Raw genomic sequence first — 121,896 nt, 5'->3', positions numbered from 1 at the left:
ATTAGGCAGCCAGGTATCCTGCTTCAGCCATTTCCACCCTACCAAGTAGTCAGTGGAGGTTCTCCTGCCGCCATGAAACTGATGCAATGTCTCCCTCCATTAAGTGAGCCTGGTTGCCATGGTTCCTGCTGTGACAGGCCGCATTAAATTCAGCCCCTGACTTGTGCATCGTAAATGATGGACAGGCTTTGGGGGGTGTCAGGAGGTGAGTTGCTCACCGCAAAATGTGGATCTGTTTCCAGCCCAAGATTCCTGTCCTCATGTTATTGTGCGTGAAATTATAAAGTGCTGAAAATTCACTCACGTATGATCATTCGGGCATCTCAACCCAACTCTCCTGAATTTAAAACGTTGTCAAGCTTATGTAGTGAGTAAAAACAACTTGCAAGTAAAAAGCATCACAATGATTAAAACCATTCTAGAATTTCGAATGCTGTGCAGCGATCCATAGTTGTCTGCTCATGCAACAAATATCTGATGATCTGGGACAGCACCCACTGTTCACAAGCTAATTCCTATGAAAGGTTGTTTATTGAATGTACATTGAAACGGCTTACGTTCAGCAACACTGCAATGTTAATAGTATATACTATACAGTATTAGTAATGAGAATAACACATACATCGTACCCATTTAATTGACATGTACTACATGGGACCAGCCCAATCTAAAAAATAACACATATTTTAATTGAAAATGCGCTTAGCATTAAAATGAGTTACACTTGACTGACAGAATACCCAAATTGGTGCCAAAGAGTCTGGTCATGAAAAGCCCTGTGATTATGATGGAGTAGACTTATACAGATATGAATCCTTCAACTCATATATTGATCGTTAAGGCACATGGCTGCAGTTCTAAAGAAATTTATCTAAGTTTCCCTTTTGGCCGCCAATGTCATATAAAAAAAATTGTGACGAATTTGCAGCATTTCCATTATTATGATTACACCAAAAACAACATCTAATTGGGATGTTTTTATACAGCAAATTACACCAAAGGACCAAAAGGTGTGATTATTCAGTAATCAAGGTTAAGTTCTGCATGATCAATGATCACAGGGCTATTAACCTGAAGCAATTAAAGATAACAATGGCAGCAGAGATTCAATTATTATGAAACAAAGCAGTCCAATAATTGTGTAAATTGTCAGTTCATATCAGTAATCTGCATTTCATAAATCAGTAAATCTTTCTAATTTACACATCATAAAGGTCGTGGAATACAGGGGCATTGAAGCTAACATTATTTTGCCACACCAGGGAGTGAGAACTGCGTGACCAGTTCTCAACCTGAGCCAGCTCTCACAGGAAGGTACTGAGCAGAAGCTGGGCGATTCTCCACAAAGACGAGAGGAGTGAAAATAAATGTAGAGTCACCCTGCGCTATCCTTGTATTCTTCCTAATGGCCGACAACAGAAGGCTTTCACAGAAGTCTAGGAGCATGGCACTCACCTGCCTCTTGTGCAGGATGGTACATTGCACATTGGATTGAAATAAAAGAGAGCAGGGGCCAAAAACATAAACGTCATACATAATATGACAAAGCTTTCAATTTGTATTGTGCGTTCATTTGAACACTGCACCGGAATAAAACCAATTTGACATTCCATGCATGGTGGCACCAAGAAGGCAGCTCACCTTCTCAAGGAAAATGAGGATGGGTAATAAATGCTGGCCTTGCCAGCGATGCTCACATCCAGGGGATGAATAAAAAGAAAAATCAATTTAGTGATGCATTGTGACATAAAGTTTTACCGTTGCAAACAGGTTACCAACCATTCATATAAATTGATTTCTGATAGACTTTTGTGCAAAGATCCTGGAGCTAAATCTGTGTAACATGAAGCAAGTAACTTGACACAGCATTGGAATTTCAAGATTGTCATTGCTTCTCTGCTCATGCACTGGAACCAGACTCTTAAAAGGTGGAAAATGCTAGTGTCAACTTACAATTATTCTGCATGTTTCCATTTGAAAATATTTTAAAGAAATAATGATAGGTAGGCACCATTTATATACTAGCACCAAATGATGCTTTAGGCGTTGAAGACTGCACCTTAAAGATTGGGAACACACCAAGAGCTACGTTAAAACAATACCCAACCCCTCCATAGCAATGTGGAATGAATTTACAAAAAAAAAAATGGAACCCGTATGAAATTCCCATTCATAACGGCTGCAAGTGAAAGGTAGGACTAGGAGAATGTTTTCTCAATGCCATGGACTAAAGAAAAAAAACGAGGGAGAATCCATCTACAGAACCCCAATCACTGCTGACTTTATTTGACTTTTTAAATATAAAGCCTTCAGAACATTGTTTCATCATGATAACGTGATAGTTTCTCAAACACTGTCAACCAGAAAAGGAAAACCTGTAGTTACTCAAATATAAGATTTTGCTGTTATCAACAAAGAGAATGGGCTGCTGGAAGTGGATGGTGTGGTCTCAGTCTATGCCAATTATGAAAAGTCCTTTCTAATAGAGGCTGGAAGAAATACTCCTACCCACCCAGATTAACAACTCTTCAGTATGATTGGTTAAGGAGATACACAGTTATTTGCCCTGTTCACACAGCTCCCAGGTTCTCTGCAGAAAGTGCCGTACTGTGTCAATCTTCCACTTGTAGCAACTTGCCCTGCAAAGGTATTGCTCCTGTACCTTCCAGTGGGAGTCACTGGCAAGTGAGCAGAGTAAGAATCTTGCCTGATCCTCCTGATTCCAAAGCTGATGATGTCAACTGCCCCCCCCCCCCACCCCCCAATCGCTGAGACCAGTTAACAGTGCAGGCCAAGGATCGATCAGGGGGTCTTCTTGCTCTTCATAGCTCACTGGCACACAAGGCAATTCATTCTTCCATCGAGTTCATACGATTACCAAAGGAGTAATTTTCACCTTTGTATGACCATGTGCATTAACACTTTTAACTATGGAGCACGAAAGAAACAGTGAAGAGTTTTAACCGGCGTTTAGTTTATGCTGTTTCATAGCCATCTCGTAAGTTCTTGATCAGCTCAGAATAAATATACAGACCATTTAGTAATGTGTAACTGGGACTATCATTAGTTAAAATGCTCACCCACGGGCTGTGCACATAAATTAGGATTACACCGAAGAAGTTCAATTTGCTTCTGACTGCCTGTAACTTAGAGTGGCCACAAAAAGTGGATCCGACTTCAGTCACTTTGCTCAGAAAAGGAAGAGGAAAGGGCAGAAAAAAAGTCAGAAGGAAGGAGAACAACAAAACGGATAGCTGGCATTTCAATATTTTCATTCATAGTGCAGGTATTCTCTCCGAAAACTCTTACAGTAACTTCATGAAAGCAGGACAACAGTGTGCTAGAATGAAAGAGTCAGCAGCCCAATCACTGACAAATAACCTTGAGACTGCTAAATAATTCAAACAATAACACAACAAAATGTTTTTTTTTCTCTCTTTTTTTCCCTGTTTGGCTGCTTGGTATGAGGATGTTGATTCAACGTTGCTCAGGCTTGGTCTCCCAACACAGCTGGCTGCTCAGCAGCAGCGCTTGCTCGATTGTACCTGGTGTCTTCCAACTTTGAAGGCTCCATTGATATTAACCTGAGAGGGATCCAAAGGTGGAATTTGTTGACCTGAAAAAGCACAGTAGGAACATTAATGATTACCTTCAGGACAACCAGTTTTTAAAATTCCCATATTCTGGGTTTACTGAATTGGCACATCAATGATTCACGTGTCCCATGCGTGGTACACGGTTAAAATGTCATAACCTGTTTTTTTTGCCCTTCACAAATCTTTCGGATCCAACTAAACTGTGCCTTAGTTTAACATCTGAAAGACACCAATGCACTGAAATGTGGTCTTGAGCTCATGGCTTTCTGACTCATGGCAAGAGTTCTACCATTGAGCCAAACTGACACTCGAGTTAGCTAAACTCACCTGGCTCAGTATTGAGGGCACTGGAGCTGCTTCACTCAGTATATCTGAGCCATGTTACCCTCTCCCCATTCCTTCCCCCCCACCCCCATCCAATAACTCTGCTAAAGAAAAAGGCTCGCATATTGATTTTGACTCAAGGTAAAATTGGGCTTGGTTCTGATCTGCCTGATCAGTTTACTGAAAATTACCTGATTCCTCATGTGTTGTTTACTGAAATACAGACTGGAAATGAGCTTAGCCAAGAGAATCTCCTATAATGCAATGCAGCACTGTGATCTTTCAGAGTTTAATTGTCTCTTGAGAGAATCGAGTATCAGGGCAGCTCTTTCTTCTTTAAACTCTCCATTATGTGTAAGCTTGTACTCTGTGGAGTGAAAATACGCATCTGGCCTGCAATGCAGTGAAGTCTGCAGTGTGTTATGCTGCCAGGTGATTTCCCTGGACTGCATCTTTCCTCTTCACAATTCAGCAAACAGTTGTGAGAGAATTCCATGGATGAGAGCGCGATTTAAACCCGAGAGCTGAAAACCAGACTGACAAACACTTTGCTGCAATGGTTTGGTGCCTTCGCCTGCAGTAAAACAAATCTTTTATGTTCAAATACATTTCACAAGAAAGACAAGGGGGCTGAATGCCATTGTTTCCCCAATTACTGAAATCATGAGATTCAAAAAAGCTGAAAGCCATTTAAATGAAATTCCAGGTGGTGATTTTGATTGTCTGTACACTATATGGTACAGATTCATTCTGTTTGGCTTCTACATCTGTTTTTATTTTTGATGCACGAGCAAAAGCTTTGATTAATCTCCTGCGTCATGAACAGACATGAATAATCATTGACCATTCTTAAGACATACTCTCAAACAAACGTTCATGATTTCTCAGTTAAACCAGAATAAACAATCAGATATAATTACTGGGAATAAGCCAGCCAGCCAGCCAAATCTTGCCTCTGATTAAAAGCACCATTTTATTGTGAATGAAGAATGGTTTATCCTGCCCTGAGCATACAGAATAGGCAGCATCTGACACACAGATCATACTAAACTGAAATAAGGGGTGGAATTTTACAGTCCCGCCGAAGTCAATGGAGTTTTGAACGGCTCACTAACTTTTACGGCCCCGCCCCACCACAACAGGGCCTTAAAATTCTGCCAAAGGTGTATTTATCCCACTGACCTCAAGTCATAGGATTCTTGAACGACTGAGTCTGTTTCTGTTCCTAAGGGATATAAGTACTTCATATTGACAGTACTTTCATTTTACATTCTATATATCTTTAGAAATATTCTTTCATGGCATGCAGGTGTCGCTGGCTAGGCCAGCATTTATTGCCCATCCCTATCTGCCCTTTAGAAGATGGCGACGAGCCACCTTCTTGCACCCCTGCAATCGATGGGGTTGGCGGTGGTGTAGTGGTATTGTCACTGGACTAGTTATTCAGAGACCAAGGGTAATGCTCCGGGGAGCTAGATTCGACTCCCATCGCGGCAGATGGCAAAATTTGAATCCAATAAAAATCTGGAATTAAAAGTCTGATGATGACCATGAAACCATTGCCAACTGTTGTAAAAACCCATCTGGTTCACTAATGTCCTTTAAGGAAGGAAATCTGCTGTCCTTACCTGGTCTGGCCTACATGTGATTCTAGACCCACAGCAATGTGGTTGACTCTTAAATGCCCTCTGAACAAGGGCAATTATGGATGAGCAATAAATGCTGGCCTACTGGCCTAGCCAGTGACGCCCACATCCCATGAACAAATAAGAAAAAATGTGGTGCAGTTACATCCATGCTGCTGTTAGGAAGGGAGTTCCAAGAGTTGAATTTTACAAGGGTGGCAGTGGGGAGAGGGTGTATTGCTTGTCCCCCTGAAAGTTAACGATATCACACTGTGGGTGGCCTTAACAAGCTGAGGTTTGGACTTCCGCACCTCTGTGGAAGGAAGTCCCGACCTTGGCCAATCTGACTGCCCAGCAGCTCTTGAAGTCCCAGCAGCGCCAGAAGAGAGTGATGGGCGCTGCTGGGATTGCAAGCAATCCCCAGGAAGAATTCTAACAAGGATCCAAGAGGCAGAAAAAACGTCGAGCCTTTTTGGCTAGGGAGTGATTGGGCAACCGAGGGAGGGGACGAGGGTGGTGGGATGGTGGGTTTTTGGATGCCAGGTGGAGAGGTACAATGAGGTGTTAAATCTTGTGTGTGGGGTGGGGTGGGGTGAGTTGGCCCTGATGTGCACAGTACAGCCCGCTGAAGGAGGTGTACCCCTTCCTTCGAACTTTTCAACAACACTTTGTGAAAAAAAAGGCCTTCCGACTCTCGTCTGCCTTCCACTGCTTAGCACATTATGGTAATGAAGTGGACTGAGGTCCTTAACTGTTGCTTAATTAGGCAGATAAGGGCCTCATTAGGCCTAGGGATGGTTGGCCTAGTGAGTGCCTTACCCAACATCTTCATTAGTGGCAACGAGGTGGGATGGGCAGGAATTTTGGGCTAACCACCTGTCATATTTTATGCTCCCCCCAACCCACCAAAAACATACCTGAGGAGGGGGGTGATTAGGCTGGGGGCCATAAAATCCAGGAAGAGTAAAGGAACAACAATATAGTTCCAAGTCAGGATGGTGTGTGACCTGCAGGAAAACTTGCAGGTGGTGGCGTTCCCATTCATGCTTTTGCTGCCCTTGTCCTTGGTAGAGGTCAACGGTTTGGAAGGTGCTGTCTAAGGAGCCTTGGTGAGTTGCTGCATCTTGTAAACACTGCTGCCACTGCGCATTGGTGGTGCAAGGAATACATGTTTAAGGTAATGGATGGGGTGCCAATCAAGTGGGCTGCTTTGCCCTGGATGGTGTCGAGCTTCTCGAGTGTCATTGGAGCTGCACTCATCCAGGCAATTGGAGAGTATTCCACCACACTCCTGATTTGTGCCTTGTAGATGGTTGACAGGCTTTGGGGAGTCAGGAGGTTAATTACTCGCCGCAGAATTCACAACCTTTCACCTGCTATTGTAGCCACAGTATTTATAGGGTTGGCCCAGAAAAGTTTCTGGACAATCGTAAGCCTCAGAATGTTGATAGTAGGGTATTCAGCAAAGGCAACACCATTAAATGTCAAGAGTTGATGATTAGATTCTCCCTAGTTGGAGATGGTCATTGTCTGGCACTTAAGTGACAAGTAACATTTGCACCACACATCAGCCCAAGCCTGGATGTTGTCCAGTTCCTTCTGTATCTGAACACAGACTGCCTCAGTACCTGAGCAGTCGTGAATGGTGCTGAACATTGTGCAATCATCAGGGAACATCCCTACCTCTGACATAATGATGGAGGGAAGGTCATTGATGAAGCAGCTGAAGATGTTTGGGCCGAGGACACAACCCTGAGGAACTCCTGCAGCTATGTCCTTGGACTGAGATGAGTGGCCTCCAACAACCACAACCAACATCCTTTGTGTCATACATGCCTCCAAACAATGGAGAGTTTTTCCCAATTCCCAATTTTGCTAGGGGCTCCTTGGTGCCACATCTGGACAAATAGTGCCTTGATGTCAAGGGCAGTCACTCTCATCTCACCCCTTGAGTTCATGTTTGGATTAAGGCTGTAATGAGGTCAAGAGCTAAGTGGCCCTGGCGGAACCCAAACTGAGAGTCAGTGAGCAAGTTATTGCTGAGTAAATGCCACTGGATAGCACTGTTGACAACCCCTTCCATCGCTTTGCTGGTAATCAGGAGCATACCGATGGGGTTGCATTGGCTGGGTTGGATTTGTTCTGTTGGTCATGAACAGGGCATACCTAGGCAATTTTCTACATTGCCGGGTAGATGCCACTGTTGTAGCTGTGCTGACAGCTTGGCTAGGGGCATGGCTAGATCTGGAGCACAAGTATTTTTAAAATTCATTTATGGGGTGTGAACTTCGTTGGCTGGGCCAACATTTGTTGCCCATCCCTAGTTGCCCTTGAGAAGGTGGTGATGAGCTGCCTTCTTGAACCACTGCAGTCCATGTGGTGTAGGTACACCCACAGTGCTGTTAGGGAGGGAGTTCCAGGATTTTGACCCAGCGACAATGAAGGAACGGCGATATATTTCCAAATCAGGATGGTGAGTGACTTGGAGGGGAACTTCCAGGTGGTGGTGTTCCCATCTATCTGCTGCCCTTGTCCTTCTAGATGATAATGGTTGTGGGTTTGGAAGGTGCTGTCGAAGGAGCCTTGGTGAATTCCTGCAGTGCATCTTGTAGATGGTACACACTGCTGCTACTGCGCATAAGTGGTGGAGACGGTGAATGTTTGTGGATGTGGTGCCAATCAAGTGGGCTGCTTTGTCCTGAACGGTGTCAAGCTTCTTGAGTGTTGTGGAAGCTGCACTCATCCAGGCAAGTGGGGAGTATTCCATCACACTCCTGATTTGTGCCTTGTAGACGGCGGACAAACTTTGGGGAGTCAGGAGGTGGGTTACTTTTCACACAATCCCTAGCCTCTGACCTGCTCTTGTAGCCACAGTATTTATATGGCTAGTCCAGTTCAGTTTCTGGTCAATGGTAACCCCCCAAGATGTTGATAGTGGGGAATTCAGTGATGGTAATGCCATTGAATATCAAGGGGCGATGGTTGGATTCTCTCTTGTTGGAGATGGTCATTGCCTGACACTTGTGTGGCACAAATGTTACTTGCCACTTGTCAGCCCAAGCCTGGATATTGTCCAGGTCTTGCTTGGATCTGAGCAGTCGTGAATGGTGCTGAACATTGTGCAATCATCAGCGAATACCTCCACTTCTGATCTTCTGATGGAAGGAAGCTCATTGATGAAGCAGCTGAAGATGGTTGGGCCGAGGACACTACACTGAGGAACCCCTGCAGTGATGTCCTGGAGCTGAGATGATTGACCTCAAAAAACCACAACCATCTTCCTTTGTGCTAAATATGAGTCCAATCAGTGGAGAGTTTTCCCTGATTCCCATTGACTCGTTTTGCAAGGGCTCCTTGATGCCACACTCTGTCAAATGCGGCCTTGATGTCAAGGGCAGTCACTCTCACCTCACCTTGGGAGTTCAGCTCTTTTGTCCACGTTTGACCCAAGGCTGTAACGAGGTCAGGAGCTGAGTGGCCCTGGCAGAACCCAAACGCAGCATCAGTGAGCAGGTTATTGCTAAGCAAATAACGCTTGATAGCACTATTAATGACCCTTTCCATTACTTTGCTGATGATCGGGAGTAGACTCATGGGGCGGTAATTGGCTGGGTTGGATTTGTCCTGCTTATTGTGTACAGGATACACCTGTGCAATTTTCCACATAGCTGGGTAGATGACAGTATTGTAGCTGTACTGAAACAGCTTGGCTAGGGGTGTGGCAGGTTCTGCAGCACAAGTCTTCAGTACTATTGCCGGAATATTGTCAGGGCCCATAGCCTTTGCAGTATCCAGTGCCTTCAGCCGTTCTTTGATGTCACATGGAGTGAATCAAATTGGCTGAAGACTGGCATCTATGATGCTGGGGACCTCTGGATGAGGCCGAGATGGATCATCCACTCGGCACATCTGGCTGAAGATTGTAGTAAATGTTTCAGCCTCATCTTACGAACTAATTCATTAGCTGAGGGAGGGTGGTATGTGGTAATCAGCAGGAGGTTTCCTTGCCCATGTTTGACCTGATGCCATGAGACTTCATGGGGTCCGGTGTCGATGTTGAGGACTCCTTGGGCAACTCCCTCCCGACTATATCCCATTGTACCGCCATCTCTGTTGGGTCTGTTCTGCTGGTGGGACAGGACATATCCGGGATGGTGATGGTGCTGTCAGGGACATTATCTGTAAGATATGATTCCGTGAGGATGACTATGTCCAGCTGTTGCTTGACTGGTCTGTGAGACAGCTCTCCCAATTTTGGCACAAGCCCCCAGATGTTACTAAGGGGGACTTTGCACGGTCGACAGGGCTGAGTTTGCTGTTGTCGTTTCCGGTGCCTGGGTTGATGCTGGGTGGCCCGTCCGGTTTCATTCCTTTTCTGAGACTTTGTAGCTTCTCCCCCGGCATTCCCCCCAACACCATCTCCTGGACCTCCACAATGGTACCAAAAGAATTCTGCCCACTCATCTTGACAACCATACAATCAACAAACAAAATGCAATTAGTTTTTTTTTTACATGACACAGTAACCACAATAATTTATTACTCCCACGCACCCCATTGAACTAATAGCAACAAAGATCCAAATGAACAGTGCAATGTCACAAAACCTCATCCCATTCAAAACTAAACCTTCCATTTTTCACATGTAGAACAGGACGCTGGTTATCAAAAACAAAGATTAGCCGGCACCTGGGTGTCAGTTGCCTTTTACAATCCCGAGCAACAGCCCATTTAGGATGATCAGTTGAGTTCGGAACATGGCTTATTTACACTTGCTAGATGCAACACACATTCATACTCAGGGACCCATTCTTGATAAACAAAAGGAATATGTTCAAGTTTTGCACCTTCTTTGAATTACCCGGGAGCTTGAGTCTATGGCTCCCCATTGTTTTCTCCATAGCAATGCCTCAGCCAGTCAGAGATGGCTTGCCAACCAATCAGCACCCTCTTCTCCTGCAGTCTAACTTGATGTGATTGTTTGAAATTTGGCATTCTTGCATTTGTCCTGATGAGTGCAAGATGAAAAATTTCAGCTTCACCTCTGCCTTTTCAGCAAAATCCTGAACAGCTTGTGTTTATGTTTAAACACCTGCTCTCTCAAGAAAATAACTTTGTTCTGTTCGAGGTTCTATCGCAATGACACTGAAGTATGCATTCCTGGTTAGTTGAGTGCATTTTCAAACTCTCTGCCCTGCCTCCTTCAATACCTAGGATTAGAAATCCTAACAGTCATTCAACATTGCTGCCGAAATTCAAACCTTCACACCTTGTTACCATTAATTATATATGTCACACACTAAAGACAAGCTTGCAGTACATTCATATTTTTTACTAAAGACTAGCATTTGGAAGATGATAAAGCTGAGAACAATTCTTGTCTTGATTCTCATCAGATTTTGAGGAGATTTATGTCAATCACATTTTCTGATCCAATGTAATGTCCTGAAATTTTCCAGTGAACAGTTGCCATGACCACAACACAGTGTAAAATAAAATTTTGGCTCATTGCTTATTGATGATTACATTCCTAGCCAAGGTAAATTAGGGATTTTTTTTTTACAGATTGAGCTGTTGTGATCTGGTGTGTGCTGCCTGAAAGGGTGGTGGAAGCAGATTCAACAGTAACTTTCTCAAGAGGAATTGGATAAATAGTTGAAGGGGAAAGATTTGCAGGGCTATGGAGAAAGAGCAAGGGGAGAGTGAAACTAATTAGGTAGCCCCTTCAAAGTGCTGGCACAGGCACGATGGATCAAATGGCCACTTTCTGTGCTGTAAGATTCTATGATTCTAGGTCATAATTATACAGAAATTATGGCAAAATACACATCAGTTTCTGTGCCAATTTTACCAAGTAGAACTTACTCCCAAATTTCCCACTGAGTTCACTGGCCAGTCTAGAATGTAAAAACCAGCATTAAACAAGTGGAAATTCAGTGGTATTACCTTATATTCTAACTTTGATCTCATAATTTTTTAAAATTCATTCCTGGGATGTCAGCACTGCTGGCTAAGCCAATATTTGTTGCCCTCCACAGATGCCCTGAGAAGGTGGTGGGGAGCTGCCTTCCTGAACCGCTATGGTCCATTTAGTGTAGGTACCACACCCATAGTGCTGTTAGGAAGGGAATTCCAGGATTTTGACCAGTGACAGTGAAGGAACGGCAATATATTTCCAAGTTAGGATGGTGAGTGACTTGGAGGGGAGCTTCCAAGTGGTGATGTTCCCATGTGTCTGCTGCCCTTGTAGTTCTAGATGGTAGAGGTCACGGTTTGGAAGGTGCTGTCGAAGGTGCCTTGGTGAGTTCTTGCAGTGCATCTTGTAGATGGTACACACTGCTGCCCCTGTGCGTTGGTCATGGAGGAAGGGAATGTTTATTGTGATGGATGGGGTGCCAGTCAAGAGGCATGCTATGTCCTGGGTGCCATCAATCTTCTTGAGTGTTGTTGAAGCTGCACTCATCCAGGCAAGTGGAGAGTATTCCATCACTCTTGACTTGTGCTTGTAGATAGCGGACAGGCTTTGGGGGGGGTCAGGAGGTGAGTCACTCATCACAGGATTTCTAACCTTTGGCCTGCTCTTGTAGCCACAATGTTTATAGGGTTGGCCCAGTTAAAGTTTCTGGACAACAGTAAACCCCACAATATTGATGGCTGGTCAGAGCTTTAAATTACTAATTGTTTTAGTCATTTTCTAACACAGAATATCTGGTTGTTAATGTTGTTGATGTTTATGGAGCTTGCTGTGTGAAAATTTACTTCAACACTTGCTTACCTTGCTAGAACTATTATACCTCAAAAAGGTAGCTCATTGGCTGTGGAGCTCTTTGGGATATCCTGAAAATACTATATAAATGCAAGGTTTTAAATTACTTTCTTTCTCCCTAATCCCCAATCACCAAATCCAACTGTAAAGTGCTGCTGCCGCCTCATGTAATTCAGCATGGACCATGGATTGAACACAAGACTCACTCCTGGTCAATTCTAATGATAATGCACTTAGTAAATAAAGCATCAAGAGAGCAGCTCACCAACATCTTGAAGTTGATAAATAAATGATAAACAGTACCTGTTATTCACTCATCAAATACATTTTGGTACAGTAAAAGTCACATGCTCAGATGTAGGCTAATACCTGACTGGTTTCCAATCCTGATCAGTCAATGCCATATACAAATTGCTACTTATTGTCAGTGCCTCCAGCCTCAATCTGTCTAAATATTTCCACAAAAGAAATGATAAGTAACAACACTAATCGCCAGGGATGGGAATGTGGGTTCGGGCAGGGTCAGATTAATGTATGGGCCTATCAGTTCATGCATGGACCAGGGACCTCCAGTAAAACAGACAAACACTAGCTCAAAATATCCTGGCATTTGAATTTTTTTTTTGTTTTATTCATTCATGGGATGCGAACATCATTAGCAAAGCCAGGATTTTTATTGTCCATCCCTAATTGTCCTTGAGGAGGTGGGCTGCCCTCTTGAAACACTGTCATCCACATGGCATAGGTACTGCAGCAGCTGTGGTTCAGTTGGTAGCACCCTTGCCTTTGAGTCAGAAGGTCATGGGTTCAAGTCCCATTTCTGAACTTGAGTGTAACAATCTAGACAGCACAGTATGAAGTCAATGTTGCACAGTTCAAGGTGCCATTTTTCAGATGACAAGTTCAACCAAAGCCCTATCTGTCTGCTTATCTGGGTGTAAACAATCTCATGGCACAACCTTAATTCATAGCTGTGAAAAATAATTTTTTTACATGTACTCAGTGTATAAGTCAACCTCGTTTTACAGCCATGACATACTATACTCACATTTGTTGTCAGCCTCAATTTTTTACCCTACAAATGCATGTTTTATTTATCAGTACCTTATAACTGGACATAATTGAGATTAAACAGGCGATACAGGCTGTGTTGCTAAGATGCACCGGAGTTTAAGACACACCCAATGTCTGCGTTGAGCGCTGATGACATTTCAAAATGGCGACTACCCACACCACCCCCGTGGCTCACTTTTATACTCGACGTATAGGTCGACCCTTGTTTTTGGAGGGATTTTGAGGCTTCAAAGGTCAATTTATACAGCGACATCTACAGTTTTTCAAAGAACAGCAGGAGAGTTATCCCTCAAGCAACATCACAAAAAGAAGTTATCCGATCATTGTCACTTTGCTGCTGTGGGAGCTTGCTGTGTGCATTTCTTATAACTCAAGTGACTGTGTTTCAAAAGTCATCTTCGGCATTTCTTCACATTGAGGATGATTCTTTCTCACAGTTGATTGGGTGGAAGTGAGATACCAATGAAATGTGGGCTTGCAGATGGTTTATGAGCCTGATTTTAGCCTTACAGGCTCCCCCACAATGAGGACATCGGCTGTCAAACGGTAGAGGTGGTGGTGGATTGTTGGCTTGAGGAAGAAAGCTTCCCTTTCTAACTCTCTCACTGTTCACTCTCTCCGTGACTGTTCTTTTTGATTAGAAGGTCTGGACTTTATTTTTGATGATTCATCCACCATTCTGGTTATGATTGGGCATCTGCTTCCCATGTGTTGATATTAATGGAGCGGACCTTCACGGAGGCTTTGAGATTGTCTTTGTCTTGGAAACATTTCTGCTAGCCCCCATGCTGACAGGCTTGTTGACAGAGTCCTGAGCAGAGCAGCTGGTTGGGCAATCTTGAGTCGGGCATTCTGACATCATGTCCCGTTCATCTCAGCTGATGTGAGGTGATTATGGTCTCTACACTTGGCATGTCTGTGTCTTGGAGGTACTTTAGAAGTACTTCATTGGCTGTAAAACACTTTGGGGCATCGCGAGTTCATGAAAGGCGATCTGTAAGTGCAAATCTTTCTTTCTTGCACAGTGTTATTAGGTAGGGAGTTTGAGAATTTTGACCCAGCACTGATGCTTTACATTTCCAAGTCAGGATGATGCGTGACTTGGAGGTGGAGGTGAACTTGCAGGTGGTGGTGTTCCCATGCTCAGTAAAGATATTGTTAGAAGCTCCAGCTTTAACATCAGGTTTATCATTCCTGTCATTTGATGTTAACTTCCTTCAAACCTTTTCTAGCTTTTTGAAAAGAAAACTTAGAAAACACTGTGTCTGGCAGAGGATCTTCGTTTGTATTTACACTTGGCTGATTGTAATGCACTGTAGACGCTCGTCATTCAGCACTTTTTTGGCCCATCTGACTAACAAAACAATGAAAGACTGGATGCCTTAGAGCACCCTCAATTTAAATTCCACAGGTTCCAGACAGCAAACCAAATTGGCTGCCAGCTTGGCTATCTTCCCAGGATCAGCTTGCAGATGTGACTGGACAGAACATTGCTCCATTGCTAAACTCCATCCCAAGCTTTTATTCGCAAACCCATCCATCTTTCCAGTAGGTCACCATCCCCATTCTTTGAATGGAATTTAAAGGCATTTTGATCTGTTGAAACTAATGCAGTCTTTCTCTCATTGTACTGTAGCTCTAGCTACAACCACCTGCTGCGTACATACTCTGAGTAAAAAATGGATGGTTGGTCAATTTTGTAAAAGGTCAAGCTGATGAATACCATGTGCACTATATCTGCATCTGGACATTTATCAAGTTTGTTTCATGTTACCAAGTGGACAGTGCCCACAATCTGTTATAGGGACTGTCAGGAAACTCAAACCGCACGTTAGCCTGACTTCATCCAAATTGTACAGTAATTTGCTGGAATTGATACACCTAAAACTTAAAAGGAAACTTAACATTAGAATGAATTTACTGTTAAGTTGACTCTGACTGAAACAGAACAGTGTCTAGTCATTGATACTCTGGCCATCCTGAGGTGGTTCAGACTTGATGGAACAGTCGGTCTTTTCCTGCCTATCAACCAGTTAGCTTAACATTTGTCATAGGGAAAATGTTAGAAACTATTATTAAAGATGTTTTGCACGGCACTTAGATAAATTCAAGGGAATCAGGCAGAGTCAACATGATGTGAAGTAACGTGCTATAGATAAGGGGGAACTGGTGGATGTACTGTACATAGATTTCCAGAAGGCATTTGATAAGGTGCCACATCAAAGGTTATTGTGGAAAATAATCTCATGGTGTAGGGGGTAACATATTGGCATGGATAGAAGATTGGCTGGCTAACAGGAAACAGAAAGTAGGCATAAATGGGTCATTTTCCGGTTGGAAAGATGTAACTAGTGGTGTGCCACAGGGATCAGTGCTGGGGCCTTAATACTTTACAATTTATATAAATGAGTTGGAAGAAGGGACCAAAGGTATGTCTGCTAAATTTGCTGTTGGTACAAAGATAGGTAGGAAAGTAAGTTGTGAAGAGGACATAAGGAAACTACAAGGGGACAAAGGTGGGTTACGTGAGTGGACAAAGATCTGGAAAATGGAGAATGATGCGGGAAACAGTGAAATTGTCCATTTTGGCAGGAAGAATAAAAAAGAAGCATATTATCTAAATGGTGAGAGAATGCAGAGCTCTGAGATGCAAAGGGATCTGGGTGTCCTAGCGCATGCAAGTAATTAGGAAAACTAATAGAATGTTATCATTTATTGCAAGGGGAATTCAACACAAAAGTAGGGAGGTTATGCTTCTGTTATACAGGGCATTGGTCAGACCACATCTGGAGTACTGTGTACAGTATTGGTCTCCTTATTTAAGGAAGGATGTAAATGCGTTGGAAGCAGTTTCAGAGAAGGTGTACTAGAATAATACATGGGTTGTCTCATGAGGAAAGGTTGGACAGGCTAGGCTTGCATCTGCTGGAGCTGAGAAGAGTAAGAGGCAACTTAAATGAAACATTTGAGATCTTGAGGGGTCTTTTTTTCATTTATTCTTCCATGGATTGTGGGCGTCGCTATTGTCCATCCCCATTTTCCCTTGAACTGAGTAGCTGGCCACATCATTGCTGTGGGAAGTTAAGAGTCAACCACATTGCTGTGGGTCTGGATTCAGGTAAGGATGGTAGATTCCCTTCTCTAAACATCATTAGTGAACCAGAAGGGTTTTTACAACAATTGGATATTACTCAGACTAGCTTTTCAATTCCAGATTATTTGGATTTAAATTCCGCAAGCTGCAATGGTGGGATTTGAACCCTTGTCCATAGAACATTAACCTGGGCTTCTGGATTACTAGCTCAGCGACATTCCACTAGGCCACTTCCATCTCTCCCTTAACAGGGCAGACGTGGAGAGGATGTTTCCTCTTGTGGGAGAATCTAGAACGAGGGGGTCGCTGTTTAAAAATTAGGGTCAGCCATTTAAGACAGAGATGAGGAGAAATTTTTTCTCTCTCAGAAGGTCACAAGTCTTTGGAACTTTCTTCCTCAAGGACGTGGCGGGAGCACAGTCTTTGAATATTTTTAAGGCAGAGCTGGACAGATTCGCGGTAAGCAAGGTGGTGAAAGTTTATCAGGGGTAGGCGGAATGTGGAGTTGAGGTTACAATCCAATCAGCCATGATCTTATTGAATAGTGGAGCAGGCTCAAGGGGCCAAGTGGCCTACTCCTGCTCCTAATTCATCTGTTTATATGTATGCGCAAAAGATAAGACCAAAGCATTTACAATCACCTTCAGCCAGTGTTGCCAAGTGGCAGATTCTTCTGGCATCTTCTTGAGGTCCCCACCATCACATATGCCAGTCTTCAGCCTGTTCAACTTACTACGCGTGATACCAAGAAACAGCTGAGTGCGCTGAACATAGAAAAGGCTACAGAGTCCAACAACATCCCTGCACCTGATCCAGAACTAGTGTTGCCTTGAGCCAAGCTGATCCAGTACAATGCCAACACTGGCATTTACCCAACATTATGAAATATTGCTCAAGTATGTCCTGTCAGCGAAAAGCAGGCCAAGTCCAATCCAGTCAATTACCACCCCATCAGTCTACTCTCCATTATCATAAATGTGATGGAAAGGCTGGTCAACACTGTATTAAAGATAGTACATACTCAGCAATAACCTGCTCACCACTGCTCAGTTTGGGCTCCATAAGGATCAATCTGATCCAGACCTCAATACAACCTTTGTTAAAACAAAGGTAAGGTGAGCTGAGAGAGGCTGAGAGAGGTAAGTGGCTCACTTTCTGACTTTCCAAAATCTCTCCATCACCTGCGAGGCACAGGTAAGGAGTGTGATGGGCAACACCAAAGAAGCTCATCAACCTCCAGGACAAAGTGTTCTGCTTGATCATATCCACATCCATTCATCTAAACATCATCCAACCCTTCCATCAACGGCATACAGTGGCTGCACTGTCTACAAAATGCACTGTGGCAACGTACAGAGGTTGCACTGTCTACAAAATGCACTGTAGCAATGTACAGAGGCTTCACTGACAACACCTCAAAAGCACATGTCCTCCACCAACTCGAAGAAAAGGACAACAGAAGCATGGGAACGCTATTAGCTCCAAGTTCCCATCCAAGTCATACACCATCCTGATTTGGAATTAGATCGTCATTTCTTCACTGTCGCTATGTCAAAATGCTGAAACTCCCTTCCTAACAGCACTGTGGATGTACATTTGCCACATGGGCTAAGTGATTCAAGAAGGCAGCTCACTATCACATTCTCAGGGTAACTAGGGATGGGCAATAGAGCCTGATTTGACAGTGGTGCCCCCATTCTGAGAACAATTTAAAAAAAATATATGTCTGTTTATCAGCAACCTCCCTCAATGCAGCTGCACCACTAATTTTAACAACAGAATAAGGCCACCTTACCATAGTGCACCTCCTGCCTGAAAGGGAACATCTTCATACATCTCTGTCTTGCCATTGTGACCAAAACTAAATTGTTCTGTGCTGGCCAGAATCCTCTCTTTCATGACTTGCTGCAGCCCTTTAAGAGCTGCTATCTCACTGGAATTTTCCATTCTTCAGTCAAGTTTGTAAATAGATCAAGCTCTCTCTCTGTTCAAGCTTATGCTGCATCCCTAGCCTATTCAAATTAGGAGGGGGGATTCCAAAAAAATTAACCTGTGCCTTTGACAAGCATCGACAAGCCTGGACATTAGGCCAGCTCAATCTCATCAGTAGAAAATTGGCGCTGGTGAGTCAATTTAATACAGGCAGATTGGCCTGATTCCCACAGTTCATGCTAATAAGCACATCCGGAAGAAGAGTGAACAATATGAATGGGAAGAAATTTGCATGAGAAAAAGTTTGTATGAAAAAGAAGAATTTCATTGACCTGTTCCTGGGTGTAAGACAATATTGGTGCATCTTTTCCGTATTAATTTTGTATTAATTACAAAGATGCAATGTATTTCATATGACTTGGAAAAGAGTGCTTGGTTTAGCAAGGCACCTACACATGACAAACACACTGGCAAGTTGAAAATACAGATGGTGAGACCTCACATAACCAATAGATGGCGGTGTAGCATAGTTCTATCACATATACGAACAGCAGCAACAATTCTTGTTTGAAAGATAAATGAGCAAAATGTGCAATAAATTCAAAACGAGAATACTTCTACAATGCAAGAATATCAGACTCTGGGATACGCGAGCACGGCCGCCCAAGGTGAATTTCGCCCCCTTTATTTCATCTCAAGAGTGCTTACACTTGGACTTTGGTGCCAGACAGAATCACAAAACTCCCAATGGGGACACCCGCCAGTTCATTTTACATCCCATCTGACTTTACTCTCTATTGATTTCAATGAAATATAAGATCATGGGTAGTGTGTAAAATAGGTGAACAATTTGATCCCATCAGTTTCCAGCTGGGATAGGTAGGTTAAAATTACCACCACCCCACCCCAGCAATGACTTTGTTGCCTGACCTTTATTGACAATTAGCAAGTAAGAGTTAATTAATTCACTCAGTAAGTACCTTACTGTCCAGGCTCAGGTGAATCCATCTGATGTAAGGCCATTGGGTGAGCAAAATCTAGGCACCGTTAACCCCAAGGAATGGACAGGGTGGTAAACCCTAGTCAGTTCCTTGATGAGGAGTTAAGATGAAGAAATGAAGAGTTTTTCTGATGTCTTTGACAAATATTCTTATTGGGATATTAATCCCAGTGTTTTTTTTACAACGCTGCCACCCTGTGCAAATATGTCCACATAGGACATTTCACATTTGAGCATATTCATGCTCCAAAACTCAGGGGAACCCACAGTGCTCATCACCCACATCCAGTGTAATCCTGTCAGAGCAACAGAGCCACATAAAACAAAATGTAATCCTCAGGAGTAGAAACTATCACTTTAACTGAAACACACTCCAAGCTCACGGATTTTAAGAAAACATTTCTTCGACAAAGTTGAATAATTTCCATAGCTTTTTTTTTGAATGTGAATTTTGCACTTATTGAAGCAAGGGATGTTTGTGCTGGGGAATGGAACACTTTCCACTTCAAGTACCAAGTATCTACATTATTCACCCCCAAATCAGGGAAAAGAAGGCTAAAGCTCCCTCAACTAACAATACATTTCTGCTCCATTCAGAGGAAAGAAAGAAACCAGTTCCCAACCAAACCGAATTTTAAAATATCGCTGACTTAAGGCATCGGATAGTATCTCTTTTTCACTGTTTGATTTAAAATCTTGTTTTTGAGACAACCTTCACCTTTGTTAACAGCCCTGAAACACTAAGATTGTGTGTTCTCCTTCGAGCAGCGTGGTGTTCGTGCAGGATGGCTCCCAACATTAAAAAAGACTGCAGTCTCAGAAAGAATTAATTGTGTGAAACTCTTTGTGACCATTGGGACGTAATAAAGTAGTTTACAAATGTAAGCATTCAATACTGATCTCCAAACCCTGACAGTGAGATTGGGTTAGCAACCTGCTCCTTCAATTCGACAGTTTAATAACCATCCATAGAAGCAGCAGTAGATCAGCTCGGGAAAGCTCACCCTCCAGTTTTGCCCTGCTCCCTGCGAGGCAATTATAATGGTCAGAATTTTTAGCTCATTAGGCGGGCGTGCACCAGCCCGACCGAGTGTGAAATGACTTGCGATGACGTTGAGTGAGCATCCCGGTGCACGATATTTCTGTCGGCGGGCGTGCACTGGAGTCGGCAGCACGTCCTAAAGGCGTTTAAAGGCCTAGTAAAGCCTATTAGGCCCTTACGGTTGGCGGGCAGGCGAAAAGGCCAAGTGGCCTTTGCATTTTTCAGGAAACCTCAGGATGAAGTTTTCAACAGCAAATAAAAATAAAATAAAAATTTTAACATTTAATTTATAACTGCTCCCCCCTGCTCAGGTGACAAAGTCACATTAGGGCTCATGTTTTATAACATTTTTTAAATCTTTATTTTTGATGTTTTAAACTATTCATCTCCCTGAGGCGGCTCTGTGCCTCGGGGAGGGAGAGTTTCAAGCGCGCACCTGACTGCATGCGTGAACTTGCAGTCTCGCCCCCCCCCCTCACCACCCCTCCTGCTCCCCTCCCCACCCCACTCCCCACCCCACTCCCCTCCCCGCTCCCCCCCAACCCCGCTCCCCCCCAACCCCGCTCCCCCACGCCCCCGCTCCCCCCACATCACCCCGCTCCCCCCGCACCACCCTGCTCCCCCACCCACCCTGCTCCCCCCGCACCACCCTGCTCCCCCACCCACCCTGCTCCCCCCATCACCCTGCTCCCCCCCACCCCGCTCCCGCCCCATACCCCACCCACCCCGCTCCCCCCACTGCTCCCCACCCTGCCCATCACCCTGCTCCCCGCCCACCCCGCTCCCCCCATCCTGCCCCGCCCCACTCCCCCCCAACCCCGTTCCCCTCCCCGCTACCTCCCCAACCCGCTCCCCCCCACACCCTGCTCTCCCCCCCCCACCCCACTCCCCAATCTCCCCCCCCACCACTCTCCCCCCCCCCACCCTCCCAACTCTCCACCCCTCCCCCCACCCCGCTCCCCCACACAGGCAGCGCTGCCGTGCGCATTTGGCCCCCCCAGCATGAATTCGCAGTCCGGCCCCGATCGCGGGAGACGCTCGGCTTCCCCAACTGCCCCCACCTGCCCCCGCCAAGCCCGTCCGGTGAGGGAACAATCCCCCCTATATGTGTGCTATGGTTAATGATTCAAGGATGATCGCCTGGAATGCTCATGGCAAGTATGTTCCCAATTTGATTATTTCATTCACTTCTCAATTTATTTTAATCTGCAACAGCCTCTGCAACATCCTCCAGGGAACCCTTCACTTGGGGAGATCACAGACACACATCTGTACCAGGGTGGGCAAACGTCTGAGCCGGTGGGCCACATCTGGGTATGGAATTGTATAGGGGCAAGCCATATGAGCAGTTATAGTAAAGATACAGTTTTGTATAATTAAGCATGTAAGCTTCATTACATGATAATTATACCATCATAACGACGCATTGCACACAATAACAAAACCAAATGCACCCCGTTTTCTTTCACCCTCTTGGCTGAATGTGAACAATGCAGTTGGTCACCCCTCTTACAATGGTATCAAAGTTCGGCGCCATGCTTTTTCTCCGCACAAGTGCTGTCCGACCTGCTGAGTACTTCCAGCATTATCTGTTTTTATTTCAGATTTCCAGTATCTGCAATCTTTTGTTTTTCTCTTGCCAATATAAATACTACTTTACTGTGATCTACAGTATGGTGTTACAAGAGCCACCAAGGGGAAAACAGCAAAGAAAAGAGAGAGAAAATGTGGAGAGACCAAAAGGCATCTGGAGGCAGCCAGCATATCATGTGGGGAGTACAGTGACCTGCATCTCTTACCCCTCATTCCTAGAGCTGGGACTTAATTCCTCTCAGCACATTTTAAATCTACCTGTAAACTGTTCCACACCTGTTAGGGAACATGTTCCTAATTTTCAATTTCTCAAAACCTAAGCTTACACGCTCTTCATTTTCTATGGCATTCATCATCTTTCACCTAAAAATCTAAACCTTAGCTGCAGATCTAGCAGGAACCAAAAATACTTTTCCAACTTTTATTTTCCGAAGTGCATAAACAGCTAATCCCGGAGATTATTCAGTCGTACATGTCCTGGGACTTGGCAGGCAGCACCATTCACGCTTCAATATTTCAATCCCTTGTTCACTAGTAGAATTGAAGGTCATGTTTTTGCCAAGCCCACAAATCTGTTAGCCTCTGATTCTTTTGCCAAATGCCTTAAATCTGTGACCTTCAGTTAGCGAGCCTTCTGCCAGGAGAAATAATTTCTCCTTATTTATCTAAGCCATATTCATGATTTCAAACACCTCCAATAAATCTACTCTTAACTTTCTCTGTTCTAAGGAGAACAGTCCCAGCTTCTCTCATCTGTTCACTAAACTGAAGTTCCACATCCCTGCTACCATTATCAATGCGGCTGTTACAAATGGAATTTATTCTTTAAAATTTTACAGGATCTACACACGGATACAATTTCTTTTAAGCATGGTGGGTAAAGGCACTGTTCAGTGTGTTACAATACTATTACTGTGCTACTACTATGCTCTACTCGGAATTCAGGCTTGGCAGGAGGCTCCCAAGAGGACGGTGGAAACACTTTAGGGATGTCCTCAAAGCGTCCCTGCAGAGGTCAAACATTCCCGCCGGGAGACCCCGGCTTGTGGCCAATCAAAATGGAGAAGGCTCAATTGGGAAGGCACCGTACACATTGAGAGACTTCGTCACAAACGTGCAGAAGCACAAAGCTCCAAAGAACTTTTCTACCCAACCCTTTAAGCACCACTTGCCCTGCACGTGATAAAGCCTTCAGATTGCACACTGGACTTGTCAGCCATCTCAGAATCTCGTCAAACCAGAGTGGAAGCAAGGCATCCTCCATCCCGAGTGACTGCCTAAGCAGGGGGAAGAGACACTGCCAAATGCAAACTTGAAGGTCCCAGGGTCAAATCCAGGACTGCCAGCACCCATGGCGCCAGACCTTGACAAGAATTAGCTTCTTCAGTGAGGGAATGAGAAAAATGAGGAAACAAAACTATATAAGAGTTGACTTGACTTTTCATCAAGAGCATTGAAGCCTAAGTGTAAAATATGAAGTTTTGAAATTACAGTGTTTACACTTGCAAAACCAAAATGCAAATCGAAAGTACAGTAATCTAATAAGTAACCTTAAATACACGATAACTTTGTGCTGTTTTCGCTGCTGTTCCACATGTGCCCACCCCTTTAACATGGCTGCCGCACTCCCCTAAGAAAAGCTCTCCTCCCACCTCCAATCATTGGCCAACTCTAACTTACCTGGAAGTATTTCCATTGGCCTTGAAGTGCTACCCTTGAAGCTCTCTGAGGTTTGCATTTTACTTTCACAGCTCCCAAGCTCCCAACGCCAGTCAGCCGGGCACTGCCAGGAGCAGTTGCGTGTGTACATTCTGCGCACACTGCGATCGCCGGCGCACCTTGTGGGCCTTCCCTGCTGCAGCAACAGGCCGGGCCGGAAGGCCGTGTGGGCCATGTCGCCCATGCGCCAGGGTTTTCCCAGGTCTGCACCAGCACATACATACACATCACTAAATGAATGGCCTTCAAAGGATAACTAAACAGCATTGAGAAAATTAACAGATGTTTCCATTGGTCATTTTCTTCTCATTTGCAAAATTTCTCCTCTTTTATTGCAAGTTAGAAAAAAGAAAGACTTGACTTTATATCACACTTTTCACAACCACTGGACCTCTCATAGGAACACAAGAGCAGGAGTAGGCCATTCTATTAGATCATGACTGACCATCTACCTCAATGCCACTTTCCCGCACACTCCCCATATCCCTTGATATCATTAGTCTCCAGCAATCTATCGATTTCTGTCTTGAACATGCTCAGTGATTGATATGAATGATTCCACAGGCCTCTGGGGTAGAGAATTCCAAAGCTTCACCACCCTCTGAGTGAAGAAATTCCTCCCCATCTCAGTCTTAAATGGCTTGCCCCTTAGTTTGAGACTTCGCCCTTTGGTTCTAGACTCACCAGCCCACATCCTACCTACATCTACCTTGTCACATCATGTAAGAATTTTATAAGTTTCAGTGAGGTCACCTCTCATTCTTCAAAACTCTAGAGAATACACGTCCAGGTTCCTCAATCTCTCCTCATAAGCCAATCTCACCATCCCAAGGATTAGTGTGGTGAACCTCCACTGCACTCCCTCCATGGCAAGTAAATCTTCCCTTAGATAAGGAGGCCAAAGCCGTACACAATACTCCAGGTACGGTCTCACCAAGGCTCTATACAATTGCAGCAAGACATCTTTACTCCTTACTCAAATCCCCTTTGCAATGAAGGCAAACATACCATTTGCCTTCCTAATTGCTTGCTGCATCTGCATGCTAGCTTTTAGTGACTCATGAACAAGGAGACTCAGGTCCCTTTGGACATCAACACTTCCCAATCTCTGACCACTTAAGAAATAATATGCCTTTCTGCGTTTTCCTACCAAATTAGATAACTTCACACTTATTCACATAACTTGGCCCCAGCACTGATCCTTGTAGTACCCCACTAATAACAGCCTGCCATCCTGAGAATGACCCGTTTATTCCTACTCTGTTTCATGTCCATTAACCAACTCTCAATCCATACCAGTGTATTACCCCCAATCCCATGTGCTCCAATTTTGTTTACTCATCTCCTGAGTGGGATCTTATCAAAAGCCTTCTGAAAATCCAAATGCACCACATCTCCTTTATCAATGCTACAAGTAACATGCTCAAAACAATTCCAACAGGTTTGTCAAGCATGATTTTGCTTCCATAAATCCATGTTAACTCTGCCCAATCATATCATTATTTTCCAAGTGTCTAATTATCACATTCGTTATAATAGATTCTAACATTATCCCTACTACTGATGCCAAACTAACAGGTCTGTAGTTCTCTGTTTCCTCTCTCCCTCCTTTCTTAAATAGTAGGGTTAGATTTGCTACTTCCCAGTCTGCAGGAAGTGCTTTACAACCAATGAGGTGCTAATTGTTGACATTGCTGTAATATAGGACACACAGCAGCCACTTTGTGCACAGCAAGCAGTAATGCAATAATGACCAGATAATCTCTTTTAGTGATGCTGTTTGATGGATTAATAACGGCCTGGACACCAGGGATAACTCTGCTGTTCTTCAAAATAAAGCCATGGGATCTTTTACATCCACCCGAGCAGGCAGATGGGGCCTCGGTTTAACAATTCACCTGAAAGACAACACCTCTGACAGTGAAGTGCTCCCTCGGTACTGCAAAGGAGTAGCAGTCTTGAATTTTGTGCTCCAGCCCGAGAGTGAGACTTGAAGCTAGAACTTCTAAATGGGGAGAGAATTCAGAAATCTGGAGTGCAAAGGGACTTGGGAGTCCTAGTCCAGGATTCTCTTAAGGTTAACTTGCAGGTTGAGTCGGTAGTCAGGAAGGCAAATGCAATGTTGGCATTTATTTCGAGAGGACTAGAATATAAAAGCAGGGATGTGCTGCTAAGGCTTTATAAGGCTCTGGTCAGACCACATTTAGAATATTGTGAGCAATTTTGGGCCCCGTATCTCAGGAAGGATGTGCTGGCCCTGGAGAGGATCCAGAGGAGGTTCACGAGAACGATCCCAAGAATGAAAGGCTTAACATATGAGGAACGTTTGAGGACCCTGGGTCTATACTCGATGGAGTTTAGAGGCATGAGGGGGGATCTGATTGAAACTTACAGAATACTGAAAGGCCTGGATAGAGTGAATGTGGGGAAGATGTTTCCACTAGTAGGAGTGACTAGGACCCAAGGGCACAGCCTCAGAGTAAAGGGAAGACCTTTTAGAACAGAGATGAGGAGAAACTTCTTTAGCCAGAGAGTGGCGAATCTATGGAATTCATTGCCACAGAAGGCTGTGGAGGTCAGGTCATTGAGTGTATTTAAGACCGAGATAGGTAGGTTCTTGATTGGTAAGGGGATCAAAGGTTACGGGGAAAAGGTGGGAGAATGGGGTTGAGAAACTTATCAGCCATGATTGAATGGCGGAGCAGACTCGATGGGCCGAATGGCCTAATTTCTGCTCCTATGCCTTATGGTCTAATTTTGTGATTCAGAAGCAAGAGTGCTATTAACTGAGCCATAGCTGACACAGGAGTGGGAGTAGAAGGGTAAGGAGGTCTTGCTGCAGTTGTACAATGCCTCGATAAAAACCACACCTGGATTTGTCCAGTTTTGGTCTCCATACCTAAGGAAAGACATACTTGCCTTAGGTGGAGTGCAATGAAGGTTCACTAGCTTCATTTCTGGGATGAGAACATAAGAACATGAGAAGGTTGTTCTGTGAGGAGGGATTGAGCAGATTGAGCCTATGCTCTCTGGAATTTAGAAGAATGAGAGATGATCTCATTGAAACATATGAGATTCTGAGAGGGTTTGGCAGGCTAGATACTTAAAACTAGTTTCCCTTGACAGGAGAATCTAGAACTAGGAAACAGTCCCAGGATAACGTGTCAGCCAATTAGAGCTTTTTTAAAATTCATTTATGGGATGTGTGTGTCGCTGGCTAGGCCAACCTTTATTGCCCATCCCTAATTACCCTTAAGAAGGCGGTGGTGAGCTGTCTTCTTGAACCTCTGCAGTTCCTATGATGTAGGTACACCCACAGTGCTATTAGGAAGGGAGTTCCACAATGTTGACCCAGCGACAATGAAGGAATGGCAATATATTTCCAAGTCAGGATGGTGAGTGGCTTGGAGGGGAACTTCCAGGTGCCTGTTGCCCTTGTCCTTCTAGATGGTAGTGGTTGTGGGTTTGTAATGTGCTGTCTAAGGAGCCTTGGTAAATTCCTGCAGTGCATCTTGTAGATGGTACACACTGCTGCTACTGTTCATCGATGATGGAGAAGGTGGATGTTTGTGGATGTGGTGCCAATCAAGTGGCCTGCTTTGTCCTGGACAGTGTCAAGCTTCTTGAGTGTTATTGGAGCTGCACTCATCCAGGCAAGTGGGGAGTATTCCATCACACTCCTGACTTGTGCCTTGTAGATGGTGGACAGGCTTTGGGGAGTCAAGGGGTGAGTTACTCTTCGCAGGATTCCTTGCCTCTGACCTGCTCTTGTAGCCACAATATTTATATGGCTAGCCCAGTTCAGTTTCTAGTCAATAGTAAACCCCAAGATGTTGACAGTGGAGGATTCAGAGATGCTAATGCCATTGAACGTCAAGAGGCGATGATTAGATTCTCTCTTGCTGGAGGTGGTCATTGCCTGGCACTTGTGTGGCACAAACCTTACTTGCCACTTTGTCAACCCAAGCCTAGATATTGTCCAAGTCTTGCTGCAGTTGTACATGGACTGCTTCAGTATCTGAGGAGTAGCAAATGATGCTGAACGTTGTGCAATCCCCACTTCTGACCTTATGATGGAAGGAAGGTCATTGATGAAGCAAATGAAGGTGGTTGGGCCAAGGACACTACCCTGAGGAACTCCTACAGTGATGTCCTGGAACTGAGATGATTGACCTCAAACAACCACAACCATCTTCCCTTGTGCTAGGTGTGACTCCAACCAGTGGAGAGTTTTCCCCCTGATTCCCATTGACTCCGGTTTTGTTATGGCACCTTGATGCCACACTTGTTCAAATGCTGCCTTGATGTCAAGGGCAGTCACTCTCACTTCACCTTGGGAGTTCAGCTCTTATGTCCATATTTGAACCAAGGCTGTAATGAGGTTAGAAGCTGAGTGACCCCGGCGGAACCCAAACTGAGCGTCAGTGAGCAGGTTATTGCTAAGCAAGTGCCACTTGATAGCACTGTTGATGATCCCCTTCCATCACTTTACTGATGATCGAGAGTAGACTAAGGGGCAGTAATTGGCTAACTTGGATTTGTCCTGCTTTTTGTGTGCAGGACGTACCTGGGCAATTTTCCACATAGCCGGGAAGTTGCCAGTGTCATAGCTGTACTGGAACAGCTTGGCTAGGGGCGCGGCAAGTTCTGGAGCACAAGTCTTCAGTACTATTGCCAGAATATTATCAGGCCCATAGCCTTTGCAGTATCCAGTGCCTTCAGCTGTTTCTCGACATCACGTGGACTGAATCGAATTGGCTGAAGACTGGCATCTGTGATGCTGGGGACCTCTGGAGGAGGCTGAGATGGATCATCCACTCGGCACTTCTGGCTGAAGATTGTTGCGAATGCTTTAGCCTTATCTTTTGCGCTGATGTGCTGGGCTCCTCCATCATTGATAATGGGGATATTTGTGGAACCTCCTCCTCCAGTGAGTTGTTTAATTGTCCACCACCATTCACAACTGGATGTGGCAGGACTGCAGAACTACATCTGATCGGATTTCGCTAAGCTCCATCTATCACTTGCTGCTTATGCCGTCTAGCATGCAAGTAGTCCTGTGTTCTGGCTTCACTGAGAACTGAGATGAGGAAAACTTTCTTTATTCAGAAGGTTGTGAATCTTTGGAATTCTCCACCCTAGGGGGCTGTGAATGCTCAGTCGTTGAACACATTTGAGGCCGAGATCAATAGATTTTTGGACCTTAAAGGAATCAAGGAATATGGGGATAGGGCAGGAAAACAGAGGTCAAAGATCAGCCATGATCTTAATGAATGACTCAAGAAGGTACATGGCCTACTCCTGCTCATATTTCTTCTGTGGATATGTTCCCCATCTCCCCTGAAGGAATTTAGTCATAGCTGGGCTATAGTTCCAAAGGTATCACTTGCCATCCAGCACTTTTGTTTGTCACCTAAGTATCCAATATATTTGAATAAGCTTTAATATGAATAAGCATTGGCTGGTTATCTAACTGATGGTTATATCTGTTCAGCTCATTACAGAAAGGATGTAATTGCATTAGAGAGAGTACAGAGGATATTTACGAGGATGTTGCCAGGACTGGAAAATTGCAGCTATGAGGAAAGATTGGATAGGCTGGGGTTGTTCTCCTTGGGACAGGGGAGGTCGAGGGAAGATTTGATTGAGATGCCCTAAATTGTGAGGGGCCTGGATAGAGTGGATGAGAAGGGCCTATTTACCTTAGCAGAGAGGTCAGTGACTAGGGAGCATAAATTTAAAGTGATTGGTAGAAAGATTAGAGGGGAGACGAGGATTTTTCTTTCACCCAGAGGGTTGAGGGGGTGTGGAATTCACTGTCTGAAAGGGTGATGGAGGCAGAAACCCTCAGTTCAGTTAAAAGGTGTCTGGATATGCACCTCAAGTTACGTAACCTGCAGGGCTATGGGGACCAAATGCTGGAAAGTGGGATTTGGCCATGCAGCTCATTTTTATGCCAGTGCAGACATGATCGGCCAGGCGGCATCTTTCTGTGCTGTAAACTCTCTATGATTCTATATCACAGCCACTGCTGACTTTGACCTCACCAATTATCGCACAAACTTACAGCAATCAGGAATAGGCATCCTTTCCCCCTTCCTAACCCACAAGGGTCAGAACCATCTTAGTGCCCCTACTGCCATCTCAGTTGAGAACAGTTAATTTAGCATGGGGATCTATCATCTATGTTTATTTTGTGAAGGAACCGTCGAGAAACAAAGCAACTCCTTTTCAGCATGTGTCAGGGGCAGCAAGCAAGCTAACAGCCTTTTTCTCCCAAAACATAGGAGCCTGAGGAGATCTGCCTCAGAAAGTGTCTGCTGTTACATATTGTCTGTAACATGCATCTCTTTCTCTACCTACATTTTTCTATATGCCTCTATGCGTTTAGGGAAGAGATTTCAGTGCTTCAGAATTAACCGATTAATTTTTATTTCCTTTGCACACAGTGACCATACTCCGCTCAGTAGGCAGGTTGGTGCAGCCATCTGCGCACACTCCAACCTCCAGAGCACTCTCCCACTAAACACGTGAGACTTTTCCATTCCCTGCACCATCTGGATTATTGAGCTCAGCGAAGGTTAATCATTTTCAGATCCACTGGGATTCTGCAGTAAGAAAGTATTGAAGCACCAAATTCCAAAGCACGCAACAGTTACAATCTAAAGGGAAAATTTGCTGAAAACAGTGATTCATTTCACAGTTTGCGCTGCCACTGTTGAAATTACAAAGTAGGTTCTCTGTTCCTGTAGCTTTCTGCCAAACCCCTTCACCAGCTGACTACATTTAACGGAATGTGGTTAGGAATACAAGAAGGCACAGAAAAAGAAAGCCCTCTCCTTCAGACAGACCGTTCGCAATTTTCATCTCCACGAGCCTCCCTAACTTTTGTTTGCATTTTGCGGTGAACTTTTGTGTCCAAAGTGAGGAAAATGAATGCAAAGAATAGAACATGTTCCTATCTCTTATACCCCAGTAGCAGCATGATAAGGCAGAGAATCTCTCTGCACAAAAAAATCTGCCGCATTCTCCTGCATCTTCCCATTGCTCATACCAGCCACTGCTATGGTTTTCCAAGATTTTCCACAAGTATTTGGTAATGTTTCCAGTTACCAGGCTGTTCTGTGAATCCTACAAACCCTCCACATCTGACTATCACCGAAGTAAGGAGCTGTCAGCCTCATGCTGCTTTCTGATGCCACTGCTCTGGTTTCAGACCAATTGTGATCTTGTTTCACCAAAACAGAGCAGAGGCTCAAAGGAAGCACAGGGGAATTCCTGAAAACACACTATTGACCTGAATACTGAGTCTGTATCATCTTGGTTCACTACATGTGTAAGTCCAGACCATTAATACTGAAAAATGGCAGCTAACATGCATACCAGAATCAGTGAATGTTTCAAAGAAACTCCCTTGGCCTACATCAATTCTGTAGGTCTGCTTTATTGTTTATCTGTTGAAGCAATCATTTAAAATAATTCCCATCGATAGTGGCCATTCTCCACTGTATTCACACCAAGACTTGGCTCTGCATTTAACGCTGTCAATAACCCCAAACACTGAATGAATGATAGATCTAATGTTTATTGTTGTTTTAATGTTATGGCAGATGTCTGGCAGCTTCTGTACCACTGATAAACGCTGTTCTGGTCCTCCTTCACACAGGGCCTCCCAGAGTTTTGAATATTAAATGGCCCCCATTGCCCTTGACATTCTATTCAACCCCAAACAGAGTTTTTCACATTCTTCACATCGCAAAGACTGCTTGCTTCCAGCTCTATATTACTCATCTGCAACCCGACTTCAGCCCATCTGCTACACAAGCCCATAACTAGAACCACGATGATGGCATCCGTCCATTTCGGATAGAAAGAGGCCATTCAGTTCGTCTCGTCTGTGCCGGCTCTCTAGTCTTGCCTAGTCTCACTCCCCTACCTTTCTCCCATAGCCCTGAAAATTGTTTTCTCTTCAAATAATTATCTAATGCTTTTTCAAAAACCATGATTGAGTCTGCCTCCACCATGTTTTCAGGCAGTGTATTCTAGATCCGAACCACTCTGTGAAAAAAGGTTTTCCTCAAGTCACCTTTGTTTCTTTTGCCAATCGGCTTAAATCGGTGCCCTGTGACTCTCGATCCTTCCACCAATGGGAATAGTTTCCCCCTAGCTACTCTGTCCAGATCCCGCATCATTTTGAGCATCTCTATCAAATCTCCTCACAACCTTCTCTTCTCCAAGGAGACAGCCCCTGCTTCACACAACCCAAGTAGGCTTTGGTCACCTCGGCCTTGACTTTTCCAATGTTCCCATCCTTCGTAAGCTCCAGCTTAACTAAACCTCTACCATGTTCCACACCAAGTCCCGTTCACTCATCACCCCTGCGCTCGCTGACCTACATTGGCTTCCAGGTCACCAATGTCTCACTTTTAAAATCTAACTTTTGTGTTTAAATCCCTTCACGTCCTTGTCTCTTCCTGTCTTTACAAATGACCCAAACTCTCCATTCCCCTAACTCTGACCTCTTGTACAAACCTTTCTCCCTTTTGCCTATTAGTGGATGTACCTTCATCCTTACCCTATGGAGTTCTATCATTAATCCCTCCCACTAATGCTTCAAACCCACTCTCCCTTTGAGACACTCCTTAAGCCCCGACTCTTTGACCAAGCCTTTGATCGCTTCTTCTAATATCACCTTCTTTGGCTCGCCGTGCATTCTTGCCCAATATTGCCTCTGTGGAACACCTTAGGACTTTTCTGTAAGTTAAAATGTGCTTGATAAATGCAAGCTGTTGACTTTGCAGCTTTAAAATTTGCTCCTTCAAGGATTAATGCCAGTTACCCTGAACCCATCAGCCAGGTGAGTTCATTATTCATATGGAAGCCCATACATTAGTCATTCCACAAACAAATAAGTACACTTTCCAGCAGGGGGCACTGATAGTCACCAAGAACTGGAGAATAAGTAATTTTCATCTCCTTAGCCCAGGGACCTTGTGGTCAACTATAGTTGCGACTGGCACTTCAGCTAATGCAGAATAGGGTGGGTGGAGATTAAGCTTGAAGCATACCAGGTCTCTGAAGCTTGTGTGTTTCATTTCTTTTACAGCACTGGCAAAAGTCCCCCATCGTTACAGCCTGTGCAGCATGATACAGTCCCACCATTAGTGCTGTGGGTTTTCTAAAATTGCCCATTCTTCTCTCCTTACCTAAAGATGCAGCCTTGTCAGAGATATCCCAAGCCTGGTTATGAAGAAGATACTGAGACCAGGATGCTTTGGTAGAGACTGTTTATTTCTCACCACAGAGCTTACTTCTCCACTCTAACACCAGACACCCAGTGCTGGCTGACTCTTCTTTATATACATAAGTCATTAAAGGTGGCAGGACAGGTTGAGAGTGTGGTTAGTAAAGCATACAGTGCCCTAGGCTTTATTAATAGGGGCATAGAGTACAAGAGCAAGGAGGTTATGCTGAACTTGTATAGAACACTAGTTAAACTTCAGCTAGAGTATTGTGTACAGTTCTGGGCACCACACTGTAGGAAGGATGTGAATGCATTGGAGAAAGTGCAGAAGAGGTTTACAAGAATGGTTCCAGGGATGAGAAACTTCAGTTATGAGGATAGATTGGAGAGGTTGGGACTGTTCTCCTTGGAGAGGAGAAGGCTAAGAGGAGATTTGATAGAAGTGTTCAAAATCATGAGAGGGCTGGATAGAGTAGACAGGGAGAAACTGATCCTGCTCATAAAAGGATCAAGAACGAGAGGGCACCGATTTAAGGTGAAAGAAGCAAATCTGATGTGAGAAAAACCTTTCTCACACAGCGAGTGGTTCAGGTCTGAAATGCACTGCCTGGAAGTGCTGGAAGTGTGGTGGAGGCATTAGATGATTATTTAAACAGAAGCAATGTGCAGGGTTATGGGGAAAAGGCAGAAGAATGGCACTGAATCATAATGCTCATTCGGAGAGCCTATGCAGGCAGGATGGGATGGATGGCTGCCTCCTGTACTGTAACAATTCTGTGATATACACATTTGTTCTTAATTAACTAATCATTACCCAACGCCTGCTCACTTTATCACCTTAAACTATTGGGTATTTAACACCCAAACAGAACCCATTAGATACTAACAAGCCTCAAGTGGTGAGTTATTCCCTTGGAGCCAGCAAGTCTCTGGTTCCTTGCATTGGACCAATCCTTCAGGAATGATTCAAGGGAATGGTGGTCATTTTAACTTGGGTTGATAATGTAAACTGGGCCGTCTCAAAACAGCTGTCCATTATACATCTCACCTGAGTTTAGTTTCCAATGTGTAACAGAAAGCTGATTGGATGCTTGGCACTTCTGCCCAAAGTCAGAGCTACCCACAGTGTGTGTTGTTGGCTATTCTACTCAGAGATTCAACCTTCAGAGTTGAGCCCAATTCAGTCCTCCACCCTTTCTCGGAGAAATTATTACGTAGCAACCAGAAGTATGGCTATGTTTCCATTTGTAAGGCCTTGAGGGAATGCTAAGGGCAATTATGCCAGTTGATGTCCAAGTGAAAATTACATTTGGGGCCATTATTTTAATTGTGGGTGAGTGGGTTGCGAAGTGAGTTGGGAACTCTCCTGCTGCTCCAGAAATAAAGCTTGGGTTGTCCCTTAACTCGTGGACCTCATTTAAAACCAACCGGCCGACTTCCCATCTAAACAGCTGGAAAGTAGGAAGAAAGCAGCAGTCCAGAGGCTACCCACCAACATGTGGTAGCAGGAATTTCATATTCAGGAAGGGCAAGGGGGTGGGGGATGTGTCATTCGAGGAAAGGTAGACATAAGCTTTCCTCATGGGTACCAGGGGTAGTGTTCTTGCTCCACCCGCCCCCTGAAAGGAGAGGAAATTAAAAAACGCAACCGTTTTCAACCTCAGCTTCTTCCTGGAAGATTCTGACCAACTTTCAACTGATGGCAAACCTGTGGTGACTTCACCAAGCAGGCCTCAGGTAACATGGACATCATTGAGATTCAGCATGCATGTACAAAGACGGATCCTTCCTGCTTCAGGTGGATGTAGATTAACGTCTAGAAGGAAGCGATCCGGTGAATTTTCAGCTATTAAGTAACCTCGACAAATTTAATTGTCAACTCCAATTCCTGCCGAGTGAGTAGGGCAATATCTCCCCCAAACCCCATACTCTGACCTTTTAATCACCAGATAGCCACTGTCAGTTAATGAACTGACAATTCCCAGTGGCTGGGATTTTTAAGTTGATCAGTGGTAGAAACTAAGGAACTCAATTTTGAATGTGTTGATACAGCTCATTCCTTTGTTTTGATAATTTAATATTGATGTATAAAATATATGTCTGTGCAAGAAAGTGGGTTATTATACATGGGTTGCAGGAATGTGACCTCTAAAGGTGACCGAATGAAAGTGTGAACCATTAGGCCACCTACACTCTGGTTCGAACCAGACCATCCAGGTTTTTAAGTGGAGTGTCTGGAAAATTCAAAAATATGAACAGGATTTATCTGTAGCCTGATATTTAATGTTGAAATCTATGTTTCCAACTTACTTTAGTGCCCTATAGTCATGTGATGATCTTAGCTCTGAGTGCTACAACAATTACTTCAATCAATTTTCATTAGCGGCAAATCAAACGTCAGAATTCAAGACAAAATTCCATTCCTTGCCTTGCCCCAATCCTATCACTCTTTTGATTTAATAATAGCAAATACCTGGTGATGCTGAGCTGAACCACAAACTCGGTGGCCGGGATGGTTCCATGCCAAGGTTCATTTGTTAGCACTGGATCAAAAAGCCTTGATTCCACTGGAACGTGTACACACAATAGCAGCAATTGTATAAATTCGTGCTCCAGGGCACTAGTGTGGATGGACAATCCCACAGGATTACTGACCTCCATGTGCTAACTCTGGCTACGCACTCCCTGAAATGTGCATTTGTAAAATCGACCCTCTTTTTGATTTTGCTCAGTAAACGTGCCCTGGTTTATTATTTCGTATTGTCGCTTTATTTTATATTGGCTTCATTTTAAAATTGAAACAAAGTTGTTTCAAAGCAAACCCAGGATTATTTACTTGTGGACAGAATGTGGGCAACATCAGCCAGGTTGGATTTATTGCCTGTCCCAAGTTACCCTGAGGTATTACAATCCTTGTGATGGTGATGGTGATCCGACATGATGGGTGTTGTGTTCAATTGTTCTGTGTTTGATTATGTGAATCTGTCTACAATTAACGTTCACTGTGCTTGGTTGGTTAAACCTGGGTGTGGACTCAGAGGAAAGTAAACAAACTATGGAAAGAGCTGGAAGCTTGAGCTGAAGCACGCAGCTGATATTTTAAAACACTGTGTATAAAACCTGTTACATGCAAAAGAAACTAATGCCATTTCCGCATAGACCTGAGATATAAAATATAGTGCTGGGAATTCCAGAATTTGACCCTCTTATCTGCAAGATGGCACCTCCAACGTACCTCACTGAAATGTCAGTGTAGATTGAGAGCCCAAATCTCTGTTGTAATATGTCTTTAAGGGATTTCAGCATGACATCACTCGAAGGGAAATGTGTCACGTGATCCAGTCTTTGTTTCACTTTTGCTTTGAGCAGAGCACACAGCTCTGATGTCTTCGAGCTTTATACCTATGTATAACTGTTTTCATGTGCTTAATCATAATAAATGAACATGGTTACCCAATCCCTTGTGAACGATTGGTGCCTTGTGTCTTGTACAGTAAATAAGCCCAAAGATTATAGCATTACAATAACATGACATGGTGATCAGTGGTGTGGACTGGAGCTCGAGTCCACACTCATGTGATTCAGAGGTAAGCATGCTCCCATCAAGCCTAGGTTGACACTGAATTATTGAAGACCTATGAAGGCACTATTGATAATTCCTTCTGTCACTTAACTGATAATTGGCAGACAACAGATAGGATAGTAATTGGACAGTTAGAAAAATACCTGTTTTCTGTGAATTTTTCACATTATCGGAGAGCTGGCAGTATTGTTTCTGTACTGGAATAGCTTGGCTAGGGGGTTAGCTAGTTAGGGTATGCAGAATTGGATGTGGTAGGAGTACAGAGCTTTGCTCTGAACCATTCATTAAGGGACCATTTAGCTCTGTGGGTTTTGGCATTTAATATATAAACGTACAAATTAGGAGCAGGAGTAGGCCACACAGCCCCTCAGGCCTGCTCCGTCATTCAATAAGAACATAAGAACTAGGAGCAGGAGTAGGCAATTCAGCCCCTCGAGCCTGCCCCGCCATTCAATACGATCATGGCTGATTTCATTTCGGCCTCAACTCCAATTTCCCGCCCTCTCCCCATAACCTTTCAACCCATTACTAATTAAAAATCTGTCTATCTCCTCCTTAAACTAATTCAGCGTCCCTGCATCCACTGCACTCTGAGGTAGTGAATTCCACTTTGAGAAAAGTAAATCCTACTCATCTCTGATTTAAATCTACCACCCCTTAGCCTAAAACTATGGCCTCTCATTCTAGGATGCCCCAGAAGGGGAAACATCTGCTCCACGTCTACTTTGTCTATCCCCTTTAGCATCTTATATACCTCAATTAGATCTCCTCTCATCCTTCTAAACTCTAGCGAGTATAGGCCTAAACTGCTCAATCTCTCCTCATAAGACAAGCCCTGCATATCTGGAATCAATCTAGTGAACCTCCTCTGAACTGTCTCCAATGCAACTACATCCTTCCTCAAGTAAGGGGACCAAAACTGTGCACAATACTCCAGATGTGGTCTCACCAATGCCTTGTGCAATTGCAACAACACTTCCCTATTTTTATACTCTATTCCTTTAGCAATAAATGCCAAAATTCCACTTGCCTTCCTTATTACCTGCTGTACCTGCATACTAGTTTTCAGTGATTCATGCACGAGGACACCCAGATCCCTCTGCACTGAAGCATTCTGAAGTTTCTCTCCATTTAAATAATAAATCGCCTTTTTATTCTTCTGACCAAAATGGATAACCTCACACTTATCCACGTTAAACTCCATCTGCCAAATTTTGGCCCATTCACCTAACCTATCCATATCCACTTGTAAATTTCTTATTTCTTCATTGCAACTTACTTTCTCACTTATTTTGGTGTCATCTGCAAATTTAGCTATAGTACCTTCTATCCCTGAATCCAAGTCATTAATATAGATTGTAAATAGTTGGGGCCCAAGGACCGAACCCTGTGGCACCCCACTAGTTACAGCTTGCCATCCAGGAAAAGACCCATTTATCCCGATTCTCTGCATTCTGTTGGTTAGCCAATCCTCTATCCAAGCTAACTCCGTGTGATGTTATCTTGTGTATTAATCTTTTGTGCAGCACCTTATCAAAGGCCTTCTGTAAGTCCAGATACACTACATCTACAGGATCCCCATTATCCACTTTGCTTGTCACATCTTCAAAGAACTCTAGCAAATTAGTCAAACACGATTTATTCTTCATAAAACCATGCTGACTCTGATGGATTGTATTTTGACTTTCCAAATGCCCCATTACTGCTTCCTTAATAATGGATTCCAACAATTTCCTAACGGCAGATGTTAAACCAACTGGTCTATAGTTTCCTACTTTCTGCCTCCCCCCCTTTTTGAATAAGGGTGTTATATTAGCATTTTTCCAATCCGCTGGAACCTTTCCAGAATCCAGGGAATTTTGGAATATCATAGCCAATGCATCCACTATCTCCACTGCCACTTCCTTTACGACCCTGGGATGTAGGCCATCAGGTCCTGGGGACTTGTCACCCTTTAATGCCAATAGTTTGCTCAGTACTTTTTCTCTAGTGATGGTGATTGTTCTAAGTTCCTCATTCTCTATATCCTCTGCACTACCTGTTACTATTGGAGTGGTACTAGTGTCCTCCACTGTGAAAACTGAAGCAAAATATTGATTAAGCGTCACTGCCATTTCTGCGTTCCCCACTATTAACTCCCCAGTCTTGTCCTCCAAGGGACCAACATTCACTTTAGCTACTCTCTTTCCTTTTATATACTTGTGGAAGCTTTTGCTATCAGTTTTTACATTTTGCGCTAATTTTCTTTCATAATTGGTTGATCTGATTGCAAACTCAACTCCACATTCCTGGCTACCCCCGATAACCTTTCACCCTCTTGCTTATCAAGGATCTATCTAGCTCTGCCTTAAGAATAGTCAAAGATTCTGCTTTCACCACCTTTTGAGGACCAGAGTTCCAAAGACCACAACTCTCTCAGAAAAAAATTCTCCTCATCTTTGCTTAAAAGGGGTACCTCTTATTTTTAAACCGTGATCCCTAGTTCTAGTTTCTCCCACAAGAGGAAACATCCTTTCCACATCCACCCTGTCAAGACCCCTCGGGAGCTTATCTGTTTCAATCAAGTCACCTCTTACTCTTCTAAACTCCAGTGGATACAAGCCTGGCCTGCCCAACCTTTTCTCATAAGACAACCATCCCATTCCAGGTATTAGTCTAGTACACCTTCTCTAAACTGCTTCCAATGCATTTACATCCTTCCTTAAATATGGAGACCAACACTGTACACAGTACTCCAGATGTGGTCACACCAATGCCCTGTATAACTGAAGCATAACCTCTCTACTTCACTTAAAATGCAGAAAAGACTGGGTTGTACTTTCACCAGGTTGATATCTCATTTCTAAGATATGCCTGATGCTGCTTCTGGCTGTACTCCACATTAAAGCAGGTTTAGCTTTCTGACTGGGTAGTAATGGAAGGGGTACTATGCTATCATGATACAGATGGTGTTACTAACTCTGCTGCTACTGCCCTCATAGATACCCTGTGGGTTCTACTTAGCACAGCAGTAGTATCATAATATACAATCCCTCAATGCGCAGGAGGAATTTTGTGCTCACAAGCACTATACAATAACCATTCCTATCTATCCTGTTGTGTCTACAATGGATAGGTTGGTGAAGACAAGGTCCTCCTTCATGTTGATTCTCTCACCACTTGATGTAAGCCAGCCTGGCAGCTATGTCATTCAGTAGGATAACATCTATTGTGGTCATTGGTGGTACTAGCAAGCCACCTACCCAGAGTGTATTCTGTGTTCTTAACTCACTCCAAGTGGTGCTCAAGATAGAGGATATTGATTTGAAGGGTCAGTGAATCACAGAAGATGATGCTGGAAGTTTCCCTCACCTTAAGCATTGAAATGCCTTAACTTTTGATGGATCTCCTTTACTCTTTCATGGGATATGGGTGTCGCTGGCATGTTGCCCATCCCTCTTGAACTGAACGGCTTGCTGGGCCATTGAGGGCAGTTAAGAGTCAATCGCAGTGCTGTGGGCCTGGAGTGATTTGTAGGCCAGACCAGAAAAGGATGGCAAATTTCCTTCTCTAAAGGGCATTAGTGAACTAGCTGGGCTTTTACAACAATCAATGATACTTATCATGGCTACAATTCCAGATTTATTAATTGAATTTAAATTCTGCCAGCTGCCATGGTGGGATTTGAACCCATGACCTTAGGGCCATTAGCCTGGGCCTCTGGATTACTAGTCTAGTGGCACAACCAATACACCACCATCCCCTAACCTACTGGTGGGATATGACATACCACGATTGCACACCAATGCCCAGGTCTAAATAAGAAGGTCTCTGCACAGCCAACTGGGTTGAGGTTGCCTTATTCTTGTCAATTTGCCTATTTTCCTTTTATTTAAATTCTGGATCTGAATGTATTTTTGGGCCACTTTGGAAGGTATTAAGAGACATATGTAGGCCAGATTGGACAGTGCTTAGTGAATCAGCTGAGATTTTATTTTTAAAAGAGCAGCATAGAGTCATTTACAGCACAATGGGAGGCCACTCAGCCCATCAGGTCTATGCCAGAATGGTCATTTTTTTCTGATGTCAAGTTCATTATCCATCTCGCTCACATTTGAAGGTTGCACAATGAAATGCTTGTTGCCTGACAGATAATCTCTTAAATTGTCTCTATATTACAATCATTCTCAATTGATACTGTAAATTTTCCTCTAATTTTCTTTCCAAACTCCAAAGATATTTTTTGGCATGCTCGCTACAACCCCAATGCATTGAAAGTAAAAGTCAAATTAATTCCTTCCAAGGGTCTCAAGATTGAAAGAAGCAAGGAGTTACACAATGTTCCCTTGCTCCTACATTCCCGAAGCTCTTAAAAACTCCAGGTTGGCATCACCTAATCACTATTTCATGATTCACCTTATATTTTATTATTTTTAAAGTTGGCAGTGTCCTCTTAGATTCTCAATAGTTTAATATACAAAGCTTTGTGATCAGACAGCATTCTACATGGTAACTCCATTAACCGGTGACATAACATTCAATGAGTAAGCATTACTTACTGATTCTCTCAAAGAGCTCTCCAACGTTAATGGCATTCTTTGCACTTGTTTCAACAAAGATCGCGTTAATGAACTTAACATACTCCTGGGCATCCTTCACTGTAACCTCTCTGGAACAGCAAACAGAGGTTGATTAGTCAAACCTGCATCAATCAGGGATAGAGAGAAAGTAGGAAAAATTTTCCGTTTTTTGAGGTTTGCGTATGTATAAGTGGTTCATCCAATTAGTGGCTGTGCATCATAAAATTAGAATATTTTCTAATGAGATATTATTCATTCACAGCCTTTTTTTAAATTGTGAGCAATTGATGATGTTGTATCTATATTATTTTAAATGGTAAAATGTAACCGTGAAAACTGCTTCCAAGAGCCGAGCTCATCACATCAACAAACTGCTATCAATTCGCAAAAATGAAGATACTTTGCAGTACAATGCAGTTTGAGGGAAGTGGCAAAAGCCTTTAATATAGATGCAATCATTGATTACTAAAAGGGCAGTGATAATCTGCTGCTTCTGCACAAACCAACCTAGATCATGTGCAAATACAAACCTCATATCAGAAAGGTCACATTTATTGCCAGCAATTGCGACCACGATATTTTCAGGCCCATGCTCTTTCAATTCCTTTACCCATTTCTTCAAAGTGTAGAAGGATTCCTGAGTGGAAAGACACAGTGAACATGATCAGAGCTCCAAATAAAACAGACATTATTTTCTCACAGTTCACAAGTTTAGCTTTAGCAATAAATCTGTTAAGGCACATGTCTATTTAGTTATTTAATTTCCTCTTTTAGTTTCCCCTTACCATGCATCATCTCACAGTGGGGCAGTGCTGTTGATATTTCCAGCAATGAATGTTCACTAGGTAACTTTTCATCTTTCAGATTACTGTAAACAACAAACTATTTTTTTTTAAATCCTGGTTTTTTGAAAAGCGATGATTTTCCAAAACTTCCCTAAATGGCTACGTTGGCTCTTTCAGTCAGGGGAACTCTGAGTTGTCATCAGTGGTCCTCCACAATTGCCTAACAATTGGTTTTCATGCAGCAGCATGAATCACCTCTTCAGTTCCTGGCGTCTCCTCAGAGTTGAAGCCTCTCACCATACCGGCTTCAGATCCGGAGCTGACACATTCCCAAACAGCGACAGACAGCCTTTTCATGTCATGGTGGCCCTGGGATGGGAAGAGATCTGATGATCTGTTTTGTGAGCCTGGTGCTGTGCTTCTGGATCATCTCGACCTCAGGAATGTCATATGTGAACATTTAGGCAAAAATATTTTCTTTGACCCGTGGAAAGTGCAGCCAGAAATGGAAACTGAAAAGATTGCTGTTAGACACTTTGAGTTAGCTTGTTCCTGCAAATACAATCACGGGGTGCTGAGTAATAGCTTTTCATCAAGCACGTCTGAGAATTATCCGGTGACTGTTTTTTTTTAGTCTGCTAGTCCAATTTAACCGACCTTTAACTGTACGGAAGAAATACATTTCAAAACACTCATTAAAAATGCTCCTTTTCAAGAATGCCTGTGAGCCCTAGACATGCTTGATGAAAAACTATTACTCAGCATCCCGCGATAGTACTTTCAGAAACAAGCTAACTCAAAGCCCTAACCCTCCCCATTTTCCCTTTTCGCCTCCCGCTCAATGCCCACCGTTTCTTTCTTACTGTATAGTACTTTGTGACAACTCCGCATATCATAGAATCCATGTTTCCTATAATGCCGAAACAGCATAGAATTAAGTAGGCCATTTGGCCCTTCGAGCCTGCTCCACCATTCATTAAGATCATGCCCGATCTGCTTGTGTTTCGAGTTCCACATTCCCATCTACCCCGGGTAACCTTTGACTCCCTTGTCTAACAAGAATCTATCTACCTCCACCTTAAAAGTACTCAATGACCCCGCCTCTACTTCCTTCTGAGGGAGAGTGTTCCAAAGTCGTACAACCCTCAGAGAAAAAATTTCTCCTCATCTCTGTCCTAAAAGGGCGACACCTAATTTTAGGACAGTGCCCCCTAGTACTGGACTCACCCACAAGAGGAAACACCCATTCCACATCCACCTTGTTGAGACCATTCAACATCTTATATACTCTTCTAAACTCCAGTGGAGACAAGCCCAGTCTGTCCAATCTTTCCTCGTAAGACAACCCACTCATTCCAGATATCAACCTTGTAAACCTCCTCTGAATCACCTCCAATGCACTTACATCCTCTCTTAAATAAGGAGACCAGAACTGCACATAGTATTCAAGATGTGGTCGCACCAATGCCCTGTATAACTGAGGTATAATAGCCTTACTTTTATGTTCAATTCCTCTCATCATAAAGGATAGCATTCCATTAGCCTTCTTGATTACATGCTGTATCTGCATACTAACTTATTGTGACTCATGCACTAGAACACCTAGATCCCTCTGCACCTCGGAATTTTGCAGTCATTCTCAGTTTAAGTAATACTCTGCTTTTTTATTCTTCCTGCCAAAGTGAACAACTTCACATTTTCCCACATTATACTCCATCTGCCAGATTTTTGCCCACTCAACCCATCTACATCTGCCTGTAACTCGTTTTGTCTTCTTCACGACATAATTTCTGGCCTAACTTGGTGTCACTTTCCAAACCCGTGACCTCTACCATTTAGAAAGACAAAGGCAGCAGATGCTCAGGCACACCAACAGCTGCAAGTTCCCCTCCAAGCCGCTCACCACCCTGACTTGGAACAATATCACCGTTCCGCTGCTGTCGCTGGGTCAAAATCCTGGAACTCCCTCCCTAACAGCACTGTGGGTGTGCCTACACCACATGGACTGTAGCGGTTCAAGAAGGCAGCTCACCACCACCTTCTCAAAGGCAATTAGGAATGGGCAATAAATACTGGCCAAGCCACAACCCATGAGCAAACATTAAAAAAAATATTTGGGAGAAAATATATTGTGGGGGAAATCCAGTTTTTTCCTGTCCCTTCAGGCTTTTTGTTTAAATGTTTCTCCTTTAGAAGTATTTGCCTGTGTAGAAGCTTTTCTTGGTTGTTGTTATGCGTGTATTTTAGGTGTAGAAAATGTTGAGAGTCCAGTCGATCCAGAAGAGCTTGAGTTTGCTTTAATATTAGCCACTCAAGGAGGATGACAGGGTAATGAGGTGTAGGGGTGAATGAGGGAAAACTTTAATTGTTGTTGGATTCTTGGCCGCCTCCCCAGCACCAAGTCTCACATTTCTTTAATATCTTTTAATAGAGGCAAAGTGTGAGTTTGCAAACCCCTACTTTGAGAACAGTTTGATTTCTAACTTAAATCTATCTAAAGAAAATCAAAGAAGTAGAAAATCTCAAAAAGAGTCCTGAAAGAGAAAAATATATTTTGACCCCTTCCCTTAAGCGACTCTTAATTGGCCACTTAAAGGCCTCTGTAGGCCTAAGGCCCAACACCTCCCCTGTAAAAGACAGGTCAGGGGCAGATGGGTAGGTAGCGAGAAGGCCGCCCGTTGAATTTTTATGTGTTCCCCCTTCAAACCCACTGGCGGGGGAGTGCAAAACCCAGCCCCAGGAGTGGGATCCTTGGGTGATTATTATTTGTTAATTTCCCCTTCCCTGTCCTACTGATTCTGAAGCCATTTTCAGTGCCATCCCTATCCCAACTTAATCAGCTAACTCACAAAGGCACATAGATGAGGGAGAGCACACAGCCCATTTACTTCTTCCTTTCATAGAAGCCTATGACTGCATCTCCTATCTCTTGAATTAATCCTGGGTTTTTGCCTCCAGTGCTACTTGTTATTAAGGAGTGAATTCAATGGTTGAAAAGCTGCATATGGGTCTGCAATGATGTCTCTTTGAAGGCAGGTACATTGTGACTCTTTTTCCTTTTCTCTTCCGATAGATTCTCCCCAAGAGGTGAGAACAAGACGTACAAAAGCGCCTGGCACTTCATTGCACTGAGCACTAATTACTACCACCTCGCAACCTACAGTGTGTGAGTTTGAGGAATTGGCACTTTGAATGAAACACAAGTAAGTGCAGGTAGCTGAAAAGGAAGCAGAAGGATAGGGCAAAGCTGCCAGCCCACAGCAGTTGCTATAAGAAAGGCTTGCATTTATATAGCACCTTCCAAAACCTCAGGACATCCCAAAGCACTTTCCAGTCAATTAAGTTTTTGTTTTATTCATTCAGAAGATGTGAGCACTCCTGGCAAGGCCAGCATTTATTGCCCATCCCCAACTGCATTAAGAAGGCAGTGGTGAGCTTCCTTCTTGAGCTGAGTGGATTGCTAGGCCACTTCAGAGGGACATTAAGAGGCAATTACATTGCTGTGGGTTTGCAGTCATGTAGACCGGAGCAGGTAAGGACAACGGATTTAAAAGCGAAAGATGCTGGAAATACTCAGCAGGTCTGGCAGCATCTGTGGAGAGAGAAACAGAGCTAATGTTTCAGGTCAAGGGTTCTGAGGAAGGGTCCACTTGCAGATTGGGAGATCACTTTGCAGAATTCCTCCACTCAGTCCAGAAGCATGACGTTGACCTTCCATTTGCTTGCCATTTTAATTCACCACCTCTCTCTCTCCCTCTCATTCATATTTCTGTCATCAGCTTGCTCCGGGGAAGCTCAGCACGAGCGTGAGGAACAGCACCTCATCTTCCGATTCGGCACTTTACAGCCTTCTGGACTCAACACTGAGGTTTTTTTCTTAGTCACATGAGATGTGGGCTTCCTTGGCTGGGCCAGCATTTATTGCCCCTCCCTAATTGCCCTTGAGAAGGTGGTGGTGAGCTGCCTTCTTGAACCGCTGCAGTTCATGTGGTGTAGGTACAGCCACAGTGCTGTTCGGAAGGGAGTTCCAGGGTTTTGACCCAGCAAATTGAAGGAACGGCGATATATTTCCATGTCAGGATGGTGAGTGGCTTGGAGGGGAATAATAACTTCAACTTTGAGTTCAACAACTTCAGACCATGAACTCTGTCCTCCACTTTGATTAATTTTTTTTTCCAAGTACCAGTCTGTATCTTGCATTCATGTTTTTGCTTCCAGAACTGTCCTTTATTCTGCCATTAACAGTTACTCTGGACCAATGCTTTGTTTCCTTTACTCCTACCATTAACACTCCCTTTGCCTTTTGTTCCATGACATCTTTGTAATTTAACCTCCCTGTCCTCTAATCTATCCCTGACCTTCCCTTTTTGCTCAATCTGACCCTCTTCCCTTTTTCAAAAGCATAAAATCCATCACATTTCTACCTCTGTTTGGTTCCGAAGAAGTGCCACATTAGACTTGAAACGTTAACTGTTTCTCTCTCTCCGCAGGTGCTGCCAGATCGGTTGTGTTTTTCCAGCATTTTGTTTTTGTTCACCTAAGTCTGCTTGTTGGAATGTCAGTCATTCAGACGTGGTGTGAACACACCACTAATGCACAATGCAAATGAGGCCCCATGATGTATGCACAATCTTGTAAAATTAGCATCGCTGTGTACTTTAAGGAAATGCTGCTTTTATTTCAGATCTCCTGGTTCCTTTTTTTCTACAAGAGTGGCAACCGTGATTAATTGCTTTCTGCTCCTTTTCTGCTACCAATTTCCAGGATCGATGCAAGATTAACTAACTCATTTAAGACCCTGGGTCCAACTGGCAAACCTCTGTGGGCTGTGTGGCCCAACTCAATACCAAACTGTGCACTTAGTAACTGAGTGTTCAGGGAGCTTTGGGATTACTCATTGCATTTTGTTAGACACATCTGCATTTCATGAAAAACTTGTGTCTCTTCCACTCCATTAGTTGGTACCAGAGACGGCAGATAGCCTGAAATATTGTACAAGAAGCCAAGAAATAATCAATGCAAATGGATTTATATTGACTGCAGTCTGCTGAAAATTTTCCAGTGCAGGTTCATAACAATACAAATGAATGGGATATGATTCTCATGTATTTACTAATGACTTGCAGTCAGTAATGTGATAATTTCAAGAAATTTTATTTGCTGTGAATTGATTTGGCTTGAGTAGTAGCTCTAAAGTTACCCACAAAAACATCCGACTAGAGTCTGGGATTACCAGAGGCTCTGAACATTCTGCAGCTGAAAGGGAACATTTTAAAGAGGAGAATATGGTTAAAGTCCTTCATTAGGCTGACACTATTTAAAAATAAAGCTACAAAATTTTCCCCCTCAACTGGCAGAGCAGCTGCAGAGCTGAGATACATTATTTAAGTTATGTTTTAGGCACACTGACTTTGTTAAGGGAATAATGGCTGATCAGTCACCATGATGATATTACAGGTATGTGGGGAGATGGTAGCCTAGTGGTAATGTTACTGGACTTGTAATCTAGAGGCCCAGGTTAATGCTCTGGGGACATGGGTTCAAGTCCCACCTTGGCAGCTAGTGGAATTTAAATTCAATTTTTGATTTAAAAAGAAAATCAGGAATTGAAAGCTAGTCTCAGTAATGTTTACCATGAAACTATCATCAATTGTTGGAAAAACCCATCTGGTTCACCAATGTCCTTTAGGGAGGGGGATTTGCCACCCTTACCTGGTCTGGCCTACATGTGACTCCAGACCCACAGCAATGTGGTTGGCTCTTAACAGCCCTCAAGGGCAATTAGGGATGGGCAACAATTGCTGTCCTTGCCAGCGACGCCCACATCCATGAACAAACAAAAAGAGGTAGAGCTCTTTCATTCAATGTCAGGCTTAATCTTTCAAAATTTAACACTATTTTCCTCATTGCCATCCCATGATATTTTTTATTTATTCTTTCATTGGATGTGGGTGTCACTGGCAAAAAGCCAGCATTTGTTGCCCATACCTATTTTTTCCCCAAAAATATACTTTATTCATAAAAGTACATTACAAAACATTATCTCGGAAATTACAGAAAGTGCAATAAAATTCAACACGTCTCCAAATAGCATGAGGTGCCTCAATACAATTCTAATACACTTGATACTTACAATGTACATTCCATGTCAGGCATACAGCCTGAAGGCAAAATGTTTCAAATTGAAGATTACAGTTAAGTGCAATAGAATTCAGCTTTCTTCTATACAGCATGTCCCACTCTTAGGAGCTTCAGTACTTTTGATCTTTACAATATACATTCCTTATCATACAGCCCGAGGGGTTCTACACAGTTTCTAGCCCGTGTACTATTGCTGAAAAGCCTTAGACATTGACCTTTCCCCATTGCGCCTCTGCAGTGGCTGCCCTAAACTTTAGTGTGTCCCTCAGCACGTAGTCCTGGACCTAGGAATGTTCCAGTTTGCAACACTCGGTTGAGGACAAATCTTTGCACTGGAAGATCAGTAAGTTTCAGGCAGATCAAAGAGTGTCTTTCACCGAGTTGATGGTCCTCCAGCTGCAGTTGATGTTCATCTCAGTGTGCGTCCCTGGGAACAGCCCACAGAGGACAGTGCAGAGGTCTGTGTCACAGAACTGCTTGGGATGAACCTCAACAAAACCTACTGCATCTCTCTCCACATCTTCTTTGCAAAGGCACATTCCAGGAGGAGGTAGAGAACAGTTCCTTCCCCACTACAGCCAACTCAAGGGCAATGTGCATAAGGGATGAGACTCAGGTGTGTAGGATCTGATGAGGAGTGTCTATCTCACCACCAACCACGCTACGTCTTGGTTGCTCATCCTTAAATGCCATCGATCTAGGTGGCTTGCTAGGCCACTTAAGAAGGCAATTAGTGTCAGCCATGTTGCTGTGGATCTGGAGTCACATGTAGGCCAGACTAGGTAAGGACATTAGTGAACCAGATGGGTTTCTATAACCAGAAATCATAGTTGTCATGGTCTACTGAGACAAAAATTCAATTAATAAAATCTGGAACTGAAAGCAAATTCCACCAGCTGCAATGGTGGAATTTGAACCCATGCCCCCTGAGCATTAACCTGTGCCCCTAGGTTACTAGTACAGTAACATTACCACTATGCCACAATTCTACTTCCCGCCCCCGCCCCACCCACCACATCCCCAAAATGCTAATTACATATTAATTTTGTTTAATTGTAGCAGTCGCTGGGCATGAGCTTGGGATTCTCTTGTGTTCACATGAATAGGAATAGACTGGATCCGCAGTGGTTGGGTTTGGAGGCGCGAGTTTGTAATGTGTATCACTGCAAATAAAAGTTTATCAAATGTGTAATAATTAGGCTCCAGTTCTATCCTCCACCACTTGGCTTCATAGGAATAAAACATTCTGCAACAGATAGTGACCATTCCCTCCGTGACACCCTGGTCCATACCTCCATCACCCCCAACACCTCATTCCCTTCCCATGGCACCTCCCCTTGCAATCACTGAAGGTGTAACACCTGCTCCTTTACCTCCTCTCTCTCCACCATCCAAGACCTCAAACACTCCTTTCAGGTGAAGCAGCGATTCACTTGCATTTCTTTCAATTTAGTCTACTGTATTCACTACTCACAACATGGCCTCCTCTACACTGGGGAGAATAAATGCAGACTGGGTGACCGCTTTGTAAGACACCTTCACTCAGTTCGCAAGCATGACCCCAATCTTCCTGTCACTTATCATTTCAACACCCCATCCTGCTCTCATGCCCACATGTCCGTCCTTGGCCTGCTGCAATGTTCCAGTGAAGCACAGCACAAACTGGAGGAACAGCACCTCATCTTCCAATTAGGCACTTTACAGCCTTCTGCACTGAACATTGAGTTCAAGAACTTCAGACCATGAACTCTACCCTCCATTTTGATAATTTTTCCCAACCCCCTTCCCCCACTTGGCCCTTGAAACTTGTTCTTATGTTTTGCTTTCACAGAGCACTGACCCTTGTTCTGCTATTTACACATTCTGTTCTCTCACCTTTATGCCACTACCAGCACCTTCTGTAACACTACCATTAACACTCACTTTGTCTTGTGTCCATGACATCTTTGTCAATCTCTCCTCAGCCCCCACCTATCCCTGACCTTCTATTTTACTCCACCTGCTCCAGCCCCTCTTAAACAGTATAAAATCCATCACATTTCTACTTCTCTTCAGCTCTGAAGAAGAGTCATACGGACACAAAATGTTAACCCTGTTTTTCTCTCCACAGATGCTGCCAGACCTGCTGAGTTTTTCCAGCATTTTCTGTTTTTATTTCAGATTTCCAGCATCCACAGTATTTTGCTTTTATTTTAGTGAGAAACTGAGTAGGCTTCATCCTCCATTCAGGGACAGCTGACGATGATGATATCTAATCTTGCAGAAAATGCTGACAGTAAAATGATGCTTTTCCATGCATCGGCTATGAAATGAGAGAAAATTGGAACTCTAGTTGAACATGCTCTTCAAAATTGACTCAGAAGAGTAACATTTTTAGGTTTCATTCTCATGAAAACTCAGAATAAATGATCTGATGCTTCAGATGTAGTTCAAACCATTTCCCATATGGACAGTGATTGACACAGATTTGTAACTATAGAACTGGACTTTACAGCAGATTTACCTCATTCGTGATGTCGTAAACTATAACAGCTGCGGCAGACCCACGGTAATACATCGGAGCCAGTGAGTGGAACTAATAGGAGCAAATGACAAAACAAATTAAACAATCTTAATGCATCCATTTTCAAAATGAATACTTATTTATTTTATAACACAGACCCTTCAGGCCACTAGTTTGTATGCAGGAAATTTAAATAATTAAAAATCACATTCTGAACTTTTAACAAATATTTAACTTGTTTATTCCTTCACTTACTAAGTTAAAGCAAGACCTGCATTTATATAGTGCCTTTCATGACCATCAGAATTCCAAAGTGCTTTACAGTCAATGAAGCACCTTTGAATTGTAGTCACTATTGTAATGCAGGAAACACAATGGGCTAAATCACTCCAGATTTGCACTAATTGTGTTAGCGGGTGGGTAAAACGACATTTCACACCGTATCACCCCAAACCCGCCGCAATAGTTATGCATTCCTGGGAAGCAAGCAGTTTTGATGGCAGATGGGCTCTCCTACGCCCGCCACACCATCACCTCGCCGCTTCATCACGTTGGGTGCCATATTTAAACTCCAGACGCGCGCACACATCTCAGTTTTTCCAGCCCAGGACTACTTCAGGGAAGATGTCCACGAAAGGCAGGTTTAATGACACATCACTGGAACACCTTTTGGGTGCTGGGGATGCTTGCCGCGATATCCAGTACCCCGGCTCTGGCTGCAGGATGGGCAGCGGTGTGACCAAACAGGCTTGGCAGGTGGTAGCAGCGGTGATCAGTGCCAATGCTGCACAGAAGAGGTTGGCCATCCAATACAGATAGAGGATGAATGGTCTCATCCGTACAACCAGGGTATGGCAACCATCTCAGCACTCTAAACCCACATACTGGAGCCAATCACACACTCATTGGCATCTCACTCACTGCCAGCTCAAGGGACATCACCACCCATTCTCACACACATACCCTCACATGTCCATCTGGCCTCATCTGCTCTGGGGACTGCCTCTTCAGCCCTCACCATCTTGAGGCCACTTGTACAGATCACCATGTGCCCCCACATACACCCCAGGTTACCCTCCTACCCCAGTACAGCCCTCATCCTGCAGCCTCCTCCCTTGCCTGAGGCCACTTCTCCCATTTCCCCAAGTAAGCCCTAGCCCTGCAGCCATTGAAAAGCCACCCACACGTGGCTGATCTGGTAGATGGAGATCTGCAGTGAGCCCCCCTAAAAGTGATGTGGTGCTGTCTGTGAAGCATGGCGCTGATGACTGCGAGTGCTGACCACAGCAAGGTAGGCAAACAAACCCTGAAGTCCCAAGCGAAGTGCAGCCCGCCAGGTGCACGTTTCTTATGTGCTGTTGTGAAACACATCAGCACGGACGATCCAGCGGCAGGGGGGCGATTCCAGCGGGCTGGCCTGATAATGATATGCTGATATATTAAAATGAGGTTCCCGACATCCAATGGTGGGAAATGCGGTCCGCCATCGGCGGGCTGAGTGGACGATCGCAAACTGGTTTCACACTGTTGGCAGGTCAGGTCATAGTTTGAAAAGAAAGCAGCAAGGCGCTCCCGTTCAGAATCCAGCTCAGAAAATGGCATTGCCATTAAACTAGCGCCACAGAATCACCAATAAAATCAATTATTCTTGGGGCCATTAGCTTTGTCTGGGGGGACATGTTGATTGAGAGATCTTCCAGTTTCCTGCTCTAAAATCTGCTGAATTAACACTAAGGCTGCAGTGTGTTGAGTTTACCACAGCACTCAAGTTATTTAACAAAAAAAACTCTTCCAAATGGGTGAAGTCATAGAATAGCAGCTTGAGCCATATGGCATCCCAGGAAGACAATGAGAGGACTAAAAAAAAAACAAGTTATCTGTGACCTATATTTCACTGCTGAGACTGATTTCCCCATTTCTTTCAAATATTCCAACACATTTTTTACTGCCTTAGCCCTGTGGCCCACCCATTTAAAAATCAAGCCAAAATTGAAACAGCTTTAGGGATTCTTTTTGGCAGAAAACCAAATGGTTTCTCATGGTCTGAAAATCTACCATGTCATGAAGGGCCTGAAATCTGACATGACTGAGACATGTCTTCCCATTAATTCTGATTTTAAAATGACAAAACTCAGTGAAAATATAATCACCACAAGATGGATGTGAATGCTGTGCTATTGCACATATCCCACTGAAAGGTAAAAGGAAAGCAAAACTATTCATAATTGATAGCAGTTGATTTGAAGTTGACAGTGCTCTGGTTTCCATTAAATACACTCACAGCCTTTCAGAGACTGACACTATCCTAAGACTTGAATCCTACATCATATGATTCCAATCACAAGCATTAGCTTGCAATTTTAAATATCATTAACATTGGAAAATATTCACAGAGGTAAAAAATAAAAACACACATCTGGATAATGGTAAATGTAGTATGGTATATTGGCCCCTCTGAATTTGGTTGTCATTTTGTTTTTAAGTACTATGCTGATCCAATATTGTTCTTTATCTGTGTTCGATGTTTTAATGAACCTGGAAATAAATTCAACCACATGATTTAAGCCTACACACTTTGGCCTGTTTCCTGTTGGCTGTCTGTTGGAAAGATTGAGAAAAGGGGGAGGCATCTTATTAGCCAGTGAATAATGGTGCCTGATTAGGTATCGGTCATTAAAGTTGGGCAAACAAATCACTCATGAGTATTGCTGAAAAAAGAGACATGTCAAAACTTTTCATCTTGCACTCATCAGGACACTTTGTAAAAATACCAATATCTTGCACTCATCAGGACACTTTGTAAAAATACCAATATCTTGCACTCATCAGGACACTTTGTAAGAGTACCAATATAAGGGGAAAAACAGCAATTTATACTGTATGAGAAGAGTGTTCTGATTGGTTGGCAAGTGGATTCTGATTGGTAGAAGCATTGCCATGGAGAATGCACCAGTGATGGTGACTGACAGTTAACTGCCAAAACACACACACACACACACCACTCCCCAGCCCCCACCACCCCCCACCCTCCCACGCTTACCCCCAAGCAAACAGGCCACAATCTGCTTCCCTCTGCTTTACTGGCCCCCTCCCCATGCAATCCAACTCTCCCCAACACCCACAACTTTTCCTCCCTATCCATTTCCCGGAGACTGGCCCCCCACCCCACCCTATGATTTCTCCTTCTATTCCTCCTTCCCAATCTTCTTGACTGCACGGGACCGATCCCAGCAGTTTCTTTCAAAGAGCAATCCAATCAGTCCCACTCTCCCATGCTTTCCCCATTACCCTGCCATTATTTCTCCTTTGATTATTTATCCAATTCCCTTTTTATAGGTTGTTATTGAATCTCGATCCACCACTGTATCAGGAAGCACATTTCACTCATTTACTCGTCATGTTGCCTCTTGTTCTTTCTGCCAGTATGTGCCCTCTGGTTATGACACACATGTAGGCCGGAATGTAAGTTGTGAAGATGATGCAAGGAGCCTTCAAGGGGATTTAGACTGGCTAAACGAATGGGCAAGGACATGGCAGGTGGAATATAGTGTGAATAAGTGTAAAGTTATCCACTTGGGCAGAAAAAACGGAAAGGCAGAGTATTTCTGAAATGGTTAGCAGTGTTGTTGGTGTCCAAAGAGACCTGAGCGTCCTTGTTCATGAGTCACTAAAAACTCGCATGCAGGTGCAGCAAGCTATTAGGAAGGCAAATGGTATGTTGGCCTTCATCACAGGGGGATTTGAGTACAGGAATAAAAATTTCTTGCTGCAATTGTGTAGAGCCTTGGTGAGATCGAACCTGGAGTATTAGGTACAGTTTTGGTCTCCTTATCTGAGGAAGAAAGTGTGTGCCATAGAGAGAGCTCATTGGAGTTTCGCCAGACTAATTCCTGGGATGGCATGATTGTCTTATGTGGATAGATTGTGGAAACTGGGAATGTATTCTCTAGAGTTTTGAAGAATGAGAGGTGATCTCATTGAAACTTACAAAACTCTGACAGGGCGTGACAGGGTAGATGTGGTTTTGATGTCTCCCCTGGCAGGTGAATCTAGACCCAGGGGACACAGTTTCAGACTGAGGGGTAGGCCATTTATGACTAAAGTGAGGGGGAATTTCTTCACTCAGAGGGTGGTGAATCTTTGGAATTCCCTACCCCAGAGGGTATGGAAGCCTATGGGTACTCAGTGAGCATGTTCAAGACAGAAATCGATAGATTGCTGAATACTAATGACATCAAGGAATATGGGGATAGTGGGAAAAATGATCAGCTGTGCTCTGTTTGAATGGTGCAGGCCGAATGCCCTACTTCTGCTCCTATTTCCTATGTTATCACCCCTTCAGCCAATGGGAACAGTTTCTTTTTATTTACTCGATCTGAACTCATGATTTTTAGCATTTCTAGCAAATCTCCTCTTAGCCTTATCTGTGCTAAAGAGAACCCCAGCAACTCCAGATCATCCATGCAACTATAATCCCACATCTCCGGAATCATTCCAGTACATCTCTTCCAGACCCTCTCCAAAGCTTTGATATCCTTTCCAAAATGTGGAGCCCAAAATTTGACACAATCCTCCAGCTAGTGTTTTCTAAAGGTTTAGCATACCTCCTGGCTTTTGTACCCTTATGCCCCAGATTTTCATCTTTTCCCGACATTGCAATCCTGCCTCCTGCTCACCCATGCTATTTTTATGGTGGAATGGGCTGGAGTCAGGGCTGCGACCTCCTGAGGCAGGGTGAAGGCAGATGCGGAGGCGGGCCCACCTCCATTCACTGGAACAACCATTTTTGATGTAAACAAGTGTAAGAGCACCCTAGTCTTCACCCCTTAACTCCACCCACCCACCTCCCAATGTCCACTCATACTCCCATTCCCCTTCCATAACTTCATTTCCCCTCAACAGTATCCACTATGGACAGAACTTATGAGACTTATAGAAACATGGGAAAGTCTTTGAGATTCTCATGAAACTGTCACAATAAACAAGCAGCCAATTCAGAAACCTCTTCAAAAAAACCTTAATCTTCCTAAGTGTTCATAAAACTGTCAAATAAACAAATATACATTCAAAAACTGATTCAGAAAAGCTTATTCTTTTCACTGTTCATAAAGCTGTCAATTAAATTAAATCTCAAAGTCCTCTTGACAGCTGCCTCAATAACCCCTGTTGAGCTGAATCCATTAGTGGGTTTTGAAACTCAGCCAGCCATTCATAATGGGATACCATTGCACTGCTCTGTCACAAAACTTCCAGAGCTGAATACATTAAAATATTTCAAGTAGTGAAACAGATAGCTATCTGCTGCACTGCTTCAAAGACTTAACAGGTGGTTGTGCTGAACGTTAAAGCATTTTGAAGTAGCCTGAAGAGATGGTCATCTGTTTCACTGCTTCAAAAGCTCAACATATTTCAATCAAACTGGATAAAATACTTTAATGCATCTGGGTACTTTCATAATGCTGGCCAATTTAATGGTCACTTACCTTTTTAAACAAAGCTCTATCACTAATCACTGTATTAAAAATATAAATAATGTTTCATACACCATTACTTTATGACATGTAAAGTTGTCAACACCTTTAGAACTGACCTATCAAAAGGTTCCTGACTCCAGGATTTGCCCACATTTCACAAGATGCCATGAACCATGTCTCCTGCCAAAATGAGCCTAACTCCATAGAAATAGCGGTGGGTCTAAAATGCCATCCCCACAATGCAGTAGGCAAGGGCAGGATTGCTGCATGCAGGCTCACTACCTGCACCCTGTAGCTGGGGTCATAAAAATTCCACACAAGGGGAATTGGCATCCCAGAATCGGGTACTGCCCACCACTTTTAAACCCGCTCACCTCTGTTCTGACATGGAAGGAGGCATGAAAATCTGGCTCCATGTCTCTATTTAGAAAGCCCAGTCATTCAAAGATTTGTGTGCAGAACACCTCAGATTGCTTACCTCTTGCAAATTGTTGCTATTGGCAGGAGGAGTTCAAGCTGATGAACGAGAAGGCACAATACTCAAAGGGACAAGTAAATTTTCTGCCTCTGAACAGCCACAAGCACCATGACCTCACAAGCAAGAAGGCCAAAAGTTAACAGTTTACTGAAAGTGGATCCACGCCATTATGTAAGAGACTTGTGTTTTTTTAATAACTTAGGAAATTAAGTGCACAGCCTGTTCTTGGTTTAAGTACAGATGGTGGAAATTCCTGGATGTTAAATATTTTCATTCCTTTTCAACCCATATCCTGGGTCTGTAAATTTGCACACTCACACAGATTGCAAAACAGCAAGGATGGTTCATGGATCAGATCTAAGAATATGGGCTGTCCAATGCTGAAACTCTTTTAACCCTTTGTTTTCCCTGGGCTTCTTCTCAACCCCACATTCGGCATTCAAATATCACTTTTGGGAAAAAGCTTAATAATTGGGAAAGGGAAAAGTTATTCCCAGGCAGCCTGAGGCTCCTCAGGCAAGCAGTGCTGGGCAATGACTCACTTTCCTGTTGAGAAATCCACATTTATTTTTGCCACTGGTTGTGAAATCAAGTGGCCAGAGTATTTTAGCACGTTCGGATGACTGGACCTTTTCCTGCTTTTTCTGATGCATTGCCAAATTTGGAAGAATCCCCAACACAAAAACAAAATACTGCGAATGCTGGGAACCTGGAAGAGGAGCAGAAAACGCTGCAAGTACTCAGCAGGTCTGGCAGCCTCTGTGGAGAGAGAACAGGGTTAACAAACTGAATTCTTTTCATGCACGGTTAAGTCCCCCCACCGCCACAGGGGATGGGAGTGGGAGGTAACACTACTCTCCCACGTGCAGTAGGACCCTGGGGCGGCATTTTGCCAACCACGGCCAGTTAACAGGCCAGTCGAGGACAGCAGCCCAGCCACTAGAGCTGCCAGCCGAATCAGAAGGCCAGCAGACTCACAGCACCACTGCCGGTGGTGGCCATTGCTGCGGCCGAGGTTCACTGGCCGAGGGGCCCTCAAAGAGCAGGCGGGTTCGTTTTGAACAGCTGAGGCCAGGACAGCCCCGGCGATCAAGGAGCGGGAGGTCATGATACACCAACGGTATGTTGGGTGCGGCGTCAGCCATTCCGATTGCCGGGCTTCTCCATCGGCCCTGGAGTGCACATCAAAGAAGGCTCCCCCCCCGAGAACCCACTGGGAGGCCGCCAGGGTGTTTCCAATCATCTCCCCAAGTGGCAGTGGGCCGTTCTAACACAGAAAAAATGCTTGGCGGGGTGGGAAAAGGCCCTTGCGGCCACTTGACTGGCCAGCAGGCAGCTGCGTCACTAAGACGCCTGAGGCAGGCCGTATGCCATGGAGGCGGGCTGCCTCCCCGACACCTTCCCTCACCTTATTGCCAATCCTACCAACTCCCAGCCCCTCTCCAAAAGGCTGGGAAAATCCAGTTTAATGTTTCAGGTCGGTGATCTGTAAGTTCTCACAAAGGGTCACTGACCTGAAAGATTACCTATTTCCCTCTCCACAGATGCTGCCTGACCTGCTGAATATTTCCAGCATTTATTTCCAGTCTGCTTCAGATTTCGGTATTCTTTCACTAATCAAGCCAAATAAATGATACATTCTGTATTCCTTTGTTTGACCCACTCTGAAGGCAATTGTCACGTCTGCAACATGTGTACACACGTGGAATGAGTTCAATGAGCTGATCTGTATAGTGGAATCACACACAACATTTGCCCAACCACATGGCAAAGCAGCCAATTCTGTCCTTTTAACAGAATTTTTTTCAATTTTCATTTCAAAATTAAACTAGGCAGAATACACAACAAAATATTCCATGGTCAGATCCAACAGCGTTTAGTCAAAGGAGTTATTCAAACATTCTCCTGACTAACTTCCCAACTTCACTCCCTGTAAACCTCAGCTCATTGAAAACACTGCTGTTCCAATATGATTGGCACTAAGTCCCGCTTACCTTCCACCCCGTGTTCACTGACCTACACGGGTTCCCAGTCCAGCAAGACCTCAAATTTAAAATTCTTATCCTTGTGTTCGAATCCCTCCATGGCCTTGACCCATCCTATCTCTGTAACCTCCTCCATCCGTACAACCTCCGAAATCTTTACTCTTTTGCAACCCAGTTTCTTTTGGCTCTCAATTACCACTCGTGCCTTCAGTTGGCTAGGCATTAAGCTGTGGTATTTCCTCCCTAAAGATCTCTCCCCCTCTCTCCTCCTTTAAAATGCTTTTTAAAATCTACCTCTTTGACCAAGCTTTCAGTCACTTGCCCCTACATCTCCTTATGTGACTTAGTGTCACATTTTATTTGATAATTCCTTGGAATATTTTGCTATGTTGAAGCTAAATAGAAGTTGTTATTCAGTTTCAATCCTGTCCCTGTTTCATGCTTAAGGTTTTTTTAATTCTGCTAAAATACAGGAAGGGACAATTTTTAAAATACAGCATAAAGCTAATGGGTTATGTAGATGTATTTGTCACTTATTTACTCTGAGTGCTGTTTTGCTGTGTACATGTAAACCATAGAGAGATCAATAGGCCTGATGGGCAGAGATATTTCACCTGGCGACTTTCTTCAGGTGGAAGGGTCTGAACATGAAGCGAGTCTACATAGAGTTAATGCAGATTCCAGGGAGTATAAACTGCAACATTGAAGAGCACATACTTAGGCAAAAAATTGTCAATCTTACCCAGTCAGTATGACATAGTCTGGTGCAGTTGGAGATGTTCTTTCTGAGGGTGCAGTTCAGTCACATTGCCATGGCAAAATAGATGTAGGCTCATTCTCAATCTAGCCCATGCATCACCAGAAGGGTGTTCAAGCGCTTTACGAAACATTTAGGTGCGTAGCATGGAGCTTTGCACCCCATGTAAATAATTTAAATCAATGCTCCCGTGAATTTCAGTTTTTCTTGAGTAGTATCGGCGGATTGCCTGATTTAGGATTTATAACCAAGGAGGCAATAGCCCTTTCTAAACCTCCAGGCTTACTTAAAAAAGGATCAGTATGATCAGGTTTATTCTAAGTGCAGTCATGGACTGTATAATCAACATTTGCAGACTTGATATGGCACAACGTTCATAGATCAGGTATCTGTTATTCCTGACCTCAACGACCATAATCAGATGCAAAATTGGAAGAGCAGTCAGTTCACTAACAGCATAGAGAATGCAAATTCGCAAAGCATGAACTGAGTGTTTGCATGCTACTTTGTCTGTCACCCCCCCCACCCCACCCCACTACCACCACCCCCACCGCTTCCATCTTCCTTTCTGCAATGTTTTTCAAAGACAAAAGTTCTCAAAAGGATTACTGTTGGTAAATTGAGTCACAGAGCAGTGGAATGTGGTTTGTATTTTCAGCTTTGCCACACAATGTGTTCCCAATCTGAAGCGTGCCATTCGAAAGAAAGCATAATAAATGTGGTCTGAGTTCTTTCTCTTCTTGTCTGCCTGCACCAGCTCCCCACTCCCAATGCTCTAACCCCACTCTCGGGGTAAATCAAGTTGGAGGTTACCTCAGGAAACTGCTGTGCATCAGCTAACAAGTAGCTTTTGAGTAACATCAGCCAAGGCCTGCCCTTTCATTCAGGAAATGGTGCATGGAAACCTCTTAAAAGGGAAGTGAGAAGAATGCAAAAATAAATTATCTTTCAAATCCCCCTCACAATGCTTAGGTCATTCTGAAATAAACAAATGGTGAGTGTACAACTTACTGAAAAGAATGCACTGTAGATTTGTCAACTGTAAATTAGAAACGTACTCGAAGAACACACTAAGGGGACATTGCTAAGGGCTCAAAAACAATTCACATGGTCATAAAACAAAACTACATTGCCAAAAAGAACTATAATTTAAATTGTGTACCCTTCAAAATATCAAGTATTTGCCACCCCACATTTTTCCTCCATTATCAGTAATATGTGCTTGCATTTCTTATTTGCTAGTTTGTTTGGTTCGAATTCTCTTAGCCTGCAGGTTTGGAAAGTTCTGTACTAATCACTGTTTCATCATAAATCCTAAAGCAGAACACCAACAAGGTAGAGCTTCCATTCAGTTGCCTTACTTCTTATGGCGTAACCCACCTGAAGTCAGTGCAACCCACGCAGAGGGTTGCAAAACTTCAAGCACAAACTACAGTCAGTGTAAATGAAATTTCCACTGGTTGTGCCAGTTTTAAAAAAAAAACAACACTGCAGAAGCAGGCCCTGCCCAGGATCATTTCATCACCATTGGGAACTTCTGCTTATTTCCAGGTCTTTGAGGAGGCTCAAAAAATTAAGCTAGTTCTTTTGGGCCTAGGAACAGTCATAGGCATGTTTGAAAAGCTCTTGAACCTTTTTAAAATCTAATCAGAAACTGACTACTGTACCACAATATAACTAGCAAATGCTTCTGAAAAACTTTTAAAAGCCTTTTGCCAGTAATTCAAAATCAGGTTAGTCACAGATGGTGAATTGACACTGTTTAAAAACGCTTCTTTTTTTGTGATACCCACTCTCAACTGCATTAATCAAACTGCACCAAATTACCATTCTTAAATATATTGCCCTGTCCAGTAAAGGCATGTCATTTTCATTACTCTTAAAACATAAACTGTACTCAAGCGTAAAATCTTCTAAAATTAACTTTTACTTTAAAATTAACAACGACGGACTGCCAAGAGATGGCCAAGGGTCACCTGACTCTTGGTCTATGGATTCAAAAACTGCCACAGTCTCAAAAGGATTAAAAGTACGTTCTAGAGTAGCGGTGTGACTACCCATCTCCTGAAATCATCCAAAAAGGTATTTCCTGACTTGAATGGGTCATTCTGAAACCAAGACAGTAATTGTCTCAAACTCCCAGGGTGAATATCCGCAAACAATAATCCAGGTTGTGGCTAAGCAACCCAAGCCCAACACTACATTTGGAAAGGGGAACAATGAGAAATCACAAGGTAAGGCAGCCATGTTGGTCTCACTATTTATTATTTAAGTACCATCTGCAAAACTCAAGTATTGCAGAAACAGCAGAAGTAGAAAGGGCCTTAAGAGCTGGAAGCTGTAACATCATAAGGTCTCCAAGGCTGTTCCTTTTCATGTCCACCAGTACAGCAAACGTACCTCCTGGTAACAAGACAAGTAGCTAACTCCCTGACCTGCAGAAAGTCCATCTCTTCGAGAGAATCCTGCAATGACTTTGGTCTATGATTTTGGCTTTTGATTTTCACCTAACTACTCTTCAGGTGTGAAAAATCTCTTCTTCATCAGGCCTGCACTATATGTTTTCCAAGACAATTCAATTATGTGAATTATGAACTATTATTTTGTTTACAGCTTGTAAAATTGCACTATTCTCTTTAACTGTATTTTCCTCAGTGGGGTGGGGCAGGGGTGTGTGTCTGCGTGTGTGTGTGCGTGTGCGTGTGTGTTTGTGTGAGAGCAGATGAATGAGTGACATGGTGTTAGATTTTCGGCGTCAACACATGAATAAATAATCCTCTTTATTTAACCCCACGAGAGGCTGACTGCTGGTTATTCAAATTGTCCACACACTCAGGGATTAAGAAACACACTTCTTCCTTTTCAAAAAATACACCCATTACTGATAGTAAGGGAAGAGAACAGGGGTTTCAGTTCCATCTCATCTCTATCCGTAAAAAAATTATTTTCAGATTGTTAAGTGTTTTTTTTAATTACATTTTTAAATGCTGCCGGATTGCACAGGCTCATGGCATATTTTACATTCAGCTCAAGTCTCTAGAGTGGGGCTTGAACGCACAAAGTTCTCAAAGAGCGAAATCATCCCAGATTTGCACTCAGTGCGGTAGTGGGCGGATAAAATGATGTTTTGCCTGCCAGCCACGATGGCGGGTTTTCACGCTGTATCGTCCCGAATCCCGCCACATTATTTATGTATTCCCAGGAATCACGCTGTTTCCATGGCAGGTGGGCTCTCATTCGCTCGCCTGCCATCACCTCATCGCTTCATCACGCCGGGAGCCATATTTAAAGTCCAGTCCAGTCAGGCTTCCAGGCCACGACTACTGCAGGCAAGATGACCACGAAAGGCAAGAAGACTGCAGCCACCAGGTTTAGCGATGCGTCACTGGAACGCCTTTTGGATGTCCTCTACCAGTGGTGGTCAGCGCCAATGCCCTGCAAAAGAGGACAGCCACCCAAGTGCCACTAAAGGATGAATGGTGTCATCCGTTCTGCCAGGGTAACTTGCTCTTCTCATCACTCTCAACTCACACACTCATTAACCCACCACACGTCCACAGGGATCTCACACCTCAAGGTACAACACCACGAACTCTCACACACACCCTCACATCTCCATCCGGCTCGTATCCTCTCGAGCTCACATCCTCATCCCGTCCATGGCTCCACTCACCACACAAGTATTCCATGCGGTGCCATGCTTCCTGCTCACACTCTCTCCATCAGTTTTCATGCAGGAGAAGCTGGCTCACAACAGCAGGGAGAGGTCCCATACTGGGGGTGGAGTGGCTCACATTAGGCCCCTCACTCACTTTGAAGAGCGTGCCATCACACTGACTGGGGAGGACATGGACCCTGCCTGCGACGACGGTGAGGTTGGCAAGAAACACCCATCTGAGGATCCAGCACCACATCATCTGTCCCTCAATACAACTGTGAGTGCTCTCTCTCCTGCTTTCGACTCTGCTGCCATCTCTGCTTTGGTTTACAGGGGCTCTGCCAAGGGACCAACACCCTCAGCCAGCCAGTCCCTCAGCTCTATCCATATCCTCATCTACAGCCAAGAGGACTCCTCCTCCAGTGAAGAGACAGAAATAAGCAGCCCGGAAGACCCGTCACCTCAGAGGAAGCAGCTGGCCCACAAGTGATTCTGGAGGGAGAAGTGTGTGTGTGGCAGGGCCTTTTGGAGCCTCGTGCAAGCTCTCTCTCCCATGCACACGGATCCGTCACGTTTCATGCTCATCTCAATGTCCTGAGCATTTTCAATGCTGCCTGCTGGGGTTCACTTTCAGTTGTCCATCTGAGCTGACCTGCATCTCCACCCACCCACTCATCACATTCCTATGGAGCACATGATCTTGCCCACCATGACTCTCATTTTACTTTCGATTTGGTCAGCATTATGCTAATTCAGTTTTACTTTCACTCCCCCATCCTTTACCCTCCCCCAGTCACCCATTTCCTTTCCCCCATCACAGTTGACACCCACCCCCCCTACACACCCCGCCCCCCCGCATCACCTTCCACCTCCCCTCCGTTACCTACCAGCCCCAACCCTTTTCCTTCAGGGATGTCCAAGTGAACGTGCAGATTCCCTTCCTTCCTGAAAATCCCACACCCATCCACATTTATTGCCTGACCTCCTCCTTCCCACCCCTAGGGTCCGTGTCTGCCTCCAGATCCCCACCAACCACCCTCGCCATCCCTCATATCACTACCGTCGAGCCCTCACCCTCCCACCCTACCGCCTCACTCTGCCCTCAGTCATTCTCACCTGTCGACCATACCATGGCCACCGTCAGTTTGCTCCCCAAGAGGCAGACATGGACCTATCCAACCCCTCCCATGCAGGTTCACCTACACAACCCCCATCTGCAGCCCTTCCCCCCTCCCCGAGTACTCCCACCCTCTGGGCTCTTCCCCTGCTTAGTCCCTCCCCCTTCCTGTCTCCTTCCTCTACACTTACCTCTTCCAGCACCCTTAGTACCCCATGACTCCTTCCACCAGCCTTACCTCTTCCTCCTGCCTCACTTCTTCCTCCAGCCTCACTTCCTCCTCCAGCCTTATAACTGCCCCCTTCCTAACTCCTTCCTCCACTCTTACTTCTTCCTCCACCCATTTATGCCAACTCTGTTTCCTGTCAGTCAGCCAATCTTCTATCCATGCCAATATGTTACCCCCTACACCATGAGCTTTTATTTTCTGCAATAATCTTTGATGTGGCACTTTATCAAATGCCTTCTGGAAATCTAAGTACAACATATCCACCGGACCCCCTTTATCCACAGCACATGTGACTCCTTCAAAGAACTCCAATAAATTGGTTAAACATGATTTCCCTTTTACAAAACCATGTGGACTCTGCCCGATTGTCTTGAATTTTTCTAAGGGCCCTGCTATTACATCTTTAATAATAGCTTCTAACATTTTCCCCATGACAGATGTTAGGTTAATTGACCCATAGTTTCCTGCTTTCTGTCTCCCTCCCTTTTTGAATAATTGAGTTACATTTGCTATTTTCCAATCTAATGGAACCTTCCCCAAATCTAGGGAATTTTGGAAAATTAAAACTAGTGCAACAACTATCTCATTAGCCACTTCTTTCAAGACCTTAGGGTGAAGTCCATCCAGACCTGGGGATTTGTCAGCCCACAGCCCCAACAGTTTGCTCAATACCACTTCCCTGGTGATTGTAATTTTCCCTCCCTTCCATTTCCTGACTTACAGCTACTTCCAGGATGTCACTTGTATCCTGTATAGTGCAAACCAAAGCAAAATACCTGTTTAATCCATCTGCCATCTCCTTACTTTCCATTATCAATTCCCCAGGTGCACTCTCTATAGGACCAACATTCCCTTTGTTAACTCTTTTCTTATTTAAGTATCTATAGAAACTCTTACTACCCATCTTTATATTACTTACTTGCTTTCAATCATATTCTAATTTTTCCCTCCTTATTAATCTTTTTGTCATTCTTTGCTGTTCTTTGCTTTATTGTCCGTGTACTTAGAGTACTTTTTCTTCAGTTTCCATTTTATCCTTATGTCTTCTATTTTCCATGGTGTTTTATTAATAGCTATTATTTGGTTTTTTTTAACAAATACCTTTATGTTGAATCTCTTGATCACCATTTTAAGTGTTTTTCATTACTGTTTGACCTCGTTGCTTATCTTTTCTTTTCAGTCTAACTTCCTATTTCCATTCTCAACCCGTCAAGCTTGCTTTCTTTCCAATCTACTTTGGTCTTTCTTTTACTTACATCTTCCCCAATCATTATTTTAAATTATGGTAGACAGAAATCACATCACAACACTATTTGAAAATGAGCAGATGAGTTCCTTTCCTGTCCTGGCCATCGTTAATCCCTCAAAAAACATCACTAAAAATAATTTATCCGGTGTTGAATTTCATTGCTATTTCTGAGACTTTGCTTTGTGCAAATTGGTTGCCATTGTCGCTACAATGTAGCAGTGGTTGCATTTGAAGAATATTTTAATTTTTGTGAAGCCCTTTGGGACACTCTGAGATCATGAAGAGAACCATATAAAGGATAGCTCTTGTGGTCTTTCTTAATTAAGAGCTGTATTTGCATTCTGTGCTTTTAAGCGTAACAAGGGGACAGCCCACTGATATGACCGCTATTTTGAATCCGGTTTGTTGCTAAAATACTGAACTAAACATGCCTCTCTTTTAGTGATCCAAGTCAGAGGGCTACTAGACCTCGACTACAGAACTTGTATACTAATTCACTCAACAGTTTTCCCTTCCTGAAGAGATTGATATCTTGCAAGGTTATATATATATTTTGGGATTTTGCCAAAGTGAAAAATGAAATTTTGGACTGACAAATGCAAAATATTGTGCATTTAATGAATTTTTTTCTCTTTCATGATAGGTGAAACACCACTGGCTAGGCCAGCATTTGTCACCCATCCCCAATTGCCATTGAGAAGGTGGCAATGAGCCATGATCTTGAGTCACTGCAGTCCATCTGGCGTAGCTGAGAAGGGAGTTCCAGGATTTCGATCCCGTGACAATGAAGGAATGGTGATATAGTTCTGTGTCAGGATGGTGTGCGGCTTGGAGGGGAACAAGTTCCCATGCATCTACTGCCCTTCTCTTTCTCAGTCATAGAGGTCACAGGTTTGGAAGGTGCTGTTGAAGGAGCATGGAGTGCTGCAGCAGTACATCCTACATATAGAACACACTGCTGCTCTGTGCATTGGCGGTGGAGGGAGTAATGTTTAGACTAGTGGATGGGGTGCGAATCAGGCGGGCTGCTTTGTGCTGGATGGTGTCGAGCTTAAGTTGTTGGAGCCACATTCATCCAGGCAAGTGGAGAGTGTTCCATCACACTTGATATTGGGGGATTCAGTGATGGTAAGGGGAGATATTTAGATTCTCTCTAGTTGGAGATGGTTATTGCTTGGCACTGGCGTGTCTCAAATGTTACCTGCCACTTATCTGCCCAAGCCTGAACCACACTCCATCAGCATGAAGTGAAGGAACAGAACTAGTCTACAGTGATTTAGAAAGAGACCTGAGGGTATCTTTGTTGAGACAGCATGAAAAAGGCAATTAAATAATTTAAGAGAATATAGGGACACATATCAATAATAGTGAAATACAAGTAGTTATGCCAAGTTATTATAATGCACTGGTGAGAACATATCGTCAGACCAAAACTGCTGTGAGGACACAAACGGTGTGTGGGCAGAAATTTAGAGCTATACCAAGGTCTTCCAGATTTCTGGCCCAAGAAGAAACCCCCAAATTTGACTGGAGTCTGCCAATGAAGAGCACAAGAAGATAAGAAATAGGAGCAAGAATAGATCATGCCACTCTTCAAACCTGCTCTGCCAATCAATTAGACCATAACTGATCTTCAACATCAAAATGACTTTCCCAATCACTCCCCCTATCACTTGATTCACTTAAAGTTCAAAACTCTATTGACCTTGGCCTTGAACACAGTTATCGGCTGAACACCTACTCCTCTTAGATAGATAATTCCAAAGGTTCACAACATTCTGAGTGAAAAAACTTTGTCCTCAACTCAGTCCCAAATAGTTGACTCCTTATCCTGAAACCCTGCCCCTTAGTTCTAGATTCTCCAGCCAGGAGAAAACACCCTCTCAGCATCTATCTCGTCAAACTCTCTCAGAATCATATATGTTTCAAAGACATCACCTCTCATTCTCCTAGAATCCCAAGTGTAAAGGATCATTCGACTCAACATCTCTTCATTTGACAACCTCCTCATGCTAGGGGTCGATTAGCTGCCACATACAACCACAGCCAGCTATGGGGGATTATTCTGGGACATTCCTGGAACCAGGAACTCCAGTCAGTAAACCCTTCCATGTTGGCATTTTTTGTCTATTATTCAATTTTTCAATGCAAAGAATTGAGAGGAAAGAAAGATACCCTGTGTTTTAAAGCCTAGTGTATTTATAAAAATTTTAATAGGTATTTAAGATGCTAATGAGCCAGTTTCATTATTTGCATAGACTGAAAGTAAGAATCAATATATTAGATTGTCCCAGCGATGAATAATCATCTCACACTCATTATGTTGTGAAGTTATTTTCTGAATGACCAGAAACTAGGAACCGTGAAGGAGTAGAGAGATTTAGCGGCCCAAGTTCAGAAATCACTAAAGGCTAGTGAACAGGAAAAGATCATTAAAACAGCCAATAGAATGTTGGCCTTTATCTGATTGGACTTGCAAAACAAAAAGGATGGAAGTTATGTTTCAACTACACAGAGCACTGGTTAGACCCCATCTGGAGTATTGTATTCAGTTGTGGACACAACACCCCAGGGAAAATATAATGGCCTTCAGAGAAGGTGCAATGCAGATTCATGAGAGTGATACTGGTGCTAAAGGGTTAAATTGTAACAACAGGTTGCATAGCCCAGGCTTGTATTCCCTTGAATATAGAAGATTATGGGGTGACCTAATTGAGGTGTTTATGCTGATTAAAGGGGTTGACAGGTGGATAGAGGGAAATGATTTTTCTCTGGTGTAGGAGCTCAGACAAGGGACATAACCTTAAAATTAGAGCTATGCCGTTCAGGGTGATGTCAGAAAGCATTCCTTTACACAAGGGGTGCTGAATATTGCAAGAATATTAAAGCTAACAGTAATTTTTTTTATCACTTTATTAAGAGAAAGGGAGCGATAAAGGAGAACATGGGCTCTTTAAAGAAAGGCACAGATATGACTATAAAAGGATATTAAAGAATTGGCAGATTTGTTAAATGAGTACTTCATGTCCATTTTCACAGTGAAGAAAGAGGGCCAAAAAGCACCAACAGAACCTAAAAACATGTCAAGGAGAAGCACCTAATAACTTTTTAAAATAGTAATGGAGAAAATAATGGGACTTAAGGCAGACAAGTTCCCAGAACCTGCTGGTTTGCAACCCAGTATTTTAAAAGGAATAGATGAGAGAATTACAGGTGCATTGTTGTTATAATTTTCCAAAGTTCTAAAGCACTGTAGGTTGTGTAGGTTGGAGCACAAAATTACAAAGGGGCATTGACAGACCAAGTAATTGGGAAAAACTATGGGGGTGAATTGTGGGGAATGCAGGGTAATCTACTGCAAATTTGAGGAAGACAAATCAGAATATGTTCCTAAGGGTGAGAATCTGGGAGCCGTGGTGAAGCAAAGGCATATAAGCACCCATGCACACTGTTGTGAAAATGTCTAATTTCATGCTTCTTATGTTTCAGGAATATAACTTTTTAGTTTGAGCATTAAAATTTTTAAATGTAAGGTAAAAGAAAGCCTCTGATGGGACCTGGTAAGCAGATCTAAAGTAAATACAATTCAAAGGATGGCACATGTTAGAGTTAGAGACTTGAAACAATAAACAACACGTGGTCCTCTCTTATCTCCATTATGGAGCCAGTGAGTCTGGTAAGATTGCACTTGTCTACATTAGAGATATAAATTATTCATATAATTTTCCCAAATCAAAGTAAGGTTGAAAAGCAACTGGTAAACATGGGAAAGTCTCAAAGTATCCATATACTTTTCAGATCTCAGGACAGATTTGGGAATGGGAGATAATTAGTTTGGATCTCTATCTGGGACAATGTAGGTGTGCCACATTGCTTTGTGGATTGATTGCAGGGAGGAGTTTTTTTTTTTCGTTTTGGGTTTATCTGAGTGATTTCTCATAGAAACATTCCAGGCTCAGTTGGAGCCTGGGAGCAGCTTTGAGATAGGCAGAGGGAGAACTATGCCAGGAGCTGTAGACCAATAGCAGGGGGCTATCAGAAACCAAGGGTGTTTTCTGATTTGGAATCACTAAGCAAGAATGCTTGTGCTAGGATGTCCACAATTCCAAGAGGCTTAAGAAAGGTAGAACAAGGAGTGTACTACTTAGATTTTTGAGGGTAACGCATACGTTTTTAAGAAATATAGTGTTAAGTTAGTGGTGCTTGCTTTGTTTAACTCTTGTACTTTAAAGGTTTTTGATTAAAATATGAAACCTTGTGTAATTCTTTTAGTTAATAACTGGGATTTTGAATTTCTTTTTAAAAGTTACTGGTCCAGCTTCTCAGAGATCATAACAACACAAATGGCTAAAAGCTAGTGCACAGGTACAAAGAATAAACAAAAAGGCTAATGAGTGAAATGTTTGCTTGTATCTCAAGGGGATTGGAGTTCAATAGTGAGGGAGTGATGCCTCAGTGGTACAAGCTGTGGCCAGGTCACATCTGAAATATTGTATTTCAGTTTTGTGCACTGAACCTCAGAAAATATACACTAGCCTTTGATTTGGTATAATGCAGATTTGCCAGAATGCTAGCAGGGCTTAAAAAGAGTTCAGTTCTGATGACAGGTTGCATAAAGTTAACTTGCATTCCCTTGAGATTAGAGGTTTGAGAGATGATCAAATCGAGGTACCTAAAATGATAAAAGGAATTTGGTAGCACAGGTGCAGAGGAACTATTTCATCTGGCGGAGAGATTCAGAACAAGAGGGAACAATCTTAAACTCAGAGCTTGTTCATTTAGGGGTGAAATCAGGAAGCACTTCTTCACAACAAAAACAAAAATACCTGGAAAAACTCAGCAGGTCTGACAGCATCTGCGGAGAGGAATACAGTTAACGTTTCGAGTCCATATGACCCTTCACCAGAACTCTTCACTTCTTCACAGTAAGTTAGCGGAAATCTTCAAACCTTTTAAGTTAATGGAAATTTTCAAACCTGAGACCAATGAGGGTATCAAGGGATATGGAACAAAGGCCAGCAATTGGAGTTCAAGATACAGATCAGCAAGGCCCAATTAAATGACCAAAGAGGTTGGAGGGGGTGAATGACCTTCTCCTGATCCTGTGTTCACTATATGCAGCTCATCAATCTGTATTAGGCCTTGTCTGCTCTTCAAGTGTTTACTCTGTGCACCTTCAGATTGTACACAGAGGTTTGCAAGCATCACTGCAACTAAGCACATTCTAGCAATTGCAGTTAGTGAGTTTTTAGGGGTACCTCCCATCGAAGCCAAGTAGGAGCAAATAGAGGAAGAGCAGGAATCTGCTGGCTCCATGGATGCCATCACCAATGCTCTTCACTCTTGAGAACTTGACTTCTCAGGAAATCAATGCCCTGTGATCTGTTGAGCTGTTTCATAAGAAAAGCCCAACTGGTTCACAGGTGTCCATTGCAGGGCAAATACTAACAAACTAACAAATACTAACAAATGCCAGCCTTGCCAGTGACACCCACATTCCAAGTATATATATTTTTCCAAATGACCCTAGTTGGGGTTACACCTGGTTTTCTTGTCTGCCCAAAGAGCAGTTCTTTCTCCTCCAAATTTAGGAGCACCATTGGAACCCCCACCAAAGTAATGTCTAATCTGCCCAATTTTGGCTGCCACAAGTAACAACTGGAATTGAGGCTGTTCTAGGAGAAGGTGTGGGAAAATTATGTCATGCAATTGAAAAAATAAAATCAGGTGCAAACAAGAATGAAATATAACACACCAATGAAAACACAAATAAAATAATGTAACAAGAAACGACTGTCACTGAAACGTGGTACAAACATTTAAGAAGCTGAATCTTAAAAGTCTAGGCCATCCAGAGTGTATTGTGCTTGTTTTATATGATCAAGCAGCATAAACAACAAAATAGGTCTCTCCCGAATGGTGCAACCAATTAAAACGTGGCAGTCAGCCCACAAGAAATGTGCATTTTTTTGGTTGCACAATTTGCACCACGACAGATCCACAACATGAAATTCTGAGCTTGATCGGGAGAGCCATAGTGAATCCATATACCAGGAGCCAACTCACACAATATTATACCTTTACTGTCCATGTAAAAGACAGACAGAGCCATTCATTTATAATATATATGCACTTGGAGAGACACGGATTAATCAGGGATAGTCAGTATGGATTTAAGGGAAGGTCGTGTTTGACAAATTTGATCAAGTTTTTCGAGAAGGTAACCAGGAGTGCTGATGAGGGTAATGCATTCAATGTGGTTTACATGGACTTTAGCAAGGCTTTGAGAAGGTTCCTCATGGCAGCCTGGTCAAGAAAGTAAGAGCCCATGGGATCCAAGGAAAAGTGACACATTGGATCTAAAATTGGCTGAGAGGCAGGAAGCTGAGGGTGATCGTAGAGGGATGCTTCTGTGACTGGAAGTCTGTTTCCAGTGGGGTTCCGCAGGGCTTGGCGCTGGGGCCCTTGCTTTTTGTGGCGTACATAAATGGTTTGGACTTAAATGTAGGGAGTATGATCAAGAAATTTGCGGATGACACGAAAACGGGTAGGGTGGTAAATAGCGGGGAGGATAGTCATAAACTGCAGGAGGATATCAATGGACTGGTCAGGTGGGCAGAGCAGTAGCAAATGGAATTCAACTCGGAAAAGTGTGAGGTAATACACTTGGGAGGGCTAACAAGACAAGGGATTACACTACAAATGGTAGGACCCTAGAAAGTACTGAAGATCAGAGGAACGTTGGTGTGTATATCCACAGATCCCTGAAGGTAGCAGGGCAGGTAGATAAAGCGGTTAAGAAGGCACATGGGATACTTGCCTTTATTGGCTGAGGCATAGAATACAAGAGCAGGGAAGTTATCCTGGAACTCTAAAAATACTGGTTAGGCCACAACTGAAGTACTGAGAGCAGTTCTGGTCACCACATTATGGGAAGGATTTGATTGCACTGGAGAGGGTGCAGAGGAGATTTACCAGGATGCTGCCTGGGATGGAGGGTCTGAGATATGAGGAAAGGTTGGATAGGCTGGGGTTGTTTTCCTTGGAGCAGCAAAGGTTGAGAGGTGTATAAGATTATGAGGGACATAGATATGGTGGAAAGAAAGGCATTTTTTCCATGAGTAGAAGGGTCAATAACCAGGGACATAGATTTAAGGTAAGAGGTAGAAGGCCAAGAGGGGATTTGAGGAGAAATTTTTTCACCCAGAGGGTGTTGGAGTCTGGAACTCACTGCCTGAAAGGGTAGTTGAGTCAGAAACCCTTGGAATATTTAAGAAATATTTAGATATTCACTTGCATTGCCATAGCCTCCAGGGCTATGGGCCAAGCACTAGAAAATGGGATTAGTGTAATCAGATCTTTGTTGACTGGCGCTGACATGATGGGCCGAATGGCCTCCTTCTGTGCTGTAAATGTCTATGAGTCTATGAGGCAAAGTCAGTGACACATAATCAAAGTTCCTCGTGCCCCAGGGAGGAAAGAAACAAATTAAAAATATCTTTCAGTGAAATAAAGTCTCTGGCTTTAACTCCAAGTGATCTCTAAATGTAAAGATTAAGTCCTAATCTGAAATGTAATTATGTTTCTGCCTCAACCATTCTTATATGTGATCCCAAGATCTAACCTACTAATCCAGTCAGATTTCCCTGGACCACTGTGAAAATAACACAATATAAAGATCTTTTCCAACCACAAACTGAAAACATGCAATGTTACGTACCCGCTCTTGGCCAGCTGTATCCCAAATCAGAAACTTATGGAGCTCATTTCCACAGCTCACAGTCTTAGTCATGAACGAGGCACTGAAAATCAGTCCAAATCAGACAAGAAGTTAGTTTCACAACAGTGGAGGGTTAAAACTCTAGAAATAAGGTAAACTGCATAAATCTGTTAGTACTCACCCAATAGTGGGCAGAGTATTGAGATCGAAGGTGTCTTGGACAAATCGGCATACTATACTTGACTTCCCAACACCTGTATCCTAAAATCATTAAGCATACAGAAACACAGCATTGAAATCATAGAATTATTTGGAAATCTAAAGGATTTATTTTTCAAACGCTCTAGTGAAGTGTACTTATGGTTAAGTCAATCAAACCAAGCAGGCCAAGTTCCAATCCCAGTTTACACTAAGTGAATGGATTTCAACTGGGTAAAAGCGATTATGAGACACTGGATAATTCAAGACTTTTTTTTTTTGCTTTTGCGCCTCACTCTTTATTCTCCTCCTCTCAACTGAGGCTGCATGTGACACACCAGCCAAGATGAACCATCTCCGCATGAAGCAGGAGTCAAACTGCAGATCTGTAGCTCCATCTGGCTTTGCACTTATACCCGTCTCCACCCACAGGGCATCAGGGGCTCTACACAGCATAATGTATGCCTACTTTTGAGGAGTATGCATAATAAATAATAAAGGCCTTAACTGCCCTGTCATGATCTACTGATTATAGATTATGATTTATTTAAATAAATTTGTTTTGTAGAATTATATAGAATTTGATAACCCAGAGCAGGGCAATCAACCCATCCAACCAATCTGGTGTTTCGGCTTAACATGAGCCTCCTCCCACCTTACTTCACCTCGGTCCATCCACCTATCATTCTATTCCTTTTTCCCCCTCATGTAATTATCTAACTTCCTCTTAAAGGCATCTATGCTAGTCACATCAAATACTCCATGTGGGATCAAGTTCCACATTCTCACCACTCGGTGTAATGAAATTGCTCCTGAACTCCTTATTGGATTTATCAGTATCTATCTTATATTTATGGCCCCTAGTTTTGGATGTTTCCACAAGTGGAATCATCTCCTCTACCTGGGTTACATTTTTATTTATTTTTGAAAGCTTCATCCCAGAATTGTTGGGCAAGTAAATGAAATAGAGTGTCCAATGTCCTCATGGAACTGCCAAAGTGTCAGTCATGAAGGTGGACAGGTTGCATTCTAAATTGCCTTTACGAAATTCTGTACCAGTGAATCATCATCAGACTTCTGTATCCTCTCTGATGATGGTTTTCAAGATCTTCACTCAGTAGCTTTGTGTTTGGGAAAAGTAAAGCTACAATCTAGATTGTCCTCAAACTAACAGGTTCCTAGTAGCTTTGTCTTTATGTACTGATAAAATGTCTCATTTGCAGATACGGCAAGACAAGGATGTTTTTACTTATAGCTGGTGACGTTGCTGCAGGTGCTGTATCCCTACCCCCAGGGAACATCAAATAAAAACAGAAAACACTGAAAATACTCAGCAGGTCAGGCAGCATCTGTGAAGAGAAAAACAGAGTTAATGTTTCAGGTCGATGACCTTTTGTAAAGAATTGGGAAAAGTTAGAAGATGTAATAGGTTTTGAGCAAGGAGTGGGTGGGACAAGGACAAAGGGGGGTTCTGTGATAGAATGGAGAGATTGAATGACAGGAGAGTTAGTTTTCCAAGACCAAAGCAAATGGTGATGGGTTAAGAAAGGAAAGAAACAAAAGATGTGCCTAGAGTAGGTGTGCTGCTGTCTAAAATCGAAAACAAGAGCAAAACTGAAAACATGCAAAGAAAAGGAAACAAAATGGTGAGGATAGAATTTACAGCCTAAAATTGTTGAACGCAAATGTTGGATCAGGAAGGCTGGAAAGTGCCTAATTGAAAGAGGAGGTGCTGTTCCTCAAGCTTACACTGAGCTTCAATGGAACAGTGCGGCAGGCCGAGGACAGACCAGTGAGAGAGCAAAGTGAAGAATTAAAATAGCAGGCCACCAGGAGCTCGGGATCATGCTTGTGGACTGAATGTGGTGATCCGCAAAGCAACCACCCAATCTGTATTTGGTCTCCCCAATGTAGACAAAACCACATTGTGAGCAGCGAATACAGTAGACCAAATTGAAAGGAGTACACATAAATTGCTGCTTCACCTGGAAGGAGCATCTGGCTGGTCAGGAGAGAAGAGCTAAAACAGCAGGTGTCACATCTGTCTTTGTATGGAAAGGTGCCGTGGGAAGGGAATGGGATGTTGGAGATGACTGAGGAGTGGACCAGAGTGTTACGGTGGGAATGGTCCCCTCGGATTACTGAAAGGGGAAGGAAGGGGAAGGACTGTTTGGTAGTGGCATCATGCTGAAGGTGGTGGAAATGGCAGAAGAGGATCCTTTGAACTTGGAGGGTGGCGGGCTAGAAGATGAGGACAAGGAAAACCCTATTGTGGTTCTTGGAGGGAGGGCAAGGGGTGAGAGCAGAAGTGTGGGAAATGTGGCAAATACTGTTGCGGGCTCTGTCAACCACAGCGGGGAAGGGTGAGGTGGGGAATCCTCAGTTGAAGAAAAAAGAAGACATCTGAGAAATGCTAGTGTGGACGACTGCATCATTGGAGCAGGTGCGATGGAGATGGAGGAACTAGGAGAATAGAATGAAGTCCTTGCAGGATGTAGGGTGTGAGGACGTGCAGTCGAGGTAGCTATGGGAATCAGTGACTTTATAATGAAGATTAGTTGCCTATCACCAGAAATGGAGACAGAGAAGTCAAGGAAGGGAGATGGACCATGTAAAACTGAGAGAAAAGTGGAAACTGGAAGCAAAGTTTTCCAATTCCGGGTGAAAGCTGGAAACCAATACAGTCCTCAGTGTACCAGAAAAAGGAGGAGTCCCAAGTAGGACTTCAAACCAGGTTTCTCCATGTCTCCTTGAAGTTGAGCCCATGGATAAAAAAAAATTCCAGCGGGATTTGACGGTTTTATTCAATATCCAAGTTTAATATCTATTCCCAGGTCAACCTTCAAGAGCACTAAAAAGGAGATTTTTTTTATATATTAATACTTGTTACATGGAATGTGAGTGTCACTGGCTAAGCCAGCATTTGTTGCCCTTCCCTAATTGCTAACCAGGCCATTTTAGAGGGCCATTAAGAATCAACCATACTGCTGTGGATTTGGAGTCCAGCTTACAACAATAGACTTCCTTCCCGAAAGGACAATTGCAAACCAATGGGTTTTTATGACAATTGTCGATAGCTGTCATGGTTGCCATTACTGAGACTAGCTTTCAATTCCAGATTTAGTGACTGAATTTAAATTCCACCAGCTGCCCTGGTGGGATTTGAACTCATGTCACCAGGGAATTAGATTGGGCCCCTGGATTACCAGCACAGTGACATCACCACTACGCTAACATCTTCCCCACGATTAATCAACACTCGTGCAACAAGGTCACTCTTCAACAGAGGTCAATCAACAGTGTTCAGAAAAATGTTCCCCATTTGAGTTTTTCCGTCCATGTGAGAAAGTGGTACAACAAGGGATCAGTAACCCTATTCTGCTTCAGCTAAGGTCCGCTAGCACAGACCAGGAATCAAACTCAAAAAAATGTATCAAGAACATAGATACTCAGTTCTTCTCAGAGCGATGGTTTGAGAAATTTAGAATCTTTACAGTGCAGAAGGAGGCCACTCAGCCCATCAAGGCTACACTGGTTTTCTGAAAGAGCATTTTACCTCATCCCACTCACCTGCCTGATCCCCGTAAACAATCATCTTCTAAACTGTTGTAAATATCATGTCAAAAAATCCAATTGCCATGAAAAATGATGTTTAAGTTGATATTGTCTGAAGCTTATTTATAAATACTGTAGCAGTTTTAAATGTTTGCCATTATTTTCCAAACTTCAAGACCCTTCTGGCTGGTACTTGATTAACAGGACATCAAATGTTGTTTGGCCGTCGTGTGATTAAGTGATACCCTGGGAACCAAAGATTCATTGCGGCACTTACAAAACTTAGACTTGAGAAAGCATCTTGGTGTTCATGCCAGAAGTGCAGCTAAGGTCTAGATTTCACAGAATCACAGAATCTTTTCAGTGCAGAAGGAGGCTGTGCGGCCCACCGACTCTGAACTGGCTCTCGGAAAGAGCATCCTACCCCTGCCTTATCCCTGTAGCCTTGCACATTCTCTCTTTTCAGGTGGCCATCCAATTCCCTTTTGAATAACTCAATCAAAACTGGGCGAAAAGACCACCCTCTGGATGAAAAATTTTTTCCTCACTCCTTTTGCCAATTATTTTGAATCTTGAATATTGTTGGAAAAAGAGACATGTTTAAGCTTTTTGTCTTGCACTCAACCAGACAGCTTGACCCTGATTGGTCAAAGCATTGCTACCTGGTTTAAATTTCAAACAACGCTTGGCAGTTAACTGTCAGTCACCATCAGTGATACATTCTCCATGGCAACGCCATTTGTCGACCAATCAGCTTTCTCTTCACATACAGTATAAATTTTTGTTTCCCACCTTATATTGGCATTCTTGCGAGTGTCCTGATGAGTGCAAGACGAAAAGCTTAGATGTGTCTCTCTTTTCAGCAATACTCAAGTTCTGTACTACTAAACGACTATTTATTCTGAATCTGTGTCCTCTAGCTCTTGATGCTCTTTTGAATGGGAACAGTTTCTCACTACTTACCCTGTCCATACCCCTCAGGATCTTGAATAGCTCTATCAAGTCTCCCCTTCGCCTTCTTTTCTTCAAGGAAAACAGTTCCAGCCTCTCCAATCTATCCTCATAGCTACAGTTCTTTATCCCTGAAATCATTATTGTGAATCTCCTCTGTACTCTCTCCAATGCCTTCACATCCCTCTTTAAGAATGGTGCCCAGAACTGGATGCAGTATCCCAGATGAGGCCGAACTAATGTCTTATACAAATTCAACATGACCTCCTTACTCTTGTACTCAATGCCCCTATTAATAAAGCCTAAGATACTATATGCTTTATTAACTGCTCTCTCAACATGCTCTGCCATCTTCATGACTTATGTACATATACACCGAGATCCCTCTGTTCCCGCACCCCCCTTATTTGAGACTGTCTCTCCATATTCTTCCTGCCAAAATGAATCACCTCACACTTCTCTGCATTGAACTTCATCTTCCACTTCTCTGCCCAACCCACCAACATCTCTATGTCCTTTGGAAGATCAAGACTATCCTCATCAGAGTTGACAACACTTCCAATCTTCGTATCATCAGCAAATTTTGAAATCACACCCTGAAAACCACAGTCGAAGTCATTGGTAAATATCAGGATCCCCAGCACTGAAAACTGGGGAACTTCACTGCAAACCTTTCTCCAATCCGAAAAAAAAACATTTATCACTACTCTCTGTTTTCTGTTACTCAGCCAATTTCATATCCAAGTGCCTACTTTCCCTTTTATTTCATGAACTAGAGTTTTGCTCACAAGTCTGTTGTGTGGCACTATATCAAATGCCTTTTGAAAATCCATATACACCACATCAACAGCATTCCCCTTACAACCTTCTCTGTTACCTCCTCAAAAAACTCCAGCAAGTTAGTCAAACATGATTTTCCCTTAAAGAGTCCATGCTGGCTTTCCTTAATTATCCTGCACTTGTTTAAATGACTATTGATTTTGTCCCAACTATAGTTTCCAGAAGTTTCCCTACCACTGGAGTCAAGCTACTGATCTGTAGTTCCTAGCTTTACCCTTGCATCCCTTTTTGAACAAGGGTGTAACATTTGCAATTCTCCAGTCCTCTGGCACCATGCCTGTGTCTAAAGATGACTCGAAGATCATCACTAGTGCATCTGCAATTTCCGCTTTCACTTCCCTCAGTACCCTTGGATGCATCTCATCCAGTCGTGCCAACTTATCTACTTTGCATAGAGTGTGGTTTATAGGATTGGTGAACTACAGGCACAGTTGACAAATTAATTATGATATTATTGCTATAACAGAGACCTGGCTCAAAGAAGGGTAGGACTGAGTGTTAAATATTCCTGTGTACAAGATATTTAGGAGAGACAGGAAAGGGAGAAAAGGGAGGTGAGGTGGGCAGTATTGATTAAAGATGGCATTATGGTCCTGGAGAGAGAGGATGTTCCAGAGAATGAATCTCTCTGGCTAGAGATAAGGAATGAAAAAGGTGCAATAACATTGATTGGTGTCGTATTTAGACCACCAACTAGTGGAAGGGATGTAGAGAAACAAATTTGCAAAGAAATTACAGAGAAGTGCAGGAATTATAGAGTAATTATAATGGGGGACTTCAATTTTCCAAATATAAACTAGAATAGGAATAGTGCAAAGAGACAAGATGGGTGAGAGTTCCTGGAGTGTGTTCTAGACATTTTTCTGCAGCAGTATGTTTCCAGTCCAACGAGATCAAGGTACTGTTGGTTCTGGGGAGTGAAATGGCCCAAGTGGATCGAATATCAGTGAGAGAGCAATTAGGGGACAGTGACCATTGTATCATAAGGTTTAGTTTGGTCATGGGAAAGGACAAGGAACAATTGAGAACAGGAATAATTCATTGGGGGAAAGCCAACTTCAATGGGATGAGAATGCATCTGAGTCGAGTGAGTTGGAATCAAATGTTGGCAAAGATGATGACTGAACAATGGGCCATCTTCAAAGGAAAAGAATTGCAGGCAATTCCAAGGTATATTCCCTTGAAGGGGAAAGGCAGGACAAATAAATCCAGAGTGCCCTGGATAATAAGAGAGATAGAGGTGAAGATGAAAAGGAAGAAGTGCGTGTACGACAGATGTCAGGTAGAAAATACAATGGAGAATCAGGCTGAATACAGAAGGACCAGAGGGGAAGTGAAAAAATGAATAAGAAAAGCAAGGAGAGAACATGAAAAGAGACTGGCAGCAAACATAAAAGGAAATCCCAAGATCCAAAAGCACATAAATGACAAAAGGGTGGTAAAAGAAAGAATAGGGCCGATTAGGGATAAAAAAGGGGACTTGCATGTGGAGGCAGGAGAAATAGCGGAGGTATTAAACAAGTACTTTGCATCTGCCCAGGCCACGGTGAGAGAGGAGGTAACTGGTACAGTGGAAAAATTTACTATTGAGACAGAGGAGGTGTTAAAAGGCAATCTTTACTTAAAGTAGATGAAGTAGGATGTACCATCCTGGAGTCACGTCTATGGACACAGAAACACCTGTTTGCTCCCCTAACTATTGAATCCCCTACTATAGCACTTCCACTCTTCCACCTCCCCTCCTGTGCAGCTAGCCACCTGTGGTGCCATGAACTTGGCTCTTGCTTCAGTCCTCTGAGGAACCATCTCATTCACTAGTATCCAAAATGAAAAATGGTTAGAGAGCGAGATTGCCTCAGGGGATTCCTGCAATACATGCCTGTTTCTCTTAACGACTCTTTCAGTCACCCATTCCCCCTCTGCCTGTGTACTTCTTAGCTGCGGTGTGACCACCTCTCTAAACGTGCTATCCACGCTATCCTCAGCCTTGCAGATGCACCACAGTGTCTCCAGCCACAGCTCGAGGTCTGCAACCTGGAGCTCAAGTTTCTGCAGCTGGCGACACTTCCTGCAGATGTAGTCATGGAGGGCACTTTGTGCCTCCATGACTTCCCACACCTCGCAGGATACACATTGTACATGGCTGAGCTGCACTGACATATCTTAAACTTTATATAAAGTGTTTACTACAGTATGGTATAATATAATAATTCACCTGTCACTCACCAATCGTCTCCTCTGTGCTGAGTCCGGAAAGGCTTACACTTACCAACTAATCAACTTACGGGACTTCTGTGACATCACTTTTAGATTTTATCTGTAAACTCCCAGCTCTCTCTCCCCGCTGCTTTATGTGCTCCTATGATGTTCAATCAGCTTCTTCCCCCATAGCAACTTAAGAGCCAGCTGCTGGAGGTTGAGGAAAGGTAGAAAAAGAAAGGAGCACCTCTTTCCCCTCTTCACCGAACACCCTCACTCACTAAACTCCAACTTAAGCACTCTAATGCACCCAAAGCAGCACTCAAATGCAGACAAGCAGCACTGAAGAAGGCCTGTTTTTATGCTCCTTGGTTCAAGATTCTGAAAATCAGTTTAAGTCAGCTATCTAACTAACTAGCTACAGCTCCAAGAAGAGCCTGTTAACCCTTGTTTTAAAGCTGAAATAAAACTCACTTCTCCCAGCCCCAGGGCAACTTTTAGTTAATCGTTAAATTAAAGAAAAACTTGACTTTAGATAGAAATTAACTCTTAGAACTCCCTCATTCACCAAACTCCAACTTAAGCACTCTAATGCACCCAAAGCAGCACTCCAATGCTGACTTTTCATGTAGCTTCACTGGCTGTAAACACATTGGGATGTCCTAAGGTTATGAAAGGTATAAAAACAGGTTCTTCCTTTCTTTCTTTAAAGTAATACATTATTTTGCAGGGAAATTTGTTGCGTGAAACTTCAACAAGAAACTTGCGAAATATAACCCTCTTACAACACTTCAAAAACCTATGCAGACACAAAGGTTTCTTAGTGAAATTGAAATTTCATTAACTGTTACCTTAATATGACCTGGCTAAATGATGTAATATCAATGGCTAGAACACACTTCCCAAATGTGTCTCAATCGCAGTTCAGTTCTGCATTAGGTAGCACTCATCAGCAGTGCCTGCCACACCAATGCAGGCAACCATCAGGTCTTCAGTTAAAGATCAGAAGACAAGACTCATGGGAGGATGACAGGAGGATGGCTTTAACATTGGACAACAGCATAAAATGGGTGATATCGTTCCAACCACCTGTTTGATACACATCCCTCCTGATTTTCATGTCAATTCATTTTGCTGTCTTACGTCCTGGTCTCTTTCTAAGCAGCCCCTTGGGATCGAGGATAACTTGTTGCCACTCCGCTTTGATGGGCTCTGGCATGGCTGATAAGTCCAATGCGCGACCTGTAGACGCTGCCACATGTGGGGCAGGTGGATTGAAGGGTCAGGTAGATGCGTTATCTGGAGGTTTGTGCGCTCCCTCCAATGCCTCGACTTTGCCTCTGCACGTTCCGGATGAAGTCTCTCGATGTGTTCGGTGCATTCCCGAATGAGGCTTCTCTATTTTGGTCGATCACCAGCCAAGGGTTCCCATGAGTTGGTGGGGCACGTCTGATCTCCTCAGGAATGCTTTGAGACATTCTAAAGTGTTTTCACAGTCCTCCTTGGAGTCTTCTGCCGTGAACGAGTTCTAAGTAGAGCAGTAGCTTCAGGAGTCAGGCATACAAACGACATGTCCTACCCAGCGGAGCTGGTTTTGAGTAATTAGCACCTTGATGTTGGACAAGTTGGCTTGGGGGAGGGCACTGCTGTTGGACTGCCTTTCTTGCCACCAGATTTGGAGGATCTTATGATGCCTTACTCGTGGCACTTCTCCGGTGCTTTAAGGTGCCTGCTCTAGGTTGTCCAAGTCTCTGAAGTATATAGGAGCATGGGGATCACTACTGCCTGCTAAACCATAACCTTAGTCCCCTGGTCCTGAAATACTCTTTTACGCAGTCGGCTAAAAGCTGAGCTGGCATATTGGAGGCAATGATGAATTTCATTGCCTCTCTCTGCCTTTGGTCCATATTTTCCAGCATCTCAACATTGCTCTTAATCCTTGTCCTTGCCTAACCAAGCCACATACCCACAAAAAGTACTTGCAAAAAAAATAATATGCTTTCAGCCATTTGTTGCTCAGTGCCCCAAAATGGGAGAGATACCCTTCCATTTGATTTTCAGTTCCGCACTTTGCTTCCATTCAGCATAATTACACAGGGATAGAGCTGAATCAATGGCACTGAAAAATGATATCCTGTGAATATAAATCCCACGCTTCCTCAACATGGCTGCTTTATTTAAACAACATTAGAATTGTCTGCAAAATATACAAAATGTGGGGCACTAATCACATTTTTTTTTAAAAAAAGAAAATGGTTAAGAACAACTCGAACAAAATAAAATACTGAAACAGCTAGCCATTACAACTGCAGAAAATGCACTGTCACAGGCTGACCGACACAGAGAGAAACTACAAGAGTGAGAATACAGCTGAAAAAATAATCAATGTGAGTTACAGGAAATATCCTGAATTTGGCTCGCTACCAACTCTACCATCTCATCATCATTTTGAAACTTGTGGCTGCTTTCTGCAAAGCTTATTTCGAAAAGAAGTTTGTGCATTTTCCTGCACTTGCCGATGAGTGGCTCATAAGAACAGCATCACATCTGTGGCTATTCTTTCGCCCTTCATTTTCTACAGATACCCATAGTGCAGCACAGGCCTAAAAAGGGCAGAGGGTGAATTCATGAAACCAGCACCCGAAGTGGGGAAGCCACTCTCAAAGGGAGTCAAGGCAGTGATGCAGCTTTATTATCATAGCCCCAATTCTCCGATTAGAATTAGGGAATGTTAGAATGGTTACAGCACGTCAAGCCCCTGCCAGCTCTCAGCAAGAGCAACTTACCTATTCTCACCCCACCCTGCCAATCCCCACCCACCCCCAACTCCCACCACCACCTTTTCCCCAGAGTGCTGTAACTTTTTTCTCTTTAGCTAATTATCTAACTCTTCTTTGAAGGCCTTGATTCAATCTGCCTCCTCCACACTTGTAGGAACTGCATTCCAGATCCTAACCACTCATTGCATAAAACAGCTTTTCCTCATGTCGCCATTACTTCTTTTACCAATCACCTTAAACCGGGGTTCTCGGTTTCTCGATCCTTCTGCCAACTGGAACAGGTTTTTCTTCTGTGCTCTGGCCAGATCATTCATGATTTTGAATACCTCTGTCAAATCTCCTCTTAATCTTCTCTTCTGCAAGGGGAACAACCCCAGCTTCTCCAATTTATCCATGTGACTAATCTTCCTTATTCCTGGAACCATTCTCATGAATCTTTTCTGCACTCTCTCCAATTCTTCATATCCTTCCTAAAGTGTCAACACCCAGAACTGGACAATACACCAGTTGAGATTGAACCAGTCTTTCATATGCAGGTTTATCAAAGATGCTCCACTCATATTTATAAAACCCAGGATGCTTTGCTAACCACTTTTTCAACCTGCCATTTTCAATGATTGTTCTCATACACCCAGGTCCCTCTGTTCTTGCACCACCTTTAGAACCATACCCTGAGCATTATATTGCCCCTCTTCATTCTTTGATTGGAGATTTATTTTCGAACACTGAGAACATGAGATTAATTACAAACTGGACATTAGGCGATCCCAACTGCTCAGCACATAGAAACACGGAAAGACTAAGGCAGGTAAAGGGTTCTGTAGTCCTAAGATAGTGGGAAAGAATGAATTTGAAACAGAGTAATAAGTCTTCATACAACACAGTGAAGATGCAGGGAGGGCAAAAGATGCAAATTGACATAGTATTTATCCTGGCATACAGCCTTGCAAAGCATGAAGCATGTGCTTGCTTTTCAATCTTTTAAAATTAAACTTGCTGATCTGCGGCAAGGCAGTGAAACTAAACTATCGGAAAGAAACAGAGATACTGCAGGCAAAGAGGAGACATTGATATTTGGATAAACCTTGGAGGCTGTTCAAATTAGATTAGATGGGGCCTAGTGTTCTAGAAAGTTCTACAAACATCTTTATCTGGAAGATTGACTACTAATGGCTACACGCAATAGAAATTTACTAAAAGAAAGATGGACAACTTCCCGTGCTGTTTCAAACCCTATGGTTTAGGCAAAGAGCTCAGAATATAAAATTTCAAGCGAGGTTTCATCGAATGGTATGGCCAGGCCCATCCCCTGAAAAGGGGCACAAAAGATTGAACACATCGGGGACATTTCACTGCAGTCAACAGGTGGGATCTTGACCAAGCTTTGAAAGGAGAATCTGCAAATGACAGGAGCTGGTCATTTCAGGCCATTGGGAAAATCTAAGCTTACTGAAAATGTATTTGAGCATTCTGAAGTCAGGCGCTTTCAAAGCATTTAATCACTGGACATACAATAACAAAGCCGATTGTTTGTTTATTATTTTCTTTTCTTCTTTCTCAACCCATTAAATCTATAATCATTTTAAATCTGTGCATGTTTTAATTCTTTATTGTGGATACAAATAAACCATAATCCCATTTTAACCTTTTGAGTGACTCATTAATGCGTCCTTTTTCAATTTGTGGGTCAAGATGAGCAACAAGCCTGAGTGAGCGTTTTAAAACAAAAAGACTTAAAACTTTAAATTTCTTTAAACACTCTTCTCTACATCTTAATGCCTTTGAACATAGGATACCCAAAACTCCACACATTGTGGCTTCAGTGATATTCTTTTGGATAACTTGTTTAAAGTCATACGACCTTGGTGTCACATTTGATCCTGAAATGAGCTTCTGACCTCATATTTGCGCCATCAGTAAGAATGCCTTTTTCCACCTCGGCAACATCATTCAACTTTTGTCCCTGTCTCAGCTCATCTGCTGCTGAAACCCTCATCCATGCCTTCATTACCTCTAGATTTGACTATTTCAAAGCACTCCTGGCTGGTCTCCCACATTCTGCCCTCTGTAATCTTGAAGCTGTCCACGTTTTAGCTTGCAGCCAATCCAATTCCCCTATCATCCCTATGCTCCCTGACCTTCACTGGCTCCCAGTCAATTGTCTTGTTTTCAAACCCCTCCATGACTTCATCCCTCCCTGTCTCTGTAATCTCCTCCAACCCCACAGCCCTCTGAGATATCTGCAGTCCTTTAACTCTGGCTTCTTGTGCATTCCCAATTATAATTGCACCAACATTGGTAGTCGTGCTTTCAGCTGCCCAGACCTCAAGCCCTGGAATTCCCTCCTGGAATTCCCCTGCCTCCTTAACTCATTTTCCTCCTTTCAGAGCCCTCTTAAAACCTACTTCTTTGACCAAGCTTTTGGTCATCTGATCTGATTTCTGACCTAATAATTATGTGGCTTGTTTTATTTACTTTATTTTATAATGCCCCTGTGAAGCACATTGAAAGCTTTCATTTCATTAAAGATGTTATATAAATATAAGCTGCTGTTGAGACAAAACAGCCAGTGCTGTTCAGCTGTGTTGGCAACACTTTCACATTGACTGGGACCATCAGTGAATTATTATGGATCAATCATTCTTGTAATCAGTTTCAATCATGAGGCGAGATACTAAAAAATCCTCAATCAAACAATGATTTCTACTTTCCTTTTTGAGAGTTACCTTGCTGTTTTTAAAAAGTCAAACAAGCAGACTCAGTTTGCTGCAAGATCTTCTGAAATTCATAGCAATGTAATAAGCTGCTGCCATTGAGACAGTACCTCACCCTGCAGCCCAAAGGAATTAGAAGAGTGTACTGACAGACATGAGGTCACCCTATCACATGATAATGCTGCTTCCTACAGGGACCATTGCTGTTTTGGAAGGGAACAGTTCTTGAACAATATTCATAATTTTCATTGTTGCAACTCTTCCAATTTAATGCAAAAGGCTAGTGGCACCCTGTTAAAAGGCAGTTTTACTTTTTATCACGGCTCCTCAGATGCTGAAGCAGTCCATGTCCATATGCAGCAAGACCTGGACAACATTCAGGCTTGGGCTGATAAATGGCAAATAACATTCAGGCTTGGGCTGATAAATGGCAAATAACATTCACGCCACACAAGTGCCAGGCAACGACCATCTCCAACAAGAGAAAATGTAACCATCTCCCCTTGACATTCAATGGCATTACCATCACTGAATCCCCCACTATCAACATCCTGGGGGTTACCCTTGACCAAAAACTGAACTGAACCAGCCATACAGGGGCTACCGGAGCAGGTTAGAGGCTGGGAATTCTTTTTTTCGGTCATGGGGTGCAGGCGCAACTGGCTAGGCCAGCATTTACTGCCCATCCATAATTGGCATTGAGAAGGTGGTGGCGAGCTGCTTTCTTGAACTTGTTACAATGTGGCAGTTGATATGTGCCAGGCAAACCAAATCCACAAGGGAAACTTGGCCACACTATCACAGTGGTTTTGCAATTTCTATTTATCACTAGAAGGCTTACGCACTGAATTCAGGAAAATTGAGTTCACTTACACCTTCAGAGGCATTAAAATTAAGTTAAAACATTTATTAACAAAAGGAAAAAGTAAAGCAATAAACACACACACACGAATACGGTTACACAGTTATTTTGTCTTAACAGTTCCAAAAATTCTTAATTAAACAGGCTCCCAACTACATACCTGCTTTAAGGCAACAGTCCAAAATAGATCTGAAATTATAAAATTAACCCAGCAAGGTTACCGCAGCACCCACTCGACAGGGGAATTCCAAACGCTTGTAACACAACATTGCCCTATTTATCTTGTTAGTTGTAGACATCCTACTATCCCTTTGAAACCCAAACACCTATCCACTTACCTTAAAATGCAAATTCCCTTCATACCTTACCTGCTGCCCTCATCCATGTTTACTCATTAGCATTTCAAATGCTTTTTGCACTTAACTTCTTTTGATAATTTCAACCTTGCAGTCTATCTGGCTCTAATTTAATTAAATCAGTCACACAGGCAGAACCATCCACACTCACACCCATAGGCCTACAATCATATTATGAAAAATATTATAGTTTTGTGACAAACCGCTGCAGTCCCTGTGGTGTAGGTACACCCACCATGCTGTTAGGAAAAGAGTTCCAGGATTTTAACCCAGCAACAGCAAAGGAACAGCAATACATTTCCAAGTCAGGATGGTGTGTGATTTGGAGGAGAACTTCCAGGTGGTGGTGTTCCCATGCATCTGCTGCCCTTGTCCTTCTAGATGGTGGTGGTCGCGGGTTTGGAAGGTGCTGTCGAAGTAACCTTGTTAAGGTGCTGCAGTCCATCTTGTAGATGGTACACACTGTTGCTACTGTGCGTAGGTGATGGAGGTAATGGATATTGAAGGTGGTGGATGGGGTGCCAAACAAGCGACTGCTTTGTCCTGGATGGTGCTGAGCTTCCTGTATATTATTGGAGCTGCACCCATCCAGGAACATGGAGAGTATTCCATCACATTCCTGACTTGTGCATTGTAGATGGCAGACAGACTTTGGAGAGTCAGGAGGTAAGTTACTCTCTGCAGAATTCCCAGCCTCTGACCTGCTCTTGTAACCACAGTATTTATATGGCTGGTCCAGCTCAGTTTCTGATCAATGGTAACTCCAAGGATGTTGATAGCGGGGGATTCAGAGATGGTAACGCCATTGAACATCAAGGAGAGTTGGTTAGATTCTCTCTCTTGTTGAAGATGGTAATTTCCTGGCGCTTCTGTGGCGCAAATGTTACTTGCCACCTATCAGCCCAAGCCTGAATACTGTGCAGGTCTTACTGCATATGGAAATGGACTGCTTCAGTATCTAAGGAGTCATGAATGGTGCTGAACATCATGCAATCATCTGCAAACATCCCAATTCTGACCTTATGATGGTGGGAAGGTCATTGATTAAGCAGCTGAGGATGATTGGGTCAAGGACACTACCCTGAGGAACTCCTGCATTGATGTCCTGGAGCTGAGATGATTGACCTGCAACAACCACAACCATCTTCCTTTGTGCTAGGTATGACTCCAACCAGTGGAGAGTTTTCCCCCTGATTCCCATCGACTCCAGTTTTGCGAGGACTCCTTGATGCCACACTCGGTCAAATGCTGCTTTGATATCAAGGGCAGTCGCTCTCACCTCACCTTGGGAGTACAGCTCTTTTGTCCATGTTTGAACCAAGGCTGTAATGAGGTCAGGAGCTGAGTGCCCTGGCAGAACCCAAACTGAGCATCAGTGAGCAGGTTACTGTTGGGTAAGTGCTGCTTGATAGCACTGTCGATGACACTTTCCATCATTTTGCTGATGGTGGCTAATCACCTTCTGACTCCCAAATAGCCTGTCCACCATTTACAAGGCAGAAGTCAAGAGTGTGATAGAACTTGCATAGATAAATGGGCCTCCAACAACATTCAAGAAGCTCAGCATCATTCAGGACAAAGCAGCCTGCTTGATTGGCACCCAATCCGCCACCTTAAATATTTACTTTCTCCACCACTGATGCATAGTGGCAGTATTGTGTACCAATTACAAGATGCACTGCAGCAACTCACTAGTGGTTCTTCAACAGCACCTTCCAAATCCACAATCTCCTCCGCCTGAAAGAACAAAGCCAGCAGGAGGATGGAATACCACCTCCTACAATTTCCCCTCCAAGTCACACACCACCCTGACTTGCAAATATATCACCTTTCCATTAATGTCGCTGGGTCAAAATCCTGGAACTCCCTCCTGAAAGCACTCTGGGTATACCTACACAGCAAGGACTACAACAGTTCAAGAAGGTGGCTCACCAACACTTTCTCAAGTGCAATTAGGGCTGGGCAATAAATATTGGCCTTGCCACCAATGCCCATATCTTATGAACAAATATATTAAAAAATGCCTATATACACAAAGCAGAGAAACATGTACCTTCCAAAACAAAAGGGCGAAAACAATTATAAGAACAACCATCACAAGCCCTCTTAACAATGGCTTCAAAGCGGGACTCGAAGTCCTGGAGAATGTCACCTCTCAGTCAAGGCAGTTGCTGAACAAAAGCGGTGGAGCAAGGGAAGACATTTACAAAGATAGATTCTGCTGCATCATTAATTAGGGATGATTTCAATGCCATAGTTTGAAAAAAAAAATTGGCTCACTCCCCCTACTACGCAGCCAAATTTTCCCATGACTCCCATGTCATAGGGACATTGGTCTTTTCATGGTCCTTTCAACCCTTCAAACATGTTCTACCATTCATAGATCACAGTTAATCTGGTCAGAGATCAGCTGGAGAAATATAAAAAGAAGTCCAGAAAGAAATAGAAAACCTCAACCACGTTTCTCATGATAAGAAATGTTCTTTGACATGTCGGTGGTTCGATTTAGCCGGGGTTGAATTTGCCACTGAAGCAGCAACTGTTCTTATGCAGTTGGATCTGGATGTTAAATACTCATGGCTATTTTCTCCATCCACCCCCAAATTGGTCGTGACCTTCAACCTTGCACTTGCGGTTTCCATTGCAGTTCTGAGATTTGTTTGAACATGGGGTCAGCTGAGTTTACACTCAAATCTCATGTCCTTTTGTATAATGAGTGGTATTCTAAAGGATTGTGTCCTCTCTACTCAGCTGGATGAAGTGGCAGTAAGCAGAGGGCAAAAGGTTAATGATCAAAAACAATTAATAGGAAATTGAATTTTTCACACACAAAATGACCTTACCACATCTTCATAACCATCTAGCCAGTGGTAATGATCTGAAACTTGCTGCCTACAAGAGTGGCCGAAGCCGGGACAAGCAATGGTTTCAAAAAGAAATTAGATGGAAAATACATTTGCGGGACTAATGGGATAGAGTGGTCGAATGGGACGGACTGGGTTGCTCTACAGAGAGCCAGCATATGGACGCAATGGGCCAAATGGCCTCCTTCTGTGCCCATAATGATTCAATTGACCCCTCCATAAACTTTTACCAACAATGCCAGTACACAAGGAAAGAAACTGCCTGGATAATGATTATCTGTAATGATAACCACTGCCAACACAACACAAAAACAAAGCCAAGCGGGATAATTGCTCGTATAAAATTAAACCAGCATGTTTTTTTTTTCCAAAAAAAAAGTCAAATAACCGAAATTAGTCAGCGATTTCAGGTTGTAATCTAACCTGGGAGTTCAGAGACTGGTCAGAAAGTCCTGATGGTTGATGATGCCCTATGAACCCCCCTCGGGGTGGATTATTGTCCTGCGATTACTCCGAGGTCATTAAAATCGTTTAGATCCCCCGCTCCCCCAGCCAGATCAAGATTTCAGAGCTCCGAACTGCATCACAGCATAAGTGACATCCAAGCCAAGGGACACTTGAGTGAACGTTGCCCACATTTCTGGGCTGGATGCATGGCAAAAAGGGGAAGTGTGTCTTTTTTCTTTGTTAAAAAGAAAAAAAAGTTTTCCCCGAATTCTGACAACTTATATCAAAGTCTTTGTTTTTAAAAAAAAAATGAAGGGGAATAATTTGGGGAAAGAAGAGAAACTGACGGTTTTCACGCTACAGAAACTGACTCTGTGGAATGTCTCCTGGGAGACTCCTCGGCATTCCGAGCAGACGCTCCAATTGCAGGACGGGGCCAACGAACAGAAACTCTGGGAGAGAGTGTTTGAAACTTTGGGAAAAGGCAGAGAGAGAGAAGTGTCAGAGAAGTACGGACTCGGATGGATTCAAAGCAGACTGTGAGGAATGGCAGAGAACATCGCAACACCACGAAATAGCCACACTTAAAAAAAAAACCGTGTCCCAACAGCTAGAAACCACCAAGAGGAACAAAAGTCAAAGTACTCAGAAATAAAAGGGAAAACAATCCTGTCCGTCTTACTCACCCCGAGGAGGCAGACTTTTAATTCCCGGATAGCCATAATCAATTTCTTAGGCTTGTGTCATGCTATCTCCAGCCTGGGTTTTTACCCAGTTCATCTATCAAAGTGCGTTGTTTGGGCGCTTTAACCTCCCCTAACCCTGCAAGCAGCCAGTTCCCTCACTGCGAACGGAAACTGTTCTACAATAACTCTCGACTCCCAACCATCACGTGACACTCAGGGCTCTTTTACAGCCCCTGCTCACAACTCAAGTGAACTTAAGGAACATCTTTTTTTTTTCCCCTGCAGTTTGCTCAATGGAGCCGGTCAAGAGAGATGGAAAAATCTGCCCTCAGTACCTGTAAGAAGAGAATTCTGCACGCCGACCTTTCCAAACAAACCTTTTAAGTGTAAGTTTTATAGATGGGGTAAAAGATGCCTAAAGGATAACAGATGTGTAAAGTTGAGGTGCAGGACTGTAATTTAACCTTAAGCAGTTCTACATCTTCAACCAGCACCACTACCCCGCCCCCCCCCCCAACCTCATCACCCCCCCCATCGACCTTGAATCTCTTTCTGTTAGGTACCCTTATTAATAAATACCACAGTTGTTTCCAATTAGGAGTTTCTGCTGAGTTTTTATGTATTGTTTTTCAGTTACAGAAAATTGCTGTGTGCAGTTATGTTAGGGTTATGGGAACACAATCAGTGTTGGTGGATCAGAGCATATGTACTGGATACAGAAGATGGTTTGTTGTGGCACATTGTACAGCTAGAAGGATGTGTTATAATGTTTCTGATGAAGGATCATCGATCTGAAACATTACCTCGGATTCTCTCTCCACGGATGCTGCCAAACCAGCCTTTTCTGTTTTTATTTCAGATTTCCAGTATCCGCAGTGTTTTGCTTTTGTATTAGTGTTTAATTCACCATCAATTCTCTTCCAGGAACGGTCACCTTGAAGTTCGCTTCTCTCTGACGGGATTTTCATTTGTCTCTTTTACCTTGTTCACCTTCATTACTTTCCATTTCCCCTCTCATGTTTGGTCAGGTATCTATCATAACTCACTACCAAAAAACTTTTTCACACAGCAAGTAGTTAGGGTTTGGAATTCACTGCCTGGAAGTGTGGTGGAGGCAGGTTCAATCGAGGCATTCAAGAGGGCATTGGATGATTACTTAAATAGAAACAATGTGCAAGGGTACAGGGAAAAAGGCAGGAGATTGGCACTAAATTGCTGAGGGTGGAGGTGAACACTGCTGGTGGTGGTAATCCAGAGACCCAGGGTAATGCTCTGGGGACCCAGGTTCTAATCTGAAATGACCTAGCAAGCCACTCAGTTGTATCAAACCACTGCAAAGTCATAAAAATGGAATGAAACTGGACGGACCACCCAGCATCGACCTAGGCACCAGAAACTACAACAGCAATCTCAGCCCTGTCGACCGTGCAAAGTCCTCCTTACTAACATCTGGGGGTTAGTGCCAAAATTGGGAGAGCTGTCTCATAGCCTGGTCAAGCAACAGCCTGACATAGTCATCCTCACGGAATCATATTTTACAGACAATGTCTCAGACACCACCATCACCATCCCTGGGTATGTCCTGTCCCACTGACAGGACAGGCCCAGCAGAGGTGGCAGCACAGTGGTATAGATTTGGGAAGAAGTTGCCCTGGGAGCCCTCAACATCGACTCATGGCATCAGGTCAAACATGGGCAAGGAAACCTCCTGCTGATTACCACGTACCGCTCTCCCTCAGCTGATGAATCAGTGCTCCTCCATGTTGAACACCACTTGGAGGAAGCACTGAGGGTGGCAAGGGCGCAGAATGTAATCTGGGTGGGGTCCATCACCAAGAGTGGCTTGGTAACACCACTACTGACCGAGCTGGCTGAGTTCTAAACAGCATAGCTGCTAGATTGGATCTGCAACAGGTGGTGAGGGGACCAACAAGAGGGAAAAACATACTTGACCTCATCCTCACCAACCTGCCTGCTGCAGGTTCATATGTCCATTACAGTATCGGTAGGAGTGACCACCACATGGTCGTTGTGAAGGCGAAATCCCACCTTCACATTGAGGACACCCTCCATCATGTTGTGTGGCACTACCACCGTGCTAAATGGGATAGATTTCGAACAGATCTAGCAACTCAAAACTAGGCATCCATGAGGCAGTAGAATTGTGCTCAAACCCAATCTGTAACCTCATGGCCCGTCACATCCCCCACTCTACCATTACCACCAAGCCAGGGGATCAACCCTGGTTCAATGAAGAGTGCAGGAGGGCATGCCAGGAGCAACACCAGGCATAACTAATAATGAGGTGAAGCTAAAACACAGGACTACTTGTGTGTCAAACAGCATAAGCATCAAGGGATAGGCAGAGCCAAACAGTCCCACAACCAACCGATCAGATCTAAGCTCTGCAGTCCAGCCACATCCAGTCGTGAATAGTGGTAGAAAATTAAACAACTCACTGTAGGAGGAGGCTTCACAAATATCCCCATCCTCAATGATGGAGGAGCCAAGCACATCAGTGCAAAAGATGAGGCTGAAGCATTTGCTACAATCTTCAGTCAGAAGTGCCAAATGGATGATCCATCTCAGCCTCCTCCGGAGGTCCCCAACATCACAGATGGCAGCCTTCTGCCAATTTGATTCATTCCACATGATATCAAGAAACAGCTGAAAGCACTGGATGGTGCAAAGTCTATGGGTCCTGACAATATTCCGACAATAGCACTGAAGACTTGTGCTCCAAAACCTGCCACGCCCCAAGCCAAGCTGTTCCAATAAAACTACTACACTGGCATCTACCCGGCTATCTGGAAAATTGCCCAGGTATGTCCTGTATACAAAAAGCAGGGCAAATCCAACCCAGCCAACTAGCACCCCATCAGTCTACTCTCCATCATCATTAAAGTAATGGAAGGGGTCATCAACAGTGCTACCAAGTGGCACTTGCTTAGCAATAACCTGCTTGCTGACGTTTGGGTTCCGCCAGGGTCACTCAGCTCCTGAACTCATTACATCCTTGGTTCAAACGAGGACAAAAGAGCTGAACTTCTGCGGTGAGGTGAGAGTGACTGCCCTTGACATCAAGGCTGCATTTGGCTGAGTGTGGCATCAAGGAGTCCTTGCAAAATTGGAGTCAATGGGAATCAGGGGGAAAAGTCTCCGCTGGTTGGAGTCATACCTAGCACAAAGGAAGATGGTTGTGGTTGTTGGACATCAGTCATCTCAGTTCCAGGACATCACTACAGGAGTTTCTCAGGGTAGTGTCCTAGGCCCAACCATCTCCAGCTGCTTCATTCATTATCTTCCTTCCATCATAAGGTCAGAAGTGGGGGTGTTCGCTGATGATTGAACAATGTTCAGCACCATTCACAATCCTCAGATACTGAAGCAGTCCATGTCCAAATGCCTCAAGACCTGAACAATACCCAGGCTTGGGCAGACAAGTGGCAAATAACGTTCTCCTTTCTGGAGCTTACTCAGGTTCATTAGCTGTCTTGCTTCATCCACAGACTAAGCAATCAAGCAAATGTCCAAGGATCAGTTAGCAGACTAGCATAATCAAACACAGATGAAACAAACCGTTAAAATCATCACATGATACCATCTCTTCCAAAATAAAATTTACAAGAATTGCCTTTTCTGTGACGTCTACTTCCAGCTCCTATTTATTTCCTCTACACCATGACTCTTCTTTTCTGCACCAATACAACCTCCAAATAGAATCTTGTTTCATTGTCATTTTTCCTGCTCAGAATTTGACATGCCATTGCCTACATTCATTTCAATTCTTAATAGTCTTTCCTTGTATTAGCCCCACCGCACAAATAAATTATGCCTATTAATAAATACCTCCTGGCAGATTTACATAGCTAAAGGTGGTGTGTGAACCTGGTGTTCTGTGAAACTGATGCAGAAAGATGAGGTGTAGCCGCAGCAGCTCCTGAATCCATGCACATGGAGCTGCCCTTAAGCAGAGAGTCAGTCTGTGTGTTTCTCCAGCTTAGGGTTCTGGCATGGAGTGAATCTCCTTCACTGCTTTGGTCTTTCAGATGAAATGTTAAACTGAGGCCCTAATGTGGACAGGAAAGATCCCACAGCACTATTTCAAAGAAGAGTAGTGGAGTTAACCCTAGTGTTCTGGCCAATATTTATCCCTAATCAACATCACTATATAACCATGATTATGTTGTTATTTATGGGTGCTTGCTATACACAAATTGGTCCCATGTTTCCCACAGTACAAAAATGACTACACTTTAAAACTACATCATTGGCTGTAAAACACTTTTGGAGGTCATGGGTTCATAAAAGGCACCATTTAGAGGCAAGTTTTTATTTCATAATACTGGTTGGTAAGGTTTGTACAGTTTTATATTGGACTAACCAAATTGGAATGGGTTTTCTAGTTGGCAATCAAGACTGCAATATGCAATCTAAAATAGCCTTCCTATCCTGGTGTCACTAAGGATAACAGGAGATCAGCTTTCTTGAAGAATCCCATTCTCCAAACCATCTAAACTTAATTCCTACCCATGTATAAACCAAAGAAATTGTACAGCTTCATAACAACAAAACAGTCCTTATAAATTAAATATGGGTGGAATACATCAGTTATATTTTTGACTTACCTTCCCAGTGCTTGGGATAAACTATATTTTCCTTCAATGAATTTGAAATTGGAAGATACCCATTCTGTTAAGGTTATCAGTAGGAAGAACAATGTCAGATTTGATGCCATTAGTGAAGGCAGGAACCAAAATGAGCCCAAGCACATTTTCCTAATATAACTCTCCCTATGCATTGTGATAAGAAGAAAGACTGAGCATTTGTTTCCTATAAGGAAGTTGCATGTCCTGTTCAACTGCCTAGAGCAGGCCAACTTCTCACTGGGAATGTAATTTTCTGCCATACTGTCTTAAAGCATCAAAGGCTAATGGTCCAATTTTGCTTTTGTTACCAACAGAGGACCACGAGAGCACCATAAGTCAAAATGATTTGCTTTGAAGCAACATTGAGCCAAAACAGTATTAGGGATTGGGATTGTTACACCTTTACTATCTGCCTTTACATATTCTATTAGTTACAGCAGTACTAGTCATTCCCATGAACAACTCTGAGTGTCTTTCATTTAGCTATGTGCCTGTTCTGTCTAATATTTACCTATATGATAACATTATACAGAAATATAGCAAAGTTGCCCTCTTGTGATCTGAACTAGATATTCATGTCTTATACACATGTGCTTCTTCAATCTCTTCAAGGTGGATTGGTGAGAATGTGAGAAGGGAAGGCCAGAAATCAATCTGCTTTATTTTATTCTGAGCAAAAATACAATTATGATTGGGTTCGTTTATTTTAATCACTAGAGATTTCTACACCTAATAATATAATGTAATGAAAGCGCTACACACCACCACATCAGGAAGAAATTAGCGTGTCATCTTAAACAGAATTACTTCGACCACTTCTGAATCTTATCAAAGTTTACCTTTACTTTGAAGTTTGAAGCCCTGACTGTCTTCACAACTTTTGCTGGACCTGACTGACTACCTGCATCTTTTTTTTAAATCTTCCCCTGTTCACAACCAGAAAGAATGAAAATCAACAACAATTTACATTTATAGAGCTTAACTTAAAAAAAAATGTCCCTATGTGCTTCATTGAAGGGTAATCAAAGTAATAGACACTGGCTGGGATTTTCCAGTCCCACCCATGGCGGTGGAGAAGCAGGGGGGCTTCTCCCACCCTCCTTTTTGCTTTCTTTTCTGAGTGAGGGGCCTTTCTTATCTAGCTAGCCCTGCTTATCTTTCCAATGCTTGTGGGAATGGTTTGGAAAGGATCTGCCTGAGTTTCCATGCCAATGGGTGAGGTCATAGCTGTCTGCTGTGACGGCTGCATCCCTGGCTGTGAGGATTCTCTGCTCCTCTAAGTGTATTCGCAGGCTGGGGGGGTCAGCAAATTTTAAATTCCTCCAATAATACCAACTCAGGCAGCCCCTCATAGGTGTGTGAGATTCTTAGGGATCTTACCCATCGGTCGAACGCAATGTGCTCCAGCTTTTCGATTTTAACTTGTGTGGACTTCTTTCGAGCATTCCGGAATTGCTGTCGATATGCCTTCAGGACTAACTCTCAGGCACTTAGGATGGCAGCCTTGGTCTGCTCATAATTCATGGACACATCAGGACTCAGCATGGAGTGGACCTCTTGGGCTCTCCCTGACAGCTGCTCTTGAATTATAAAGTGTACAGATCTCTGATGGCCATTTTAGCTGCCCTGTTATTTTCTCAAAAGTGGCAAAAAATGACTCCACATCACCCTCTTCGAATTCGGGAATGAATCTAGCACGCTTGGGCGTCTCAGATGGTCCTTCATGGTTAGATAGATAAGGGGTACTACCGGGTAGAGAGAGATTTTCTCTTGCATCTTCCAGCTGTCCAGTCTCTCTCTCTCCTTTTGAGCTATTGGCTCCATTTCCAATTTTCAGAGCTGGAATTCTTCTCTCTCCCATTTTCTGTCCCTTTCCCTTTCTTGTTCCCTCTCCTTAAATTCTAGCTGTATTCTGAGCTTTTCCAGCTCAAATTGGGCTGGGGTAGGGTGTGACTCAGAGTCATGGTTGAGCTCTGCATCTAACTGCTCTACCGGTAGCGTGAGATCCAAAGGTTCCACCAACAACCGGATCAGTTTGCATCTGTTCACTTTACTGGACAATTTTAACTGTGCCTCCCTAGCTACAGCTTTCAGTTGCTTTGCGCTCACGGCTGCTAAATTTTCACCGCTCAAATTCCCTTGCTGAACAAACATCTGGGCATCAAAAGCTGCCATTTTCTTAGTGTTAGGGAAAAGGAATTTGCTGTGGTCAGTTACTTGTGTTTTAAAATTTGTTCCAGACACCAAGTGTTCCTCCATTAGTTTCCAAGTGATTCTTTTATCTCAGATTTTGCTCATCTTAACTGGGACTCAAATTCAAATGGGTAATCCCGGATTTGAGCTCCCAATTTCTGTTCCGGACAGGAGGGGGGTTAGTTTAAACAGCCCTGATTTCGCCTTTCGCCACCTGTCCATAAAGAAAGGTGTGTTTTTTCTGATTTGCATCCTCCTTTATTTTCCCAATCCCTCAGTTTTGGTGTGATCCAATTTTCTATTAATAACCCCACAGCAAACTCGAGATAGCATGAACTCAGGGGGCTAGTTCATTTGCACACACTCAAACTACAGGGGGGAGCTCACTACATGGCTCCCGTGCAGTCTTACTATAAAAGAGGGATAGAGGAAGAAAGATTTACAGGGCAAAAACCACAGAGAAAATAATTATTGTTTCACATGTGTCCAGGGTCCAGATTCCTTCACGGAGGTTGGCAGGTTGAAAACCAATGCTGTATAATTCACTTTTCCAGTGGTGTTGACTTCACACGAGGTGATGGGCATGCAGAGGGGAATCAGTCTTGTAGGCAATGGTACACAACTTCCAGTAGAAACAGTGCAGCTGGTGCCAGGTATTCAGCTTGGGCAGAGCCCCTTTGCTGTGCTGCTGCTTGTAGATGGTAAAATGACAGACAGAGATTTTTCCAGTTCAGTAAGGCAGTATTACTGATTACCGAAGTTAGAGGATTCCATGTCACATGACTCCCGCCTCTTCACAATGTCTTTAACAAAGGGTGTGTGTCCCCCATCTGGGTTCCTGAGATGGTTAAATGTTTCAACCATTGAAACTTGAAAGGAAGGCTGTGGGGTCCTTTGTCCTAGCAGGCGAATAGGCTCCGGTTGGCCAGGCCTGACTTATAAAATGCAGGTGACCATTGTATAGTTCCCTTTGACTTTGGCCCCTGTAGCCTACAGGGGGCACTAGTGTCTCTTCACAGATAACGAGGTGTGAGTTTTCCTGATACAGGCAGAAAGCTCCTTCTGTTAAAAGGTCACAGACAGGCATAGCTTCAGCCATTTTAAAAAGAGTCCAGTTTTAAAATTTTAGAAATTACTCATTAGGATATCTATATATATATATATATAAAATATCCAGTGTGAGGTCTTAGTCCCCTGGCACAGGACTACCGGGAAAAGGCAGAGAAGTGGGGCTAGGTGAGTTGCTCTTGCAGAGAGCTGGCACAGACACAATGGGTTGAATGGCCTCCTTCTGCGCTGTAACTATTCTGATTCATTCAAAATTCTGCAAAACATGCCCTTACTCGCACCAAATCCTGTTCCCCTATCACTCCTATGCTTGCTGGCCTACATTGCCCCTGGTCTAGCAACACCTCAATTTAAAAATTCTCATCCCTGTTTTCAAATCCCTCCCCACCTCTGTAATCTCCTCCAGCCCTACACACCCCTAGATATCTGTGCTTTGTCAATTCTGACCTACCTTCAGCTGCCTAGGCCCTAAGCTCTAGAATTCCCTCCCTACATCTCTCCAATGCTCTACTTTCCTTTCCTCTTTTAAGATGCTCCTTAAAACCTACATCTTTGTCAAAGCTTTGGTCATTCAGCCTAATTTATCCTCATGTAGCTCTTTGTCAAATTTTGTTCGATAAAACTCCTGTAAAGTGCCTTGGGGTGTTTATTACATTAAAGGGGCTATACAAATCCAAGTTGTTGTTATCACCACTCTCTGTCCCCTTCCTCCTAGCCAATATCCAACACAAGTCAAAAGTCTACCTCCAACCCCATTTGCTCTCATTTTGAGCACTTCTGTAAGTCTTATGATTAATTCTTGTAAATGGCGACAATGTTTGCTGCTTTGCACTTAATTGTTACAACATCGTTTGACAACCAAGTTGATTCATCAGCCATGACTTTTGAAAACTGACCACAATGATGGTTTATACTCCACCTATTGTGTCATTAAAAGGGACAAACAAAAAATGTAGCACTAGTTGTTCCAAAGTCATCTTCTTATATTTATCCCTGAAACAATATGTTTGAATACGTCCGAGCTTTTCAGCTACAGTCTTTCAATGGACATGACTGTGTAGAAATCCTTATGTGTTGTGTCTGTTTCGAGTGTGAAGCATGCTTCAGCAGCTGGAAGGCCCAATCAGAAAAGGCATTGGACCCACTGTCAAATTTGTGAGTCCTCAAAGTGGTGAAAACGATAAAAATTCTCAACTGCCCGTCCTCGTCAGCGTTGGAATTAGATTTGACTTAACTAGACAGGACAAACATTTACAAAACCTTTGGAAAATATACAATGCTACAAGAAGCATTAGGCCCTTCTTAAGCAGAAGACCTGAGACCCTCAGGCTTTGATTAAAATCATCAATAAAGTATTTAGAATCACACCTAGTATTCTATATAATATGCCAATGACTTAGTAGATGAATGAGTCACGTAATATCTTAGGAAGTAACAAAGGCAGTAAGTTCCTCGTTTTGATTCTGCTCAGTTAGCTGGGAGGGGAGGGGGACTCTTAGTCCCAATGGGCTAAGGAAAGAAAGATCAACCTGGATTACTGCCCCCACCTATTCATCTCTGACAGCCACAGGAGAATATGCATGTGTGGACATCAGATGAAGGGCTGAATTGATCAGTTGGTAGCATTTTCATCTCCAAGCCAAAAGGTTTGATGAGTTTATACCCCACTTCAGGGACTTCAGCATATAATCAAGGCACTCAATGTTAGGGGAATGCTGCATTGTCAGAGTTGCCAATTTTGGATGAAAAAATAAGCTAAAGCAACTGCCCTTTCAGGTGGGGATAAAAACTTCAGTGACACAAAACAAAGAAGAGCAGGGGAATTTTCCTGGTATCCTGGCTGACATTTATCCCACAATCAACTAATCAAATTGAATAACCTCACACTATACTCCTTCTGCCACTTTGTTGCCCATTCACTTAACCTGCCTATCTCTCTGCACCTCCTTTGTTTCCTCACAGCTTGCATTGCCACCTAGCTTTGCATCGTCAGCAAACTTAGGTACATTACTCTCTGTCTCTTCATCTAAGCTATTAATATATATTGTAAATAGCTGAGACCCCAGTACTGATCCTTGTGACACTGCACTAGCCAGAGCTTGTCAACTTGAAAATGTCCCATTTATCCCTACTCTGCTTCCTGTCCATTAACCATTCCACTGTCCAGGTTAATATATTGCTGACAACTCCATGAGCCCTTATTTTGTGTATTAACTTTTTTTGTGGCATCTTATCAAATGCCTCTGGAAATCCAAGTATACAACATCTACTGTTCCCCCTTATCTACCCTACTTGTTACACCCATTGTTTGGGTTGGTTAGCTCAGCTGGCCAGGTGGCTAGAGCGCGGTGCAGAATTACACCAATGGTGCAGGTTCAATCCTGGAAGTGGCTATGGTAATTCATGGAGGCCTGTCTCCTTACCTTGCCCCATGCTTGATGCAGAGTGGTGGCCCTCCAATTATCTCTGTCCAATGGATGAGATGCCTGTGGTCCTTGGTGGGATTATGGCCAATTACCTACCTAGTTACATCCTCAAAAAACTCTATAATAAATTTGTCGAATAGGATTTCCCTTTCATAAACCATGTTGACTTTGTCTGCTCATACTATGCATTTCTAAGTGCATTGTTAAGACTTTGTTAATAATAGGTGCATGAGATTTGCTGATAGTAGAATTGGCACCCAATAAGGTTTTTTTAAATAGGTCATTTCCTCCAAACTCCGGTCAGGGTGAGGAACAGGATTCTCCGCAGGGCGATATTGGCACTGACATCATGATCAATGAATGTGAAATGAATGGGTTATCAGGGTGGCTTAGGTCGACGAGCTTAATGGGCAGACAGCTGACAGATTCCTAGGTTTGTATCACAACTTTCACAACTTCAAGATGTCCCAAAGCACTTCACAGCTAATTAAGTGCTTTCCAAGTGGAGTCACTATTGTAGGAAATGTGGCAGCCAATCTGCCTATAGCAAGGTCCAACAAATAGCAATGTGATTATGGCTGGATAATCTATATTAATGATGTTGGTTGAGGGATAAACATTGACCTGGGCATAGGGAAGACAATAAAGATATGGATGAACAGAAAAGCCTTTGGTGAAAATTAATAATATCTGAAAGTGCAGGTGCAGATAGTAAAGTCATCATAAAGGTCAGGAGTCTTTGGGTTTTATAACAGGTTTGTCCAACGTTTTCACGTTAGTAGGGGAGGGGGTGCAGATTTCAATTTTTTTCTCACTCAAGGGGCTGGTTTGGAAAGATAAGGTCTGTCACAACATTAAACATGAATTTTTTTTTTAAAAAGCTGACGTATGAAAAGAAACAACTTGCTGAGCAAAAAAACCAATGTCAAAGCAATAAATTGATAATTTTAAAATAATTTATAAATAATAATAATTTATAAATAAAGATGACAATTAAAGTGAAAGGGGATGAGAGCGTGTGTGTGTGTGTGTGTGTGTGTGTGTACCCAGCTCACTCACTCACCCATTGTGTTGGCGTGTAGGGGGTGAGGGTGAATGAGAATCCTGAGACTGGGAGTGAGCCAGACACACGCACTAAGACACACACACTCACACACTCCCCTCTCTCTCACTCACAGTGCAGAATATTACGTTAGGCGTGCAGGCACACACCCGACATGCCTGAGCGTTAAATGACACGCGATATTTCATTCGGCGGGTGTGCATCTGTGTGCCCACTGATAATTAAAAGGCCTATTAAAGCCATTAACAATCTAATTAAATTCAAATTTACGCTGTAAGGCAAAAAGGCCAAGCGGCCTTTACATTTTTTAGGAAACCTCATCCACGAACGGGATGAGGTTTCCTAAAGCAAATAAACATTAAATAAAAAATTTATTTTGGAATTAAAAACATGTCCCATCTCATGTGACAGTCACATGAGAGGACATGTTTTATTAAAGTTTTACCGTCTTTATTAATTTTTTAAACGGTGCTTCAGCCTCCTTGAGGCAGCTCCGTGCCTCAGGGAGATTAAGCGCTCTGTCTCGCATAGGCGCTAACTGCACACGAGGCCCAGCTCGCCCTCCTCCTCGCCCCCCGCACAGGTGGTGCTCAGCGCTGCTGCTCCCGATCCACACAGGGTGGGCCTTAATTGGCCCGCCCGCTTGAAATTGCGGTGCAGAGCCAATCGCGGGCAGCGGTAGGCTTCCCAAACACCCCAGCCCACCCCCGCCAAACACCCCCACCAAGGGCAAAATCCTGCCCACAAACACTACCCCCTCTCACACATACGCGCTCACCCTCTCCCAATTCTGTCATACACACACGCACTCTCTCTCACACACACACGCACTCACCTGTCTCTTGCACACGCAAACACTCACACCCTCCCCGTTTCTTACACAAACGCACTCACACACTCCCCTCTCACACAAACACTCACACTCTTACCTCTCTCTCACACATGCACTTCACACACTCTCTCTCTCACACACACACACACACTCACACTCTCCCCACACACATTCTGTTAGGCCCTGCTCTCGCTCCGAGGACCGGCTCATCCGAGGCTCGCTCTCCTCCTTGCTCCGAGGTCCAGTCACTCCTTGTTTCGAGGTGTGCTGTCGCTCCAAGATCTACTCTTCCTCTCCCCAACACTGAGAGGCTCACTCTCTCTCTCTCTCTCTCCAAGGTCCGCTCTCCCTTTCGCTCCAGGACCCACTCTCCCTCTCGTTCTGAAGCCTGCTCTCCCTCTCTCTCAGGCCAGCTCACCCTCTCGCTCTGAGGCCCACTCTCCCCCTCACTCTGATTCCTGCTCCACCCCTCACTCTGAGTCCTGCTCTTGTCCTTGCTCTGAGGCCCACTCTCCCTCTTGCTCCTAGGCCCAATCTCGCCCTAAGTCTGAGTCCTGCACATCACATCGCTCAGAGGCCCGCCCTCCCCCTCCCTCTCACCCTGATGCCTGCTCTCCCCCTCACTCTTGAGGCCCATTCTCCCCCTCGCTCTGAGCCCACTCTCCCCTCTCGTTGTGAGGCCTGCTCTCCATCTCCCTCACACTCCAGGGCACACTCTCCCTCTCAGTCCGTGGTCTGCTCTTTCTCTCGCTCAAAGGCCTGCTCTCCCTCTCGCTCCGAGGCACACTCTCCCTCTCACTCTGAGGCCCGCTCTCCCTCTCACTCCAAGGCCCACTCTTCCTCTCATTCAAAGGCCCGCTCTCCCTTTCGCTCAAAGGCCTGCTCTCCCACTCGCTCCGAGGCACACTCTCCATCTAGCTCTGAGGCCCACACTCCCTATTACTCCGAGGCCCACTCTCCCTTTCACTCCGAGGCCCGCTCTCCCTCTCGCTCCAAGGTACGCTCTCCCTCTCGTTCCAAGGTACACTCACCCTGCCACTCCAAGGCCCACTCTCCCTATTACTTCGAGGCCCACTCTCCCTATTACTCCGAGGCCCACTCTCCCTCTCACTCCAAGGGCCGCTCTCCCTCTCGCTCAAAGGCCCGCCCTCCCTCCCACTCCATGACACACTCTCCCTCTCCCTCTTACTCCAAGGCCTGCTCTTCCTCTTTCTCTGAGGCCCACTGTCCCTCTCAGTCCAAGGTCTGCTCCCACTCTCGCTCCAAGATACACCATCCATCTCACTCCAAGGCCCACCATCCCTCTCACTCCGAGGCCCACTCTCCCTCTCGCTCCAAGGACCGCCCTCCTTCTCCCTCTCGTTCCAAGGCACGCTTTCCCTCTCCCTCTCGCTCCGAGGCCCACTCTCCCTCTCGCTCTGAGGCACACTTTCCCTCTCCCTTTCACTCCGAGGCCCACTCACCCTTTCACTCCAAACTCGCTCTCCCTCTCGCTCCAAGGACGCTCACCCTCTCACTCCGAGGCCCACTCTCCCTCTTACTCTGAGGCCCACTCTCCCTCTCGGTCTGAGGCCCTCTTTCCCTCTCGCTCCAAGGTACACTTTCCTTCTCACTCCGAGGCCCACTCTTCCTCTTGTTCCAAGGTATGTTCTCCTTCTCACTCCAAGGCCTGCTCTCCCTCTCGCTTAAAAGAACCGCTCTCCCTCTCAGTTCGCGGCCTGCTCTCTCCACATCCCTCTTGCTCTGAGGCACACTTTCCCTCTCCCTGTCACTCCTAGGCCTGCTCTCCCTCTCACTCCGAGACCCACTCTCCTCACTCCAAGGCCCGCCCTCTCCCTCTCGCTCCTCGGCCTGTTCTCCCTCTCACTCCGAGGCCCACTCTCCCCACGCTCTCCCACTCCCTCTCACTTTGAGGCCCACTCTTCCCCTCATTCTCATCCTGGTCCCTAGAACCAGGCTGAAAACTCACCCACTTTTTTCTGCTTGTCCAATCAGAGGCTGGTTTCTCCCTGCATTTGCTGCTAATAAGCAGCACATCAGCAGCAAATGCAGGGTGGAATCTGCCTCTGATTGGATGAGCAGCTTTGCAGCATTTTTCAAATGTAAGTCAGTTGAATGTCCAACAAGTTTGACAGGCCGAGTCCAGGGGGCTCGGGGGCTGGAGTGCGGCCCATCGGGCCACGTGTTGGTCAAGCCTGTTTTATAACAAGGCTTGTGGGTGAATTGGATTATAGTGAGGGGGAGTTGCCCATCGTCAGCCTCACTGTCTCATTCTGACCTATCTTGGTCCATAACAAGACGCGTCTAGACAGCTGGTGACAGATCCGGATGCAGTGTCGGACCAGGATGTCTTCTGGGTCTTGTCAGATCTACATGTTCCACAACACGGCTCTGGCCTGCCTTCAAGACAGCTGGACCTTAGATTGGTCTCATCCACCCAGAATCGTTCTTTGCATGCCAGGGTAGACAAATCCCTAAGCCACGGAGGGTAGGAGGCCCAACAGCTACTCTCACCTGGTTTGGCCCGCCCGTCAAAACAGTTTACAGGGATATTGCCGCTGTCGCAAGCTAAAAACTACTTGGAGCCACATGAGAGAACTGGGTGAAGGTGAAGCCCAGTGTAGGATGATCCACTCCAAAGAGTGCGGCAAGCCACTTTGTAAATCACAGAATCATAGAATTGTTAGGGTGCAGAAGGAGGCACTTGGCCCATCATGTCTGCACTGGATCTCCGAATGAGCAACTCACCTTGTACCGCTCCCCTGCCTTCTCCTTGTAACCCTGCATGTTCATCCTTTTCAGACAATAGTGAGAGAGGTGCCGGCCTCCCTCACACCCCAGGCTTTAGATATAGGCACATGGAGTACAGGGAAAAGAGGGAATGATAAATTTGTACCAGGCAGTTATTAGGCCAGTTAGAGTACTGCATTCAGTTTTTTTATAGCAAGGATCTAAAGCAATATAAAACCCACAGTGAAGATTCAGCAACAACATATCAGGAATGGGCAACTATAATCATGAGGAGAAACTTGAGGTTGGAGCCAGCAGAAAACCCAGAAATAAGAACAGTTTTTTAACGCAGCTGCTGCATTAACATATTGTTTAAGACCAATTAGATTGAGCCGGCATGATCATGACCTGCATAAGTCAATTTCAACTCCACTATTTCAAGGAATATTACAAATATGGATTCTTGAGTGAGGAGCAGAACACAAGGAAGTGGGTGGAGTGCACGCGCTCACAGGCTGTGCCTTCAGTAATGCCCCCTGCATGTGATGCTGGGGGTTATATGGGCGCAGGGACATACTGTGAAAGCAGAACGGCATGACAGGAGGTAGTGGAGGAGGTCAGCAACAGACACGAGGTGTCACAATTGTGAATTCAATGCCGAAAGTAATTTACTGACCTAGGGCAGGGAAGGTGAGTACTGAGGCACATTCAACTACATCCTGATGTGTGTATCACACATCCCCCTGCCTTCTCAAGCCTACTCCAGTACATCGCTCTTCGCACCAGCTTACCTTGCAGTTACACCCTTCCTTCTCTGTCTACGTACATCCTCATCTGTCCATCCTCTACTGACACTCAACCTCATCTTTATGCAATGTCACACCTCCCCCTTCATAGTCACCTTCAACAAATGCTCTTCATGCATCTATTCAACACATGCCATCACTCTCGCTCATTGACCTCTTCTTTGCCTCCTTGCAGGAGAAGAGAGCATAGAACTTGAGGGAGAAGCAAAGACAGACTGCAGTGTGCTTCATTAGCTCAGAGGAAGAGGCACAACATTTTACCACCAAAGTGATACTGTGAGAAATGTTTTTGAGAAAAGAAAACAATGTATAAAAGACGCTTAAGGTGTTCAATTTAGTTTTAAAAGTTGATTGTTAATCTTCTTTAGTTTAGGCATAATGGGCCAAATCTTCCGGTCTCCGGATCGTCAGAGAAAGTTTCCGATTCTAAGCTAGAGTCAGAGGCTTGGGACAGATCCACGCGACTTAACTGGATAGTTACCCAGGAAATGTTAGACAGAATAAAACCTAGTCTAACACCTGGGTAAGTACACAACTGAAACCTCACACCATCACCCGCTGATTCCCCACCCGCCCCTACTGACTACCCACCCGACCCAATCTGACTACACCCCTTCCATCTGACTACCCTCTGCCCCAACTAGTCTCCTGTCCCAACCCAACTACCCTAATGACCACCCGACTAACCCCCAACCTGACCCAATAACCCCTCCAACCACCCCTCCCGCCACCCAACTACCCACCTGACCTGACTACCCCACTTGACTACCCTCCCAACCACCCGACTACCACCTGACCACCCATCCAACCCAACTACCCTTCCCGCCCCACCCCAACTACCCCTCCAACCTGACCCAGCCAGCCAGTCACCCACCTACTCCATACACCCTACACACTTACTTACTTACCCACATAACCACCCTGCCCACCTACTCACTCACCACCTCACCCACCTCACCCACCTTCCTCTACCCATTTACCCACCTCACCAACCTTCCCCTACTCGCTCACCACCTCACCCACCTACCCACTTCACCCAGCTTTCCCTACCCACTTACCCACCTACCCACTTACCCACCTACCTACCCCACCGACCTACCCCCTACTCACTTACTCACAACCACCTCACCCATCTACCCATTCATTCACTCACCCACTCGCCCATTCAGCCTTGGTTTGGCCGGGGATGAGTGGTGGTTCACTCATCCATTCACTAACATTCAACTGGGCCTTTAAACTTACGGCAGTAAAGTGTCCTATCTTCACCCGATCATACTCCACACTGACAGAGTTACCCAAGGGTTGTTGCACTGTGCATTTCTATGAAATTTGGGCTTGGAAGACCCCAGTAGAAATGTGCAACAGCGTCGAGTCGGGGGAATTACCAGCGTAGCAATAATCTGACACTCATTGTCGCTGCTCGGAAAACCTGGGCGATTAAAAAAAAGTTAATGCTTGGAACAGCTGTATTGTTATATAGAGGCATTATAACCATTTTAAAGAAAGAGTGGTGTTAATATTGTTATATTATTCCAAAATGGTTTAAGAACTATATTGTTACGCGCTTTTTTTATTCATTTATGGGATATGGCAGTCGTTGGTTAGGCCAACATTTATTGCCCATCCCTATTTGCCCTTGAGAAGGTGGTGACAAGCTGCCTTCTTGAACCGCTGCAGTCCCTGCAGAATGCCACATCACCCACTAGTCATTGTTTGCAGTTCCTCGGGTCGTGAATTTCTCCATGGGTCTTCATATGACCGAACAGGCCGATTTTCGACCCACAGATCCCTGTGCATATGAGGCAGGATTGCCCCACCAGGTGGTGGGAATCGAAGTGCAGGAGTTGCTTCCTTTTCTTTCCTTCTCTGCCACCACTCTGCCTCATCATTAAGACATTGTGACTCAAAGCATGGCCGGAATTTTCCACCCCATTGGCGTCGGGTGTCATGGCAGGCATGAGCGGACAATATGGTGAGAGGACCAAAAATCAGTTTCACGCCATCATGAAACCAGCTTGCAATTGTGTGCTTCACCGATCAATGTTGGGAACCTAATTTCATTGCATTTGCATCTCATCATCCTGCCTGGTCATCCTTCCACGTCAAATTTACCTCCCACATCGGCGGGAAAACGCGCCGGTCCAGAATATGTCTTTACAACGTGTAGAAATTGGGACTTACTGTTAGGGCTTTGCTTAGATCGCGGACTTCCAAGGAGTAGAAGATGCTGGAGCCCTTCAGCTACCGAACCCTGGAGGAACACGTGCATCGCATGCTGGGTGGATTCTCATGGACATAGCTCCACCACAAAGCGGCTCGCGGAAGGTGGGAGGTCTCCGTTGATGTCTGGGGTCTGCTTTGGAACATCACGGTCTTGGCCATGGGCTGCTACAGATGATCATCAAGGGTGGGGGCAGAGAAAGGTCCAGCTGCAAGTGGGAGAGGAAGGTTTATCGGGAGGGAGGGGAGAGGTTGGGAGGGGGCAACAAAGGCATCGGGGGGGGGGGAACAAAGGTTAGGAGGGGGGAGGGAGTATGGGGGAAGGACAGTGTAATGGGGGAGAATACAGCAACTGAGAAGGTAGTTGGGAGTGGGGAGGAAGGTGTAAGGGAAGGATTTCAGAGGGGAGAAGGAGCCCAAGGGGAGGATGAAGTCCGGGTGGAGGATGAAGTTCGGAGGGGGAAGGAATCCAGAGGGAGGAAGGAGTCCGGCGGGACGAGGGAGTAAGTGTTGGCGAGGGGGTGCGTGTCCAGGTGAACGTGCAAGGGAGGGGTCTGTGGAGTCAATGACTGCATCGTGTGGAGTGAACTGAAGGTGGGTGTGGTAGGAGGGAATGGTGAGTATGAGAGGGGGGAGAGTGAGCCGGAAATGTGGGAGGGTGAGGGTGCGATGGTAGCGGTAGAAGGGATGGCGACGATGGTGGGTGGGGACTCGGAGGCAGACACGGACACTGGCGGTGGGAAGGAGGAGGTCTGGGAGGTCATTGTGGATGGAGTTGGGATTCTTGGGAAGATAGGGAATGTACACATTCACCTGGACATCCTGGAAAGAAAAGGGTTCTGGTTGGTAGGTGACGATGAGGAGGTGGAAGGTGATGCCAGGGTGGGGAGGGGTGGTTAACAGTGATGGGGAAAGGACATGGGTGACTGGGAGAGAGGAAAGGACAGGGGAGCTGAGGAGAAACTTAATGACAGCCATGGTTGTCGAAATCGAAAGTGAGTGAAGCCTCGTGTTGGACAGGCACAGGTACTGCAGGGAAGAGTGATCAGTGTGTGGGCGGAGATGCAGGTCGGCTCAGATGGACAGCTGAAAGAGAACCCCAGCAGGCAGCATTGAAAATGGTCAGGACGGTGAGATGAGTGTGACGGATGAAGGCTCCGTGTGTGTGGGAGAGAGTGCTTGCACAAGGACAACACACACATACTCTATACACACACATACACACATACTCTACACACACACACACACACATGCTTGGCCCCAGCTGCATACAGCTGAACTGAATACAGGGAGAAGACTCACATAGCTGAAAGACAATATTACACATTATTCAGTGAAAGTGAATATATTTTCAGATTATAAAGTGACAAAATGTGGTCACCCATGCAACCACTTGTGATCAGAAATTCTTTACTTTTCTAGGCCTGCCACTCTCCTAGGTGCTGCCCTGACATCCACAGCAGGGGTGGAGACAACGTCTGCAAAGATCAGGCCTGTTGCCTCTGATGACGTTGGCGGGCATCCTCTGGAGAGAAGAGGCTTTAAGGGCCCTGGCTTGCTGTGTCTGTTCTCCTGCGGGCCAGCTGCTCCCTCTGCAGTGACAGAGGACAAGGTTGAGGGGATCACTTGCAAAGGGGACTCGGAGAGAGCGGACAGCCTCTGAGATTCCTGACTGGATGACCCAGGGGTGTTCAGCTGCTGCACCTCCTCCCTTCGGGTGCCCCAGCCTGACTCCTTGAGGGGTACGAGGACCTGGAGGGATGTCGAGGTGCCCCGTTTCCCTCTCGCATTGCAGGAACTCGCCCATGGCTACTGCGATGGAGTGCAAGTCTGCGCGTATCTCCGCGTTCTGCTGGACCAGGGTCTCCATGGCGTCCGCCATCCTTCCCATGGAGACCTCCATATGTGCACATGTGGACACCACTTCCCCAGAAAGCCAGTGGACACACTCCTCCAACTCATGTGCCATCCTGTTGAGGACTCCCCCGCCTCTGCTGACTCTCCAGGATGAGTTGGAAGGCCGAATCTAGAGGCTTGTCATTTGACTTGGACCTCACAGATGCCTGATCCTCAGCAGTCCTCCAAGTGTCGAGGAGCTTGACTGAACCTACCTCCTCCTGCTGCAGGCACGTGCGGTGACCACCAGATTGTGAACCCGAGCCTGCTCTACATCTAGGTCCCTCCGAGGTGTGTGTATCTTCGCTGGTGGAGGGTTTTGTTAAGCGCTGTGATGGGTCTTCCAAGCTGCTTATTTCCAGCTCTTCATTGGAGGAGGTGTCCTCTTGGCTGGAGATGAGGACATGGATGGAGCTGAGGGACTGGCTGGCTGAGGGTGTTGGTCGCTTGGCAGAGCTCCCTATGAACCAAAGTGGAGATAATTAGTGTGTGTCAGCAGAGTCAAAAGCAAGAGAGAGAGCACTCACAGTTGCATTGAGAGAGGGATGATGTGGTGCAGGATCCTCAGGTGGCTGTTTGCCACTGACCTCACCGTCACCGCAGGTACGGTCCATGTCCTCACCAGTCAGCACAGGGGCCTAATGTGGACCAATCCCCACCCCCGGTTTGGGACCTCTCCCTGCTGTTGTGAGCCAGCTTCTCCTGCATGAAAACAGATGGAGAGAGTGTGAGCAGGAAGCATGGAATTGCGTGGAATGTTTGTGAGGTGAGCGGAAGTATGGACAGGATGAGGACACGAGCTCCAGGGAATTTGAGCCTGATGGAGATGTGAGGGTGTGTGTGAGAGTTAGCGGTGATGTCCCTTGAGGTGTGAGATCCCAGTGGATGTGTGCTGGGTTTGTGAGTGTGTGAGTTGAGAGTGATGAGAAGAGTGACTTACTCTGGCAGAATGGATGACAGCATTCATCCTCTTCCTGCACTGGGTGGCTGTCCTTTTTTGCAGAGCATTGGCGCTGACCACTGCTGCCACTGCCTCCCATGCTGGATTGGTGACCTTGCTTGCTGGCCTTTGCCCAGAGTGGGGTTAGAGGACTTTGCAGTGAGCCTCCACTGTGTCCAGTAGGTGCTCAAGGGAGACATCGCTAAATCTGGGGGCAGCATGTTTCCTCCCTTTGGCAGCTGTCAGTTCCCAGCAGTTTCCTATCTGTTGAAGAGAGCTAGCTCTGTGCAGGGGAGGCCTTTAAATATGGTGCCCGGATTACTTAAGGCCTGAGGTGATGGTGGGGCATGCGAATCAGAGGCCACTCCGCCAGCGACCTGGCGTGTTTCCCGGGAATGCATAATTAATGAGGTGGGAATGGGATGATATGGGTGTGAAAAGCCACCATTGCAGCCTACGGATAAAACGTCCTTTTTCTCACCCACCACCGCACTTAGTGCAAATCTGGGACAATTCCACCCCATGATGCAGCTTGATAGACAAGCTGTCGCCATTTTGAACGATTGGTAAAAAGCTCCTCCCGTTCATTCATTTCAATGCTGCTGCGCTTCAGAGTGTCTTTGTGGCATTTGTCCTCCCTTGGAGTGCTGGCCATTTGAGAGTTGAGAAAACAGGCCCTGGTGGGAGAGATGGTTTTCAGCCATCTGGACACAGTGTCCAGTCCATCGTAGTTGGTTTTGCCTGAATGGTTGTGGAGCTTAGTCCAAGAAGGACACTGGCATTTGTTCAACCACTGAGTCCACTGGATGCGGCGGAGACACTGCTGATGGAATTTCTCTAGCGCTCTTATGTGGCGCTGACACACAGTCCGGGTCTCACCGCAGCATAGGAGTTTGGTGATAACAACTGTTCTGTACACTAGGACTTGTGTTGACTTGTGGAGGTCTTTGTTGTTAAACACTCGCTGCCATAGTTTGTCGAAGGCTGAGCTGGCACGGCTAATCATTGCCAATGGTGACATTTTGAGAGAGGTGACTGCCAAGGTATGGGAAGTACAGTGCTATTACACTACAGTCAGGGTACCGAGCAACAATATGTCCGGCCACAGCACATGGTGTGATCTGAGAAATGTATTTGATGAAGATTGAGAGAGTGCAGAGAAGATTTACTAGGATGTTGCCCGGTCTTAAGGAGTTGAGTTACAGGGAAAGATTAAACAGGTTAGGACTTTATTCCTTGGAGCGTAGAAGAATGAGGGGAGATATGATAGAAGTTTACAAAATTATGAGGGGTATAGACAGAGTAAATGCGAGTAGGCTCTTTCCACTTAGATTAGGAGAAATAAACACGAGAAGACATGGCTTTGGGGTGAAAGGGGAAAGGTTTAGGGGGAACATTAGGGGGAACTTCTTCACTCAGAGAGTGGTGAGAATGTGGAATGAGCTACCATCTGACGTGGTAAATGCGGACTCACTCTTAAGTTTTAAGAATAAATTGGATAGATACATGGATGGGAGAGGTCTGGAGGGTTATGGACTAGGTGCAGGTCAATGGGACCAGCGGAATAATATTTCGGCACAGACTAGAAGGGCCGAATGGCCTGTTTTCTGTGCTGTAGTGTTCTATGGGTCTATGGTTCTATGGAAACTCCAGCATTAAAGTCTAAATGTATGATTATTTCAAATTTTTGCGAGCCATAAGACATAACATCGTGCACCCACAGTTAAGTTCCAAAAGCCATGTTCATATGGCAGTAATTGAACAACTGACACATTGAGGTTGACAACCTCTCCCAAGCGGATAGCTCGCTCACAGCCTGATACACTGAGGTTAAACGTGGAAGGTGGCAGGTCGCAGCACTGTCAATTTCCACAGTTTTTAAATCTCCCAAACGTGCACTCCTGCAACTTAAAATTTACTCCACTGTTTGTAACGGAGCAGGGAAAGCCAAAAGGGGATTTAATCGCGAATTTAAGAGAATTATGAAGGATCTTGATCGGGCGGAAAAGGAAAGACTGGTTCCTTTGGTTGGGAGCCAGCGATGAGGGGGTCATTAATAAAATTGACTGTAATTGTCAGTGGGATGCATTTCTTAACACAGAGAGTTGTCAGGGCGCGGAATGTTTTCTTTCTACAGGGCATGGTCGATGCAGAAATATTGTTTAAGGGGAATGTGGATAATCATTTTAAGCCGAGGTGAAGGTTGATAGGAAGAGAGCATGGCAAGTGGGATCCATTTTGAATCACTCTGGCAAACTACTGGGACAGAGATGATAATTTTATAATGGTCTCTTCAGTGCTGTAATTATTTTACTTGTCACTATATTGCATCCTCAGGAGGCCTGAAAAGGCATCACCAACAATGAAGTGCTTTTTTAAATGATGTTGTTATGAGGGTAATGGACTGGACTGTTGTACACTGCAAGATCCCACAAACTGCAAATGAGATGGATAATCGGCCAATCTAAGTCTTTTCAGTGTTGTTCTTTGTATTTTTTTTAGTTCGGAGATAGGTAACTGGATGTATAGTCATTCCCTCCTGCTCCGACCAGCGAGCTCTTAGTGAGGGCATTCCGCGGGGCAGGGCTTTTCTGATGAGAGACCTGGTCGAGCATGAAAGCACTAAAAATGTCTCTATAATAAAGTCTAAAATAAATGATTCTTGGCGAAACCAGCCTACTCCACAGAGTCACCACATTTGGCGACGAGGGTCAAATCAACTCCGACTCTGCACCTTGCTCTGTTACTGTGCGCAATTCAAATTTTAAAAAATATTACTCTCCAGTCATGCCGCTGTTTGGAAGAATTGGCCCATATGTTGCTAATGTTGAAGATTGAAGCCAGTATGTTGAGCACCTTGGACTTTACTTTGTAGCAAATGAAATAACCACCGAAGAAAAGTGGAAAGCGATCCTCTTAAGTGTGTACGGCAATAAAACATACAACCTGATTCACAACCTGACTGCCCCGAGCGCGCCCAATTCCAAATCATCTAGCGAGTTAGTGGATCTAATGGAAACACACTTCCAGCCAAAGCCGCCTGTGATAATGCAGCACTTTAAATTCAATTCAAGAGTTCAGGCCCCCGGGGAGTCCATCGCAAGCTACGTAGCGAACCTCAAGCAGTTAACAGAATACTGCGACTTGGGAGAAATTTTAAACGATATGCCGCAGGCCCGATTGGTATGTGGAGTCAAGGGCGACACCATATAGTGCCGATTGCTTGCTGAGGTCGATATCAATTTTAAACGCGCCCTAGAAATCTCCCTGGCCATGGGAAGTGCTGCGACACATGGATAATGGCACCATACTTCATGTTGGGCAGGAACCTGCCACCGAGTGTGGTGTGAAAGCCAGACCTACAGAATTAAAGCGCAATTTAATGGCCATTGTGAGAAATATTAAGAAGCCTGACAGAAACGCTTTATCATCAGTTTCAAGACAAGATTGCTATAAATGTGGAGGTGACTGCGGAGCAGATACCAGTAAATTCAAAGTGGCAGAATGCCATTACTGTCATAAGAAGGGTCATGTGGTTAGGCAATGCCGGACAAAATTGAAGCACTCTGCAAAACAGCAAACAAACATGATAGAAGTAACGGGTACAACAAAAGCTGAAGATGCTGCTCCTGATGTTTGCTCCTTATATAATGTGACTTCTGTGAAGACTGAGCTTATTACGGTGAGAGTACAAGTTAATGAGAAGCCACTGACAATGGAAGTGGATACGGGTGCCTCAACTACGGTGGTGGGAGAGCACACTTTCAGGAACCTTAATGAAGGAAGACAGCCAATAAACCTGGAGCGGACAACCGCTAAATTAAGAACTTACATGGGAGAATCTATACAAGTAAAGGGCATCGCCACTGTCCCAGTCTCTTACAAGCGACAGATAGCCCAACTGCCTATAATAATAGTTAAAGGAGAAGTACCCAGTCTTTTAGGTCAGAATTGGCTACAGAAGATCAAACTCGACTGGTCTGAGATATTTCACCTAAAATCAAATGTAATTCCAGAACTTCTGAAGAAATACAACATGGTTTTTTTGGGATGAATTAGGGAAGTTAAAAGGCATGCACGCCAAGATACATGTGGATCCTCAGGTGACACTATGTTACTTTAAGGCCAGGCCTGTGCCTTATACATTGAGATAAAAGGTGGATACAGAGCTGTGCAGGTTAGAAAAGTTGGGCATCATCCAACCTGTCCAATTCTCGGAGTGGGCCGCACCCATAGTTCCAGTGGTTAAGTCTGACCACACCATACGCATTTATGGAGTCTATAAATTGACTGTAAAAAAGGCAGTAAAACTAGATAAGCACCCCATTCTAAGGATAGACAGCTTATATGCCAAAGTGGCTGGAGATAAGTCCTATACGGATATGAGTCACGCCTACCAACAATGGGAACTGGATAGCATATCGAGAAAATACATGACTATTAAAACACACAAAGGTCTCTATCATTTACCCTATGGTTTGCTCCTTATATGGAGTCTCATCAGCATGCGCTATTTTTCAGAGAACAATGGAGAGTCTTTTGCGAGGACTCGCACGTGTGGTAGAATACCTAGATGATGTTCTCATCACTGGGTCAACCGAGACTGAACACTTGGCAAACTTGGAGGATGTGCTAAGGAGGTTCATGAAAGCTGGCGTATGGTAAAGAAGGAGAAATGCACATTTCAAGCACCAGAAGTCACTTATCTAGGTCACAGGGTCAACACCATGGGTTTGCATCCGATAAAAGATAAAGTTCAGGCAATAAAAGATGCACCATCACCATCCAATGTAACAGAGCTCAAGTGCTTCCTGGGTATGATCAACTACAATAGCCACTTCTTACCCAACCTGTCAACTGTTTTGACTCCATTACACTCGCTGCTAAAGGAGAACCACCGTTGGTTATGGGGTTCACACCAGGAAGATGCCTGTGAAAGCAAAGAAATTGTTGCATTCGTCGTGTTTATTGGTACACCAGGACCCATTGAAAAAGCTGATATTAACATGTGATGCTTCTCCTTATGGCGTAGAGGCCATGTTTGTTTTGCAAGGGTGGCCAAACTCACCTGTATCAGAAACACAGAATTAAGCTGTCAAGACGGAATTTTGTTGTGGGATTCAAGAGTTGTGGTCCCATCACAAGGTAGAGAGCCTCTCTTGACAGAGCTTCACAGTGCACATCCAGGCATATCAAAGGTAAAAATGCTTGCACAATGCTTTGGCTGGTGGCCAGGCATTGACAATGACATTGAAAGCATGCTCGAGCACTGTCTCCACTGTCAACAACAGAAGTTGCCTGTTTCAGCTCCCCTGCATCTGTGAGAGTGGCCTGGTCAACCCTGGGCTCTGCGACATATTGATTATGTAGGTCTATTCTTAGGTACCATGTATTTGTTAATTGTAGATGCACATTCAAAATGGAAAGTCAAATTGCCAACGTCAAATGCAACTATCGAGAAGCCACGTCACTGTTTCAGCATACATGGCCTACCTGAGATTGTTGTTTCTGATAATGGTACAGCTTTTACCAGCACTGAGTTTCAGAAATTTATGAATCTGTGTGGAATCCAACATTTTAAAACAGCCCCTTGGCATCCCTCATTGAATGGTATAGCCAAGAGGGCAAAATAAACTTTTAAGTCTGGTATGAAAAAATTATCAGAAGGCACTCTGGAATCCTGACTTTCCCGGTTTCTCTTCAGTTATCGTACAACGCCAAATTCGACGACGGGTTCAACACCGTCGGAGTTATTAATGAAACGCTGTCTGCGTATACGCTTACACTTGGTGTTTCTGGATTTAGAGGGGAAGGTAGCACAGAACCAGAATAATCAGAAATTTAACCATGACTTACACAGAAAAGCTCGCACATTCAGTGTAGATGACATGGTATACGTGTAAAATGTTGGAAACGGACCCTGCTGGGCTCTGGGAGCCATTGTTTCAGAGACTAGTATATTATCTTTCCAAGTACAAGTGGAAGATAGAATCGTCCATAAGCACGTAGATCACATCTGTGCCAGAGAGAGATATTCCAACAATTAACCGATCAATCTGTAATTAACATTGAACCATCGACTTCTGAGGTGTGTGATTGACCTTGAATAGACATTCCAGATATTTCAGAAGAGTTGCCAAATCCTGAACTACCCGAACTGAACTGAACCAGTTGTGATGATGTGTCTCACAGTGCAGATCCAGATCCTGTCGATCCTGTTGAGGAACCTTTGGTGATAGAGCTACGCGGTTCTAGCCGTATAAGAAGAGCACCTCAGAGGCTTGATTTACAATCACTTGAAACTGTACATATGTTTGTTGGATTGTTCAAATGTTTTTCTGTAAAGTGTAATGGTAAAAAACTAGAGGGGGAGGAAACATGGTAACTGGATGTATAGTCACTCCCTCCTGTCAATCACGGGTCATGTGAATGTGATGTACTGTGGGGGCTCCGACCAGTGAGCTCTTAGCGCGGGCAATCTGCGGGCAGGGCTTTTCCAATGAGAGATCTGGTCTAGCGTGCAAGCACTAAAAATGTCTCTGTAATAAAGTTTAACTGTTTCATGACAAAACCAGTCTACTCCAAACAGTCAACACAGGAGGGAAGATAAAACAAATTTGATAACAACACTTACTTTGCAAAAATGTCAACTAAATGTTTAAAACAAGCATCCCAATGCCAAAACAAAGGCTGACGACTTTTCATGACCTGTAATGCAACAGAGTTATGCACCTTTCATGGCCACAGGGCATTCAAAACCACCTTACAGCTGATGAAGCACTCGCTTATTTAAGTGTAATCACTGTTGTAATGTAGCAAACACAGCAGTCAAGTTGCACACAATCAACTCCCAAAAACTACAATGTGATAATAACCAGATAACCTGTTTTGGTGATGCTGATTGAGGGATAATTGCTGACCAGGATGCCAGGACACCCCTGCTCCTCTTTGAAATGGATCGATGTGAGAGAGCAGGCCCCAATTTAACGTCTCATCTGAAAGACAGCTCCTTTGACAGTGTAGTACTTCCTCAGCACCACGCTGGAGAGTCAGCCTCTGGAGTGCTTAGGTCTCTGGAATATGGCTTAAAACCACAACTTTGTGACTCAGTGTCAAATAAGCAACAGTGACCATTAATAAAATGACATTTGGCACATTGAAGGAAGGAGGAAACAAAGTTAGAAAAAGAGCTTAGTGAGGTTGCGAATTTTTTAAACGCTCAATGATTTTATATAAGTCACAATACCAGGCAACCATCAGCCCTTCCTGTAATGCATAGTGTTCAAGTAAATAATATGGAAAAAGCCCATTAGAAAGCTGCAAAAGTGAATTTGCACACATCTGCTTGCACCATGATTATAGAACTTTGTGCATTTTGCTTAGAATTGTAGTGTACGAAAATTATTTTTACTGAGTTATTTTGCAAATTATATATTTCAAGTGGCTTTAAACTAGTGTGGCTTTATTTCAGTATGCCCACATGCTTGTTCTTTACTAGCGGCATATCACTAATCATATGTTTCCTCAACCATGTGGCTTCTTTTTTTATCCACTTTTCTTTATCTTTTTTATTTCCTGACTGCAACCTAAAATCTTCGGTTAGATAGAAAGTGTTCAACATTGCAGTGCAACTGAAATTGTAGCAGATTCTATGCATATTATAATTACTCAAAGCTGCAAATTAAGAAGTCACTTCTTGTGAAGTCAACCATGCCATTACCAGTCTAATGACATGAGGTGTCCCACCATAAAGTATAAGCCTCACTTAAAACCAAACCAGGAAATACGTTGAGTAATGATTATGTTCTGAACAGAAACAGATTGATGTAGAGAAGTAGATAAAACGAGATATAGCAACATAAAACATTCTTTAAACTGTAATTTGACTCTCAAAACTGTGTCCTGATGACACTTACACCAATGCGCTTTTCAGCATGGCTCATTTAACACATTCTTACAAACAAACCACCTTGTCCATTTATCCATAATACCATTGGAAGCTGCATGTGGTGAGATTTAAAACTGCACACAGCAGAGGTCATCAGTGGCAGTATCATGCCTCCTGCAAAATGAGAAAACTGAGCAGAAATATTGCAGTGTTTGATTCAGGGAGACAGCATGTATTCTGACTCTTGAGATTCTGACACACTTAATTCATAATGGAAAATTGTGCGTGTTTTCAAGGGCTAAGATGAACGTATCTGGAAAAACATAGGGCGGAATTTTCTGTGCCCGCTGGCGTCGGGAGTCGTGGCGGGCGTGAGCCGACAATATGGCGGGAATCCAGAATCCTCCCCACACACAGGAATCACGCTGACGTGTTTCACAACAGCATTTATGAGGCATGCACCTGGTGAGCTGCACTTCGAGGGGAACACGGAGGTGAGTGCACAGTAACATTGTGCAGCGCTTACGAGGGTCGCCTGTTGAACTTCAAGGTTGAGGTGCCATGCATTCAGGCGAGATGCAGAGACCAGTTGCTTTTCCCAGCTGGCTGACAGTGTGGTGCCGGGGCAAGGGCTGGGGTGAGTTGGGGGGGCGGTGGGGTGAGCAGGCAAGCACTGCGTTGCAGTTGATGGTAGAACACAAGCAAGTGCGGGTTTGGGGATGAGGGAAGCGACCACGCATTAGAGACACCTTGTATAAAGTGGCCATTCCCCTGCAGCTGAGGCAGTTCAGGTGCAGCCACATTGACATGCCTGGAGTCAGGTCTCTAGCTTAACTGCCCACTCAAGCAACGCAGAGGCATGTAAGCGCCAACAAATGCTGCTGAACTTTTCACCCCTCGGGCACAGACTGCAAACTAATTAACGTTTTTGTGGACTGCAGAATAATTGGACGACTGGGCACGTTGTACAATCTCCTTGCTAAAGCCGGCTATGGAGCAGTCACTGGTGGAGGTGCTCACAGCCCCTTGCAATGTCATCATTCAGGTTTGGACCAGTCTCCCCCATGGTTCAAGCTAACAGTCCAGCCTTGAAGCGCGGGTTAGGAGAATGCCTGTGCCTGAGCTGGTAGCGCAGCATGCAGTCCAGTGGGCAAAGCTGCTGCCAATCGGTCAGGTGGACTGGGATGGAGGTGGGTGGGGTTTCGGGCAGCCATGCAGTGCACTAAACTCTGGCCATCAAAGTGGTGGCCAGCACTCTCTGGGATGCATTAAGGGGCCTTCAGACTTAACCTGCAGGAGGATTACATCAGGAGCATGGAGCTAGGGGACTTAGCTGTAATTCTCATGGCTTACAAAGAGTGGAAATGAAGGCGAAGAGAGCAACAGAGGTGCCTGGCTGGGCAGAGGGAGGAGCAGCAGCCTCAAGAAGAAGGGGCAGCTTGGGCTGCCGCACACACCACTCAAGAGCCAGAGTGAGCCATTGCTG

At 44.2% G+C, this 121,896-nt stretch overlaps 1 protein-coding gene across 1 annotated transcript; it reads right to left on the bottom strand.

Moving 5' to 3' along the window:
• Positions 1 to 500: 500 nt before the first annotated feature.
• Positions 501 to 91,894, bottom strand: rab31 (RAB31, member RAS oncogene family). The gene is made up of 7 exons (XM_078541049.1): positions 91,700 to 91,894; positions 73,429 to 73,508; positions 73,248 to 73,329; positions 50,581 to 50,652; positions 41,682 to 41,788; positions 41,131 to 41,240; positions 501 to 3,616 (listed from the first exon to the last, which is right to left on the bottom strand). Exons 1-7 carry the CDS (start codon positions 91,733 to 91,735, stop codon positions 3,519 to 3,521), a joined length of 585 nt encoding a protein of 194 aa, XP_078397175.1. The 5' UTR covers positions 91,736 to 91,894; the 3' UTR covers positions 501 to 3,518.
• Between the last annotated feature and the right edge of the window lie 30,002 nt (positions 91,895 to 121,896).

This window comes from Cetorhinus maximus, chromosome 4, assembly GCF_964194155.1.
Source record: "Cetorhinus maximus chromosome 4, sCetMax3.hap1.1, whole genome shotgun sequence".
NCBI lineage: Eukaryota > Metazoa > Chordata > Chondrichthyes > Lamniformes > Cetorhinidae > Cetorhinus > Cetorhinus maximus.
The sequence above is the reverse complement of the archived record's forward strand: the minus strand, read 5'-3'. Positions and strand labels throughout refer to the sequence as shown.

Bases quoted from the DNA above. Each gene is read 5' to 3' on its own strand.
- rab31 (XM_078541049.1), bottom strand. From the start codon at position 91,735: ATGGCTATCCGGGAATTAAAAGTCTGCCTCCTCGGG. The intron at 73,330-73,428 runs GTGAGTACTAAC...ACTGATTTTCAG, and splicing joins AATACTCTGCCCACTATTGG to TGCCTCGTTCATGACTAAGA. The intron at 41,789-50,580 runs GTAAATCTGCTG...CTTTCCACTCAG, and splicing joins TTTACGACATCACGAATGAG to GAATCCTTCTACACTTTGAA.